The 144,179-nt window shown below is 43.6% G+C and overlaps 2 protein-coding genes across 2 annotated transcripts; one reads left to right on the forward strand and one right to left on the reverse strand.

Moving 5' to 3' along the window:
• Positions 1 to 4,218: 4,218 nt before the first annotated feature.
• On the reverse strand, positions 4,219 to 25,131 carry ZBTB21 (zinc finger and BTB domain containing 21). Its single transcript, XM_076354483.1, has 2 exons — positions 25,076 to 25,131; positions 4,219 to 7,826 (listed from the first exon to the last, which is right to left on the reverse strand). Exon 2 carries the CDS (start codon positions 7,811 to 7,813, stop codon positions 4,637 to 4,639), a length of 3,177 nt encoding a protein of 1,058 aa, XP_076210598.1. The 5' UTR covers positions 7,814 to 7,826; positions 25,076 to 25,131; the 3' UTR covers positions 4,219 to 4,636.
• A 26,853-nt stretch (positions 25,132 to 51,984) lies between these two features.
• On the forward strand, positions 51,985 to 106,947 carry UMODL1 (uromodulin like 1). Its single transcript, XM_076336113.1, has 22 exons — positions 51,985 to 52,094; positions 59,336 to 59,448; positions 63,429 to 63,590; positions 63,986 to 64,092; positions 66,069 to 66,261; positions 67,227 to 67,367; positions 68,168 to 68,287; positions 70,001 to 70,255; positions 71,656 to 71,768; positions 73,889 to 74,108; positions 77,699 to 77,836; positions 78,388 to 79,122; positions 82,233 to 82,345; positions 88,992 to 89,205; positions 90,751 to 90,888; positions 92,541 to 92,998; positions 93,678 to 93,820; positions 94,972 to 95,208; positions 96,069 to 96,228; positions 99,335 to 99,419; positions 103,592 to 103,789; positions 105,421 to 106,947. Exons 1-21 carry the CDS (start codon positions 51,985 to 51,987, stop codon positions 103,777 to 103,779), a joined length of 4,143 nt encoding a protein of 1,380 aa, XP_076192228.1. The 3' UTR covers positions 103,780 to 103,789; positions 105,421 to 106,947.
• The last annotated feature ends 37,232 nt before the right edge of the window (positions 106,948 to 144,179 follow it).

Below are 144,179 nucleotides of genomic sequence, written 5' to 3' on the forward strand. Positions count from 1 at the left end.
ACATATTTTAATTAAAGATGCTGCTGCAGTAGTGGGAAGCTTGTATCTTTAGAAGGTAATGTGTATCGCTGAGAAACTGGAAAAGGAAAAATGGATTGAGTCCTTTATTCTGGAATAGTGAGAGAAAAAGCAACATGAAAAAAAAATAAGCTCAGCCCACAGAATTCAGATACATTTTTCAGACATCCTTGCAACAATTGAGGATGCCCTTAATAGGTATTTTCATGCCCAAGCAGCTCAAGTGTTACGATTCAATTCGTATTTTTAAATGCTTTGCTTTTATTAATATCAAGTATTCTTAATATAGATAAGTACATTTACTGTATACAACCTTTCTCTTGATAGTGTCCCTTTATGTACAACAGTTATAGTACAGTTTTTCACAAGTCATTTTAAATAAACAAGAATCAATGACATTAAAAAATACTATCAGGCTGTGTTCAACAAAAACAAAAAAAAGATTTTAACACTGATTCATTAATAACAACATTAAAAAACCCCCAAACCCTAAGCTTGCTTTGATTTTCATCTAAATCTTCTGGTAGGAAAATGTAAACAATTTTATTGAACAGTATAGGCACATGCCAGATTACAGGCTCATGCCATATATTTGCACCCTCACTGTTAGTGCCAAGAAGGTAGGCATAGTCTGTCCTTATCCCATGTGAGGAACTTCTAGTTTTATCACTGGAAGCTTGGAACAAAAACAGAGTACGTGTAGCTTCAGACCAAACCTGCATGCCCTACTTGGGGGAAAACAAACAAACAAACATCAGACAAAAAATCTACTGGATGTCACTAGAAGGCCTGCCTAAATAAGAAATGCAGGAACAAGTCTCTTACAGCTGTGTTTTGGTTCACGGATAAGGCTACAGTCTCCATTCTGAAATACACAAGACGCACTCTAGTGTCACCTACTGCTTCAGGAGGTTATCTGCTCAATTAACTGTCACAGGGTGTTCTACTCCCCCTTATTAAAAAAAAAAAATAAAAAAAAGAAAAAAAGAAAAAGCGCAGATACAAGAAGTAGAGACAGTATTATTACTGGTTCACATCCTTTGTTTTTGTAAAACTACAGAATTATACCCTAGCTGTATACGCAGTTTTTAGGTAGAGGAAAATTCATTTTAACTTTTGGCTCTAGGACTTAAAAAAAATCTGCATGTATTTTTCTGCCATTGCTCACTTTCAATGGTTGATCATGGTCCCAATTTAGCAAAGAACTTAAGCACATGTTTAAAAAAAATTAAGACTGATCTCAATGGAACTTAACCATAGGCTTAGACACTTTGCCAACAGAGTGCCTGAAAGGAAGAAAAATCCCAAAACAAAACACATTTCATGGCTCAACCCTGCTCCCCTTAAATGCAATGGAAGTTTCCACTGTACTTCCACTGAAGCAGGATAGTTCTCTGAGATTTATCTGACAGATTATAAAAATAGAAAAAAAAGAATCAAAGATTCTAATCTATATATTAAAACTTCTGCACATTCCTGTCACAAATTTTAAGAAAAAAAGCAAACTACTTTTTATATTTAACAAGACCTCTAACTTTGTGTCACTTCAGTACACAGCTACAAAATTAAACAAAGTATGATGAAGACAGGTTTTTGTATCAATAAATTTGCCTTTTATTTTGGCTGTGGCCAAACTAGACACTCTACAAAAGACCTTTATTTATAAACAAGCAACTAACATTTTTTCCATAATTTAACTTTTAAAACATATATTAAAGTTATATAAGCGGAAGCATATTTATTCCATGTCCTCCAAAATAAACACTTCTATCAAGGGCTTTTTAAGATACTGTATAAAAGCTAATAGAAAACCAGAACAGCTATATAAACATCTCATATTTAAACTTCAGAGATCCTGAATTCCTTTACTAAACAACAGGAACTGAATTTAAAAAAACCACAGAACACGCTTAAAGTTAAAATCAAAACTTAAAAAAAAACCCCCAAACCCCCCAACAACTAAAGAAAAACTTAGAAGGAGGCTATTTAGACCAAAAATATTTTATGGATTTTTTTATAATACATACTATACTAGGAAAAAGGTCAAGGTTTCTTCAAAGATGTTGCACAAGCTTTTGATTTAAAGTGTGTGGAATTTATCATCATATCACATAGCAGAATCCCAGTTGGAAGTTAGATGACTATGACATAGCTGAACTAGTTGCCATCTTCCTTTAGAAAGCACGCTGATTTTTAAAAGGCTACATATAAACTTTCAGACTGTTGTGTAGAGGAATCATTGGTGAAAACTTAGGAATCATTTTACAAAAACTTGTTCATATTTTATATGCACAGATTTCTTAAATACATTTAAAGGATACTTAGCGAAGCTTTATGTTTTTCTGATTTTGTTAAACCAGGTTAAGTGCAATAACCATTTTACTTTGAAATTGTTTCTGGTAAGAAAGAAATTTAGTCTTATTAGGTGGAATAAAAAAAGTCAATAACTACAAATGTCACTATTAAACAAGTACCTTGTTTTAATTGCAATGTCATAGAAAGAGTTTAACTGATATTCTAACAAATTAGCGTAATCACATTCAGATACAATTTGCCTGAAAGAGGACAGAAAAGGAGAACACGTTACTATTAAAAGTGTTTAGTAACAATTTTAGATTTTAATCAAAAATGAAACAGAAGAGGCTTGAAACTAACATTGCAATTTTTTTGGTAGCTGAAAAAAAGTCAGTGGTTCATCTTGAGCCAATTCTTTTAAACTTAACTTACAGGAAAAATAATAAAAAAAATCTGTTGGAAAAAAATGGTGGCACACTTGGGCTTTCACTGAGAAAAATCTACTCCTGTGTGTGCCTAACTAAGGATACCCATCCTCAGATTCTTAGGAGTTACACTTGTGCTTAATTTTGCTAACTCTTAGTGTCAGCTTGCAATTCTTTTTACTTTTGAGTTTGGGATGCTGAAAAAAAATTCATGGTTACATACACAATTAAAGCCTCACTCCTGCTCCCCCTGAAACTGGCGACCAAACTCCTGTTGCTTTCAGCCAACACAGACTGGGCTCTGATTAGGTAGTGTGGAATGCAGTCCCCCTCTCCCAGCCCGCACGGGGTAAAGTTGGTCAGGATCATAAATACTGTTTGCATCATTTACATTCACTTTAATCCATCACCACTCCACTAAGTTCAAATTCCAGCAGAAGCATTTTTCATTGTTAGTTTACCACCTACTTCTGGGCAAATATTTCTTCTACTTACAGAATAATTTTGGACCCTTACTATAGCTTCTGGTAAATATCTATGATCCTACTTACACTAAATGCTCCAGTTGCGATTTGAGGTAAAATAATGGAACCGCACAGAGTACCTGCAGGCCATTATTACCATGATTTTCAACAAATTAGAAAATTGCAACACAGTATCACAAATTATAGAAAGCGGCAGAAAGAAATATTCTATGCATTGTATTCATAAAATGCAGTGATTGTAGTGTGATGTTTTTTCCTCTGCTTTGAGCTGGATAGGTATGCTTAACACAAATTTCAAATACATACTTCTTCATTTATACAGGTGTCTATATAAATATTTACATTTTTAGTTTTTATTAAAACATATCTTTGTACTCATGGCCAAGCTTATTACTGTGTGTAGGAACACAACTCATCTTCTGTCCCTTAATGAGCTCTCTTTTTTTGATTTAATAGTTATACATTCCTTTGTAGTTAGCATTACAAACAGTTATACAAATAGTGGAAACAAAATTATGAAACTTGTCTGACATCCATTCAATCTTAGTTCATATTACAAACAGTACCATTTGCATTATGATGGCTGTTAATACAATGACTTTAGCTACCGAAGTACCTATAGTAAATTAGTCTTTGGGACATTATATAAAGCAAAGTACTCCCTCCCCCAATTTTCCTTAGAAACTTATAATTAAATGGCTGAAAGCAGACTTGCTGCTACTTTTTATATAAAATCTTAGTAGTAATATTGCTGACTTTAGATTCTATTTTAATTTGCACAAGTTCCATATAACAACAAAACAATTCTATATTCCCTTAAAATATCAAACATTCGTATCCAATAACATCAGGATTACTCAAACTTGAGGTTTATTTGTTATTGCTAAAGGTTTCTAAGACCTAAGTCAATACAGCAAGACACTCCATCCACTTCCTCCCTAACTGCAAGTGCATGGCAACTATTTATATGGAGCTTGTGTGTTGGTTTCTTTAAAAAAAAAAAAATGAAGTTGGTTACAGTATTTCACTACTACAAACTCACAGTTAGAATCCAAATTGTTGTTGCTCTTTCATTTAATATATAACTTTATATATAATACACACGCACACACCAACATCACAGGATGAAGATCCATGCATACAATCCAGATGTGATCATATTTCAGTGTTAAATGAAATAAAAATTATTCTGTTACTATTAGATCCCAGACCACAGTATTTTAAATTACTCTGCTTTCTACCTACTAACCAAGTTAATTTACCTTAATCTTCAAATCCAAGCAGCATCACAAATTCCAATTTTTTCGTCGTTGTCATCGTTTTGATCCTCTTAGATTTCTAGTTTATATGGCATACATCTGAGATCCTGAATACAGCCTCCACTGAACCAGCTTTTTAAGGTATCTGTTAAAGCTAATTGTGTGTCTGTTCATGGCTCCAAAGACTAAAAGCTGTCTTGAAAGTCCTATGACAGAGTTTACACATGTATTGTCTTTTGAATGTGATTGCTGAGAGTGGTGGAGCATGATAGAAGAGTGTATCTGACTCCTGTGGTACAAATAATTTTTCAGTAGTAGTGGAGCTTTCAGACAAGCCTGTTGGACTATCAGGCTCCAAAGGCTGGATTTTGGGGAGGGGTGGGGGTGGAGGTAAGGGTGGTGGTGATGGGGAATTAGCTGGTGGACATATCTCAGGCTCCTTATTTGCAGACTCCTCTGCAGCCTGTGACATATGAGACTGGAAGTGACTCCACAGTCGGAAATTGGTTCGGAAGGCCTTGTTACACACATGACAAATAAATGGCTTCACAGAGCATAAGAGCTCTTGGTGACGCTCCAGCTGTTTGCGTACAGTGAAAATCTTCCCACACTTTTCACAGGGCCACAAACCAGCATCTTTGTTGGAGACTACTTCCTTAGGTTCTCTGCTCGTTTCAGTGACCTCATCCTCTATATCATCCGCAGGCTCTTCTTTGATCTGAATTTTAAACTGCTTGGAAACACTTAAGTCTTCAGGCAGGCATGAGGAATCTTCAGAATCAAAATTTATTTGTTCTGACGAATCACTGAATACACCATCTTCCTTTGCAGCAACAAAATTGTTTATTTTATTGGACTCTGACTGAGGAGGCAATCTTGATGAACCAGTTATTTCTCCATTGTGATCCAGGATAGGTAAAGAAAAGTTCTCTGATGGAGCCATTGTGTTTTGATTGTGAACTTCAACTTGATGACGCCAAATACTAAAGGATGATTTAAAGGTACGCATACACTCAAGACAAGTAAGTTTCTTGTATTCACACTTGCTTTCATGCTCATGCTTCAGCTCTGGAGAAGAAAATCTAAGGCTGCAGTAAGGACAGACAGTAGCATTTCTACAGAGTCGCTCATGATTTCCCTGTTCAATAAGCGAAGAGAGCTTAGCATTGCAGAGACGGCACTGATAAACCTCTTTGTTTTCTACTGGACTTTCAATATGAATATGATCTTTCTGCTTAGGAGCCTTATTTCCTCCAATTGGTTTCTCCCCTGGGTGCATTTTTATATGCTGTTTAAATTGCGAGAGGAAACGATAAGCTTTCCCACAGTAGGTACAAATATAGGCTCCTTTGGTTCTCGATCTTAAATTCCTTTTGATGACTTGTTGTGCTTGTGAAGCAGACTGCCCCTGAAAACCTTGCTTGCCACGTCTTAGTTTAACTATTAGAGCTTTTTTAATTTCTCTCTCTCTCACTATATCGATCAGTTTTCTTTGGAATTTTTCATCCAAAACAGCATGTGAACTGGAAGCAGGTGAGGGATTCTTCACAATTCCATGTTGTGTCTGGCAGTGCGTCCACACTTTGAAATTTGTGTGAAATCTCTTGTGGCATATATCACAAGCATAGGGCTTCTCTGGATTATGATACATGTTAACATGACGATGAAGACCTGCTGTTGATCTAAAAATTTTAAGGCAGTGCTTGCATTTAAATTTTTTATTTGGTCTTGCTTCTTCCATCTCACTGTATTCATCTTTACTGACATCAGAATCAGGAAAATCAGCATCAAGGTGTGTAGGGCTTGAGCCTTCCTCAAAGTTATCTTCTGACCCAGGAGAACCCTGCTCATCCACCTTCAGTTTCTTAAATGGTAGTCTTCTATCAGCCTGAAATCTCCTTTTTGCTGGAATTCTACTTGGTTCCTTATGATCATCCTCAGTTTTATAAGGAAAGTCTTTATTTGTTGATGCTGAAGCATCACCCACTGTAACTCTTATTATTTCGGCAGGATCTGAAAGTGGGCTGCTAGGTTCAGTTTTTATTCGCACTTCTGTGAGAGGGGAAGCAACCTCCCTATCAGTTGACTGAGAGGCACTGAAAGACCTAAGGCGATGTGGGTGTATTACTGGTGGTTTTTCATCTAAGACTAACTTCTCTGATGACTCTTTCAAGGATGACTTTTGAGATACAACATTAAACGTCTTCTGGGAATCATTAGTTCCCGGTGAGGAGGAGGATGATACCTGTGAAGGTTTTAGGTCAACAGAAGGTGAGTAAATAGGAACCTGGCTGTCCATGGACAGTGACCTTCGAAGGAGACTTTTTACAAGTGGCCCACTTCTGTCAATACTTTGGTGTTCTGGACCAGATCCACTAGATGGGATTACTAGCCCTAACTTTGAGTAGTATAGCAAATTCCTGTCTTCACCTTGGCCATTGCCTTTTCCTGCCTCTCGCAACAAAAATGTAGATTCTGATGCGCCACGCAGAGACAAGACTGGTGGACGCGGTCTTTTTAATGACATCTCTGAGGCCTTTCCTCTTAAAAGCTGACCACTGCTTCCTGGTTCATCGCTTGCAATTTCTTTCTCTGCTAAAGGCATTTGAGGCAGTACTGTGTTCCTTTTCACTAAACCACCTCTGCTCTGATCCTCCACAGTTCCAGAAGTTTCATGAAGCTTGGTATAGCTCACAGGGCTTTCTTTCAGCCATCTCCTTTCAGTCAGTGATAAGTTGTGAAGGGTTTCAGTTGGTTTTGTTACTTGTGGTCTACTGCTAGTTTTGACAGCAACAGAGGGTGAGGGTTTAGAAGTATGGCTTAAATCATGTTGCGTTTGATTTATACTTTTCGTTTGTGCTTCAATTCTGTTCTGACAGACAATGACACTTCTCTTCTGAGAACTACTTTCGTCTTCATCTTGATACAGTATTTTCTTAATAGGGCAAGCTGGAAAAGGAGCTTGAGGACTCTTAGAAACAATGTTTGTAAGAAAGGATATTCCAAGACTGTAGCCCAGTTCTTGCACAGCTGCAAGACTGCCTTTCTCAATGAACAAGGATGAAGAATAAATGTAGTTTAACACATTATCAAAAGCATCCGGTTCACAAAAATCGAGTTGAAACACTGACTGAGACTCATTCTCCTTATTTGTGAACAGAGTTTGGAAGTATTCACTGCTGGCAGCCAGAACATTTTTATGAGCTCGAAATTTCTGATCTCCTACTATGAGAACAACATCACATAGCTGTCCCTTTAGACGCTCCTCATTCAGTGCACTTAGAAGTGAAATGGCATGTGCTGGGTTTATGTAATGCAAGAGCCCCTCCATGATTCTGATGTTTCTGAAAAAGAACAACAAAAAAAAGTTGTAGGTTGCCTTATGTGAACTGTTGTCAGAGATAAAGTAAACACACCTAATCCCTCTGTACTTCATAAACTGGCTAAACCACCATCAACAGTGCTGAAGAAAACAGCTTGTTTGGAGGAAAGGTATGGGAATTAAAAGAACACTGTTAGCTCCAACAGGTGCACAGGCATGAGAAGAACCACCGCATGTGCCCACTTTCAAATACACCATTAATAGCTGATCTTACACCAAGAATATTACACCTAACTAATTGGGGGGTGGGAGGGCTGTCTTCTCTTCCTACAATACACCTGTCCACATGAAGGAAGAGTTCAATCATTTCACTCTTGAGCATCTTTTTCTCAGCTTTAGCTTTATGAAGATCTATCTTGACAACTGCATTGATAAACTCTTGAATAAGATATCTAAAGCTTAGTTATGCCAAGTCACCTTTTTGAGGCTAAGCAATGCTGACAGTCTCCTGCTGACTAAACAAATTAACAGGGTTTTGTTGTCATTTTTAATAGGATGATGGAAAGGGATAATACTGGGAAGGGAGAAGGAAGCAGGATTATTGTCTGTAATCTAGATTAATTCATCATGTTTGCTTATGTTTAATAAGTGTTGTTAATATATACTTCTAGCTATCAAATATGTGTCACTTATAACCGCATTGCCAGGATCTGGTTTCTTGGAAATTTCACAATTATAATTGAAGTATCCCTGCATTGCTTTCTTCTAGCTTAAAAGCAATCAGAGAACTGAACTCCCCATTTTATTCATTAGTATAAGAGCACTTTATGCCCACAACCCATATACTTGAGGAACAGTTACCCTCAGGTGCATCCCAGAGTACAATAAGTACAAATTAAACTGCAGTGCAGAAATCCCCATGTTCCATATGCTTCAAAACACAACCCACTTGGTACTGCAGGATGTCTCAATAACTCAATAGACTGTTCCCGATTAGATCTTAACAAAAGAAGAGAATCAGGTTTTAAGTCAGTTTAAACAAAGACCTTCTGTGCAATGAATTGTAAATTATATAGCTGTGCACATGCACACACACAGAGAAATCAGCAATATCCAATTTTCTTTTTTTTTCATGGACGCTCTTACAATTCTGTTCAAGTTAACCTGTAAGAATTTTACACTACCTTCCTCTATGGTGGTAGTAGAACAAGTCAATGATGTGTTTGTTAAAAGCAATTCTCTTCTTTTTACAGCTCAGTTGAAAAACTACTCTTTAGATATTTATACATGATGTATGCTACTACAACAAAAAGGTTTCACTACTCATCAGCTTACAAGCAAAACTGAAAAGTTTATCAAAATAAAAAACAATATTAAGAAGCTGTAACCCCAGAATTAATAAATTGGGGTGGTAAATCTTACAACTAATGGATATAAATAAGCGATCAAAGTCTAAATTGGTATTACTGAGAAATGAATCAAAGGATGCCGCATACAGCATCTCAGGGCATTGATCATATCATAGGACTGAGCTACCACTTCTATACCTGAAACTACCAAATGAGTTAATAATGTCATGGCAACAGCAAAGGCAGAATTCTGTTTCCTCACCAGATCTGCCTCTCTACTGTTTCAGTGTCGTTTCATAAACACTAATACATCCTTAATTCATCTCAGATGGTTATAATGCATAATCCCCCCCCATCTATAAAGAGCAGAGTAGTCAAGCTTCCATGAATTTGAGAAACCAATCTGCTTCGTTTTGCTTTGTATGTTTTGCTTAAAAGTACTGTCTGGGGGGGGGGGTGCAATACCTGTCTCCTTTGTGGATGCCACTGCAATTTAAAGTGGTGGCATCTGGCCCTAATCCAGTCTTGTGGTCTGAGCACCATTAACACTTGGAGTGTTATTAGAACAAGTGTTCCAGGAATGCATCTTTTCCTTTAGTTTCATCTGAAAGAAACTGAGTTTGCAAACTCAAGTGATTCGTCTGGGATGCAAGCTGCAACATGGTACATGGAGGTAACAGATCAACAGCGTGCTTATGAAGGAAACTTGAACTAAAACAGTACTGTAGAGATACCCAGTAGAGGTTGCTGCAGAACCCATATTTCAAGGACACAGGGGGAAAGGAGTATATTAGTCAAATGTTTTGAAGTATTTTCAAATCTTTCACTTTAATCTGCTTTAGCCAGGCCTTGGGTCTTGTGTAAGACACTCACAGAATAAACACTATATAATTACTATGCGTTCCTTTGTCCATTGTAACACAGTAATGCTATTATAAAGACGGGGGTGTAAAATCTACACGTCTAAAGCAGAATCCAATAGTCACCCATCCTTCTTTCTACATTTCCCTTTTTTATTTATAGAGCACCTTCAATTTATTACATTAAACAAGACAGAGATAAGCATCCTATTACAATCCTCCCTTTCACTCTCAGAGCACAGTCTCTTCTGTGCAGTGAAGGAGGCAGAGCTCTTTGGTGCAATGTAACTCTGTCACTTTAACAGTAACCAAGGCTGCAACATACACAAATGGCAAGGGACCAAATTAATCCTGCAAAGGCAGCTTTAATCATGGTATTTCCTAATTCAGGTGCTTGACTTTCAGCTTAATAGCCTTTAAACACAACCGTCAGAAATAAAGCAAGCTATGATATGTTAAGAAGCAAAGCCAGAGCTGGTTTGCAGAACCATTTTAACACATTTACACAGATCATCTGAAAGCCTGAAATACTTAGATGTAAAAAACCCCCACAGATTACCAGAGTAAATGTACAATGTATTAAAATTTCACTGCATGAACACTTTTCAGTAACAAAGTTGGTCCAAGACATTCCTGCTCTCTTCTGTCCATCTTATCTGCACACTGCAGTTCACTCCTCCTTCAGCTGTGCTAGTACAAATATTTGCAGGCCTGTATTACACAGCAGATCAGACAATAAATAAAAAACAAATATTTATTTTCAAATGCTGGTCAATTTTTATATTAAAGCACAATCTCAAGAACGAATGCATTGGCATAACTGAAGAGGCAGCAAACTGTGGCAGCAGAGCAGTTATAGGAAGGCAGGAACTCTACAACAGTTTGCCATCAAAGCCAACACTTGGATGACTGAACTCAGGCTGGACACAAAAGGTGTGCCTAGCTCTTGTGTAGATAACAGAACTGTGGCAGTTGTTTGTAATACTAGATTTGATTCCAGGTGTTTGACGACTCATACTTTCTCAGCTGAAGATTATTTTGCCATTAACTACCTAAGCTCTTTCCTCCAGATAATCTGCTTCTATTCTCTCCAACCATTTTTTCCAGCCACCTTCACTACTGACTGGAAACAAAGCTGTTTCCTCTTTTCTTTGGATGACATCAAGGAAACAGTAGGAGCATATCAGCAAACCTCCCATTGTCTGTGTCCAGGTGTTACATGCTATAGGGGCTGCTCGTCCTCAGGAGGAGCAAGACTCCAGACCCAGGAAGGGCAAGTGCAGCAGGAGCACCTGCAGCCTTCCTTCTGGAAGCCAGGAAGAGATTTTAGTGTCAATCTTCAACAGCCCTCTACTGAGCTCAGCAAACTAGATTTCAGAGACTTAAGTACCATATTTGGTACTAGATTAATTTTATTTTATTTTTTGAACAAGGATAGAAGAAGACCACTACTATTTCAAAATTACTTTCTGCAAAAAGGAAACGTCTACTCAGGAAAGCTCTTCACAAGGAAAGGGTGAAAAAGCTTAATCTTCGGCCCAGCAGTTTATTGATCTTCAACAGCTACCTGCCTTTGAAGTGGTAGTTCCTCTTCCTTTCCTCTGTCCCTTACTCTCACACGTCCTCCCCCCAGCCATGTGGTACCCTCCTCTTCCTCTCACCAGCCCTGCTGCTCATTTGACCTCCCAATAAGTTGATTCAGCTCCCTAAAATGAAGCAGGAAACAAACAAACAAAATCAACCCAGCTTTTTAATGTCTGTTTGGTATTTTATAGGTTAGGAGCTTAATCTGCTCACTGAGAGGTCAGATGAGCATCAGAGTTGCAGCAAGAGAAGCCATGAAACTACCCATTCTTTGTCAGCAAGTTGTTCAATCAGCTTTGCCCATCTGAAACTTCACTTTCAGAAACAATGAAGTCACTGATGCTGAAACTTTACAAATAAAATCAGGCAGATATTTGTGTGAACAATTTCATCATAATAGCTTACACTTGCAAATGCACAAGCAACTAAAATAAGATGTTGATGTTGCCTGCTGACTTCCATTATAACGACATAGCTGTTCAGCTAAAGCTATGTTAATAGCGTGCTGGGGGTGGGAAGGCCGATGTTCTGAAACACTTAATGAGATGCAATGTTGCAGCAAGGAGGCGCCAGGGCTGTGAGAAACTGCAGTTACAAGCAGAGAATACAAGGAAGGAGGAGGAAACGCACGCAGAGGAGACAGGCAACAAGCGAGACTTAACAGGGGTTTCAACAGGGAAAACATACATAAGAAGTATGGTGGGGGCAAACCCACTAAAAAACCCCAAAGAAACATGGATTATAAAACCCAGCCAAGAAATACAAGTGACTTCCTGGGGTATCCCCAGTTAAATGAAGGAATGTTGCACTCAGTTATGAGTGGTTTGCAGAGGATTTGATGGCTCTGATAATTCATGTTTCAGATAATTAATGTTTCTGATAATTCATGTTTCAGACACAAGGTGGGAAAAAAGTCCCATTACTCGTCAAGAGTCCAGATGCAAAAAAACCCTATGCTGCTTAAACTTCTACTCAAGGATCCTGTGCTGGGTTTTATTATTTGAGTTTGACAACAGTTTATCAAATGCCTCTTCTTCCATCAATAGCCTTTGCAACATAGATTCTGTCCTACAGTCCATATGTATTTACACACACACCCCCCTACACACTCCCAAAAGCTATATGTAAAAGCTCCAAACCTGCAGAGCAAGATTGTTTGCACTTCTATAATCTTTTTCTAACTAAATATTTGAGTAATCTCTTGCTGCAAGTTTGGGGATTCTGTCTTCCTGGATTTAATGAAATGTGATTTCAACTGTGTCGTGGTTTAACCTGGAAGGCAGCTAAACACCACACAGCCGTTCGCTCACTCCCCCCCGCCCAGTGGGATGGGGGAGAGAACTGGGGGGGGGGAAGTAAAACTCATGGGTTGAGATAAAGACAGTTTAATAGGACAGAAAAAGAAGGGAAAATAATAATAATGATAAAAGAATATACAAAACAAGTGATGCACAATGCAATTGCTCACCACCCGCTGACTGAAGCCCAGCCAGTCCCTGAGCAGCGGCTGTGCCCCCCCCTGCCAACTCCCCCCACCAACGTCCCCCAGCATGACATCATATGGTATGGAATATCCCTGTGGCCAGTTTGGGTCAACTCTCCTTGTTGTGTCCCCTCCCAGCTTCTTGTGCACCTCCAGCCTCCTTGCTGCGGGGCAGTATGAGAAGCTGAAAAGTCCTTGCCTAGTGTAAGCACTGCTCAGCAACAACTAAAATATCAGTGTGTTATCAACATTATTCTCATACTAAATCCAAAACGCAGCACTGTACCAGCTACTAGGAGGAAAATCAACTCTACCCCAGCTGAAACCAGGAAAGTATCCACCCATTATTCTATACCATCTACGTCACGCCCAGGTCCCACACTTTCCAATTAATCACCACCACCTTTCCTGTATTTTGATATATATACACACAGATATCATTCTCTTAATCTATGGGCCATCCCTCTAGAATGTTCGTTGAGTTCATTTAGTCCATGACTTTGGGCTCCACCTGTCCTAACACTCCTTCAGGGCAGGAGAGGTGGTGTGTGGTGTTGGATTGTTGCATGCTAAAGCCAGTTTTGGTTCCATTATCGCTGTGCTTGTCTGGTTCTATCATTGCTGCACTTTGCTCAGTTTCATCAAAATTCATTCTTCATTAATCTGGGTGATTCTTACTGTGATACCGTTGATATGGCATATACCAACCATAGCAGTGATGACATACAGTATTATATAGCAATTAACATAATACAATTTAATTCACCGGCTATTCTCACCCAAAATCAAATCCCATCGGACTTCCCCATCCTTCTGCATCACTCACCAAGTGCACCCAGGTCCTTGAGCAAAAGCAATCCCACGGATGGGTTTGCCTTTGCCAGAGGCAGGAATAACCCAGACTGTCTTCCCCAGCATATTTTTTTGTGCACTACAGGGACTTTATTCCCATCTACAGTACGTAAAAGTTTTGACTGGGCAGGGCCAGCTCGATTGGCAGATCCCCTCGTGTTGACTAACCAGGTGGCCTTTGCTAAATGCGTATCCCAATGTTTGAACGTCCCGCCACCCATTGCTCTCAGTGTAGTCTGTAACAGTCCATTGTATCGTTCAATTTTCCGGGAGGCTGGTGCATGATAGGGGATGTGATGTACCCACTCAGTGCTGTGCTCTTTGGCCCAGGTGTCTGAGGTTGTTTCGGAAATGAGTCCCGTTGTCTGACTCAATTCTTTCTGGGGTGCCATGTCACCATAGGACTTGCTTTTCAAGGCCCAGGATAGTGTTCTGGGCAGTGGCATGGGGCACGAGATGTGTTTCCAGCCATCCGGAGGTTGCTTCCACCATTGTGAGCACATGGTGCTTGCCTTGGCGGGTTTGTGGGAGTGTGATACAATCAATCTGCCAGGCCTCCCCATATTTATATTTCAACCATCGTCCTCCATACCAGAGGGGCTTTAGCCGCTTGGCTTGCTTGATTGCAGCGCATGTTTCACATTCATGGATAACCTGTGCAATAGTGTCCGTGGTCAAGTCTGCCCCTTGATCACGAGCCCATCTCTATGTTGCATCTCTTCCTTGGTGACCTGAGGTGTCATGGGCCCACTGAGCTATAAATAATTCACCCTTATGTTGCCAGTCCAGATCCACCTGAGCCACTTCAATCTTAGCAGCCTGATCCACCTGCTGGTTGTTTTGATGTTCTTCAGCGGCCCGACTCTTGGGTACGTGAGCATCTACGTGACGGACTTTTACAACCAGGTTCTCCACCCGGGCAGCAATATCTTGCCACAGTGCGGCAGCCCAGATGGGTTTGCCTCTGCGCTGCCAATTGCTCCGCTTCCATTGCTGCAACCACCCCCACAGGGCATTTGCCACCATCCATTAGTCAGTACAGAGATAGAGCACTGGCCACTTTTCTCGGTCAGCAATGTCTAAAGCCAGCTGGATGGCCTTTACTTCTGCAAACTGGCTCGATTCACCTTCTCCTTCAGCAGTTTCTACAACTTGTCGCATAGGACTCCATAAAGCAGCCTTCCACCTCTGACACTTTCCCACAAGACGACAGGACCCATCAGTGAACAGGGCATATTGTTTCTCATTTTCTGGTAGTTTACTGTACAGTGGGGCCTCTTCAGTGCGTGTCACCTCCTCCTCTGGCAATATTCCAAAATCTTTGCCTTCTGGCCAGTCCATGATCACTTCCAAGATTCCTGGGTGACTGGGGTTTCCGATTCGAGCCTGCTGTGTGATCAGTGTGACCCACTTACTCCACGTAGCATCAGTTACATGATGTGTAGAGGGGACCCTCCCTTTGAACATCCAGCCCAGCACCGGCAGTCGGGGTGCCAGGAGGAGCTGTGCTTCAGTACCAACCACTTCCGAAGCAGCTCGAACCCCTTCATATGCTGCCAATATCTCTTTCTCAGTTGGAGTATAGTAGGACTTGGATCCTCTGTATCCCTGACTCCAAAACCCTAGGGGTTGACCTCAAGTCTCCCCAGGTGCTTTCTGCCAGAGGCTCCAGGTAGGGCCATTCTCCCCGGCTGCGGTGTAGAGCACATTTTTTACATCTTGCCCTGCCCGGACTGGCCCCAGGGCTACTGCATGAACTATCTCCTCTTTAATTTGTTCAAAGGCTTGTCATTGCTCAGGGCCCCATTTGAAATCGTTCTTCTTCCGGGTCACTTGATACAGAGGGTTTACAATCAGACTGTAATTTGGAATATGCATTCTCCAAAGCCCCTCAACGCCTAAGAAAGCTTATGTTTCCTTTTTGCTAGTTGATGGAGACATGGCTGTTATTTTGTTAATCACATCCATTGGGACCTGACGACGTCCATCTTGCCATTTTATTCCTAAAAACTGGATCTCCTGTGCAGGTCCCTTGACTTTACTTTGTTTTATGGCAAAACGGGCCTTCAGCAGGATTTGGACTATTTTCTTCCCTTTTCCAAAAACTTCTCCTGCTGTGTTGCCCCACACGATGATGTCATCAATGTATTGCAGGTGATCTGGAGCTTCATCCTGTTCCAGTGCAGTCTGGATCAGGCCATGGCAAATGACGGGGCTGTGTTTCCACCCCTGGGGCAGTCGGTTCCAGGTGGACTGGACACCCCTCCAAGGGAAAGCAAACTGTGGCCTGCACTCTGCTGCCAAAGGGATTGAGAAAAACGCATTAGCAATATCAATTGTGGCATAGCACTTGGCTGCCTTTGACTCCAGTTTGTATTGAAGTTCTAGCATGTCCGGCACGGCAGCACTCAGCGGTGGCGTGACTTCATTCAGGCCACAATAGTCTACTGTTAAGTCTCCACTCTCCATTAGACTTTCGCACTGGCCATATGGGACTGTTAAAGGGTGAGCGAGTCTTGGTGATCACTCCTTGGCTCTCCAAGCCAAGGATTGTTTTTCCTTGCAACTCACGTACCCGTGCCTCTAGGGTTGAGGTAGATTTTCCATCCCACTTCCTCATGTCCTCTCCGTGGTCACGCAGGTAAAACCACAGGGTGCCCAGTGGTGTGCACCCTCTATATTCTCTCTCTCGAGCAGAAGAATGCTGACTCCTAATAGCTGAGATACTGGTCCGTACAGGTGGGGAGTAGGACCTATCCTCCTTGAGTTGCTGGACCTCCTGGGACAGTTTCTCCACAGCCAAGACAAGGGAGGAAGAGAGACTTTCTTCATATTCCCAGAGCTGGCCAGCCAATTCATCCACTGTTGGTCCCTCTTCATCTGTCCCAGTCAGTATTGCCAATGAGTTGGCATATGATGATGGTACGCTCCGTACAAACTTCTGTCACGTGGATCACGTGCACTTGGCTGCATCTGGATCTTTGGATAACTGCTCGTTGTTCAGGTCACCATAAATCCCCTCCAGCATGGCTAATTCCCTCAGGTACTGGATACCTCTCTCCATGGTGGTCCATTTGCCTGGTGACAAATAACATCTTCCTTGAGGGATACCTTTCCTTCATACCTGACAGGAGTCACCTCCAGAGGCTGAGGGTTTGTGTTCCTTTTCCAATCGCTTTGTCAATGCCCCCTTCCCTAGAAAGGGATCCCAGCTGCTTGGCTTCCCTACCCTCTAATTCCGGGCTACTGGCCTCATTTTCACAGCATCAGAGCAGCCAGGTGACAATATGCTCGCCTGGATGACAACTGAAATCTTTTCGCATATCTCACAGCTCACTCAGGGATAGGGATTGGGTGGTTACCGCCTCGTTTATGAGTTCTGCCTCTTCCTCCTCCTCTTCTTGTGATGGCCCTGCTTCGGAGTATCCTGCCTTGCCCACTTCTTCCTCCTTCCCCTTCCTAGTAGGAGTTTCTTCCCTTACTAAATGAGCTGACTTTCGCATCCAATATTTCTTCTTATGTATAGGGGCGGGGCGACTGATACCGGCACAGGTTGATTCTCTGGTTCAGCTGCAATGCCTGTCGCCGGGGTTGGAGTAGCCGCAGTGCCTGTCGTTTCATCATCAGATCCAGAAACCTTCTTTTCCCCTTGAGGGTACTGAAGAGTGTTGAACAGGGCTCAGTAGGCACGGGCCAGGCCCCAGCATGTTGCAGTGATCTGTGTCTCTCTGGAGTTGCCAGGGTGAGAGCATATTTTTCAAAATATTTTACTAGTTTTTCAGGATTCCGCACTTGTTCAGGGGTGAAGTTCCAAAACACTGGAGGTGCCCACTGTCCTAGGTAATTGCCCATACTATCCCACGCACCCTGCCACTCATAACTATCCAGCCTCGGGGCAGATCCCTGGGTGGTATTCTTAAATAGTTGTTTAACTTTAAACAAGACCTGAAACACATTCAGGTGTAGGAGCAAAATGAACATGCTGGTTTGAACATTCCAAGGATATTCAAAATTCTCAAGAGCTGCTGTAACTAGCCTGGAGGAGAAGGGGAAGGTGAAGGAGTGGGGGAAAGTGTCCCCCCTTGTCTGCCCCACAGATTGGCTCTCCGAGGAGGAAAGTTAAAGAGTGTAATTACTAATAGTTTCCGAGAGACGGTTCCCGAAGTACAGAGATGATGGCAATGCTGAGCACAAATACCAGATTAGTCTCATGACCAGTAATTTTATCATATCACAAGCCAGTGTTACACAGTACAGCAAAATTATAACCTTAATCCAGCCCCCAGAGGTGATAAACAGCACAACAGGGAACATATACAGCAAGTAAGGTGTTACATAACACAGCTCTGAGAGCAAGCACAACAACTCTGAGAGCAAATAAATCAACATTGCGACCAGCAACTATTAACCTAATAATGAATGCTTATAACAAATTTGTTTTAACACGCTCTGGTCAGATCTGTTGTTATCTCAACCCTTTGAGCCCCATGTTGGGCACCAAAAAAGACTGTCATGGTTTAACCCAGCAGGCAGCTAAACACCACACAGCCGTTCGCTCACTCCCCCCACTCCCAGTGGGATGGGGGAGAGAATTGGAAAAAAAAAAAAAGGTAAAACTCATGGGTTGAGATAAAGACAGTTTAATAGGACAGAAAAGGAAGGGAAAAATAATGATAAAAGAATATACAAAACAAGTGATGCACAATGCAACTGCTTACCACCCGCTGACTGATGGATGCCCAGCCAGTTCCCAAGCAGCGGCCACGTCCCCCTCAGCTAACTCCCCCCAGTTTTTTTGTGCAGCATGACATTATATGGTATGGAATATCCCTGTGGCCAGTTTGGGTCAACTCTCCTTGTTGTGCTCCCTCCCAGCTTCTCGCTGGCAGGGCATGAGAAGCTGAAAAGTCCTTGACTAGTGTAAGCACTGCTCAGCAACAACTAAAACATCGGTGTGTTATCAACATTATTCTCATCCTAAATCCAAAACACAGCGCTGTACCAGCTACTAGGAAGGAAATTAACTCTATCCCTGCCGAAACCAGGAGAAATTGCTATTGCTGTTTTCCAGTATTGTCTGTACTGCAGACAATACTGCTAACTTTCTCCACGAAGACAAATGTTTTTCATTTCCAATAGGTCAGCAGCAAGGAGAGACTCAGTGGTATGAAGACAAGCATAAAATCAGATAAATATTTGCTAGTGTGTGAAACTGATGTATTAATTTCCAACTATTTATCCTCCACACATACAGAAGCAGAAATTTAGGGAAAGGAAAAGAAGAAATTCTATAATATTGTGCAGTCTCTCTATTTTGCCCTCGACTAGAGACAAATAATTAGCAGTTATCCTGATACAGACTAGAAATTATCTTAGAAATTAGAGGCTACTTTTCACATTCAGATCATACCCATAGTTTCGCTAACTGACACTCAAAATAGCTTCTCCCGACTTGCAGCAAACTGCAAAATGTCAAAGTAACACCACAAAGCTCCACTTGTCCTTCTCTTTCTTGTTTACAAACAAGCAGCAGCTAAGGGTGCAATTTCATCTTACCCTCAGTCCAATCTAACTAGGGATTGCTCCTGCAAGGAGCAGTCCATGTCTCCTCCCCTACTAAGGAAGGACTAGCTTGCTGTCAGGTCAGTAAACTGATCCAGCTGACCATGGGATTGCACAACTACTGGATGTAAGGGACAGGGCAGGAATGTGTGCTGGCTGTGAGATTTTCTGATTCTTCTCAAAAGAGTTCATGAAGATTAAAACACATCAAACAGTTTGATAAAATATTTGTCCTGGCCTCAATGCCTTGACTGAAAGTTGCGTAACCATTGTCCACATTGCTGTAAACTAAATCAAGAGACTAAAAAGTTTAAAAATACCTTTTCCGAAGGAGTTCTTCAATTTTCATTCTCTTGAGTTTTGTAATATTGCCATTAAACTCTCTGATGGGACAACACCAAAAGGTTTGGTGGCCATACAATTTAAACATCTACAAAAACCTCATCCCCAAAAATATTTCATAGGATTTTTTTTGGCAAGAGATGCATGAAATCAAGAATTTGAAGAAGGGGAGACACACACGAAACATGTACTCTTTCTACAGGTTGACTTTATTATTTTATTGGTAATGCTGCGATATGCTTGCCAAATTGAGTAATATTCAATCATCTGCTTTACTATATGAGCCACTCTTTGTTTAACTGGCCCAATTCACGATAAAATCTTGTCCACATACTGCTTTTAGGTTTGCTGGTATAGTGAAAATGACAAACCCTAATTGTGGGCATATTTCTATTAATATAAAGGTGTTTTTACAGGCATAGTATATTTTAGATGGGAAGAAAAGCCAATTATGCCCATATAAGGTACTTTTCTATCAACAGAATTGTGTTTACACTAAGGTTTCTATAAGAAAACAAGAGATGGGGGAAAAAGTCATGCACTTAATCTGAAACATGCAGAACTAATATAAAAGCTGAGCCTAACAAATTGTCAAGTGAGAAACTTATGATTCAGGGAACGCAGGTATCTTCCACCCACTGAAAGGATCCAAAGAAAACATCATTCAGCCATCGTCTCCATTCAGCCGTCATTAATTATGGGCAAGATACTGGGAAGACAATACAGGGTAATGTAAAAGGGAAAAGACAACAGCAATTTTACCTGAGTTTTACATAAGAGATTTACAAGGTCATGAATAGCACGTGGAAGATTTTCAGCTTACTCAAAGTCCACGTGCATTTGGAGGTAGGCAACGCCTCACGTACTTTAAAAAAAAAATAAAAATCCTCCTCCATGAACAAGAACACTATGTATTTTTTCTTTATTCCTCAAAAGTATTTATGAGAAAGGAGCTGGTCCTATCCTTACTGAATTTCCAGGGAATTTGGCCATTGACCTCAATAGTTGAAGGACTGTACTCAGAGTTATGTCCTGGCACGAAATAAAACTAGTTCCTTTTGGTTGTGACAGGTAGATTAAGTTGTGGCAAACAGTGATTAGAAATCACTGTAATTCTGCTGTTTTTCCTTCCATGTTTCTTAATTTACTTTAAAAGGTTTTTTGTGAGGCATATTTACTGTACTAAGTACACTATTTTTGAAAAATTCTCCGAAGATACTCACGAATGTATTCAGACCAGAATGCCAAATAGTTCACCCCAAAGTAGCTCTAATGTTTTTTAGCTGGTGGGCACCCACCCCACTGGGCCTACCGGTACACTCCTAGTTCCAGTGTACTGTGGCGTCAGGCTTGGTGCTGGCCTACGCGAGCCACACAGTGCTGGAGGGAAATCAGTGAGTGAGAGGGATGGGGGGCAAGGGGGTGGCAGGGACACTCACTGTCCCCCATTTAAGAACTGTCCCTGCACTAACCACAACTTATCAAAGAGATTACTGAGAATGAATTGCAACCTACAGATTACTCACGCTGTTAAGTGCTGATGTAGGATAAACCATGGATAAGGAGATTAATGCTCCGAGACAAAAAAGGGAAAAATATTTCTTCCTTTCCTGAAGAATGCAATTTAATTGAATACAAATTACTATGAAAGGAAAAGTCTCACAACAATTTTTTGAAATTATTTGGCCAAAGGATTTTTCATGCCTTTTCATCACAGATTGTACGGAAAGATTTTGCACAACAGAAGTGTGGTGTTTCACTAAATCTCAGAGGGAAAACCCCCTCAACAATCATGACTAGGCAATTTTAAAACTTTCTTATTTTTGATGGGCTGTAAGACTGCTGAACTGATGGTGGTAGTGGTGGAGGTAGAATGAGTTTAGGAAGGTAGAATAGTTGCTCAACACTTTTTTTTTTGTTCATAAAATATGCCTGAACTATTCTAGAACAACATAATACATAAAGTAGCCAATAAGCAAAGACAACAGATTTTTTTTTTTTATTTCACTGCTGAATGAAAGAAAATATAAGAGAACTGCTGTCTTAAATATTATCATTAAGGAAAAAATTCAAAAAAAGATTACAGTACATAGACTAATATTAAATCTACGCCATAAATATTTGGGGAAAGCAACTCCCTCTGCACAGAATATCTATTTTAAAGCAGGGCATATTGCAGTCTTTCCACTTGCAACAAATGATTTTGCTGGCTCTAAAGATTTTTTTTTTCCCCCTTCCCTTCCGAGGATCTCAGATCATTAAAAGTAGCAGAGTTCATTATGAAACAGCTCACTTGCTCAAAAGTTGAGAATTTCTTTTAATGAGAGCTGGAAATAGCTGCAACTGTAGTGTGTGACTCACAGCATATACCTCCCAGTGCAGTACAAACCATATGGTGGTTACAGCCCAACTTCCTCTCCCTAGCTCCTCCTTCCTCTACCCTGTAAGTCTACATTTGTTTATAGACTGTAGTTATCACTATTTTGCAGATAAAACAACTTTCAAAACCTTGAAAACTATAATGGGAAATTACTTGATTTTTTTTACAGTAACTCCTTCACAGCTACTGAAGGTCAAAAAGAAACAACTTCCATACAGTATGAAAGCTCACAGCTTTCTGTAAAGTTGTCCTTTTAAACACAAATGTTGGCATGCCTATAACTAATTTTAAGGAAAGCATAGTCAGCCATTGCTATGAAGATGATCAGAGCACCAACTATTTAATTCTCTGTGTATCAGTATTCTCTAGCATCACACACACAAAAAACATGAGCTTACGAAACCCAATCTCTTAGTGATATCACGCTTCTAGTGATCTGGAGGGCTCTCAGTCTGAGAAGCGTGTTGAATTTGAGTCAGCTGACACAGTATCACCCTGGCCACTTGGAACCTACACAGCAGGAAAAGGAAGCACAAACGTTCACATTTATCATACTTGTGTACCATTAAATGTACAGAGCAAAGAGGACTTCAGGAACTTCTTACAAGTGATTGCCTCTTTTTACATTAAATAAGAGTGCTAATACGTACTAAAGGATAAGTTACCTTAAGCACTAAAAAAAGCACCCAACTCATTACGACTTTAACCCTGTTTTGGATCACAGGACAATGTTGAAATTAGTGGCGGAGCAAGAGCACCACTGAGGGCAAGAGACATGGTCACTCACTCTCAGTTCTGAGCCCCAGGGGTTATCTTGGCCCCAGCAGGCTCAGGGGAGCTCACAGCTGGAGAAACCCCCAATAAATCCTGGTCTGGCACACATTGTTGTAGCTGAAAACTCCAGAGGTTTTAATTTGTGGTCCCCCTGCGAGTCCCTACTGAGAACATGCAAATGACAGTTCTTTAAATATTCACAATCCAGTCAGGTTGGGTGGATTTTCTACAGGTAGAGTAAACCAAACGTTCTTATGAGATTACAACTGTATAGCACGTGGGTAACAAAATTTCTGAGAGAAAGGGACATCAGATCCACTTCCACCCAAGAGACGGCCACATAATTTGTTTTTTGCAAACAAGGTTTATAAAAACAGTTGCTAAAGTTTGCTCAAAACTTCCCCTCAAGAACATCAGCATAACCCTGGTGGAAAATTTTAGTCAAAGCACTTAGTTTGTCAGTTTGAGCAAAGTCAGAACAGAACACTATAACTGGCAGTGTTCAGGCAATACAAACATAAAGCAGTACTAGATTTACCTGTAATACATATTTACTACTCCTGATTTAATACCAAAAGCCTTGTTGTACAAAAATACATTTTTTAAAAAATCTATTTTAATATTAACATTTATCTAAGGATAAAAATATTAACTATAACTTCAAGATCTTCACTGTATTCACAAAAAATTGTGTGATTATGTAATTCATCACAATCTCTTCTTACACCTACAGCCTACCTACCTCTTACTTCCACTGCGAGTCCAGCAACAAAAAAACTGAATAGCTTTTAAAAGAAGTGCCATTTAATTAAGAAGAGCTTACTCAGTACACAATGAAATTCCACAGTATTTCCTGTCTCATAGTAACTCCTTTAGATTAAGTTTTCCAGCTGTTCGATACTTTACATGAGCTGCATCCAATCTGGACATATAATGACAGTTTGGACTTTAAAGAGCATTAAAGTAAAATTATCTCCGACAGCTGTGATCAGGTAAAATACCTTCCACAGCTTTCTGCGAATGCATAGCACATGCTGGTAGACAGCGCAGAGGATTTTTCCACTAGACTATGAGATGTACTTTCTCCTACTCATGAATAATATAGCCAAAGAGCGCTTGGACTAGTAAAACTACACTTCGTTTAATACCTGCATGTACTTATAGGTCGCAGGAACCTTGCTGGATTGCTTTCCGCCCTGAAATTTGCAGGCTAGCGCGGCTCTCCCTTCAAGACACACCGGGGAGGACCTATGACACTGAGGCACAGCCCTCCCGGATCCTCTGTCATGTTTTACAGTTCCGATCAGAGCCGGTATCTGCCCGGGGGGGAGTCGTGAGCCGCAGCTCCCGCGGAGTGGGAAGCGCCGGTACCACCGAGGCGCCCCGTCGCTCCCGCGGCCGTTGCGGCGGGGCGGGGTAACCGCCGCCTGAGGCGGCGCTGCCCTCCCGCCGGGCGCAGCGCAGGTAGGGGGACACGTGCACGCGGGTGGGCGGCCGCGCGCTCCTTCCCGCCACCCCACCCAGCCCCAGCGGGGCGCAGGCAGGCGCACCCCCCGCGCTGCTCCCCTCCGCTCCGCTCCCCACGCGGCGCCGCTCCTCTCCTGCCCCGCCTCCTCCCCCCCCCCCCAGGCAACGGCGCCGCTCCGCATGCGCCGTGAGGGAGAGCGACGACAGGCGCTGCCCCCGCTCCGGCCGCCGCGCAGGCGCAGTTCCGCGGGATCCCAGCCGGGGCGGGGCGGGGGGGGGGGGAAAGGGGCGGCACACGCGCACAAGGGACCGCCGAAGCGGCGTGCGGGCGCGGAGCATGCGCAGAAGACAGCCCGGCAGGTCTATGTGGCGGGCGTGCGCTGGCGCAACGGGCAGCAGCCGTTTCCTCAAAGCAAGGGGAGCATGCGCGGAGGCGAGGGAGACGAGTTTCGTAACCGGCGCATGCGCACTGCTCTGCTCGGGGACCGCAGCCCCGCTCGGTGGGGGAAAAAAAAAACCACCTCAGAGTTACGTCAGGAAAAGACGCCTTTGTACACGGGGAGACCCATACGGCGCGGGCAGCTCCCGAAACGGGCGCGAGACGCGGCCGTTACTCACCCTCTCCGCCGCCAGCCGCGCCCCCCCCTGCTGCCCCCCTCGGCGCCTCCTTTCACGGTTCGCCCGCGCGCGCTGCTGCCACCGCCGTGATTCCATCCATCTTGAATTTGACGTCATCCCACACCAGGGATGAGGTCATCGAAGGGAACGCTCGTCACGTGCACAGCGCTCCGATTGGCCGGCGGGGGAGCGGGGGGCGAGGCGCTGGCGCGGCAGGGAGGGTAGCGGTTAGAGACGGTTACGGGGGTTCCCCCACCCGCCGCCCCTCCCCCACAGGTAGCGCGGCGGGCGGGAGCCCTCGCGCGCGCGGGCCTCCCGCGCCCGGCGCCGCGTGGCGGGGAGGACGCCAAACGCCGGAGTCCCCCGACGCGACCCCGGCTGCCACCCTCACCCCTTCCCCCCGACTCGCTAACGGCTTAGCGCGCGCGGAGGGGAAACTGAGGCAGCGGGGGGGGCGGGCGGGTTGCGGTCCGGCACACGGCGGGGCCAGGTTTCCCCCCCACCCCGCCGCGCACCCCCGCCGCCGTGGGGCCGGTGACAGCGGCAGTAGGATTCGGCAGGGTGCCGCTGTGGTAACCCGCACCCCCTCCCTGGACTGGGCCCCGCGTATTGCGGGCGGGGGTTTGTGGGGGGAAACCTCTGCGGGCAGCATTAATTCGCAGTTCTCCTAATTTAATAGCCTGCTTCGTTGTGGTTTTTTTTTTTTATTTTATTTTAATCCACGTTTTTCTGAAATGTAGGGGGGAAGGTCCAGCGCGGTTTGCGAAGCAGCTCGATTTCTAGTGGCACGCACGTGGCGTCCTCGCAAGCTAGTCCACCGTTCCCTGGTATTAGCAGGGAGGCACGTGCCCGGGCCCTGGTGGGTTTTGGCTCAGACCCTTTGTAGCTGCTGTACTCGTTCATCTTGATGTGATTTGAAAAATTATAATGGACATTAGCATTGCTTTAGGCTTGCTGCTCATTGAAATTATCCACTTTGAATTAAATACCTGAATAGGGCTTTACGTGTCAAAATACAAGTATTAAAATAGAAATTAGAATTACAAGATTTCTCTTGTTTTTGTTGAAAGCTAATCGTCTGGCCCATTATCTTTTCATTAAGGACAGCTCGAATTCTAGAGATTAAAGTCTAATCTGCATACACGTTTTCCAACAGTGCTTTTAGATATTCCATGTAAGTCACAAATACTCTGAAGCAGCTACTAGAATCTCTGTAACGTATTTAGTGCTGCGTTTAAACCTTTTTGCCAAGGGTTTGTTGCAAATGGGCTAAACCCCGTGTAAGAAAAATGGCGATGTACCCCACTGGGTCGAGCTCCTCTCTCACCTCTCCAGATACATTTTTTGCTATTCCTGTCTCTTCTGGTGGTTTTGCAAACTTGCTAAGCTGCCTGTAAAAGGAGTGGGGTTTTTTTCATTCACAGACTTGCGCCACTGCCGCTTCTGTCCTGACGTGAGTGTGGCTGTGTGATGAGCCGGCACAGAAACCAAACGAGCTGCTTGGTTTCATCTGGAATAGTTCCCCGATCTGGTTTGTTGCACGGGTATGCAGACAATGGCTCTGGCACAGTTGCGGGCCTGCTGTGGCAATGGGAACAAGCAACTAGGAAAGCAGTTGGATGTGTTCGTGTAAACCAGTTTATGCAGCGGCACTGGCTGTGCTGCCAGTGAAGCATTTGTGAAACTAACTTGAGCTCGCAAATCTAGCAAGGCCCTGCTAACTTTTTTCATGTGTACTCAGTTATTTCTCGGCCAAGCAGAAACAAACTGGTCTTGCATAATTATTTTCTCGTCCACACTTCTCCAAAAGGGTCTGTGTCACAGATGGAGAACTTCCGTGCTGGAATTACCCTGCTGAAAAAATTGTGTTCTTTAAGGTATACGCACACGTGTATAAATATGTCTTACTGTGCAGGTATTTATTATCAGTATTTTTAATTTGTCAGTTTCCCTAGTGAAAGTGCAGCCGTTAGAATTTAGCCCAGGTAGTGGCTTGTATAATATTGGCACCAGACAGCAGTTATTCTTTGTAGTTCTTACCTTCAGCAGATGATTTGAGAAAATTTTGAACGTAATTCTCAAAGATTTTGTGGTTTGAAGGGACATAAGACTCAACCTGACTGTATTTCATGATTGAGTCCGATTGACTTGATGTTATTAAAGTTGTATGGATGCCTTAATTCCCTGTAAATCAGATTTTTCTTGATTCTAATGAAATCTAGGCAAGGAATTAATGCTGTAGAATTATTTGGGGTTTAAGTTGTCTCTAAGTAGGTTAATTTTGTCAAATATACCATTCGCAATTATTTGAATACTTTCTCCTCTTCAAGAATAGCTTGTGTATGAACATTTTTTTCAAACATTTCTAATTTTAAATGCTTTGATGGAGCGCTTAGTTTGATATATTTTTCATCTGTATGTGTGTGGTTGCAGCTGTTATTACCAGATGCAAGTTTGTTGAGTATAAGGTTTGTTTTCCATTGAGAGTATCCAATAGCTGCTCAGATTAACTTTTGATCATACTTGCCAACAAGCGTAATCACTGGAATTTTGTTAAAAACTGAACCCCTGCAAAACGCAGAATGTAAAGCAAACTATTTTAAAAGTATGGATGATTATACATGGACTTTGTGAGAAAATTTACATATAAAAACTAAAACAGTTGCATTGGTTGTATGTGTAAGTATGAGAAATTACTATTTTTTGTGATGCAAATATTGTACTATAGGGCCAAGTTGTGTACTCTGAATAGTTTAGGTTTTTTAATGCTAACGTTTTGTTTTCAATATAAAAATAATTGGAATAAAGTCATATCCTGGAGCTAGGCTGTCTTTTTCTAGATCTGTAGTTTCAGCCCTTTTTGATGTATAGACCCCTAAAAATTTTTCAGTGAAGGTTTGGACCTTGTGTGATTAATTTAAAACTAATGACATCAGGTTATTTTCTTTTAGAGAGCCTTAGAAGTATCTCTCATACCCTTAGGCACTCCTATATGAGCAGCTGAGAAAGTTTTGCAGGGAAAAGCTTGGTTCTGGGGAAGGAGAGAGGTTAAAGAAAGAAGAATGCACCTCCGAAGGAATGTCACGCAGTCTAAATTTGCTTCATTTTGGTGGGGGAACCTTGACTAGGTATAGGCGCTAAAATTTGTCGTCTTGGTAAATTTTCTTCGAGTCTTGTGTCCGTATAGAGAGGTCCATTTTGTACTTTGATGGCTTTAGGGGTATACGCTGCTGCCGCATCCCCTCCTCCTAGGCAGTGTGGCTTTCCAAACTCTAAGGTTCTCCCATAGCTGCTGTAATAGCAGAAATGCAGTACCCAAGGGACAGAGCGCTACGTCTCTCTAGTTTCCCACCAAAACCTCTGGAATTACTATTGCCAAGGACATATTGTAGAGGGAGATAATTAATCTCTAAGGAGCTGCCTCCTCTCAGTTGGCCCTGAAAATCTTATCAGTGGAGCAAATGCTAATGCTGCAGGACACACTATGGCTGTTACCCTGTTCCTTCACATACCGGCTTCTGTCCCAGAACTTCTGAGAAGTGAAGCGCTGTTACTTGTGATCACAGAAAACACTTGAATGGACCGGTTCCTTTCAGCCACTGTTGAATGCAGCAAATGTTTCTGGAAACACTAGATATTCTGGTGAATATTCTGCCAAAACATGGGTAACTTAATGAGTTGCCAAAATACAGACACAGAATTTTCTACCAGTTTCTCATTGCTGACAGCTGTGCGTGGAAAAGGGTGCCCGGAGTTTTACTTTTTTCTTTTTCTAATATGCTCATATGAAACCTCCCATAACGAATGCTAGCAAGTGAAAAGAAATCTTACTTTTTCTAGTTAAACCCTGTCACTTATCTTGTCACAAAAGTACGGACGCTTATCAGTATTCAGAGAGACAACCAGGCAGTAAGATACACAATGAGAATATTACAAAAATTGCAGTGTTTCCGTAACCAGTGTGAAGCAAGGTACACAGACAAGACTCTGAAGATTTAAATTTCTTACCAGGAAAATAACTATAATACAGTATAATGTAAAACTGTCTTCATTCCTGGTGTTGCAGTTTCTGAGTGCCAAGTCTTGAGCTTTTTTAGCTGTCGCCCTCATTCTTCTGCAAATAGCACAATCTAGTTAATAATTTCCACTCAGAATCCACATCCCTAAAGGCTCGGACAGTTTCAGATAAACACTGCCGGACAACGACAAGCTAGATAGTGATATTAGCCTAGAAAACTGCTAAGTAGTAGTAAACACATACCTACCTAAAAAGGTGATAGTTCCACAGGTCGGACTATGATTCAGAGAAAAATATGCTACAGGTATTAAGGCATGCGTTCTCTAAGCGGGCAGACGGTCATGGTACTATGATTGTTGTTTAAAAGCATAATGTATCTTCATTTGCAACTAGTAAGCCATTCGTGGGTACTTTAAAAAACACGTTGATAAAAAGCCGCAGGAGCAACTGAAATACAAAATCTGTCACAGTGCAGCAGATAGGGTGCAATTTCATGTTACTAGTTTTCACAGCTCTGATTAACTCCAGCTGGAGTTCGGTGTCTGAGTCTTCTAAAAATAAAATCCTGAGTATTCTGATTACAGTGGAAGCGTGTAAGACAATATTAAAAAGTGGCTTTGATGTCCTAGATACAAGTGTGTACATCCTGGCTTTTTAGTTTAGACAAACTGTATGTAAAGAAATTCAGGAAAAAGCAAATGGAAAGACGGATGATATGGCAAGCATATTCTGTAGTTCTGTCCATATGCTAACTCCAAGCAAGGAGAAGCAAAAATGAAGCGTCTTGTGCTTGTTATAAAAAAAGGAAGGCTCATGCTTTTGTTCATGTTTAGCAAAGTTTATTTTCAGGAAGAATAAGGAATGATAGTGCAAAATTTTGCATTAGTACAATAATTATGTTTATCGTCCTGTTTTCCTGTAAATGTGGCTTTAGGGATCAAGTTTCTTGGCAGAAAGCACTGTGACTGTAGCCTTCAGTTCTCCAGAAGGTTTATATAAGTGAATCAGAGCGCGCAACAAAGAGCTATTAGTGCTATGGTATATTTTAAAAGTCATCTTGATGCTTTAGTTCCTCAGTATCAGTCAGACAGTTTGGCCTCAAACAACAATCTTCTGGTGTTAGAGATTACAGAGAGATGGATAGCGATTTTTGGAGTTGCAGCAAGTGCATTTGTGTTTGTGCATTGCTAAGATGCTGGAAAAATGTGGCGTATGTCGAGTAGATTATTTTTCTTTTCAGAAAATTGTATCCAAATGTTAAAGGTGATTTGTGGTAAGTTCTCATCAAGTAAAAAAAATGCAAAACTTAGGAAGTAAACCTATTGGCTTGCTGAAAAATTGTGTCTACGTTTCTTTGTTTCATCAAATAGTGCCAGAAATGTTATTTCTAGATGGTATTTTTTGGTTTGTGCAGCCAAAAAGCTATTTTTTTGTTTGTGCATGTACTATACCCGAGGGTGCCGTTGTGTCACTAAGTCATTTCATATGTGATGTTAACGTGCTGGTCCTAAGACTACAAAATGCATATTCTGAAGAGAGCTTGCAATTGGTAACAACTTTAAACTTATTCTCGTGCCTTTCTGTGCACTATAAAGACATGACCATGATTTGAGATGAGGAACTGAAACTCGCTTTCAGGCTGTGAGTACAGAAATACTGCCCTGTAATAACTGTGGGTCAACTTTTGCACTTCTATGGCCTTTGCAGTCTTACCGATGTCATCTCCGTACTGATTTATTCATTACTGAGTAGAAAGTTCAAGTGGCATAGCAAAAATAACCAAGATACCGAATTATTGATGCCTTTATGTTCGTGCTACTGGCTGAATTTACTGTTGTCAAGTCTGTACTGTCTAATTACATTCTTTGCATGATGAGTTCAGACCCAAAACGGAATGGGGATTTATTTAGTAAATGTTGCTTTACAGTTCTGAAGTACGGAAACAGTGCTCTGGAAGAGGCCTTTTCGCCTGACCTGCTTCTCTGTCAATTTGACGCTCTTCCCCCCAGTTCCCTGTGGCAGTTCATTATATATGACCCAATTATATGTGGACAACAGAGAGGCCGATTGCCTCTCCAGTACAAGCATCTTGCTTGGGGCCGAACTGGCAGCGATGTGTTATGTTCTAGGCATTTGGTAGGTACGTGTGTTTACACAGCGCTATGTATACATGTCATTTTGAATGCTGAATGTGAAGAGGCAAAATTTGGCCATGCCGTTACACAGTTGGCTTCCCTTCCCTCAAATATACAAACATGACTCTCTCCAGTGTCGTTCTCTTAGTTATGTTGTCAGAGATCATAGCTCTAGACCGCACATGACCAGTACCGCTAGAATACTTACTGGAGAACCACAGGATAAATGTTTCTGATTGAAAGCAACTCTGATGGTAAAATCACACACGTGAGCTGCACTGCTTTGATTGCCAGACTCTTCACAGTATGATGACTTCTTACAGCATCTCCCTTGGTGTTGTCATGGGACTTCTTGGGAAAAAAAACCCACAACCCAGCACTTCAAAAAGAAGGGTTTTTAGTGGCCAGACTACTGAGAGTTTTAATCAAAGTTTGAAGACCTAAGGGATGTCCCTACACAGCTAGCTAAACAGGAGGTCTCTCACCAAGAATCCTCACTTAGCATCAGAGTTAGAAAGGGCCGGGGTCAGTGAGGTGGAAATGGTAGAAAGGAAGACCTCAGGCAGTGTACCTCAGTTCTTCAGTCTGAGCTAGGGTTGTATGGCAGTGCAAATGCATGTGTACTGCACGTGTCTCAGCGCACAGTATCTAAGTGTCAATTTTGCTGAAACTGTGCACTTCCATCTTGCAATTGATGTCCTTTTGGGCAGACTGCAGTGAAGCCTCAGCGTTATAGTGCGTGTGACATGCATTGCCACAAGACACTGAGTATCGGACATTTTTCTGCACGAATTATGAAGCTAAACAGAATCATAGCAAAAAGGATGAAGATATGAAGACAAATCTGTCTTTAAACTTTTTATTTTTGTACTTTGTGATGTTTGTATGTCTGAAGCATTATTGTTTGTACTGCACATACAGGAAGACATTTCACTAGCTATGATATCTGATGGCTCAGGACTAGAGAAATGTTAGCTTGATGTTGGCCCCTAGGTTGAAATTGGCTTTAAGGTTATGCAGGTATATTTTGACACTGGATTAGAAGATGGTGGCACTTATCAGATGGCTAATTAAAGCACAGAAAATAGCGAGAGTCTCAGAGTGGCGTAGAAGGACCTAGCTGTTGTGTTTCAGTGTATGTGGCCATTCTTTCTCCTCTTAAAGTCTCCTCCTATTTCCAAAGTAGCACAAAGTAGTATTCAAGTTGTCTTTAAACACAAAAGGGAAGTTCCCTGTTGGAGAGAACCTGGTGGAAATACGAATTTCCCTTTGTATGTGAACAATGGAGGTAGTCGAAGTGGGAAAAGGCAGGGGGTGCCATGCTGCCAGGGTGGTATACGGGGGAATTGCTGCTGGAACGTGACATACTCTCAGGGGAGATTAGTTCAGCGTTTTCCAGGCTAGAGGAGAGGGTAGGTTTGAATGATTTAGAGCTAGTCTTAAATCCTGACATCGTGGTTGAGGAATCTGACCCCTGCAGTCTTGTCAATGGACTCTGGAGTTACTGAAGGGGCGTATTTGTTCCCAGGAATCTGCAGAAACGTGTGATGTGGAACAGAAATTCTGTCCTCTCCTCTCTGGCAGGCTGCTCAGCTGCCTGGATATGATTTTTTCCCCCTTCAGCTGGACATTTTTTCATTTAAATTAGGGTTGTAAAAGCTCTGGGAATATGTGCAGGCTGTCTGCGTTGCAAACTTTTTCTCCATTGCTTCAGGACTGCTGCAGACCTACGTTGTGATGATAGTTAGTTTGTGGTCTCGTTTTATTTATTAGTACAACACTGATCTGGAAGAGAGAAAGTGAGAGGGGATTCTGTAATTAATTCATGACATACTTGACATCCTATTTTAAAAAGTTGATAAACTGATCTTTAGGTTTTTTATCCTTAATGGACGGTGTCACTCTTGGAGACTGGCTGGCATGTGTGGTACTTTGGGCATTGCCTAGCTTTTGTGTGTGCAGGTCTGCAGAAGGGCAGACCTGTCCATTTCAAACTATAGCTTGTAATAGATGAGGTCTCGCTGTACCTGGATAGCTACAGTAACCGACACTGTCTTGTGGTTTCTCTTGGCCAAACATTTTGGAAAGATTGTATCTGGAATTATTTTGCTGTTAAAGCTAAAATGACACACTTTCTTCCCTTGTATGTTTCAGCATTCCCTCTGTTTTAGGTCAGATGATTCATCTCCGTGTTACTGCTTCTGCATTTCCATTGCCTTAATTGGGTCTTTTGGAGGCATTACAGTCTATATGGAATTGGCAAATACTATTTCTAGCAACATAGAGCTTCCTTCCTTCCTCCCTCCCTCCCTTCCTTCCTCCCTTCCTTCCTTCCTTCCCCCCCTGCCCCCCCCGGCTTTCCTTGCTTTCCCCTCCTCACCTTCCTCAGTCCCAGGTGGTTTCTTTCTTCTTGTCTTTACTGCACTACAGCTTTTCAGGGAGTGAGCTGGAGGGTTTCGCTCACTCCACTGCTAAAATGTGACTTGTTTTCTTTAGCCATGAGTTAGCTCAGAGGAAAGTCCTCTTGACTTTTCATGCTGTTTTAAGGTACACCAGGTATCTACAAAAACCCTTGCAGGCAGAGGATGTCAGGAGATGTCCTGGACCAGCATGTTTGCTGAATATTTCAGATACTACATCAGCAGTTATTGCTACTCGTTTTTAGCAGCAGGTCCCAGCACACAGAGGGTGACACGGTTGCTTTTCTTCCTGCTCTGACCTTTTCCCACCACGGTGTACCTTCAGCCACCAAGAACAGCCCTCTGCCTGAGTGCGTACCAACACAAGGACAGCAGTTGCTTCTGTGTACAGTGGTTAAAACTCACTGCTCAACCTAATTGCATCTCCATATGTCAGTTGGGTGCAACTGGTGGGTATGGAGAGGCCGTTGTAAGTGTTGTAGTTAACCACGGTTCAACAGATTACCGCTTGCCACCTAAGCTGAAAAATCTGGCTGGAAATGTGTTTTTAGCCAGTGGCGAACAAAATAAAATACCACTGAGAATGGTGAACATCAAAGTGTTTAATATTTAAAAATGCCATCTATGATGCCAGATTGTTAATAGATTTGTGTTCAAAAATGATGTATGTATTTACATTTTAAAGGAAGTATTTGAAAATGAAGTCATTTTTCATTACTACTTACACAGAACTGTCTGTTTGGGATTTTAAAATTCTGAAGTTAAAGAGGACTATTACAATCATGTAATACACCTCTGCATGTAAATAGTCCACAAAGCCCTTCATTAACCCTGCACTGAATTTATAGCTTCTGGTAGAGCTTTACCTTTTCTGCTTGCTTGAAAGACTTGAACCTTTCAAAATCATCTCCTCTCCAATTAAAAAAAAAAAATCAGGAAAGCAAGGAGCATTTCCTCTGAAAATGTTCTAAGCAAAAAAGGTAATGAATGTTATAGCAAAAAACCTAACAAGTTTCCAGGGCTGGAAGCTGTAACTTCAAGAAAGAAGAAAAAGGCAGGGTTATTTTAACAGTGAGGATTGTTAACCACTGGAAAAATTTGTTGAGGGTTATGGCAGCTTCCCTGTCATCGAGACCAGGTTCCTGTCTGGAGGTTGTGCCGCAGCCCGTGCATGTGCCCGGCGCATTCCCGCAGGTGTTGTGGTGTGTCCGGAGCCCGTGGGAAAGCTTCTGAATGGGGCAGCCTGGAAGGGTAATGTTGAGCGGGCATAGCCAAACTCTTAATTCCTGCTAAACTGCATACTGATTGTTGTCACTTGATAGCTACAGATTTGAGTGAATTAAAGAGATTTGTTTGTGTTTTTTAATCTGCTGGTATTTCTGGACATCTGTTTAGCTTCAAGTATGGGCTTGTTGGAATAAAACCTAGGCGAAACTTTGCGTTGTGTCACTGACGGATGACCTAAAAATAATAAATTCAGGGCATTCTCTCAAGATATAGCAATCATTTCCTGTTGCCTGGCAATATCTCTGGCACTGAATACAGAACTGGGAATTTATTTTACCATGCGTGCAGAAAAATTTGTTTACAGTTTTCCACTGTGATTCCCCCAAGAGGAAGAACCCATGGCTCATACAGAGAGAGCAAATGTTAATGACACCTTCTATTCATCTTGGCAAATTTATGACCAAGTTTCTATTCCTCTTTCTATATTTCCATAAATATTTACTGAAATAAAAACACCCTTGCGTTTTCTCAAATTCATCCCACTTATTTTCAGTGGGAATTAGCTTGAACTTATTCTAAATAGCTTATTATTTAAATTTTAGTTTATTTTTAAGTACTCTTTTTTAATAATCCTGTCTTCACGTGGCATGCAAAAATCTTTTCCCTTTTCTTCCAGGAGGACTATGAATTTTTCTAATGTATCTCTAGATGACATTTTATTACCCATACAGTTTGCATGATTTGATTTAAAGGGAACCTCATACACCCACGATGTCCTATGCTTGATAGAAGAATACGAAGACCCCAATTCCATAGTAGGTTTCAGGCAAGTAAGCTGCTGCATACCCTCCTGAACAACAGTATTTACCATCACTTGTAGGACTGGGACGTTTTTGTGACTGAATTCAGCCCCCAACACTAAAAAGGACAAGTTGAATGTCTTTGTTCTCCTGGAATATACTGATAAGAGGAGGACAAAAACCTTCATGGTTTCTTGGGCTGGGGTAAGTTTTTCCTATGACCTGGGATACACCCAGTGTCTGCCTTCACTCTGCGTTTTTTGGGGGAATACATTAATACTGGAAATAGGCTTGTATGAACTGACTCCATGGAGAAGGTAATGAAATAAGTCATGCAGAGCCATTCTGGTGACAGCCACGGTGGCCCTATTACACATACAGAAAACAAACGCATGCTAAAATCAACAGTTTCAAGTAGTTTGAGTTTCTTCTTGCTGTTGGTATTTTAACATTTGATCAATGCCTCTGATAACAGTAAACCCCCAAATCTCCTTTTGTGGTAAATTCTATTGGAGTGGATCCTGCTGTTGATGGGAGAGCTAATCAAAATTAGGCTTAGCTGGTGATGAGCTCAACTGAGCGAGTGAGATTTTGTTCTTGTTTTTCTTTTGTTTACATGGTAACTGTCTCTTTCCTTTTCCCATACAAATAAATGTCATGTAGCATAGCTGGGATGTGCTGCCTTTTATTTGCCAGAAGAAGTTGCTAATAATTGAATCACTTGAACACTGAAATTTGGAGGCAAGACTTTTCAACGGAAAAAATATTAATATGCTACGTGATGAACTTTGTGGCATGTCAAGACCACCCTGTCACACCTACCTCCTAAAAATTACGAATTCTTCTGTTCTTATAGGAAAGGTGGTGAAGTTGTCCAAATCATCAAAATTCACTGTTCAAGTCACAGATTTTTTTGCACCATCTCAATGGTTTTAAACATAACCACAGCAGCAGCTTCTTTTCATAGTACAGGAGAAAAATTCAGACATCAAACTGATCCTAAGTCAGTCCGTCAAATACTTTTCGAAGAGAACAGATTTTGAACTGATCCTTAAACACGCAAAAACAAAATACGTTTCATTTGTTTTCACAGCAGCTAATTGCATAATGTGATTTAGCTTGAATGCAGAGAGCTGGAAAGAATAAACAAGTTAATAAGGTGCTGTGGGACTTGCCTTTATGGTGCGCGTGTAAAGACTTGTTAACAACAGAGGCTTAAACTAAACTGATAGATAAAAGCTTCTAGAGGGTGTTTTCCACATCCAGCTCAAGCATCCAATGCACAGGGAGCCATTTCCCTCCTCACTGATTGCACACAGTTGCTGGAGACTGTAACACAAGCCACTGTTTCTATTTCTTTTTTTCTCCTTTGTCTCGTCTACCTGTGCCAGAACTGGTCCTTCGTTGTCACAGTTGCGTGCTGTATAAATTGTGATGCTTAAAGAGTGTAATAATCATGGTTGAAAAATGGGGTTTGTAAGATCAAGTTTCAACAGGCTGATAGAGTTCCATCATTTTTCATTTAAATATTAACACCGTTGAATCAAATAGAATTCCTCTTGCAATGGTTGTATCTTTGCATGTGTATATACACATATATATGTATGCATGTACCTGTATGTATCTGCTTATATATACATGTGCATATGTTTGTGTGTGAATATAAACATGTATGTATATAAAAATAAATGTATATAATGGCAGAGACATCACGATAAGAAAAAAACCTAAGCAAAACATTCATCTGTATTTACTATTCAGACTGATAGAAGTGTAAAAGGGGAAAGACAGAAGAGGACCTAAAAGTAAATTAGATTAAAAAGACCTTTCTGCTTGGATAATCGTTAGTGCTGTTTGTAGGAATGCAGAAAAGATTTTCCTGAGTGGACATTGAGTTATGTGCATAACCCTTACCCCTTTGGGAAAACAGTCCTCCCAAATTTATTTTTAGACAACCCTGGATTGAAAATCAGCCCATTTCTTTAGGGACTAGGTAGTTGCATAATGTAGGCACATGATTCTTCAAAATTCAGATGTTTGCTTTTAAAAAAAGAAGCTAGACCTCCCATTTTGTACTTGGCACAGCAAAAAGCAAGGGAATACCGGTATTGTTGGAATCTGCTTTTGCCTCCTCTGGATCATATCTCCCTTGGAGAGTGTTTCAGCAGCATCTTAAGGGCAAAAATCTTCTGACTATTCCTCATTTTCTCTGCCCCAAGGACCAGAGAATTACACAGAGCCCATTTTTCCAGGTCTACATCACCCTTGTGCCAAATGAAACTCCAGGCAATTTGCTGAGTTTTTGGCTGCTTTCTGTCACTCACTGCAGCTCTTCAGAGTGCAAAACTGCCTCAGCCATGCCATTTTTGACATCGAAATACTGCTTTAGTTGTGGACCATATGATAAATGCTTTCTTACTGCACCCTTGTTATGATAAAGATATACTTGTTACCGTGAGGATACTTTTCTGTGTCCTTCCACAGCATGAGGTTTCCACCTTTCTGGCAAGGAAATACTCGCCACATCCTAGAGGAAGCATCAAATTCCAGCACTGACATCAGGGTGATTTTCTCAGACTGATGATTAAGGGTCTACCCATCTGCTGCTGTTTATAAGCCCTCGGGGCTCATCATGTGAACTTTTCCAATGCCCAAAGTTGTGTTAAGTATTCTTGTCCCTCTTGCTTCTGGAAGTACAAGGTCTATAAAACCCAGATCTTTTGCAAGCAGGGAATGATGTTGCCCTTCAATATTTTTCCTCTTAGGTGCATGATTGCTTAGAATCAGGAGTACATAGGCAAAGCATTCATTTACTCTTGTCATCAGCTAAGCTTTTGCTTTCTTAAATCCTTTGCAGCTAAGGCATGGGAGTTTTGTAGCCTGTCCTAAAGCCTTTTCTGACTTCGCCAGTGGGCCCTGGTCCATCCATCCCATCAGATCTCTGAGAAGCAGAGAACAGTGAACTAAATGAAAATGTGCTAGATGCAATCCTATTTCATTTGCCTCCCACTTTTTAAGGAGTGCACACACATTCTCGTGTCTCTCATTAAACTGATGTAACTGATGCATGTAATTATATCAGCAGTACTGCCTTTTTGGGAGACTGACACACCCTTGACTCCCACCTTTCAATGAGAATTTGAGGCATTAGATCAGTTCATGAGCTCTGTCTCTTGAGAAGGACAATATTCAGTAATTTTTAGAATATGATACAAATTAATTGCAAAGATGAAGAGTGATGGAATATGCGTGCCGATATTTGTACTTGGCATTTGAATGATAAATGAATGTTAATCATGACAACAATCATGTTCGCATCATCCTTCAGTGGTAGCATTATCATTATTATATCTATAAACTGAAGGCCCTATCATTTTCGGCAGCAAATAACAAAGAAAATACTCCCTGCCCCAGAGCACTTGCAATCCAAATATCACAAAGGACAGGGTTATGTGCCTGCTTAACCAAAGCCAGATGTTTGATTTCAAGGAGGGAATTAAAATCTATTTTCACTAGGGAATTTTTCTCATGCAGAAGGTCAGCATGGGAGAAAGCACGCAGGAAGTTTCCCTACTGGCATTTGTGCTAATTAAGGGTGCAGAACAGATTCAGTAAATAACCCACTGTTTTCACAAGCCTATAAACATTTTGAAAAGCATCTCCTTTTGAGCTTTAAATATCAACTCTCAATATCTGGCAAAATGTGATTTTTTTAGTTAAATAGAGTGAGATAATTTTAGTTGGGGTTTTTGTGGTCTGAAAACTGGAAGGAGAGAAAAATCAAGAAAATTACTTTTCTCCTATTTTACAGTGCTTGACCACATATTTCTCTTCACCTGAGAATGCCAAAACCTGGTGTGAGGTCTCTTTGCGCTCCAAACATCGAACCTCCTTGCCAGGCATCTCTCCTTTTTCTTGATTAGTTTTGCAAAGAAGGTGATCGATTGTTTCTTTTATGGCTTACCAAGCCAGTGATGCAATATAATCTTTATTCCAAACCAAGCATTTAGATTTCTACTTCCCCTTTCAGCACTATGGTATCGTAGAGAAACTGCCAATGTTTATGTCAGCAGTTGATGCTGTTGGGAGGTAGGAATGATCTTCTTTTCCTGAGTACCTGGGCAAGCAGATGGAGCTATCTAACTGAGGCAGGGGCTGCATGGAGGATAGGGTGTAGAAAGAGCAGCAGTTTTCCTGGCGTCAGAAGTGGAAATATCAGTGCTGAGAAATTCTGTTGAGATGGAGCGCAGTTCTTCCCCAGTATAATGTAAAACTCACGCTCTGAGGATGGAGGCTTCCCTCTGGCTGCACAGTCCTGCAAAGTGGCCCCCTTGCGAGAGACCTGGGAGCTAATATTAGACTTCCACTCTTCCATTACTTAATTCACAGGTACTGATGGAATAAATCATGCTAGTGTGCTGGAAAACACTCTGCAAGCTGGAGCTTTGCTCTCCTCTGTTTAAGCGAAAGCTTGAACTCAACAGATGCTTCAGATGACAGAAGTCACTGGGTGGGTGAAACCATGGTGAATGTATACGTGTCAAAATGCAGAGTCAGAGCAGGATGCTAATAGCCTCCTGCTGAGTAATTCAGAGGGCGGTTTAGCCCAGTAGTGCCTTCTGGGCAAGTCTGAATGTTTGTTCAAACTTGGCTTGGTTCTGACAGACACCTGGTGCAGGGGTTCTTACAAGGAGTTTGTAATCTTTATTTGGGGGAAGGGTATGAGCAAGGGCGTGGAAAACCCATAGATCCTTTCATTTTAATCACACTGATGATTTAGTATCAATCTCAAAACAGAAATAATTTCAGAACAACAGCTACACTTGACAGCAGGCCAGGATTTTCTTAAAAAAAAAAGAGAAGAAAAAAGAAAAGCATTTCCTCACTGGATACAGTCAGATCTCTGAAACTACTGGTGAATTTTCTGTTTGTTCAGATTCCCTCAGAGACACAGGTTTGGGTTCATAACTTTCTGGTCATTATATTTTGGCACACAGATGAAATCTCTTATTCTTTTTCTTGCAGCCCAAGCTTCCCTTTACCCCAAACTTCCACTCCATATTATTTTTAATAATTTGATGTTTTTCTGCCTGTTTAAAAAGCTCCCTGCCTCCTTTGTACTTAGTAATCCAGTGTTCGTCTGGGTTGATCACAATTACAGGTATTAATAGGGAGAAAAAAAGAAATCATACACCTCCCCAAAACAACTTATTGCATTCCTTCTTCGAAACAAATCTATTCAAGTGTTGGTACCTTCTAACCAGCTTAAAATGTACTGGTTTTTTGCAAACCTTTCCTGAATTCCTTACTCAGTATTCACACAGTAGAAGTAGGGTACCATAACTTGCCCTGTCTGTATAGTAGGTTCCTTTAGTCCAGTGTTTCTGCTTTGAAAGATTCCTCTTCCTTCACGGGCTTCTCTGCTTTTGATTGAGCTGGCTCAAGAGGACATGGAAACAATTTTCCTTTAGATCCTTCAAAGTGAGAAGCTTCCTATGAGCATTTAAGTCTAATGCGTCAATAAAAGATCTTGTACAAATCGTGAAAGATTTTCTGGGCTTTGGACTATAGATTAGCTTCTGCAACACTTTAGAAAAATCTCTCATCAGAAACGTGTACTTGGGTCTGTGTGTATATTTCTGTATCTCTTAGCTGGAAATAAGGGCCAAATCTTATGTTGACTAACAGCGAAAAGCAGATTGTGTATTATTTTGGCTGTTTATTTTGTGCTTCAGATCTGCTTAACAGGCAGATTTTGCATGCGTGCACAAGAAAGAGATGGATTCACGAAGGGAATTGCCAGTTGAATGCACAGTCCTCTGTCCCTCCTGTCCATATCCTGGCTGTATGTCGGATGGGTTTAGGAGGGATAAGAAGTGGGAAGTCATCCTTCTTTCAAGAGGAGCAGCAGGTGCCTTCAGTAAAAACTGGGTTGCAGGCAGCGGCACTGGCACAAACCAGTGAAGCCTGGCCACATCTGTGGGCTAGTCACTGGTGTTTGCAAGACACTGGCGTTCTTGAGACCTGTGGCATCGGGTCAGCAAGGAAGCGTGAGATCGGTGTCGGTGCTGTGTTCCCGACCCTTCACTGCAGGGAGCCGATGGTCCAGCCAGCGAGACAGAGTGAGGAGGGGTTCCGGTCCCGTCACCAAGTGCTGATACAGGCCAGGCATGATACTCTTTGCTGAATAGGACCTTCAGGTGGACTTGGCCCTTGTACCCCATGGGGGGATGCTGAGCAGGAGACCCTCTGACTTTTCTTCCAAGTAAGCCTTCACGGCAAAGGGCAATACCCGCTGCCCAGACTGCTTTCTTTGGAAAACGCCTGGTTTTTAGAGTTATAGACAAGAAGCACACTACGAAATGTCTTAGATGGGACTTAATTCCCTGCAGCACTGCTAACTCGTGTGTGAGGTGTGATCAACAGTCTCATCTGGTACCAAACTCGGCATTGGGAATGGGACCATGCCATCAAAGCACTGGAGCAAACAAGAGCTTCTCTGTGCTGAGATTGCACAACCAGCGCTCAGTCAGAGGAGCAAGGCCAGGCAGAGGTTCAGCATGACCTCCGGCTGACTCATATTTTTTCCTCCTGTTACCAATAAGAACTTTTTCCTCATGAGTCACTTTAAAACAGTTTGTGTGTGTTCAGGGAAAAAACAAAACCCGAAGATTTTCCTGAGGAACAGTTTGTCGATGAGACAGAACAAATCACTAAATACAGTCAGTGACTGTTCTGTCTGCACAGTTGAGCTAATTAACTCTTAGGGCTTTAAGTGGATGGTTTTTTACTGTCATTTGTGCACGTTCCTTCATCTTTAATGCATTTTTCTCTGAAACACATCAGCAAAATAAGCAAGTATTACTATTCCACTTTTTGGATATGTGTCTGAAGCTCAGGGAAACAAGGACCCCTTCAAAAAATTGCCAGTTTAGCTGTTGTCCATCCTAACATAGGCCTAGCATAAGCTGGCAAAACAGTGCTTTTTCTATTCTACTTTTTTCTCAGGTAATATAAGCAAAAGCATATTTATAGTATTGTAGCCGTGGCTTTCACAAGGTCTGAAATACTTGGCTTTCTGCCCCCCCCTTACTTCGTTGCAGTGGCAAATTTGACCTGTGTGACTTGCTCGTGGCTGCACAAGAGGTCCGTGGCAGGGGCAGGGAATTCAAGTCCCTGAAATCGCGGACTAGCGTGTTAACTCAGAGCTGAGTAGTTAAAGTTTCTGAGAAGTTCAGTCCTCTGTAGGGAGTAGACATTAAGGTGTCCATTATACGTATTGATTTTCAGAAACTGGAATAAGTTTGTATCCTGATGGCAGGAGTGATTTATTTCGTTTCATCTTTAGCTGCAAAAAGGTTACTTCTGGCTAAGTCAGCCTGTTCCTCTCTTCTAACACCTTTTGGCCTTGCTGACCGATTTAAGCCAGTTTGACAGATCAGCTGCAGGCTCAAAGGCAATTAAGTTCCTGCAGGCTTCACAAAGATCAGGAGTGGAAAAGAGGAAAGAAACCTTAGCAATGCCGCACTAAGGGGAAGACTGTGGTTTGAGCTCAACCCTTACCACCAAACATCTGAAATGTCACAGCAAGGGCAGTTTTTAAGACCGCCCTGGTGATGAGACAAAATTCACGTGGGAGTCACAGGCACGTAATCATGGGGCAGAAATCAGATGGAAATCAGGTTCATCTGAACTTTTTGTCTCCTTCATTGGCAGCTAGCGGCACGGTTTGACCTGCGCGTTCCTGACCTGGATCAGTTTATTTCCACTGTGAGATCCTCAGGACGGTGGCACTTCCATCCGTTCCCACAGTCTGCTGTGGCCATAGTCTGGGCTTTCTCACGTTGGCAGGCTGTAATCAGATTGAAATGGTGGGAGTCTGGAAGAGGCATCTGGGAGAAATTTACTGACGGCTGATTTTGAGAGGTCAGGTTAAATGATTTAATGGTTCTCAAGCTTTAGGTCCTATACATTTACGGGAAGGCGTGCTGGCTTCTGGAGCACAGAACAGCTTTTGTTAGATTTCCGTGGAGCCCAAATGCATAGTCCTGTTTCCTGCATGCAGACCAGTCTGTCTTGAAACGTCGTGACCATTTTGGGCATCTGAAATAGAAATACTTCATAGAAAAAATAATGCAAAGCAAAAAGAAATGTTCCAGCAACTGACCTTTCTGTGTCAAACTCCTAGCCTAAAGAAGATCAGGATCTTCTAAGTGACTAATTAAATCAAAAGTGAATCTGTCTAAAGAAATAAATGCCTAAAAAATATGACGAGAAAGCCTGCTGTCAGCCACAATATTCCAATTACTGATAGTACAGTCTAGGAAAGTCAAATCCCATCTCTCAAAATCTGCTTCTTGATCCTGTAAAATTATCCATAAATGGATTTTGACATGGCTTTTATTGGCACAGCCCTTCTTTGTATAAATTGCATACTTTAGATCAATTCAGACATTACAAATGTAACTGCAGCAAATATAAATGACAGAGCCAGGAGAACTGATCAGCTCCAGATGACTGGCCAGGAGGGCTGTGAGGAGCTCCTTCCAGAGTGGGCTCCAGCTCACTACCAGCACCACACAGCCAGGGCTCTTATTCCACTAAACATCTCCTTCTCTGTTCCTCCCCATTGACCTTCCTCACCACAAAAGCAAAAGTGAGCAAATTTTGCACTGGCGTTCTAAGATAACACCTAGTTGAAAGGAACGAGGGATGAAAGACCAAAACTTTACCTATGAAATATACCAATGGTTACTAAAAATATAATTTTATGTAATCAGCCATGCACGTACAGGTGGTGAGTTTTCCAAAATGATTGATGAATCTATGCAGTTTCCCTGCAGGAGACTCTGTATTGACACGTGCTGAGTAAGCTCAACTCATTACAGCAACTACAGTAACATGAAGAAAGAGCACATGCTAACTGCCTGGGATGCAGGGCACCATCTTAAACTTACTGCAGTTAACGCAGTGCAAGAATATGTCTGGAAGATGTGAAAAGGGTTGTACAGGACATAGGATGCATGCTTAATTGCCTGGGTGGTCTCTTCCAATATCTGCATTGCTAAAAAGCCACGTTGCTGTGTGCCTAAATGCTTGTAACACTGAGGAAATAATGCAGATACGAATCAGAACCTCAAAGAATTTGCAAATTACAAGGTAAATCCTGAAACACACAAGACTTTTGTATCTATTTCTTACTTAGATTAAACACCCACTGACTTTACTTACAGTTTTGATCAAAAAGGAGGTTCTGCATATTCTGTACTTAGGAACTGTTTCATTCACTACTACAATAAAGTTGCCACTCACTGTTAGTTGCCTCACGTTGAACATAAGGCTGCTCCAGCTGCCAGCCATAAGACTGAGCTGTAAATATGCAAAGTTTTATCCATGTTTTTTAATAGTCCTTGTCCTGGTTTCGGCAGGGATAGAGTTAATTTCCTTCCTAGTAGCTGGTACAGCGCTGTGTTTTGGATTTAGGATGAGAACAAAGTTGATAACGCACCCATGTTTTAGTTGTTGCTAGGTGATGCTTACACTAGCCAAGGACTTTTTAGTTTTTCATGCTCTACCAACTGAGAAGGCTGGAGGTGCACAAGAAGCTGGGAGGGGGCACAGCCAAACTGGCCCCAGGGACATTCCATACCATGTGACGTCATGCTCAGTACATAAACTGGGGAAAGCTGGCCGGGGGGGCCGCTGCTCGGGGACTGGCTGGGCATCGGTCGGCGGGTGGTGAGCAATTGCACTGTGCATCACTTGCCCTGTGTATTATTATTATTACATTATTATTATTATTATAATTTTATTTCAATTATTAAACTGTTTTTATCTCAACCCACGAGTTTTCTCACTCTCACTCTTCCAATTCTCTCCCCCATCCCACCGGGGAAGGGGGGAGTGAGCGAGCAGCTGTGTGGTGCTCAGTTGCCGACTGAGGTTAAACCACGACAGTCCTAAAGATGAGCATGTACACATAAGTCTTTTAGAACGAGGATGTTAGTCCTTTACTGCAATTTGGAGGATCATACTTCAGTCATAGAAGTCCTTAGCGGTGAAGATGATGACATTTGTTTTATAGCTAACTCTGGAAAGCAGCAGCTGTTTAAGACACATGGCAACCCTATCCAGCAATTTGGGATTGTGAGTGGGAGACCCCAAATGCAATCCAATTCAGATGCCAGTTTGGAATTACCTATATTTGAATTTGGCCAGGACATACACTTGTTGCAGAAGGTGCCAAGTCATTTCTAGGGGCTAAAGATCCTTTTTGTGAGTGCTAGCTGAAAAATTTCAATCAAGGTATTTTTTCCAGAAAATTTAGATTGTTGAAAAAAAAATATAGACCACGAAGAGAAATATTTCTATTTGCAAATTGAACTTCACCGACTCAAGTCCTCGGTTTTTATTTTATTTATTAGTGGGGTTTTTAAGTCAGATGGTGTCCTCTGTACAGCTTACAGCCAGGGTCTCCCTGTTGCCTCCCTGTGCTGACAGGAGATGTAAATGGTTCACATGGGGCATACAGCCTGACTAGACATCCTGGTGCGTGCAGGAGGAGGGGTGCTAAGGTACACATTCTCCTTAGACATAGCAGAAATATTTCCAAACCAAAATATGTTTTTGTTTTTTTTTTTTTTTTTTTTTTTAAATGTTCTCCTCTACCCATTTTCCCATTTTCTGCAAAAACATTTTTCAATTGAAGTTTGGGCAAGCATTAATTTTCCTTTTTTTCTTCTTCTGCTTTTTTTTTTTCTTTCTGATGAGCTTGATATTTTATTTTCCAAGCCAGAAGAACAGCTCACAAGTGCCTCGACACAACACAGAGCCCTGGCTCTGCCCTCTGCCAGAGGATCTGAACGATCCAGGAACAACTCCCCTGTTGCCCCGCATGTTTTCCAGGGCCCCAGCTCTCCTACCTTGTGAGTGCTAACACAGTGGTTGCCCGACAGTGTTTTACAGAAGCGATATTACTGATATTCTGAACATACACAAATAAGAGAGTTTGTGGTTCCGGCTCCCTTACATCTGGCTCTTTCATCCACATGAAATTGTCTGCAGTACCGTAATATGTATTTAAGTGCTGGTCTGAACATATTGCCTCAGCTCCAAGAACTGTACCTGTGATTTTCCATACTTCAGTGTCAGCTCCTCATAAGATACCATATTGTGTTTACTCTTTTTCCTCGCATGAGCCAAGTGATACTGCACTGAAGTTATTGTCCTGCATTGTAAAGCTGCAGGCACATCTATCTTGGGAACATGCCTTCATGATTTACACAATGAAAAGAAAGGGATTTTGGTTTCTCAAATCTCCTGATTCATGCCCTGCCTAATAAGGTTCTTGTTTGCCTAGCATTGCTCTGGTTTATGTGATACTGAAATTGCAATGAAATGAGGAGCACAATGAAAGCAGCTAGTGAAACAGCTTAAATTCAGGAAAAAACATTGACATAGACATTTGTTTTTACTCTTAGCTTGTTTTCAAAGTACAGAATTAAAGACCTAAAAAATAGTATCACCTGATGTGTGGACAGAAACAAAATTCAAGATGCATATACCTGACATTCGAGATATGTAAATCTGGCTCCTAGTTGTCAGGTGTTCAAGGTGTGAGAGGGAATAAGTGCTCAGAAGGGTAAACATGGACTAAACCAGCAATTTTGAAATGCCTTTTTCTCAAAATGAGGCGGGGAGGGGAGGCCAAGCTGAGCAGGTAGAAGAGGCAGGTTCCCCGGGGAGGGCGCGAAGGAGAGAGAACTTGCAAAATTCCCACCGGAGCCTCTTTGTTTCTGTTGCCAGTAGTTATCACCCACCTGCAAAAGGTAAAAAAAGAGAGCACCTTTTCCCCTAATCCAAAAGCCTGCATGGGAGGACGATCGAGCTCTAGCGCCTTGGAAACGAAGCGATCAGAAGGGCTTATCCAGGACAGGCGATACAATGGCCAGGATCGCTCTTATTTCTGTTCTCATCTTCTGGGCAGCCACACGGCAGGGAAGGGGAAATGAAATTACAGGTGAGTGATGCAAACCTGGTCAGAGGACCACGGCTGTTATGTAGCACAGCTTAGTTTGGATGTGGGATACCTCTTTACTTGAAATAAACCGGCCAAGGTGGCCACTCTCTGGAGAACTGGCAATGTCTCAGCGACCATTTAAGAATCCTCATTGATAATTAAACAAAGAAAATTAACCAAGCCAAAACACAAACTTTGTCCCCAACTCTTCACCCCCAGTCAAAAGCCTTGTCATTTCCTTTGTGCCAGAAATGAATGAGTAGGACTGCTGCTTTGTGTTCAGTAATGTGCAAATTTTTATGAAAATTGTCTTTAAAATAAACTTTTGGAGGAAATTATGTAGTAATGTACCTGGCAAATTCCTAGAGATGCATAAAATGAAGCTGTAGAAGACATGTTTAACTTTCATCTATGGTGTGGGCTGTAATTTGGAAAAACCTAACTCAATTGCTAGGTTGTAACTGCTAAATTAAATCCTAATTTGCTCTTAATTTCTGGTTTGATTTATTTAGATGAGAAAAGATAGTGATTTTTGGCTGCTTTTTGTTGCATTTTTTTACTTAAGTGGTTTTGCAAGTCTCAGTCAAAATACAAACCATATTTCTTAAAGCCTTGCAGGCTTTTCTGTTATCCTGTCAAAGTCACAGCTGAAAAAAAGAGATTTCTACAGATTGGGGGTCAGCAGAACCCCCATTCTAGTGCCATTTAAAGTCAATGGTGTTGACTTTAAAAAGAATTTGGAATACCCAGAAAAATCGAGCTGTTAATCCATTTTTCTTCGTGTTCCGGGGCCTTCGCCTTTTAAAGCTGAGTTTGAATCTGCCCTCCGTGAACCTGTTCCAAAGGATTACTTTTAAGGTTACGTCAAGACAAGAAAGGGGCTTGTCTTTGGCTCTTGCTGTTCTCCAGCGAGAAAAGATTTTGCAGATCCCAGCTCAGAGTGGCTTTTCTGGCACTTGAGCAATGAAGTTTCCAGAATTGCAGCTAAGACTGTGGCATAAATGCTATCAAGCATTTTTTATTGCTGATTTTTTGATCATGCTCTCAGTTCTGATCTGGGTTTGACCTTGAGTTATAAGACTTTCCTTTCAGCCTTTCCTCTCAGTATTTGTTTCTATTAATAAAGTATTTGCTTTAATTGTTTCTGCTCTCGCTTAACATAATAAAATTTATACTTTCCCTGACAGTGCTGAAAGCTGGTGGTTGCTAAGATAAAAAACTAAAGCCCAGAGATGATAGGCATAACGTAGCCCTACTAATGTCAGGTGACTGCCTTCTCCTGCTTTGTGATTGACTTCAGCTTTGTGTTGCTGGAAACAACAGCCAGTGCATTTTAATTCCATTTGATAGTGCCATAATCCCATAGATGGGGGTAATGAGAACAGAAAGCCAATTTGCTAAAGAGCCCAAATTGATCTAAGCCACATTGCTCAGCAGGAAACCGCTGTCAGCAAATAATTGAACTCTGTGAGTGTCAAAGCTTGTTTTAAACTGTGTGGTAGTGATGGATGATGGTAAGGTTGGTGGTGCTGCACCTTTCCCTGTCTCCTTCGGTATAACCTCTTCCAGCGAGGGTATCTTTTTGTACCACCCTAACTGTATCTCAAACCTTCTCTTTTGGCTTTGGCAGCCTCATTCTATACCTAGTATCAATGTTTAAGTATGAAATATGATTTTATATCTGCTCTGACAGCTGTAGCTTCTAATTATAAACTGTGTCTAATTCTATACCGTTTTATTCTCAGTTTCATACCTGTATTTATGTTGCACATTGCTGTAGAGCCTGAGCCAGCTCAGCTGACTCTGGAATTTTTAGCTTTCCAGTGCTATGTCCTTGCTGCAGCCACAGCTCTGCACGGACAACACGAATCTTCGGTGCTCTCCGTACTCGGTTGTTCTCTTCCAGTGTCTGCTTTGCTCTAGCCATGCTAATACGGGAGCTCTGGAGAAATGGAGGGATCATAGCGACAAGGAACCAGGCTGAGCTCTTGTTCCTTACCTGCCCTACCCCCCTCTAACATCATTTTATACTGTAACAGTATGATTCCTTAGTGCAATGGTTTCTTTTTCTCATTTCCATAGAACAAAATTTGCCCTGCTCCTCCCACCTTCCCTGATCACCAATATATGTTTGTGCACTTTCTCCAGATAGAGGCTAGATCCAAAATGATTTAGATGCTCTTTCCATCCCACTTTGCGTATATAGCCATTCAGGCCCCAAACTAATTAAAAAAAAAAAGCTGAAACAAAATTTTTTTTTCCCCATGCCTACATGTCTAGAAGCATTTTCTGGGGTAGGTTTTCTTGGAGCACTCCTAACATGTGGCAAGGGAATGCTTTACAAAATGCAATGACAGCTACCTGTTTCTTGTAAGGCACTTGTGCCTCATGTGAAGTGGTAATCGATCAAATGCATTGGATAAAAAGCAGACCTCTGGTTTCTGCTCCAGAACCCACATTTGTTCTCTTTTCCCCTCTCCCAGAGGGATGTCCTAAATTTAGCCAGGGGAGGGAGGCCACCTTACTTTCTCTGGCTCACTTCACCTTCAGTTCCCTCCTGCACAGTGACCTATGTGCCACAGCTGGGTACGGGCTTTCATGGTCCAGGTCAGACCTCTATCCCAGCCATTGGGGTCCTCTCCTGCGTCAGGCAGGGTATGGGTTTCAGCCCCTCAGCTTGGGACAGGCTGGGCGTCTTCCTTCCTGCCCCTCATGACCATCTCCTTTCACCTCTCTTCTTAAGGACAAAGAACAGCCCTGGTGCTTTTTAGTGATTGTGAAGGACTTGCAGCTGCTGTCTCTGGAGCTAGCTTCAGGGACGGGACACAGAGGTGTCCTGCTTGAGGCTGGGGAGGAGGAGGAAGCAGGGAGTGGGACTTCTAGATATGCTCTTATTCTTGATATTTTCCTGCTGACCTGCTCTAAGCAGCAGCACAGGGCTCCCTGGAGCCTGCTGGGAGGTCTCTTTCTCTCACACGCACCCTCTGTAGCACGCCCCACATCAAACTCTGCCTTTTGCTGCAGGATGAAGGCACAGATGGGTCAGGCAGAGCAGGGCTGGACTCCCAGGGGCCCGATGCTCTCCCTGGGTCTGGTCAGACACAAGTTATTTATAGTCAAGAGGGAAGGCTGGGGGTGGTCCATGGTCCGTCCCAGCTACCTTCTCCTTCCTTCTGCTCTTCCAAAGTGCCCTTGTCTGCAGGGAGGTGTCTGTGCCTCCGTTTGGGAATTGCACCAAGCAAATCCATTTTTCTTCATGGACTTTTGAATATCTAAGGCAGGGGATATCTTTCAGGCTGTTCTTATTTGAGCAGTTGCTAGGATTAGGGCTGGAGGAAGACCTTCTGGGTGATTTGGTTGAGCCAGTTTGCGGGACGTATTGTAGCCTGTGGTATCTATCCCATGCTTTCTTCCGGACTGTCCTTGCACTACAAATGAGTTGTCCTGTTCAAAGCTCTTTTACCAGTCTTGTTCAAATTGCACACATACCTTTTGTTTAGCTGGAAAGCTAAACATGATAAAAGCACATGATTCCTAAGAACCTGACAGGGTTTTTTTCTTGAGTTGTTTTTACATGTTTCATCTTTTCAGGCAGAAGATAAGCTGTGCAAATAAGATAAGCTGTAAATATTTTAATTGTATGCTTGTTGTGTATACTGTGTTAGCTTCAGTCTGTCTGTTGACTGGCCCTGGTCCCCTCAGACCTCTCAGAGATACGAGTCCTGCCACACTTGAATCTCTGCAGCTAATTCATATTTATCCTTATTAAAGTTTCTTTTGCTTTGTCTAAAGGTTGATATAGGCATTTTAATTCTATCCGATCTATTTCCCAAATGAGACACAGGGTGACTCAGCCCCTCTGGCTTCTATAGCATCTCATTAGGAGACAGCCTGATGTCTGTGACATGATTGTAGGTTGCTTACTGCTCATTCTTAAACTCCATCTGGTTTTGTTGCTGCTGTTGTCGTTTGGGTTCCTTTGTGGCGTGGGTTTTTTTCCTGCTCCTGCTCCAGCATTTCAGTTTTAAGTAAAGCATGTAACAAGTTTGCTCCTCATCATGACTGGTTTCAGAACTCCAGAAACTGAGTCCCATTACGTAGTTAATGAACTTATTACTGACTTTGTTTATACTAAAGTCAATGAACCACAGCAGCTCTCAAAGGGCCTGTTCTAAGATGGTCTGCTACAAACGCAGATAGGCAACATAGGAGCTCCAGGAATACCTTTTGTTTCAGACATCTGAAAGTCCTTCCCCGTGATGCATGAGTACCCAGTTTTAGCCTAGGGCGATGTCTGAAGGATGTCTTATTCCAGACATCTACTGTGACTCATCTGCCCATGAGTTCCTTGTCCTTCATTCCCTTTATAGTCAGCGGAGAAAGACGAACACTTTGGCAGCGTGAGCCTGGAGTGGACATATAAAGTACTTGGATGACTCTGCCCTGGAAGTGCCTATTCTGCTCTGCTGTTAATTTGTATTAACATATATTAGTTTCCTTTATACTTACTTGAGTTAAATTGCCCTTTTTCTGCTTTGCACCTGAAGGCACTGCGAGCTCTTGAATTTTCTACCAGTCTGCATCCTTTTTATGACTGAAGTGATGTCTATGACAAGTAGTCACTAGTAATTCTTTCTTCTGTCTGTTTTCTGAAGTGATGTTCTTCCTAACATCAGCCTTCCTGGAAATCATTCATCTGTGTTGGTTCTGTCACTGCTTTCTCATAACAGTATTTTTAACTAGATACTGCAGGGAACTTATGCACTGGGGTGACAAATTAGTGCTGATCCCTTTCTTTCCTGTTTTTTTTTTCCTCCCTAGAAAAAGGCCTCTCTTTGCTAGGGTACCATCTGTGCAACTATAGCCTGACCAAAAATGTGTTTAAAATGGTTGCCTACCAAAAGTCCTATGAGAAAAGCACTTCCTGTGGAGGATGGATACCATGGATGGTGTGTCCCCGGACATACTATAAAACGCAGTATCATACTGTTGAAGTCCCTGAAACCATCACTCTTACAGATTGCTGTGAAGGATATGAGCAAGTTGGACTCTACTGCTCTTTAGGTAAGTTTTAGTCAGATTAATAGTTGAAATAAATGTCTGATGGAAGAGAATTCACTTAAACTGAGACATGTAGAGGCTTAATTCAGTTCTGGGCAATAGGTTCCTGTTCACTGACATCAGTGAGTCCGCAAAAATCTACAGTAAACTTGGTCCAACATGGTAAGGAGTAGACATGAAAGACTAATTCTCCTGATTCTTGCTCTTTGCCACCCCTAGTCACAAATTCCACTCACCTAAAGTTCCAGGTGAATATGAAGAAAGCACCTGCTTGTTACCCCTACAAGGGCTCATTACTTGTCCTGGTTCAGGCCAGTATCTGTGGTGAAGTGCAGTAACTCACACAGTCTCACCTGGTGCTGTGTCTGCTCTGAGTGTGCTTGTATTTACAGTAGGAACTTTCTTCTCAAAAGTAATTCAGGATGCGCTAGGATAACATCTCCTTTGATTTGGAGCAGGGTCAGTTCCCAGGATGCAAACCCAGTTTTGGTGTTAATTTAAAACAACCTGTGGCCTCAGGACAAGCTGGTACCAACCGGTTTCCGATCAACACTACATTAGGGCCCATTTTCTCAGGGCTTCCTTGGTTACCTAGGGCTATGTTGGAGGACTGGAAACTGGCAAACCTTTTGGTGGATCTGATCTAACTTCTGAGTTTTAACAAGACTCTACTTGGGAAGACTTAATCATCTTTGACTCAAGATGGAAGCTTTTCCCCTTCCCGCATCAGGGCCACCAGTTGTCAACAAGAAATTGCTAATTTTTAGCAGAACTCAAGTCGTAGGTGGAAGGGATTCCTTGGGGAAAAGGAACTTTTTTTTTTTAATGGATAAAGCCACATGCTTTTAAGCTGAACAGGCATCTTGGATTAGCTAGGCCAGCATTGAACTGTTCCAGCATCCAGAAAAGTTCTGCAGGACGTAATTTTGTCTCCTATTTTCAGTATGACATTGCATTTTCTACATTTCCCCTTTTCAAGTTATCGTCCTGGGAATTTACATAGTCTCAACACTGTAACAAAAGATTGAAAAGGAAAGGTCCTATTGCAGCCCTGGTCCTCGCTTTGGGTCATAAGACTTGGGTGACTCAGTTCTATGGGAATGTCCCATAGAATGTAAAGAACAATGTGTTCATCCTACTTTTAAGTTGCTTCAGAGCATTGGAAAATGAACCTCCAAACAATTTTTGCAAGGTATTTTCTCAACAGTTACTAGTAAAATACTGTGTCTAAAAGAAAATTCCTTTAACAGAAAGACGGGAACACAGAAGCGGTCATTGTATTTTACTTGTTCTTAAAATGTTTTGCTAGAGAAGAGGAATGAAAGCATAATTAGATACACATCATCCCTCATTTATTGTATCCTGCAACTGTTTGGCTCTGGGGCTGTTGTGGAGTGTCAGCCAGGGCAAAATTTGACCTGCAGGTTACAGTATGTCCAGGCAGTCTTCTCAGACTGGCAATGGACCAGCTGTTGATCATATTATTTTCCAAGCAGCAGTTCCATGCTGGGGAAAATCTGCAGGAAATCTAATAGGTGTTGAATAGTCACTTCAGTGAGGTCTTTTTGATATACATGCACGTGCATACATGTGTGCACATATCTATCAAATGACAAGGCTGAGAAGCAGTCAGAGAAAATTGCTTTTTAATTCTGTAGTACAAGGAAATAGCTGTGTCAGCTAAATGTTGAAGAGTCACTAGCTAGTTATGGTTGTCTCTATTTGCACAAGAAACTCTACGAGTGATCAGGATTTTCAAGGTGTTTCAGAACCTCTGAAAATCAAGACCGTCTTCTTGGGTGGAAAAAAAGGCATCCTGGTAACACTTTAAGTATTTTTTCCCAGTATAATTCTATGCCTTTTAAAAGCATCTCTAGGGATATTTTAGGCTTGAGAGCTGTTGATGAGTTTATTTCATCTAATATTAACAAATCTGTAAATCTCTTTTAAAGCTTAGCTGCAGAATTTCTGCTCTGCCCTTGCCACATTGTTGGTGGGCACTCTGGACAGGCTTGTCCATGAAATACTGTGGTGACCTTGACTCTTTTTCTTGCCAAAGTTAATTTGGGAATATTTTAAACCATAAAAGGATTTGTATGGCTTCTAGGTGATTTCTGTGTTTACATTATTCCGGTATCTTTGCTTTTCAGGGCATTAGTCATAAATTCTGTGAATGGTAATGCACTGTCTAGACACAGTCTTAAATAAATGATGAAAAGAGAAACTGGAACTGCTGAAATTACTGCACAGCATGCTGTTGAACTACTGTTATTTTCTTCTTGACGTTATCCATGCTGGCATGCTCTCCATCCTGCTAGGAGCGGAAAGGTCTCCATGACCTTTCACAGTAACCTGCTCCTGGCCACTCCCCACCTTTTCTTCCTAGAAGGAACCATTTACCCTTGCCTGGGATATGGCAGGCCCCGCTTTTCTTATTTCTTTACTGATGGGGAAAAAATGTCTATATCATTAGTCAACCTGCTCTGGTAGTTCTCACTGGTTGCCCATCAATCCATTAGGATAGTATTACACACGCACACACCAATGACTTCAACTTTTTTTAAATAAAAATTGCAAAGTTAAGTATCTAAAAGTTACGAAGTGCTAGAATTAATTATAAAGGTAGAACTGAATAAAAACAATCTTTGTTTCCTCTCTTTGTGCCTACACATGCAGATTAGTAAACTCTTTTAATTACCTGATCCCACGCTGCCTTGCCCCGAGGACCACGTTTCCATGTGGTGCTCGGGGACAATGGAGCCCCTCTAAGGATCTTCCCAGCAGCGCATCATCCTGGACTGTGCATTTGGTGCATGGTTCAGTGCTCTGTTGAGCCTCTCTCTGAACATAGAATTATTTATCACTTCTTGAGGTGAATCCTGGGATGATTCACAGACAGCAATTTGTCTTCACGAAGCCTGCGGGAAGGGAGGGAGGTTCTCTGTCTTTCATAGCTGGGCAACTGAGCTGCAGAGAGATTGAGATCAAACCATTTTGCATGCCCACTCTCAGACACCTAGGGTGCGGTTTCAATTTTTTTTTAAATTTATTTTGATTTTGATTTTCAAAGTGCTTAGCGCTGCCTTTAACAACTTGTGCGGTCGGAGCGCAGAGCCTCGTGTCCTCGACGGTGACTGTGAGCAGTCCCCTGATTGCTAAGCAGGTCCCAGGGCTGCAGGTCAGGTTCCTGGACCTGCGAAAGCCACGGCTCTGAAAGGTTGTTATGAATGTGTTGTACAACACTTTCCCAGCATCTTGCAGGAATTTCTTTTAGGCAAAGACAGGGTCCGATTCTCCAGGCTAATTTCCAGCTGCTTGAATCAATGGTATGGTTACTTCTCCTGGTGACTGGTTTGCTGCCCACCTTCCACCTTACTGCATAAGATGAAACCAGAGAGTCTCCTTATCTGCCATCTAACTCTGCTTGATCTCCAGCCAGGGAGCAAAAGAGTGCATCAACATGTGATGAAGGCTGGTTTTGTACACATGTACAAAAATACGTTGAAATAGGAAGGCCCAGACAACCTTAATCCTGGGGATTCTTAACTTGATAGCACTTAATTTGCAATGTTAAGGCCACACTTTAATCAGGGTATGCTTTGCACGCATAATTTCCTAAGGTTTTCAGAAAAACATCTGTAAAGTTAAAACCCCTTTGTTTTAGATGTCCAGGTAGCTCCTCAGCAGGGCTGGGACCTTTCAGAGCCTGCATGCGGATGTTTGCATGCTGAGTCTAACCAGAGTGGTAGGGAGCTGCGGCATGTCCCCTGTGCTTGGGCTGTCACCAGAAAGCCATGGGACAGCGGTCTTTTAAATACCTCCAGGGATGGGAACTCAACCACTTCCCTGGGCAGCCTGTTCCAATGCTTGACAACCCTTTCGGTGAAGAAATTTTTCCTCACATCCAATCTAAACCTCCCCTGGCACAACTTGAGGCCGTTTCCTCTCGTCCTATCACTAGTTACTTGGGAGAAGAGGCCGACACCCACCTCTCTGCTACAACCTCCTTTCAGGTAGTTGTAGAGAGCGATGAGGTCTCCCCTCAGCCTCCTTCTCTCCAGGCTAAACAACCCCAGTTCCCTCAGCCGCTCCTCATAAGACATGTTCTCCAGACCCTTCACCAGCTTCGTTGCCCTTCTCTGGACACGCTCCAGCACCTCAATGTCCTTCTTGTAGTGAGGGGCCCAAAACTGAACACAGTATTCAAGGTGTGGCTTCACCAGTGCCAAGTACAGGGGGACGACCACTTCCCTAGTCCTGCTGGCCACACTATTTCTGATACAGGCCAGGATGCTGTTGGCCTTCTTGGCCCCCTGGGCACGCTGCTGGCTCATGTTCAGCCGGCTGTCGACCAGCACCCCTAGGTCCTTCTCTGCTGGGCAGCTTTCCAGCCACTCTTCCCCAAGCCTGTAGCGCTGCATGGGGTTGTTGTGACCCAAGTGCAGGACCCGGCACTTGGCCTTGTTGAACCTCATACAGTTGGCCTGGGCCCATCGATCCAGCCTGTCCAGGTCCCTCTGCAGAGCCTTCCTACCCTCGAGCAGATCAACACTCCCGCCCAACTTGGTGTCGTCTGCAAACTTACTGAGGGAGCACTTGATCCCCTCATCCAGATCATTGATAAAGGTATTAAACAGAACTGGCCCCAAAACTGAGCCCTGGGGAACACCACTTGTGACCGGCCGCCAACTGGATTTAACTCCATTCGCCACCACTCTTTGGGCCCAGCCGTCCAGCCAGTTTTTTACCCAGCAAAGAGTACGCCTGTCCAAGCCAGGAGCAGCCAGTTTCTCCAGGAGAATGCCATGGGAAATGGTGTCAAAGGCTTTACTAAAATCTAGGTAGACAACATCCAGGTTGACAACCCATGGGTTACCTTGTCACAGAAGGAGATCAGGTTAGTCATGCAGGACCTGCCTTTCATAAATCCATACTGACTGGGCCTGATCACCTGGTTGTCCTGTATGTGCCAAGTGATGGCACTCAGGATGATCTGCTCCATAACCTTCCCTGGCACCAAGGCCAGACTGACAGGTCTGTAGTTCCTCAGATCCTCCTTCCGGCCCTTCTTGTAGATGGGCGTCACATTTGCTAACTTCCAGTCAACTGGGACCTCCCCGGTTAGCCAGGACTGCTGATAAATGATGGGAAGTGGCTTGGTGAGCACTTCCACCAGCCCCCTCGGTACCCTTGGCTGGATCCCATCTGGCCCCATAGACTTGTGTGTGTGTCTAAGTGGTGGAGCAGGTCGCTAACCTTTTCCCCTTGGATTATGGGGGCTTCATTCTGCTCCCCATCCCTGTCTTCCAGCGCAGGGGGCTGGGTACCCGGAGAACAACTGGTCTTACTATTAAAGACTGAGGCAAAGGCAGCATTAAGTACCTCAGCCTTTTCCTCATCCTTTGTCACTATGTTTCCCCCCGCATCCAATAAAGGATGGAGATTCTCCTTAGCCCTCCTTTTGTTGCTAATGTATTTCTAGAAACATTTTTTTATTGTCTTTTATGGCAGTAGCCAGATTAAGTTCTAGTTGGGCTTTGGCCCTTCTAATTTTCTCCCTGCATCACCTCACGACATCCTTGTAGTCCTCCTGAGTGGCCTGCCCCTTCTTCCAAAGGTCATAAACTCTCCTTTTTTTCCTGAGTTCCAGCCAAAGCTCTCTGTTCAGCCGGGCTGGTCGTCTTCCCCGGTGGCTCATCTTTCGGCACATGGGGACGGCCTGCTCCTGTGCCTTTAAGATTTTCTTCTTGAAGAATGTCCAGCCTTCCTGGACTCCTTTGCCCTTCAGGACTGCCTCCCAAGGGACTCTGTCAGCCAGGCTCCTAAACAGGCCAAAGTCTGCCCTCCGGAAGTCCAAGGTAGCAGTTCTGCTGACCCCCCTCCTTACTTCTCTGAGAATCGAATACTCTTTCATTTCATGATTGCTATGCCCAAGTGTCGTGGTTTAACCTCAGCCAGCAACTGAGCACCACACAGCCGCTCGATCACTCTCCCACCTCCGGTGGGATGGGGGAGAGAATCGGAAGGGTAAAAGTGAGAAAACTCGTGGGTTGAGATAAAAACAGTTTAATAATTGAAATAAAATAAAATAGTAACAACAACAACAACAACAACAACAATAATAATAATAATAATAAAAGAATATACAATGCCAGTGATGCACAGTGCAATTGCTCACCACCTGCCGACCGATGCCCAGCCAGGCCCCGAGCAGCGGCCCCCCCGGCCAGCTTTCCCCAGTTTATGTACTGAGCATGACGTCACTTGGTATGGAATGTCCCTTGGGCCAGTTTGGGTCAGCTGTCCTGGCTGTGCCCCCTCCCGGCTTCTTGTGCACCTCCAGCCTTCTCAGTCGGCAGGGCATGGGAAGCTGGAAAGCCCTTGACTAGTGTAAGCACTGCTCAGCCACAACTAAAACATGGGTGTGTTATCAACATTGTTCTCCTCCTAAATCCAAAACACAGCACTGTACCAGCTGTACCAGGAGGAAAATTAACTCTATCCCAGCTGAAAGCAGGACACCAAGATGGCCTCCAACCATTGCATCACCCACAAGTCCTTCTCTGCTTGCAAACAACAGGTCCAGTGGGGTGCCTTCCCTAGTTGGGCCACTCACCAGCTGTGTCAGGAAGTTATCATCTTCCACACACTCCAGGAACTTCTCTGCTGAATTGTATTTCCAGCAGATATCTGGTAAGTTGAAGTCCCCCACGAGAACAAGGGTAGCGATCGTGAGACTTCTCCCAGCTGCTTATAGAATATTTCATCCAACTCTTCATCCTGGTTGGGTGGTCTATAACAGTCTCCCACCATGATATCTGCTTTGTTGGCTTTCCCCCTGACTCTTACCCATAAACACTCAGCCCTTTCATCACCATCATTAAGCTCTAGACAATCAAAACACTCCCTAACATACGGGGCTACCCCTCCGCCTCTCCTTCCTTGCCTATCCCTTCTGAAGAGTTCATAGCCATCCATTGCAGCACTCCAGTTGTGCGAGTCATCCCACCATGTTTCCATGATTGCAACTGTATCATAGTTTTCCAGCTGCGCAATGGCTTCCAGCTCCTCCTGTTTGTTGCCCACGCTGCGTGCATTGGTGTAGATGCACTTCAGTTGGGCCATTGATCCCACCACCTTTTTTGGGGGAGAAGCCCTAATTCCTATGTGACCATTCTCAGGTGCTTCCGTGGTTTCTAACACATCAATAACCCTTGTGCCTTTGCTGCCACGTGGATTTCCATCCTCTACCTTCACTGAGACAGCAGACTGAAGGACCTCGCTAGCACACCATCCCTCAAACATTGGCGTGCTGCCCCCACGCTTATCTCTAGCGAGCCTGGTTTTATCCCCTTCCCCCTTCAAATCCAGTTTAAAGCTCTTTCAATGAGCCCTGCTAAGTCCTGTGCAAAGATCCTTTTCGCACTTTGAGACAGGTGTACCCCGTCTGTTGCCAGCAGGCCCTGGGGGAAGCAGGGGTACCCAGAGTCTCATCTGAGCTGTGGGCTCACCAGGGGCCCCTGCCAGCTCTCCACCCACTGCCAGTGCGAGTGCCGACGGGGCAGAGGATGGCCATGTTGCGGTGCTGCCGGTGGGATGAACCCGTTGGAGGTGGCAGTGGTTAAATTTCATTGTTTATTCTGAGCATGCAGACTGATTTTGTGCTTCGAAGGCCATGTTCCTCCATTGTCCAACAGCTGCATCCTTGCCAAATTTCAGCCCATGGCTCCTGAATATGTTCTAGTGAATGATATGTCTTTTCAGGGAAAGGTATTAAATATTTGTCAGATGCTGAACCAGCACATGCCCTCCATCCCGAGTAACCTCCGGACAGGCAATTGGGATGGAAAGCATCCATCTGAGCAGATGGTCTAGCAATGCTCCAAGAACCCCTAAAACAGGGTCATGTGATGAAAAATGTCAGTCTGCCTTTGTAACAGGCTTTGCCAGGAGCTCTTTCTATAATATCATAGATTTGTCTCAACCTTCTGATGCCTGAGACAAATGTAGGGTTTCGGTCCCTGGTTCTGCTGCACCCTCTGGGTGAAACCCGGCCCCTCCAGGTGGAAGGAGAGAGAGGGAGGGGGTTACGGCTGAGCTAATGGTGTCCCTCAGCATCTGTCTTCTTGGAGATCCCCCCATCCTGTGGTTGCAGCATGCCCATCAGCTCTCATGCGGACAGGCTGGTAACTGAGCTTTCGTTGCTAAGCACTGGGTGCTGCGTTTCTGCTTCTGCACGTTTATGCAAATAATGGAGGAGAAAAGCCTATACTTTATCTGACTGACAGAGGAGTTGGCTGGCTTGCTCCCCAGTGCTGGCAGTGTTGCTTGGTAGGTGACTGTCCCGAAGATGATTGAAGTGGAGAGCGTAAATCGAATTTTCAAAGTGCATCTGTACAGTTAGGCAGAAATGTGATGTGAATCCATCTGTTTCCGCTGATGTGAGAATGATGACCTTTTGATTTTAGATAAATGGCTAGTGTGGCACTCGGCCAGGATTCAGGAGTGTTTTCTGAGATTGCATGTGGCTCATTAAATCTTTTACACCGCAGTTAAACATGCCAAAAAAAGACCCAAGTGAAAAAAGCTGCTTTGAACCTCAAACCTGCTTGAACTGCACGTGAATCTCAGAGCTGGAGGGACTTAGATGCTTGTGTCAAGCTTACCAAGATCCACCTGGTTTGAATAGTAAGGAGCACTGGATGTGCTAACGCAGGGAAATCCCTTCATGCTCGTGTCTGTGCAAGCTCCCAGTGCGAGAGGCTGCTTAGCCTCTCTGCATGGGAGGCTGGGACGGAGCAATCGCGTGAGACTGGGAATGTGTGGGGGACTCATCTAAGGGCAACTGAGGTTGTATCACACATTATTGTGGCTTTAGACTAGAAATCGGGAAGAGGCTTTCTAGCAGTAAGACCCGTTTCAGGGAATGGCCCATAGTGCCAGCCCCAGAGCCAGAAGCAGAGGTTCCTGATCCATGCTGGGAAGCAGAGTAATACTACTGGGGCTTGCTGGACCCAGAAGTAACTTGAGTAAGATGGTACAGGGTTGATTTTTTTTCCCTTGTCCTCCCACTGCAAACCTAGGCCTGTGACTCAAAATGAACTTTGGAGGCAGAGTTGGTCCTGGGGAAGACTAAGGAGGACAAACGCCCTTGGTTTGCAGGCATGAAGGGGCCCACACTAGGCTGCATTGGGTAGCAGGACAAATCCTGCTCCCTGTAGGGCAGTCAGCCGTTCATTGGGGTTGGGCGTGGGGGTAGAGTTTCCTAATTTGCTGCCCAGAGCTCTTGAGGGTCTAACACCAACTCCACTTGAAAGATGCTCACAGCCCTGTTAAAGCTTGTGCTCATTGACTGTGTGCACACAAAGTATACACGCAGTGTATCAAATATACAATATAAAAGAGTGGGGGAAAGTGCTGTCCCATGTATTCTGCATGCAAATGTTTGAAATTACACCTGCAGGTAACCTGCATGCTGCCGAGAGGTCTCAACTCAGTGCACTGTTCTCCAGCTTGTGGGTTTTGGCAGGTTTTTCAGCGGAGGTGTGGACCCGCATCATTAAGCTATGCTTACTTTTCCTAATTACCTTTCAGAGACCCTTGACAAGCATACTTTGGGCCCCCAAAAAGACACAGACCATAGTCGTAAAACCACTGGTCTTAATAGGCTATTTCTTTATGCAAATATGACTGCATGTCCAGTGGATGACTTTAATTGCCCAGTAAAGGATCAAGACTTTGTAGGACCAAAAACCTGTAGGTACGAAATGAATAGAAAAGAGAAATCTTTCGGGTCGATTGGAAAGACTAGAGCTGAGCATTACTTGGAGCTATGGTTGAGAGTGTGGGTGAAAGCAATGTTTGTAGAGCTTAGAAATATTTTCTCTTTTCCTCCAGAGAAGAGTATGTGCTGGCACTGAGCCAGGACCACGGTCTGTCCTTGCCTTGGGATGCAGTAACCTTCTGCCTTAGCTGCCCTCTCTGCAGGGCTGTCTGGCATGGGCTACTGACCTCCTAGGATGGCTGGCTGGCTGATACGGAGCGGGCCAGGCTGCAGACCACGGGCTCCGTTCTGATCTCCTGCCCCTCTCTGTAACCCACTGAACTGTGCCCGAGAACAGCATTTTGTCTCTGTTCTCACGTAACATCTTCAACTACTATAACTAAAGGTTAACTTTGTCGCAACAAAAAGTTAAATGAAAACTCACAATTAATAGCTTAGACATTACCTGTTTCCTTTGATCATTATATATTATTTGGATTAGTCATTGCTGACATCAGGCACATTTTCTGTTTTGCAGTGCTTCAATGTCTCCACATTCAGAAACTAACTAACTATCTAACTATCTATCTATCTATCTATCTATCTATCTATCTATCTATCTATCCATCCATCCATCCATCCATCCATCCATTAATCCATAATTATTAATGGAAAATTATAAATTCAGAATTTCTGTAACAGAAATGTCATGAACGAGAGAAAAATCTGAGAACATTTACACTCTTGAAATGAAATAATGGTATTTTAGGCTGCTATTTTCTCCCCATGAAAACCTCAGAACAGACGCACTTCTGAAATGAGGAGGAGGTGTTTGCTGTAAATTGAATAGCACAATTTTATGGAAACAATTTTCTGTATTTTTGTTCTCAGAAATGTTTTTGTTACTTAGCACTCAATAGATCCAGTGTATTTGCCTCAAGACCTGGTATTTGTCCAATGGAGAATATGGAAACATCTGATTATCCTTGCATGTTCGATACTGAATGTCCAGGGCTTAAAAAATGCTGCAACTCATCCAAAGGAACAGGCTGTGTGGATCCAATGCCAGAGGGTATGTTACTGATAAACTCAGGACTGCTTCTAATAGAAATACGCTTAATTTTTCCTTCTAAGGGTGGGAGTGGGCAGGAAAACTGTTACCATAGCTCTTCATAAAACAAATACAGGAATCTGCCTTGGATCAATTCCAGGATATTCATTTTCCACCCGTGAGTGCTGAACCCTGGGTGCTGCGGGTCCAGTGGACCTTGCTCAGGCTTTTCTCCTTCGCTGGTGCCGCTGCCTGCAGCATATGGTGAACAAGGCCGTAGCTGATGGCTGTACATGGGCTCTTCATATTTGCCAAGTTAAAGCTTGCTTCAGTTTCTCAGAGCCTGCCTATAGCTCTGTTGCTTTCTATAGCATCAGACCTGGGATGACTTGGCTCTTTTGTTTTGTATGCTTCAGGAAGAACATTCTGGTACAACGCGACAGTGCTTGTGAAAATGGATTTTAATGAATTAATCAGAGTGGATTCCCACCTTCTGAATCATTCACGCCTTTTGCACTCCATGGTACGTACAGACAGGAACGCTCCTGTGTGCTGCTCGTTGTGTCCATGTTTCTGTTACTCAGTAACCACCACTTGCTCCAGCCCGGGAGGGATCTCATAGTCCTCTGTGCTGGGCATAACCCTGCCAGCCAGTCGCTCCCCCTTTGTTCCACCAGATGATAATTTTTTGGGCCCTAATTTATCCCTAATTGGTGAATGTCAGCCTCATCCTCAAGGAGCTCAAGTAACATTGATTTATCAGCTGCTTTGGTAAATTTTTCAGGTCTCTTCCGAGGGCAGTTTAAAGACATTCTGAAATACAGTTTTTTTTCTTGCTTAAGAATTGCTTGCTCCAGCTCTGGTGCAGTTCAATTTTGGGTCTACGACCAACAGGGTCTGGATTTCAAGACCTGCAAAGCGTGATGTTTTCTGATAAGGAGTTTTGAGTTAAACCTTTGAAGAGACAAACCTGATCTATGGCACTGGGAACTACATGGCAGGTGGACTCAGCAGCACCAGAAGTTTCACTGTGAACCCCCAGACACAGGGGACTGTGCCTGGGTCAAGGGCGTTTCGTTGTCATTCTTGCCACAGAAGCAGCACTGGGGCAGACAGCAGGGCGTTGCTTTTGCTGTAGGACCGAGGCTCTGCCTCGTGCATGGATTAGCAGCGGCATTGGCAATCACGCGTGCACGGCCACGCGACAGCAGCACGGCGTGCCCCTCCCTATCCCCGACACGGCAGATGGGAAGAGTCCAAGGCAAGCAAGAAAAATACAGCCCTAGCAGAGGCGTGAGGCACGCTTCCCGAAAGGAGGGTCCGCAGGAAGAACCAGGCTGCAAACTAAAGCCACACTCAGACAGGGGGGCTTGCTCTGTCCTTTAAGTGGTATTTAGGAAACGGATTGAGGAACTAGGACAAAGACCCTCCAGACCATAAACCCGAAGCATTTCCCTAGTACATATCACCATGCCATGGAGAAAACCAGGCTTGGATGTGGCCTTTGAAAGGTACCCAAGAGGGCAGTTCCCTATTTCCCTCCATTTTTGTTTCTGCTCCTCCCCAGTTTCCAGCTGGGAGTGGGCTAGTAGCAAAGGAAACCCTTCTTCCATCATCAACTAGCACTGACAGGTAGAAGAATAGAAGGTAGCAGTAGCATGGGGATGTTGCATGAATTTACTTCTTCCTCCTACCTGAATTCACCCTTCTCATATCCTAAAAAAGTGAGAAACCGTGGTCCTGTTGCCTGCAGTATAGTAAGGAGTAGAGGGCAATGATCTACCAAGACTTTCATATCTTGGTCTAAAGCAAGCTATGGCAAAGTCAAACACTCAAAAAAAAGGAAATATAAACTGAAGGTTTGCAATGAGCTACTACTCAGAGGAATGTCTTCCAGGCCCTGTCTGCTCCACTGACTCCTAATGCTCAGCCCACCACCATGTCCCTTCTCTGATCCCTGACTCGCAGTTGTGATGACTTGGTCAGTCCTGGGGTCTCTCTGTGGCTCTTAGTCCCAGCCTTCTTGCTCAGTCTATTGCTTTTCTTCTTTTTCTTTCTATTCCTTTTTTCAGCAGTCTTTTTAGTTGCTTAAAGTAAGAAGTATTGGACAGCTTTATTACAGATGAATTGTAATAGCATGTCTAAAGTATATTCTGTCTATTGAGATTTTGATGCTTAAGCATTACAAGCCAAAGAGACTTTTTCCTTATCTTCCTGGGTTGCATCCTCCTGCCTAAGCATTTGAGATCCGACATGAAGCTCCACACGTCCCTTAGCTTGGCATTTCTGTCCTGTAACTCTGTTGTGAAATGCGGTAATAAGAGCTCACCTTGCATAAATACAGACCTAAATGTTGCCACTTTGCTACGGTGGTTTCTGAATTGGTGCTTTCTACACTCAGATTATGATGATAATCATTGCATAGGTTACGCCTCATTGGCATACAGTTGTGCTGATAAAGAAATGAGATACCAAAGTGTTTGTTCCCCTGTTTTCCAGATTACTGGTGCGTTACAGCCCTTGAATGCCTCTGTGCACCATATCCAGAGTAACCGTGCAGATGTATACGCTGGGACAGTGGCCTCCCAGGTTCTCATTGGACTGCATCAGCCAGCTCCGCTAGCAGAGGTTTCTTCTTCCTTGAAGGACATCGTGAAGCATGTGTATGAAGTGATTGACACAGAAGTGCAAGGTTAATTATTATAATCCTGTCACGGGGGGAAGCTTTTTCAGGGGGCTTCATCCATCTTCACGTGGGATTTCATCTGTATGACTATCAATTTGCTTTCAAAAATAGCGTAGTGAATCTTGTAAACTTTGCAAATATGGCCCTAACCTATCCATTATAGGATGGAGAGGATTGTAGTTAGTTAATAATTATTTTGGAGTGAATAGTTTGGAGGGGAATACTCCTGCTTCTTCAATTAACTTTATTTTCTCCTAATAGCATAGCATAGACCATCTTCATATGAAAAAGCAAAGGTGTTCAAAATTTGTAGCACAATCATTAGTTATATTAGTCAGGCTCTTAAAAAAAGTGTTTAAAGTATTCTTGGGAAGCAGATACAGTCTGGTTTTATAGACATGTATTACTTCCAGTAGCTTGCATGAAACAAGGAGTATTTATAGTCTGTTAATTACTATAGCGTATTGCTACCTACTTTTTAAATGTTAGGTAAACACTTAAATATATTTGGTTTAAATTATTTTAATCTACTTATTCTGTGTAGTTATCTGAACATTTTCACTCCTGAAATGCATCCTTAAGCACCGTTGTCATCACTTCTTATTCTGTGTTTACTTTTGAAAACTCAGTCCAACTTCCAGTGAAATCACTGGGTAGATCTCCTTCTCCCTGCCGCTGACATCTCTTAGGTTTGGATGACACCCTGCAACTGTAAGCAAGAGCTGCCACAAACTGTCCTCTTATTCCAATGAACTGGAGTAAAAAGTGAGAGGGTTGTAACTGAATGGGGGCTAGTTTTGGGGAAGGGCAGCATTCTGATTTCATTGCACTCATATACACCCAGAATTGCTTCAGCAGAGTTACTGCAGATTTACACTGAATTTATCATATCCAGAGCCTGGTCTACACACATTGCAGATCAATCTTGATGCTGCTATCAATATCTATGCAAGGTGTGTTCTTCTTGTTAGATGTCAATGAATGCTCCTATGTTGAATTCAACGCTTGTCCCGAGAAAAACACCTGTGTAAATCTGGAGGGTTATTACAGCTGCAACCCTCAGCACGAACATGCAGATGTCAACCCTCACCAGCTGACCCCAAGAAAGGAAGGTAAGAAACGTAGGTCTCACCTTGGGAAATACTGAGAACACTTCTGCAGGACTTTGTGGTCTATCGCAGGAGCCACCTGCAAGGCAAAGATTTCTGGAGCACACAGTGCCTCTTCTCCTCCTGTTGGGAGCAGATGCCACATAAGCCAGCTGTTAGCTATTTCTGATTGAAATGCAGTGTATATATTTCACGGTAACTGGCGGTTTCTCCTATCTCACCCTCAGCTGTCCGTACTCACCTGCCAAACCCTCTGGCTTCAGACCCTGACTGCTTCTCAGAGCAAGTCGCTCAGTGTCAGTACACCTCCCCAGCCTCCTGGGAAATACGATTAGTGACGCTATTTGTACATGAACTCTCCTTCCCATTTTGACTGCGTGACTGCAGTTGGGGCTCAGTGGTTGTATAATCCCACCCTGGATTATACAGGGTCCTCTGCTGGAGGCAGACGGAGTTTGGCAATGGGTGAAATAATACTTTGCGGTACCAGTTCAGCAAAACATAGAGGCATGTACTTACAGTCCACAGACATCAATGGGCCTGCTAATAGGCTTAAAGATAATGAGATAAATGAGTGCTTGCAGATTCAATGCTTTAGTTAGAAAACAATTTTACGATCCTTTAATCTCAAAAATTAAGATAATGTATTACTTTATGCTTTTGTGATATAATACATTTATTTTCATTTCTATTTATATTACTTCTATTGCTGCTTTTCAGCTGCGGAAAACATGAATGGTATTATTTTGGATTTACGTTGTTAGGAATGCTTTAACTCTTTGATAATACCATTTTTCCTCTAGGCATGACAGCGTCTACTCCAAGTTCAGCGTTGGATCTCATTAACGCTAGCAATAGCTCTCTGTCTATAAGTAATTCAAGTCTCTTGTCCATAACTAACCAAGCCACAGATGCTGGGTGCTGTAAGTAACCTTGGATTTGAATGAATATTGTCTTGCTTTTAATTCAGCCACTCTTTGATCTCTTTGTCCTGGGGCTGGTTGAATTACAGGAGGGTGTTCACAGAAGCTGGTAATAGTTTTGGAGTGAATCTCCACCTATGGAAAGGGAAAGAGGCTCCCCCAACGGGGCATTTGAATCAGGGTCTGTAGTGCTGTGACCACTGGAGAAGCCCCACTGTTATTCCCATGGCTACTGAAGGCAACTGGCCTCCTGGAAGTGGAGTTGGCCGCGCTGGCTTCTTGAGCCACTTGTGCGTGGTGAACCATCCAAGTGCAGGTCCCATCATAGGGCTTGTGCTGGATAATCCTGCAGCACGAGAAGCATGCCAGTGAGGGCTGTGCGAGGCCAGCACCATTCACTCACCCTGGACCCAGCCCACTGCATATCCCAGGCTTGTCCTGGAACAAGGTACGGGAGGATCTGCTACCGACCACAGGAGCTCCTCCTGGCCACAGCCACCGGGATGCGGGCCTCTTGCATTCGAGTCTGTAAAGATGTTGGTGGGGTACGTGAGTCAGGGAGGTTGGCCAAAGCTACTCTACACTGGAGTTAGCCTTTGTGAATACTCTCCCTGCTATACATGATAGCTGTCTGAGTAAATTTGTCTTTATATGGGTGCCTTCAGCCCTTTCAGGTGAGAGTTATCACAATGCTTTTATAACAACATCCTGTTGTTCTTGTGGGAGGAAATAGCTTTAAGTAGTTCTTTGCCTAGTTCAGAGAGACAGGCTGGATATTCTTGATCTTCAGCCACAACTTCTGATCCAAGCTGAAGCTAGAGGAATTAAACTGAAGTCCCTGTAGAGCAGGGGCAGTATGGCTTTGGGGGTATTTGGCAGCCACCTGGCTCAGAGGCCTGGAAAAAATTGTGTCGTATTGAAACAATTTAAGAAAACAAACTTTTTTCTCAGGCTAACCATTCGCATGAAAGAATTGAAGTTGTGGCAGCAGCATGCCGTGGTCTCTAGGTTAGTGTGGGGGATGATGTTCATCTCACCTGACCCCAGCTGTCTACAGGAGAGGTGTCTAGTCTGGGCTCTCTCTCTGGAGACAGACAGGCTCTGCTGGAGGGCAATTCATCCTACCCAATTTAGACACCTCGTCCTCCTTTGAGGAGAGGAATCATCTCTGAAGGCTCCTGTCTTTCCCCATTGACATGACAATGATTGTACCGGACTAGAGTGGCATAAATAGGTGAAATGCTACCCACCACTCTGCCCCCAGCCTGTAAAAGCTGGTGTCTGTGGGATTTTTCTAGGCATAAATGAAGGCAGCCTTTGCCTGAAGAGGTGCATTGTGATGATTAAAGTGACAAAAGGCACAGCAGGTGTCAACATATGTAGAGTACACAGATTCACTACTCCAGACTTACTTCTGCTGCTTGAAGCTGTAGCTCATTGGCTGATTATTAGTGTTACTAGAGATTCAACACAAATAGGTATAGTAAAAGGAAATAAAAAGTGTAAGCACCTAATTAATCACCCTAATGGGATGGTTCATGGATGAGGGTACCCGGTACTGTGACAGGGGCAGAATCTGTCCTGATGTAATGTAAAAAGGAACTTCCCCTATTGATTGTCAAAGTGTTTGTCTATAATGGATTTAGAATAGCACAATGCTTTAAACATGAAATGCTGATTTTTCTGTGATGGCTCGTCCTGGGACTGCGATAGACTCCTCTGCGGTTAGAAACCACCGAATCTTCAGCGTTACCAGCAACGGTTTTGAAATGTCCTGGCATGTCACTTCTACTCTGAACCATACTTTCCAAGTCCAAGTGTTAAAGGGCAAAGAGATTATACAAAACTTGAAGACAGAGGAAATGAAAATGGACGTGTCTGGACTGGAAGCAGGTGTGATGTATTCAGTAGAGATCAGCTATGAAACCTGTGGAAAAACCAGCATCTCCCATCAAAATGTTAAAACAGGTAAATAGCCACTTTAAAATATATCTAATTCCCCCCCCCCCTTCTTTCTCCACTCACTTGCAGTTCAGCAATGATCCATTTAGTCCTCCCTGAACTCCATTTTCCACCTCCTTCAGCACTTTTTCTCTCCTCTACCCCAGCATTTATGCAATCCAGACTATCAGGCAGCAGAGCGCTGGCCTTAGTTGATAAAGCAGTGTTGGAGCTGACTCAGACTATTACAGATATTAGGCTAAGGTAGAATACTTTTTTTTTTGTGCTTGGCACTGCATTCTGCTGCCACCCATCTCCCATCAGGCCCCATTTTTCCTGGTTGACGGCTGTGGCCAGTGAGAAATCCAGTCAACTGGTTTGTCAAGGGCTTAGCTGAGCTAACAAGAGTGCCCAGAGGACGGCCAGATTCGGTTGAATATTTGTGAGTGACCAGGATTAGAGGGAATAACGAGATGTGTAAGAAAGCTTGCAGAATACCTGCATAATTTTGTTCAATAAGCTAGTGACACTAGCTCCCTGAGACCCTAGTGTGTTGATCAAACATAATTTTGCTTTTCCTTTATCCTTAAATTATTTCCTAAGCCTTCATGCAAATAAAGAAATAAATCTCTCCACATTTTCTTCAAAAAGCAGGCAGTGAACTATTTAATACTGGCCACAGTGAGAATGCTGCTCTTTATGTTTATCCATAAGAGCCTTCCCTTTGATCAGATGAGGGATGACTCCAGTTTGGGTCAGAAGGAAATTACTCCCTTTGTAGAGGGAAAATAGGAGGTCTAGTGGTTACAGAAACAGGGGGCTGGACTTCAGAGTATGAAGTTGGAGCCCTTGAGAAAAAGAAAAGTTTTCCAAAGATCAGTCCAAAGAGTAACAGCCTCAGGTTGTTTATACAGGTTAAAGTGGTTAATAGATTCCTTGGCTCTTGGTTTTGGCTCACGTGCTCTGTACGTTATCTGCCAGGGCTTACCAGACAGAAAAGTGGCATGCACTGTTTTTTTGTTATTATTTTCAGCCATACTATTCACTCTACCAAGATCAGGAAAAAAATAATAATTGTGACTGGTGGACGAGAGATGAGCTCACAGGCAATTCAACCCCGGATGTAACTCAAATGCAGGAGTTATGTAGGTTCAGGTCCACAAGGGTATGTGTATACCCAGTTCTCACGCAGTTGTAATTAGGCACCTAAATGTCTTTATGGACCTGATGTAAGTGCATCTCCTCAATGTATAGGAAGCTTGTAGCAGAATATTGGCTTTATTTTCTTGGTTTAATACCAAACTCTCTCAACATTCTCCCCCCCTTCTCCCTCCATCAGCTGAGATTTTGGTCTGGGTACATCAGTTTTGACTGAATCCTTTCCTCTTCTGCTTTGTCAGTGTGTGTTTTAATATTGTGTCCTACAGATGCCAAGATATTTGGTGTTACTATGAGGATTCTCAACTACAACTTCACTGATGATTTCCATAATGCCAGCAGCTCAGTGTATGAAGAATTTTCAAGACTGTTGCTTACAGAGGTAATGCTAAAATATCTGTGTGTAATTTTTTTTTTTCAATTTAGAATTTATTTAATGTAATAGAAGATTTTATGTCTGGCTGAAATATCCCTTGAAAATCATCATACTGTTTCCTGTGACCTTTCTTTATAATTAAAACAAAATTCAACTGACTAAACAGATCAAGACCTTGGCCTTATTAGCAATGGAGCCAATGAGAATTTTCCCCTACAGAAGAGTAAAGGAATTAAAAATGCAGGCGTGCAACAGGGACTCCTTTCCTTGGATCTTTAGTTTGGCAATAAACTCACACTGAATTGACTTGAGGCTTTTTAATGGATTATTGAAATGACATTGCTGGCATTCATTTCAGCACTGTCTTCTGATTCTGACTGCTCTCAAAGCTCTTTCTTCTTAAGGAAAAGTGACCAGGTCAGGCTTTCTTCTCCAGCCCCATTCACTGCACGCACACATGCAGCCACTGTCCATGCTCAGGTGTAATCAGCCATAAACAAAACTTGAGCCATGAAGTCTGTTACCAGCTCTCAGCTTCCCAAACAGGGGGGACGTTTCAGACGCAGCAATCTCTTACAGTTTTGCTGTAGAGAACAGGGCCCATACAGAGGAGCTGGAATCTCCATCCAAAATTAGACTTTCCCAAAACAAAGGGGGACTCATAAACATATGAATATAAATCCGAGGAAAAAAAAGACAATAATGGAGCTATACTTTCAAAGGCAGCGCAGAAGAGGTGTTTGCTCATGAGAAATGGAAGTTGAATCTCCTGACATGGTTTTATTTCCCATAGCTGCAAATTGTTTGCTTTTGTTGTGCAGGAGGATTTTTGTCAGTGAATCTTTGCTGAGACTAATGCAGATGTATTTGGCATCATGAGGTTGGGAAGGAAAAGTAGCGTTGCGCATCTGTGTTGCTTCTGCCTCCTTGGGTGTTTGGGAGCACAACATCCCCCTCTCACTTCCTCTCTCCTCTCTTTTTCTTGCCTCCCCACCCTGATCTGAACTTAGTCCAGTTAAAGAGCTTGTTTGTAGGAATTTTTGGAGCAAACTCTGGCTGAACAGGAGCAAAGCCGTATAGATTTATGGTGCTGCATTGCGTGCTCAAAGCCATGTTTTGAGGTGTATGTAGGAACAAAAGGCTCAAGCATGGAGATGCCTTCTAGAGATGTAAGGCAAAACTGCCAACTCCGGCACTGCTCAAATATTGACAGCAGTATGCCAGCTTTAACGTTCAGAGCAACGCCATTTGTTCAACTGATGTGTCTACTTACCGGATTGGTAATCAACCATAACTGTGATATTGCTTTGAAGCTGGGCTGTCTCAGACACATTTTCTTGAAGTTATCCACACCCATTTTTCTTGTCTCTCATCCTGAGATTTCTTTGTCATTAGACTCGGCTGCAGGCTGGACTTGGACTGGTGAGTTTCAAATAAGCCCGGGGAGCTAAAGCTATGCCATACTGGTAAACGAAACTTCCTGAACCATTCTGACACTGACACCAATTGGCACAAACCAGCCTGCATCTGTGCAGCTGGGTCTTCCAAAGTACGGCGGTCACACTCAGATTGCCTGTGGGACTGGCCCCTGGCCGATGCTGTGTCAGACTCTGCCTGGGTACTGCCTGGGGGACTGCTAGCTGGTAGCAGCCAAAATCAAGCCAGAGTCTGCTCCAGCAACAGTGGAGATGACCAAGTTCCACTGCCTGGGAGCGCAGAGGTGAATACATAGGAGGCTTGGGAAAAAAAGCTTACGTGACATACAGAGCTAACATCAAGGGTCTGATGCACGCAGACTTACTGAGCCAGTTCAGCTGTGATGCATGCAGACAGGGGCAGAAGGAATTCTGCTCCCTTGAGCCAGAATGAAATTTGTTTTGTAAGACCAGTCGTCAGATGGGTACCATTTTCAAGGGTACCTAGGTGAACCAAGGAGACTCACACTTCTCTGTGCCCCAGTAACCTCTGAAAAGTAAGATTTCTGAAACACTTTGAAACTTTCTTTTTACAACATTTTCTATGTTGTGCATGTATAAATCTTTAAAATGGTACCACCATAGTTCAGTTTTAAAAGGAGCTATTCCTGCTGGGTTCCTAATTGTCGATGCTTCTCTCCCTTTGCTCAGCTTGAAAATTCATTTCCAGCCAACATTTCTGCTTTATACAAGTCTGGGAAGCTGAAAGTGCAGACCGAATCCCTGCAAGCCGGAAGCATCATTGTGAGGCTCAGAATCACTGTGCAGGACCCCGAGTTCCCAGTCAATGCCTCCACATTTGCCCCGGTGCTTTCTTACCTATACAATGGCTCTGCGCTTTTGGTGGATCAGCAAAACACTGCAGTAGAAGGTAATTTTTTTTAAATTTTTTTTTCCAAACAACAAAACAGCATTTGTAGTTTGATCATGCACAGTATCACCAGCATTCTTCATGAAAAATGCTTTCTAGAGAGACAAAGTATGTGGAGCTTACAGTGGTTTGTTGGAGGGAAAACCGTGACACAAGAACTCCTCCGTGGGCTTTTATCCATAAGCCCAAAAGGGGTCGGAAGAAGGAGCATTGGCTGTCCCCAGGTACCTGCAGGCACTGCTTCCCTCCACTGTGTTTAAGGAGGAGTGGAGCCCTTGATTTTCCTATTAATTTTCCTCTCTCCTCCTTGTGAGCAGTTGGAAGTTTGCCATATCTCTCTTGCACTGAATTGCGGATAGGATTACTGTGGAATATTTGTAGCCTTTAGCATACACATTCTCTCTAGACAGTTTTGTGCTTCAAGGCTGTGGGGCTGTATTTGGGCCAGGGTTTAAGAAAAGAAATCTAACATCTTCACTACAGAAATCCAGCCAGAGAAATTCCTAAATGTCCCCTCAGTGAATAGGACTAAAGGAACGTATGGAATTTATGTTAAACTAGGCCTTTGTTTGATCTTCAGTAATCACCATTTTTATCTTCAAAGGACTAAGGTCTGGCTTCAGGTTTCCCAGCTGGCAGAGCCAGCCAGAGTTCAGAGAGTTGCCAAAGCCAACAGAATGGGTTATTCTTCTTCCCCAGTGCACTGAGCCCTTAAAAGCTTATTTACTGTGATCAGGGAAAACTCCCATTGGAGTGGCAGAGCATATGGAGGTTAAGGGGGACAGGACAGGAAAACAACAGAAGAGACAAATTGCACTTGAAGCCTACAAATATCACAGTGGTAGCAGATACTGAATTGCAGGATGCTGATGTGTGCCAAAATACTTCACAAACATTATTGATCCTGGGACTGAAAGAGTGGGGAGGAAGAAGGCAATAGCTCTGGACCATTACTTTAATTTCAGAAAGCCAGGTGGCTTCCAGTAGCACCATTCTTAGCCAGGAGCACAGCCAACTCTTCCTTAGGGGCAGAGAAAAGGGGTCTATTTCTTAGCTCTGCCCAAACAAGCATTTATTTGACATGAGTTTCCTAAAGTCAGATGTGGAAAATAAGGCAAAGGAGTGCAGCACATGAAGGAAAGATTTGTATAATGGGCTGTACTTCTTCCTGACCCCTGAGAGCCCTGGGACGTGCCCTTTGGCAGTAAGCCCGCACAGCTCCTCTTGCACCAGTGTAGCAATGCCACCTGGATCCTCTGTGGAGCCTGGCCACCAAAAGGCTACGTGCTTGGTTTAGTGACAGTGGCAGAGCAGGGAATTCAACTTTGAAACAGCAAGGATGAGAAGTCAGAAGGGATAGCACAAATGAAGGGAGTGGAGCAATTGCACCTCTCTTTGTAGACTCATAAATTATTAAGTTTACTGCCATGATCAACAGAGACACTAAAATGGCTGGCTGTTGTGTGAGGCATGGTAAGGAAAGAGAAAGGGACGCGTGCTGAGTCAGGTCCAAGATCCAGCTAGCACAATATCATGTCCTCAGTAGCAGCCAGGAGCCAATTCCTGGAGAAGTGTAAGAATACAGCAAGTGTAGACGATACCTCTCACTAAAACCCTCTTAGCCACCAGCCGTTTTCAGCTCCAGGACTCCCTGAATCCAAAGTGATTTCTTTGGGTTTCTCCTCCATGGGTTCCCCGTGAAGTCATGCAAACCTTTAGCATCTGCAACATCATCAAGCAAGGAATTTCACAGATTTTTACCCATTGCATGTACCTCTTACAGGTATAATGGGTAATCAGAGCGAACACAAAGGTGGTTTTTTAATAGTTCTTGGAGTAGGACTGTTGGTTGAGGTGTGTGTCTGGGGAAGGGACTTGCCAAACGTGAAAGGCCAGAGAGATGCCAAGAGTGCAGAAAAAGAGCACAGAGCACACCTTGCCTGAGATGTAATGGTTGTAGAGGAAAAAAGTGCAGCGTGTGTGTGCATGTATGTGCATGAGTGATGTACTAGTGCCAGTGAGCACTGAGAAGAGAACATAAGTGTTTTGACCTGATGCGTGACTGAATTTGGCCTTCAGAGGTAAAGGAATTTGCTTAAAAAGCCATGCTAAGTGATGAGAAAGGAAACCCTCAGAGACAATGGAGCCAGTGAATGTAAGTTATTTGGCAATTAGCACGGGAGCATCTCTCAGATGAAGCCATCAAGAGTCACGATTACCTCATAGCATAGTAAGGCATTAATGAGAGCACTTTCATTGCTGATGCTTTAGTCATTCCTGCATACTTCTGTATTCCCTCTAAGTGGCTTAGGCTATAACATAGTAGACAGATGCTGGCCATAGGCGCATGAAATTGTCTAATGGAAAAATAATGGATGCAACAATTATCTAATGAAGAAGAAAGGCAAAAGAGTTGAAATATTAGCTGGAAGGAAGTAAAAGCGGAAGGCTGTCTGCAAGCAGAAAGATGAACGCGTGTATGCGCATGCACACACCTGCTCTGCGCTTTCTGTTTCTAGAACGGGACTTTCCTTTGTTTCAGAGAAATAATCACAGTGATTAATCTCTGCATGTTTTCAGAACAAGCACTTATGATAATGCATTGTTCCAAATAATTTTTTAGGCTCTGATCAGAATTATTTGTCCCAAGGCACAGTTTTCAGTCTAGTTTTCTGCTCTCCCTCACTTACGGCCCTGAGGCAGCGAGGGTGCATGCACAAGGGAGTGCACACAGGGAGGGCTCACATGGGATTCACTGAGATTGTTCAAGTCCAAAGCATTAACTTGGCCTTCGCATGTTTGCTGGAACAGGGTGCAAATGGTAATATAAGACTCCAGATCTAACTCCTTCCAGAGTGAAGAGACTCGGCAATAAAATAGGTCTGTAACTCCATGAAAGAAACATCTCTAACTGATTCAGAGCAGCTGAAATTAGACATAAGGAACACCCTTAGAGCATATTCACGCATTGATGAACCAGGATCTCTTTTCTGAGACTACCAGAAAGAGGGTCACAGTTTTACAGTATTACCTCTGAGAAGAAATCTTTTCTAAAAAGAGTTTTTGCCCTTAGCACTTCCTCAGTTAAGAACTGAAGAGTGCTTCTTGTGGGAGTTACTTGCATTTACCTCTTATTTGAAGCAGAAAATTATTTGGATTAAGTCTCTGTTTAATATTCTGTCTACTGGTAGCTAGTGGTAACAGATCTATTCATTACCTGATGTATCTGGAGGTACTGTATGCAGAACTTGGTATAATGTATGCTTTTGATATAGCTATAGTACAAACCTACAGTATTTTTTTCACTTCAAATAAATGTTTACTTCTAAAAAAAAATTATTAAAAAAATCTTTACCGAGAGAAAATATTTTTCAAAGTACAAGGACAAAGGTTGATTTTTACATGAGAGAATCACAACACAGATACAGAGTTCTGCATCACTCAGAGTTTGGCTGTCAGGTAAACGATGAAAAAGGAAGACCACATTCATAAATTCAAAAACTGAAGAAAGGACTACTTTATGATTATTTCTAGCTTAATGCAGCCAGAAGGGAGGCTGTCTGACCGACGTTCTGGTTTTCTTCTTACAGACTGGGACGAATGTGCTTCTCACGCCGAGAATGACTGCTCTGTGTTTGCAGAGTGTATCAATTTGATGGGCTCGTACCTGTGCAGATGCAAGACAGCCATGGATACCAATCCATCCCGACCTGGAAGAAACTGTGAGGGTGAGCAAAAGACTGGCATGTAGTTTCTCTTTGCCATGAAATGTTGGAATAAGTTGCATTTTTCTACCTCTGCTTTTATTGCAACTGTTCATATAGCACACAACATGTATATAGATGCACCTTTGCAGTCTCTGGCTGAAGGAGTATATATGATCTGTCTCTGAAAATGAAGGTGCACCTTATATGTGCCTTCAGATTAAATCTCTCTGAGATCCTTCTTGATTAGCCTAATGACTGACTGCTGAGAAACATAACACATACTTTTTCCTCCTTTGGTATGTCTGAGGCTAATTTCCTCACACTAATGATCCATGTCCTCCCAACCAGAAGAGGAGACCCAGGAATCAGATCTGCTTCTTTGTGTAGGCACAAACCAGATTCAACACCATAAAAATCACATATGCTACAATGTGTTAATGAAATATCCAAGACCTGTCTCTGTAACACTATTACGTGTGGCTGAGTGGTCTCAGCCCCATTTTCAGCTCAGACCTTGGTGCCTCCTCATCCAGTTTGAGGTCCCATTTCAATGTGCATTTGCTATGTTGTAGGTGAGATTTTGGATCCTCTCACAGAAACAACGGCTCCTGAAGTAACAAACAGCACAGAGTTTGTTCCCGAAGAAGGAAACCCTGCAGTCCCCGCTTCCCCTGCCACCACCAAGATGGTGGGAGCTGTGGGCTCTGAGATGAGCACCCCCGTATACCTCCCTGCTGCAATGCCCCTGGGTGACAAGCCAGTGCCCCACGGTCATTCTCCCACCAGTGCTGCTCCAGCCCCTCGGAGAAAAGGCCTGGCACCACAGATGGGCTTCGGCAGGGACAACAGCCCCACGGCCACGGGTGTCGCAGCCAGCAAGGAACTGCCCGTGACCACAGGGCGGCGGGCGGCCGTAAGTCCATCACAGCGAAGCTCTGTGGCGGAGGCTTCCCCCGGTGCATCACAGCGAGCGGCTGCTCTCACAAATGCGCCCATGGGCACAGCTGGGCAAGAGCAGCTCATTTTGCCGTTGCTGCTGTTTCCAAATCAAACGGCCTTTGCTACCACTAGAAGTCACACAGCTTTTGATGTGCCTCAAGCCAGCTCTCAAGGTGGTCCTGGTACAGCTCTGCCGGCCAGAGGGGATGCTGGCGTTCCCACCCTCAACGCCACTCTCAGAGCACATGTAGAAACGGAAAGAGAGAACAGCTCTTGGTCCGAGAAATACGCTGCAGCCCTGGGGTCACCAGCTCTGCCAGGCGCCTCTCCAGCTCCCAGCCCGATGCCAGGCCCAGCCATGGACCGCAGTGAGTAATTTGGCTGCATGAGAAACACAGCCTCACTCAGAGTCTGGAAAGATGCACAGTTGGAATCTGGTCTGGGATGAAGGCATCTGAAACTAGTTTGTCTATGTCAAAATTATTTTCTTGCAGGAACTGGCACTTTTTTCTAAATCAGCATGTCAAAATAATTTCTCTTTCTGGTAATTTGGCAGTTAGTTTTATCGATGTTACATTTCTTCATCTCAAAGCAGATGAAGCAAATCATACGGTGCACTGAGCGTGGCTCATCGAAATGTATGCTGCTTGTCCTTTTGCCACACATCTTGGTTTCTCCTGCATGCTCTGGCACCAGGGTACTGCAGCAGCAGCCGCCTGTAGAGTTACCTTAGAGACCCAGGAAGGCAAACGATCTGCCTTCCTATTCCTCTCAGCAGAGTATGGATTAGGCAGAGCCCCGCAAATCCCCTGTGGGGCAGGAGCTGCATGGAAACCTGTAAGCCTCTTTTTCAAGAGCTGTAATTGAGAGTAACTGGGCTGGCGGGGAGGGCTTCATCTGTTTGGGTTTGGGCAGATGTATTGCAGCTAATTAGGGGATTTTTCTGTTGATTGCAGCTGAATCATATTTCAAGGTTAGAGTCAGATTTGGTCTTTACAGTTTTGTTTGGCGTAGGAATGCTGCTGTCTCTGCCTATCACTAAATGTATTTTTTCTTTAGTGTGTTAGTAAGTGATAACTATTTTGGTTTTGTTTCTGCTTGTCTTTATTCTGCCTCTCATGCCCTCCACATCTCTCCGATCCCAAACCACACTCCTCTCTGCTCTTTTCTCTTCCCTTCCCCTATGATCTCCTGTTCCTGGGGGTCTCCACTCATCCAGCCCCACTTCTGGTTCTCCCTCATTCCTTTCTCCCTGGAAAACCTCTTTTTCAGCCATGTAAGGCCAGCTCTGCTGCTTCTCCAGCCTCTTTTGTACCACCACTCCTGATCACCAGTGCCACAGTGTCCACTTCTCCTGTCCTGCTAAGCTCTGGGCAGCCATGCCGATGCCCCTGTTCAGCTTTTGTCTTCTCTCTTCTTCATGTTGTACCTTTCGCTCTGCCTGGCATTGGTGAGACCTGGGAACAGAGCTGGGCAAATAACTGATTTGGGACCTCAGCGGGGGAAAGAAATAATTTTGGACCAAACAACATGTTGACCTGAATTGAAAAGCTCCATTTACTGCTTTGCCTTGTGTTCCCCCTGCCCCCTTTCAATGTAGGGAAGAGTAAAAAAAATGTGGGTTTTTTTTAAAAATGAAAACAAAACATTTTCATTTTTTTAAAAATATAGAAATAGCTAATTTTAACTGACAAAAACCCCAAAGGTCATTTTCTTCCAGCTGGAAAACAAATTGAAGAATTCTACACAAAGAAGTTCAGTTTATAAAAACTTGTTTTCTTTTCCTGATGAATCAAATATTCAGGCAAGTGCTTTTGCTGGGAAAGAAACTTGTGAAGGAGTTATGCCTGGGGAACAAGAGGAGGCACCACTGTAGTGGTATCTCACTAGCCCGGGGCAGGAAATTCAGGGGGCAAAAATCCATGTTTGGTGAAGTTTAATATATAGCTCCTCCTTGTGGCAACATCTCTGACCTGAAGGGTCAACCTCAGCCAACCCTTCGTAGTCTGTCATGTCTTTTAAATACTGACTTTTTTTTTTTTGTTCGAAAATTTTTCAGAACATTTTCCCCTCTCACCATCAGATAACTATAACTGAATGTGGTTTATCTCCTAAATACCTATGTTCACATGACAGGACAAGCCATAGCAAAAAGCAAGCCCAAATCCTTTGATCTGACCAGTGGCGGTGAGGGTTCCTTTGGGATCAGAAGTATGCTGGGATAAAGGAAGCCCGCTTCGGTGGCTTGCTTTAAGCAGGCATGACTTTCTCCTCTCCCCTGCAAAGCTTTACTTGATGACTATTTCTTTTCTTCTAGTACCTGTCCCAGCTCAAAGGATTATTGTCCCCAGTGTCACTACAACCAACTTTGATGTAGCATGGTCCACAGAGTTTATGCAGAGCCCTGCTTTTAAATTCCTGCTGCTTCAGAAAAAGTAGCTAATATGGGAGACTAAAACTCAGTACAGGACTCTGACAGTCTCAGAGCTGGAACCTGGTGCCTTATATACTGTTGAAATCAGGACAGGTGTGTGTAGGGAGGAAAGCAAGCTGGTACACCAGAAAGTAAAGACTGGTAACTTGATTCAGAAACAGTTTTAAACTGAATCCTCAGCCAGATGATAGAGTTCTTGAGGTCTTTGGTGAAGACTATCCTATATTCATATGAAACATTGAAACGTTAGATCTTGGTATGCTAGGAGTGATGATCTGTTAGCAGCTGGAAGGCAGTGTGAAGACAATTGGCTGGCAATGGCCACGGTGTTGGGTGATGGCAGTCAGCTTGCCTGGCTAGCCTCTAAAAGGATGCTCAGGGTATGGACCATGTCTTGAGAAGCCCTTTCTCTCCTGCTTGTGATCACCTTCAGTGTCTGTAGTAACAATGCCAAAACCAGTGATAGTGAGAAATGACCTAAAACATTTGAGACTGCCTTAATGTGATTCGGCAGATACAGCTCCAGGGAGGAGGCATACACCCTGTTGGGATTCATCTCATCTTACAATAGCTGCCTAAAATGTCTAATCTCAGGCAGCGGTCTAGCCTTCCTCTGATGTTGGAGGGAGGACCTTGGTGCTGGTATGATTTGCCCTCTGGAGGGACTGGTGTCGCCCTGTTGTGTGTAGGGGGAGCTGGGACAGACAGCTGAGTCTAGGAGAGCAATTCAGGTGCCTGAACATAGCCATAGAGCAACATTTCAGATGCCCCAGAGCATCCAAGACAGAGCTGGCAGATATAGGACCTACAGGAGGCCTGTGCCCTTCTTGAGAGGCATCCAGGGGCCAGAGAGGGCAGACTAAGGTGCTGGATGCCTATATTTAGGCATTTGGGGGTTTGGCTACATTTCAGAGGACTGGCCTTCTGCTGTTACGAGTTGATGCGTACCCCGTGTGGCCAGGCATGCCAGTGACTGTCACACACTTGTCCATGGACTACAGTCCATGGAACATATATTTAAATTGTCTTTTTCTTACTTTGCAGCTGTCCAGAAACTTAGAGGCACAGTACGGATAACAAATGTGAAATACTCTCCGGGCTTTAGCAATACAAGAAGTGAGGAATACCAAACCTTTGCACAGCTCTTTGTTGATGAAGTAAGTGGCTAAGAAGGACGTGACCTGTTACCGGTCTCAATGAAACCACGTGTATCATCTTTTTCCCATGAAGGCTGTATGCCACATGTGCGTCCCTTGACACACCTGTAAGGTTTGAGTCCCCCTGACTGCCTGAGACTGCAGGATGAGCGTGCAGCCATGTTTTAGAGCGAGATCAGGATTTGGGGATTCTCTGGCGCCTCCATTTCCTCTGCTTCTCACACCCGATTAATTTCCTCCAGAGATGTGGTGAAAAGTTAATGGATATTTGCAAAGCGCTCTGATATCCTTGCCCTGCACAGCGGTATATTAATGAACTGTATGATTGTTATTACCCTTTGTCATAGTACCTTAAGGCTGACATTTCTTATGATTGTCCTTGGTTTTGTAGCCCTGTATCTGGAAAGGGAGTGGTTTCTTGGTAAGTCACCTCTGCCCTCACTTCTAATTACAGCACAGGATATCAAAGCACACTGCGAGATCAGCTTCACCTTTAATGCTCTCTCAATTCTCAGGCATTGCCTTTGACAGTACTACTCTCCTAATTTCTTAGTGTATTTATCAGAAGTTTGTTCCTGCTGGTGTTTACTCAAACACACCTGTGCTTGGAAAACCACTGGTTATGCTGGGCTGCTTTATTGCCTTCCCTATCTCCCCTTAACTGCCTGTGTTTTTAGAGGCCTCGATAACTGTGATGATAAATCCATCTCTGACAATCATATGAATTTTCAAATCCTGCAGAAGCCTCCCCAAACTCTCACTGTGTACAGCGTTACAACCTGTCACTGAAGTACAGCTGTCCGCAGCAGCTGCACTGACAACGGCGTGTGTTCAGGCAGAGGTCAGGCCAGTGTGGAGTTAGAGACGGCCGCAAGGAGGGAAAAGCGTGATCCGTTTAGCTGTGCATGATGTTTTCCTGGATATCAAATAAGTTTCCCACTGGTGGTTCCCAGTTTGCACCTTTCTGGATGTGTTAGCGGAGCACAGCTTTCTCGGAGTTGTTTCGGCCCCAAGCTGTCACATCAGAAAAACAGTCACAAGATGAGAGTGACGTGATTAGCAAAGTGAAAAGGGAACAATTTTCCACTGACCTCACTCTCATTCAGCATCGCTCTCTGCCCGAGGCTATTTTGGAATAGCATAGTATTAAAATGGACCAAAATGAATATATTTTCTTCATGGACTATTCAGTCATATACCTTAATCCAGAAAATCATCGATACAAATATATTTGAAAAATTTGTAAAATGATTACATAAAGGAACTAAAGTAAGTTTTTGTGTCAGTTTCACACAGTTCTCAAAGTTTCAGGCAGAAAGTGATCACTTGTGATTATAAGGAACTAACTCCCTTTTCTAGCGCACACACTTTGTGGATCAGCCGTCGAGGTGCGTTAGCATTGATTCCAGCTACTTCTGAGCCACTGTATGTAGGCTATAGTATCATAGCTACTGTACATGGCAAAATATGTTGCGAGTGTTTTATTACAAATGTTGTGTTTCTAGATGCCAAAGAAAAGGAAGTTTAGGAAAACAAAAGATCTGCATATTTTCTTTTCAGCTTATAAGGGCCAGAAATTGATCCTTTAAAGTACGTGAGGAAAGTTTAATGGGCTTTAAAAGCACTATCAGGTTCCAGTTAAATAAACTTTGCCAGAGATTTTTTTTTTAAACCTCTTTGGAGTCACCATCTACGATTCAGAGGATTTATAAATCCTAATGTGTATAATGTTCTTTAGCGTAGAGCTGCCCCAGCACTTAAGTGCCATGCGGTTAAATTGGCAGCACAGCAAATGGAAATACCATCCTTTAAATAATGTGTAGATAAGAATGAGGTAAAAACTTGATGTGACAACTTGCACTGTCATCGTCCAAGCTAGTTTCACCATCCTCCTTGCAATGCAACTGAAAAACAACATAGCTAAGGGCGAGAGAGTATTTTAGTCTTCTTGGGCTTTGCTCAGCCTGTCTTTTGCAACAGCCAAGAATATCATGGTTTGTCCTTAAGAAAATGAATCAGGAAAACAAAAGGTTTGAATTGAAAATACATTCACTGAGGTTTATTAAATTCCTGAGTGGAAAAGGTTGTTTTGAATTCGGGTGTCTTAAACTTAACTGATTGACAAAAGTGTGAGACTAATAAATGATATTGCCTTATCAAGGTGACCCCCTCATTTGGAAGTGACATAGCCTTTGTTTGATGTAGCTTAATGCACTTAAAATGATTGCAGTTAAAGCTACCTGAATGTGGAATGAGTGCTGATACAGGGATTAAGGCAGTTTCATTATTCCAGTGTAATTTCACCCCTTTTGTTAATCTGAGTTTATCCGCAATTTGGGACATCCTTAAAGCTGCTGGTGATGGTGGCTGGGCAGATGCGTGCTCTAGCACCTTCTCTCTGAAGGTGCAGCCAAAGCACGGACAGTGGGGAGGGTTTTTTTTCTCTTTGAGTGAAAAAACAGTATTCATGCAGGGTTCTGTTCAAATTAACGTACCTTTTACTTTCTTATTTCCAGTTTCCAGACTGCCAGTACGTTACCTGCTCTGCTGGCCACGCAGGCTCCTGTGCAGGCACCCACAGTAGCTCCAACGAGCTGCTGACATCTTGTCTGGAACCTATGGATGGGTGGTCCCAGAAAACCCACCAAACATGCCACAGCCACCCACGGGGTGAGCCTGGCTGCCTGAGCCTGCCACTTTCCTTTTGCTCAAAAACCCTATTGGCCTCTCCCATCCTGTTAAATCGGTTTTAGTGCGGCTTCCATCTGGCCCTGAACTTGGACTTTACCTGCCTCCTGTTTTTCTTGCCTGAAGAAGGGACATTCCCTTCCCTCAATGCTGGTGTTAATTTTGCTCATGTTCTCTCCCTTCCTTGTGGCTCTTCTTCTGGCATACCAATTTGTCCTGGTCTGGCATCTCTAGTGTTTCCTTTGTGTGCTACAGGAATTGTAGATACAATGATGGATCCCAAAATAATTTATTTGTCTAGTGAGAAAACCTCATACTCAAGGGTATTATATATTGAATATTTCCTTCTAAAAAGTTTACCCTTTCTTTTCTTTTTTTTTCTAGCCCCACTTCATCAACCATTATTTTGATAACCTAGGGTGTGGTACCTGTCGTGAAATCATGTAGCTTTCTGGATAAAGGGTTTTGTAGTGTCACCTAGTGGCTAAATACAGGGACTGTCCCCCTGACACTTTTCAAGCTCCGAGTCCTACTTTGTGAGGAAAAATATGAATAAGGACAGAAACAAAACAAACAAACAAACAAAAAACCAGACCAAAAAAATTCCCAAGGCTTAGGTAAAAAGAAGCACCGATAAAATAAAATCTTCAGGAGACAGACAAGAAGGGAATACTGGTTAAATCAGGGATGGGCTAAGAGGATGTCACAGGTATGTGTATTTAATGTCCAGAAGTTTAGACAAAAACTATGAAAGATGAAAACTTAGGGCTGACCTCCAACTTTTCAGTACATGCTTGTGAAACAGCAGAAAGAGAGAGAAGGGGCCCAAGAGTCCCCCAGCTTGGTGAAACGGGAGATTTTGGGGCTGACAAGGACAGCCTTCGGTCTGCCCAGGCTTTCGTAGGGAAGTTAGCTCTTTCCATCCTCCCGGCTCTGCCTGCGTGCCCCGTGGGGCACTGCAAGGTTTGCTGTGTGGGACCTCCAGGCATGTGGGAGCCCTTTCCAGGTGCATGCAGGGGGTTTGCTCTGTGCAATGTTACCTTGCTACCAAGTGCATGCAACACACATCAGCTCTGGCGACTCAGAAAAGGGCTGCAGCATGCCTGAAAAATCTGGGGCTGTCTGCAGGGCTGGAAAATACATAGTGGGCAAGTAAGTATGGGCTTGATAACACACAGCAGGCAGGTAAGTCAGGCTTGGCACGTAGGTGCGCGAGAGCTGTGGTCACCTGGGAGAATCCAGCACAAAATGCATGAGCTCTGTGCATGGGTGCAAGAGAAATGAGGCTGCTTCTCCCATCGGCTCCCACCGCTGACCCTTGCCTTGCCTCTTCCCTGATCTCTCCCTGGTAGGAGTCACCACCTGCACCCCTGAGCATTACACCACTGCCATAAGCTCTGCCTTAAACTCATGGCTGAAATCCAGCCCTGCTGGTCCAGATATTTCCTGCAGGAGATGTGTAGAGGAAGAAGGGGTTGGAAGTGACAACAACGTAGCCCCTCCTGCCCCCTTAATTCTCTGGAAAGTTGAGCTAGGGAAGGAAGTGAGCGATGTACCCTAAAGAGAGGGCCTAAAGCAGAGCAAGGTGCTGGGAAAGAGGTGCGAGTCTCCTGCGCAGGGCAGCAACGTGCCAGCTCTCACCTGGGCCAAGTGCTGCTCGTCTGGCCCTTACAGTGCAGTTGCTCTGCTGCTCTGTGCCTTCCTCTCTGCTGGCATCTCCTGGGAGCCTGACAGCCATGGGAGGGCAAAGGCAAAGAGCAAGTATGCTGAGAAATCACAAAAATTTAGGTGTTTCTGTGGCTGTTTCCATCTCTCTGTGTCCTGCATTGAAGCTAGCAGCTGCTATGTAGAAGGAAGCTGTGTGTATCCCAGGCTCAGGAGAGTTGACAGGGATGGCATGGGATTTGTCCTTCGTGTGCTTTTGGGAGCTGCTATCTTACCGTGGTCAGTCTCTTGTTGCACTTTTGCTGGCAGTTTCTAAGTGCAATTTTAATACCAATAGCTCAGAACAGCCTGTACTACATGCCTGATGCAGGCTTGAAAGTTACGTCCCACACTTTCTGTTGCTGCACTTTTTGTTTGTGTGGAAGAATTTAAAAAGACTTCCCAGACACACATGAAAGTTGCTAAGAAACACAGAGGATCTGTGAGCATCTCCTGGAGAAAGCGAGAGAAGAAAATATACAATTGTAATGGGAAAATTCAGGATGCTGATGGATGGTACCGCACAGCCTGTGCTTACCCTGGCATCTAGTCTTCAGGTATGAGCTCTGCCTGCATTGTGGTTAGATGTTGGGGCAAGACCTGGCATGCAAACCTCTGTGAGTGTGCCCTGTTTTCCCTTGGGACATGCAGGTAGGCAGGGTGTCCAGCACAGCCTTATCGGGCCCCTTGTCTGGGCGACAGGAGGAAAAGGACTGAGGGGAGCACTTGTGGATGTATATCAATTTCTCTTTGTGGTGAGTTTCTCAGAAATAGGTCTCTATTTCTGTGTATAATGTTTTCTCAACTTGTGCTTTAAAGCTGAATTAATATTAGCCTTGTGTCTTGTCTGGGGTTGGTCCTGTGAGATGATGCCATCTGACCTGTGTCTGCTCCTCCTGTGGCTGGTGCTGCGCCTGGAGATGAAAGGGAACGGTGCAGGAAATGCAAAAGCTGTTGCACGTGCCCCCGGGCTCCTGTGTGTGCCCGGGTGCCCGAGCCCGTGGACTACCCTCCTGTGGGAGGAGAAGATTTTCCCGGGGCAGCTGCCCTCCAGAGGTACCACCCAGCCTTGGAGGGTGGAAAGGGAAGAGGTCAAACATGCAGCTCCAGTCTGTTTATCTCTTTGAGAGGGGCTGGTGTTTCCATCTGAGCTGGATGGCGGAGAGGCTGAGCAGCCCAGCTGATCCAAAGCTTCACACAGCGTTGTGTTTTCCCATTCCACAGAAAGCAGACCATCCTGCTCTTCAGTGTGGTAAAGGAGGCTGCTTCGCGGGCTATCGTGAATAAGGCTCAGTGTGCTTTGAAAAAGGTGGCATTTTCTTTCTTAATCCCCTATTGAATTCCAAGGTCACTGTGTACGGACCATGAATGTTTATTTTATTGATTTCTCTAGACTGCCCTAAGTTCAGCTGTGATTTGATGCTGCAATACTTTGAGGGTGACAGTTCCTGTTCAAAATAGTGCAGAGCCACCCCCTAGCCCTGCTCTTGGACTCTCGGGGAGGACCCTGAGTAGGGGCTGCGTGCCCCAATGACAGTCAGAATTTGCAGAAATAATGTGAGGTTCCTCGGGGAAGACTTTAACGAAATATTTCTGATATCAAATTGAGGACTGACTTGATGGGAGGTTGAGTTGTGTGGCAGTGCTGATGGTATGAAACACCTTTCTGTTTTCTTTAGCCTGGTCTGGGCATTTAAAAAGAGGGAAGTTTACACTCAATTATGAGCAGGAGAATTTTGCTTATTGCAATTTTGCTTGGTTCTGGTGAGAAACCACCTGTGAAGAAAGGCTGGAGGGTGGTGTGCTCTAAGCTGTAACATACCTGAGTTAAGGGAGCCCTCCAAGATATATATGCAGCGTGGAGTGTCAGGAGGCCTCTCCACTTCCATTGGCAGCTCCTCCTCGTATTGGGTTGCCCCCTCTCCCTGGAGGCATTTTGAGAGGCAGAACATGGGAGCTTCCCTGCAGTCTCCTCCCTCCCTTGCTGTTACCAGAGGCAAGGACCTGTGCTAAATGACAGACGAGGTATCTTAATTGCTTAGCTTGTTTAGTATTCATGGTTAAATATATACTATATCCTCCAGCTGCTGTAGAGTGGAAACTTTATAAAGCAAAAGGTCAGTTTACTGCTGCTTCCTTCCAGAGTATGAAGCACAACTGTAATGCATAATGCTCTCTTCTGGGCGGTGTACAAAGCCTAAAATGTAATTGCTTCTATCTGTCCATCTCCACATGCATTTTGTTTTTATTCCAGGTACATAAATCTCTGCCCCTTGAGGTTCTTCAGCAGATGGATGCTGGTCTGATTAAAGTGTTGATAACGAGTGTTACTAATGGGAGTACAGTGGTAAGTTTCAATTTACTGATTGCAGAAGATGCGGATATCTACTACATCATCACCACTTTTCGTGATGCCTTTGAACACAGCTCCTATTTCACAGTTGACAAGAGCAATCTCTCCATAAACGGTAAGGAGCAGCTTGTATCCCAATAATTCTTCAGAACTAGAAAGATGATAAAGCCTATTATTAATCTGTATTTTCTGAGGTGAAAGTATCTGTAAAACAGGCGGATGTAAAACCATTCTCTCTCCTTATATTGCTCCTGCTTATCCATCCAATAAGCTTTTTCAGAGAACATCAAAAGGTGAAATAAGAAGTGAGGTGCTCCTGATCCAAAAGGACAAAACCAACTGATCTTTTTGTCTATAGCTAGCATTAATTTTATAGAGAAGAAGATACAGAGACGTTAGAAACAGTGGTCACAAATTGAGGGTTTTATAAGCTACCAGGACCTGGAAACAGGTCCCTGTACACAGACATAACTAGCTCTGCTTAAAATAATTTCGAAACACATTACCGTCTGCTTTGCACTGATAATTTTGCATGTGATAGAAACCTCAAGAAACAAATAAATGAACACGTGAATTCTTCTGCACTGGGAGTATGTGTTTTCCTCCCATACCTGTGGGTCGGGAGTTCAGATGAAAGTCAACACCAAGACCAGCACAATGGCTGATTGCACAACTTCTTTTCCTTTATATGTAATTTAAGTTGTTAACAAGAAACATTAGCCTCCTGACTAACTGCTGTTGAATTCTGTTTCACAAGTCTATGTGTCATCTCTGGGAAAAATAACAAATTCTATATCCCTAACATGATACGTTTGTCCAAAGAATATTGTTATGAGCTATTAATTAGAATCTCACGCAAAATTACTTCAGAAGCACGTATATGGTCTGCCCTGTACATTCTCTTTGCCTGTTACCGTTACAGCTGTGAATCTGGAAAATTACCTATCCCATTAATTAGTAAGATCATGACTATCTCGTGGTAGTGCTTTGTAGAGTGCCTGCCCCCCTCGTACCTGTGCTAAAGCAAATGGTTTGTTTCAGGGACAGGTCCCCATAGAGCAGGTGGTTAGTGCTGCTTTCTGAGTCCCACCTATGGTGTTACATCCTTATTTGCACAGTTACAGTTAGACCTTGGGAAGAGAAAGGGAAGTAAAGCATATTTTTCCTTTCAAGAATGAAAACTTTGGCCAGGTAAAAATTAAGAAAGCCACTAGACTGCAACTTGGACCAGTCACACAAACCTCCTGCTTCACTCATGCTGGGCATTTACTAACCATCTCCTCACGAGTGTGGAACGGAGGAGGCAGCTGAGGAAGCCCCCGGGGTTAGAAGCATCCCCTTGGGCTGTTGATCTGTTTAGGAGGATAGGAGCTCTGCAGCAGGGTGTCTACACTTCAGTGAGTATCTGCTGAGCGTCACTGGTAGCACAGCTCCTGGAGGGTTTTGTCAGTGCCTTGCAATCAGCCCTCTAGTCTGTGCTTCCAGTGCTCCACCTCTTCTAGACCCAGCAGCTGCCTGACACGTACAGTAGAGTATCACACCTAAGAGGTGTAATCCCACCATGATATCATGATGATATGACCGTGCTCCAGTTTCAGAACCATCACATTTTCATTTATACACTCTCCACCTTTGCCTTTTGCTTAAATATACCCGACAGATTATGATGAGTGCAAAAGCGAAGAAGATGACTGCTCCCCGGATGCATCGTGCCATAACACACTTGGGTTTTACCAGTGCAGCTGCAATGAAGGATTTGCTGATGTGCATCCAGAAAGGCCTGGAAGAAGCTGTGAAGGCAAAATAAAATTTTATTACCTAATGGCTAACTAGACGCTTAGTGGTCTGATCTTTATTGGATCACGGTAACACTTGCCACAGGTCTTGAAATTTTGCCAGGGATGAATTTGGTTCCTTGTTTTCAGCTGGATCCTAATGGGAAGTCTTGCAGCAGACTTTTAAGTATTTCTGACTGTAATACTCTGTCAGGAGAGTTTACTATATTAATATTTAATGCTGCCTTTGTAAGGTTCTTTTAACAGTTCTGTTTTCTCATATTTGCCATTAAAATTAGATAGGATTGTCAAGATTGTTAGTTATTTTCATTAGCAGTAGCAGAGGGGACAGCAGAGATAATAGAGAAGGAAACAGAAAGAACTGGGTATGTGGTTTGATCTCTGTATGGCAGCAGGGGTGAAATGCTGGTATTACAAACTACTTTTTTGTATGAGTCAATTCATCTAGCTTCTCTCCTTCCTTAAATCATTTGTTAGCTGACATATGATGGATCTTTAAGCTCCTAAAATCTTTTAGGCTTCTTCAGTGATTTGTATTTGTTTTTGTAACCACAGTGATAAGCTACTCTCTGGCTGAAGTCACCAGGATTTGTCAACTGATACCAACCTCTGCTCAGTTTTGTTTAACCAAGATATTTAGCATTATGACAAAGAGCTTTTAGGAAATTCAGCTCTGAAAGAGCTCAAACTTTTCTTTATCTTCCTCTTACGTTCAGATCAGCAGCTTTTTAATTTGGGGCATTTCCGACAGCTGGGGAGTTCCAGAAGGATATATATATATGTACAGATTTTATGTGTTGCTTGGAAAATAGATGCTTTCTGTATGTAGAACCCATTAAAATTATTTAAGAGAATTTCTGTGCGATGAGACACATCCTTTGTGTTTCACCGCAAATGGAGTTTATTATCTTGGTGCTCTGTAAGTCAGTGGTGGATGAATACTTAGGTTGTTTCTACCAGCAAAGAGCCATGGGGTAACCCCAGAGCCTGTGCTGGATGTCGGGTGGTCGACATACACATTGATCTCAACCTGTGCTTCCCCTTTTCCCCTGCTTGCTTTCTTCCTGAAACCATCAAAGATTGCTATTAACACATTTGTTCAATTCCCCACTGTGTCTCTCAGGACACACGTACAATGTGGGCCTGCTACATGAGGTTTGTCTTGCACTTCCCCCAGAATGGGTTTTCCAAAGTGCTCAGGGTCATATCTTTTGGGTACATCATTTGGTCACAAATGGGGCCAGGGTTTTTAACAAACTCTGCTCCTGTTTGTACGCCACATCCAGAAGTGTGCAGTCTCCTACAGTACTAGGCAAAAAAATATGAACACTTGCTGAGCAACTTACAGCTGGGGATCTCTTGCAAGCACTGATCTTCCAAAAGCTGTATATAAGTGTTTTGCATGAGCACACTAATTATTGCAGCTCTCAGGAAATAAAGGACATCAGCTTTACTCACAGATGCAATGTATCTCTTGTGCTCTTTCTTAAAAAAAAGCCACAGCTTTGGCAGTGAGTAGAGCAGGTTAAAAAACCAAAAGCAGCTAGTTTCCTGCCAGTAACTATGAGTTTCCTCCTAAGGGTTTGCTCTTACCTTATAAAATCAATTTGAATCTGTAAATTACAACAATACCTTTATTTTTGGCACTCTTCAGCATTTCCTATCAGCCAAGAGGCAACACTGACGGATAAGAAACCTGTACACAACACAGCTTTACCTGCAACATCTTTGCAAACTTCAACTCATGTTTCCTCCCCTGCTTCCCTGAACTTCTCTACTGCTGAGCACAAAGCTCTGGAGAAGACCACGTTCTCCAGCGTGGTGCTGCCTCCTCTCACCACGGATCCTGTGTCAACTCCCGACGCTTATCCTCAAGCATCTCCTGTCCCCCTCGTTAAACCTGCCCAGGAGGTTTCCATTAAAGATGCGGTGAGAGTGTTCTGTGAAATTGAGAAGATTGTCCTTGCTGTCCAGAAGAGATTTTTACAGCAGGAGTCTATCCCGGAAACCTCCCTGTACCTGGGGGAGCCTCGCTGCAACGTGAGCATCAGCAATGGCACTCACGTTGTGCTGCAGGCAGGCTGGAGCGACTGTGGCACTGAAGTTGAGACTGTAAGTCCCCTGAGCCAGTGAATGCAAAGAAGCCCCGGAGTATTTTTTTTTTTGATCTTGGGGTTAGGGTGAGGAGGGGGGCAATGGCAGATCCTTAGCTAGGAGTACAGTCTATTAGTTGCTGAAATGTTGGATGAAGAAATTTCTTTGGAGAAAGAAAACCTCTTCCCGTGAGTGGAAGGTTACCCCACTGTTTGGGGAGGAGGGCAAGCAAGAAAGAGAAGGGGAATCCTTGGGGTCAGGCAGCAAAACTCAAGGGCTTCTCCAAACTGAGAGTCACTTCCCATGTCTCTCTGGGTTCCCTCTGCAGCTGTCAGAAGCTTCTCTTTTCTTAAAAGCAATTTCATTATCATATTTAGGCAAATACCCCAATTGCTACCAGTAATGGGGACAAAGAGTGATGGCTCTCTCTTTGGATCCCAAACCAAACGCTATGCTCAGGCCATGCCAAAGAACAGAAATTCCCTTGTGGAGCAGACTGAGGAAGAGGAGGAAGGCTGGTGGATTTTCATTGTCTCACTGTAAAGCAAATAAGATACTAGAGGTTTAATCTGTTTGATTTTTGCAGCCAGGAGAATGGAGAATTCCGAAGCACTTGAAGCTGGTACGCCTGTAACTCTGTTATATCCCTAGATACACTGATGCTCACAAGTTGTGGTTTCTTCTTTCTGTGTTCCAGAACATGACTAATACTGTAGTGAAAACCATCCTTCGGAATGATGTTTCTGCTCAGGGAGTAATCCACCATTTAAAAGTTGCCAGTCCCGTTCATTGTGTGTTTCAAAACAATCTCTTGACTTCCTCTGGATACACTGCAGAAGGGTAAGTAACAACTCTCTCTGCTTTGAAATGCTGTTGTGTGCCTAAGCGCTGTGTCCCTATCCCCAGGGACCTTAGCTGTATCCAGTGACTATGCCAAGTAGTCTGCCAACCTGCGAGTCCCGTGCTCAGGTGACTCCTGTTATGGGCTTCTGTCCTACTCCATCTAATGTGTCAATAGATCCAACAGCCAACAAGATTGGCAATTGCTTGGCTAAACCATAGGTGAAAATAAACCTTTGGGAGCCACCGGTGCAGGTTCGGGAGCCAGAATTCCTGACTCCTCTTTGCCTTCCTGGGCAACCACGTGTAGCAATAACAGTATTTTCCTGCTTTTGGAACATAACAATGATGTATCTTTTCAACTGATGTAGGCATGCAGACTGCTATGTGGGTGCTGAGCATGGCAATTTTTAAGGCCCACAAATCCTTATTTGATCAACTTGGAAAAAAGAGAAGGTATGTAATGCAAATGCTTTTTCATGGAAGGTCTCATCTTCAAGTACGATGGAACCTAATCCACTGTTCACAGAAAATCAAACCCGTGCTCACAGAAAAGGTGGCAGCACAAGCTTTGGTCTGATGGTGAATGTTCTCCCTTCGTCCAAGTGCACCTCCTTTCTCTTGCCTAGCACCATGCTTAAGCTGTCATCACCAAACCCACTTTCTGTTTCCTAACCCTCCAGACATTGTATTTTCCTTTCTATCCCTCCACAAAGTCTTTGTCGGGCCCCTTCTCTCTGAGCTCTATAATTTTCTCATGTCCCTCACTTACTGTTCAGATTTGTCCCTTCTCCTTAATTTTTTTTGGCTCTTCTCTTCTTCACTAAGCTTTTACTCTCCGTATTTTGAATTTTAAGACAGCTCATAGTTTTGTTCCCCTTCAGCTCCACTCAAATATCTCTCTCTGCTCTATTTGTATTGCCAAGACATTCCACCCTTTGGATTTTCCCACTTGCATTTCCAAGGTCCCTACCTTCCCAACTAAAAACTCGATGCATTTTCACCCTTTCCTCTTGAACAGTGTCCTAACATCCTGGACTGCAGATAACTCTTCGCTACTTAAATGTGCAAGAGGTGGAGAAACAGGCACTGATTTATAGAAACACATAGTCAAATTTGTGGTCTTTAAAGGAGGTTAATTGTTGTTTCAGAGTTTACACCATCTTTGAGGATTTGCATGGATCTGGACACTTCAGAACAGAAATGCAGTTGTTTATTGGCAACTCCCCAGTACCAAAAAATTTCAGTGTCTCTGCCAGTGATGATGTTCTGATTGAAGTGGGGATCCAGAGAGCAGACAGCAAGCTCAAGGTGGTCCTCACTGACTGCTGGGCGACTCCAACTAACAATTCAGTGGATCCCCGCTCATTTCCTTTTATCAGCAACAGGTACGGCAATGCCACTCGCAAATAGCATGTGCCATACCTTAGATCTTCCAGTGGCGCTAACTACTGAAGTGTTACATTTTAAATGCCTTTTATGTGTGTTCTCATCATTCATATACACTGTCCCTTACCATTCTGACTGGTCACCTCTTCTTTGAACCAGGAAGGTAGGTATGAAAAGAAAATGTTTTCAAAGGGTAATGTGGTAGTTGTTTCAGTTTGGTTGTCTTCCCCATAGTTTTGTAAAGCAATTGTACTTTTGACCTGAAGAAATAGGTGGTTTTGGCAGTCAGTAGTGAAAGAACATTGAAAAGTGTGTGCTTTATCTATTTGTCTGTGGTTCAGATATTACCAAGAGCTTATATGACTCTCATCAATGAAGGTGTAGGTTAGCTGAATCCTATCTGTTGTGACTCACAGACAATATTAATGCAGCCTCTGGTAAAAGAGGAGGTTTGTTCCTGTCTGGATCCCTGATCTCACCCCGATGTCATATTCCCTGGGCTCACCCGCCACCTTAAAATACAGGATAGTCCTTTTGCTCAGTAACAAAAGCTATTCCTTTTAACATGATGTTCTTTCACTTTGTGTTTGGTGAAGCCAAGTTTAAATCCTTCTTTCTGTCACTCTTTCTCTTCTTTTCCAACACTCCAACCACTTCTCGAATCTCCTATTCTGTCCGGATAGTGTGAGAATAAAGCAGCAAATAGCCCCTTATCACCCCTGCACTGCTGGAGAGTTGCTTCATGGTGGGTCTGGCTGCAACTTTCTAAAGGAGCCTCGCAACCTGAGTTATGTGCTATGACCACAGCACGCCTTCTATAGCCCTAGCTGCTACGTATGTTTTTTCTCTTCCTTTTCAGCTGTCCCATCCCAAATACGTACACCACACTGCTAGAGAATGGGAATTCAAGCAAAGCACAGTTTAAGATGAAAATTTTTTCCTTTGTCAACAATTCTGTGGTTTACCTACACTGCAAAATACGTATTTGTATGGAGACACCAGGAAGTACCTGCAGGACGGTAAGTGTTTTGATCCGATATGCTATTTTTCTCCGACATGTCATATGCAGTCCTGCTATGGAATTGAAGGAGTAATGTTTCCAAACAGGGTTTAAAATAGCTCTTGAAGTTTTCCTTCATTCTCTGGTGAGAGCAGAGCGGAGTGGGGAAGAACTACAACCATATGGAAGTGTCCACCTTTCTTCCTGTTCCTCATCCTCATAGTTAAAAGCATGGAGCTTGCACAGAAACGGGGAAATCAAAGTTGGGGAACCTGAGAACTGAACCTTTTGCCTCTGCATAGGGGTGACTATAAGGCAATGAACAGAAGTCACAATGAGATAGGCTGTTCAGAAACATGTGAGCTCAGATGGACATGTCACAAAAAAGCGAGCACCCACATTGGCAGTGTCAGCAGGAAAGTCTGAGTAAATTGTTTTGGGATATTTTTCTGTCCCTTTTTTTCCCCTAGAGATTTGCTTCTCCAGGTGAGAGTTTAGGTGCCAGGAAAGGAAGCTCGGTGGCATTAAGTTTCTAGGGCTGTGACTCTATTAGAGTTTATTACGGCTTTTTAAAACCATATTGCTTTTGAAAGCAATAAACCAAGCAATGTTCTGATAACAACTTCAGTTTCTAATTCTCTGTGCTCCAAAGCATTGCTTTGTGTCTTTTTACTTCTACGTAAGTGATACACACTGCTTCATCTAAAAATGTGTTGCTACCATAGAAATAAGAAAAAAAATAGATTTTGCTGATGGCTTTTTTTTTCCTTTATAGCAGGCACACAGGAAGTCTCCTGTCCCTCTGCCAACCTTCCTGTCTCTTTTTCTATCAAGGATGTTTTCATTAGCAGTTTGGTGTTCCTCCATTGTTAAACACTTTCCTCTAGTTCTAAATAACTCCGTTTAAGCCCTTTATAAAGCAAATTATCTCTTCCTAAAAGATTAAAAATGGCTAGCAGAAGATACTTGTTTCCTTTCTCTAAGTATAAAGCTTCCTCCAGAACAAAAAAAAAGTAGGAACAGGAAACATGACTGACAGATGGAAAGATGGCTCCAGTTTTCACAGCTGAATTTGTGTGTTAAAAATCAGTGCTTCAGCAACCCCCAGCCTATGCCCTCCTTTGGAGGAGGTGGTGCCCTCCCCGAGTTCCCTGTGTGTCCTGCACAGCTGAGGAGGGACATGGTGATGGGCGCAAGGCAGGGGAATAAGAGGGATGGGCAGGGCAGGGCAGGGATTGTGTGGGCTGGTGTGGCTGCTGTAAGGAATCAAACAGTTGCTTTGCTAGGAGCTGCTGGGTTTGCTGCTAGAGCAGGCTTTAGCTGTACAGATTAGAGTTTAGGAACATGGTTAACTAAAGGACTGGCTTTGAGCTGAATTACAGGGGTCTGTGATGGGGTAATTCCACTAGTCCAAGATGAGGTTTGATTGAGGTTGACATCTGCACAGCGGAGTTAATCAGTAAGGCCCTCCTCTGTCATATATTTTATATTATTCATTTCTCTATTATCGATATGTGTGTATATATATATATATGAGATATATTGTTCTTTCTCCTGTGCAAAATTTACGTCCTATGAAAAGTTAGTGAATTCAGTATCTTAGATTGAGATTAAAATGTTATGTGGAGAAGATAAGTACTAGGCACATCTACACAGGATGACAATGGTTTTTACAAACAAGGGAAGGGGAGCTGCAGGAGGTGCAAAGATCAAGGAAAATTGGAGCAAGAACAGAGTATATTTGGAAATAATGTGAGATGGCTGGGAAAGTGCCCAGGGTCTGGGAACTGATCCTCTGATCTGTCTGCTACTCTGCAGAATACTGACTCGCTTCAGGGCAGATTTGCTTCAGCTCTTTGCCCACAAAATTGAGACTTACATCTTGTATTATTTCTTCTTGCCCAGTCTTTTATTCCTTGTTTTCTTGGCGGAAGAAAGTAAGGTGCTCTAAAGTTTAGAGTAGAAAAAAATAGACAGGCTGGGGAGCAATGTAGTAAGAAATGAGTAAGAAACATGACTTTGAATGGGAAGAGGAGCGATGTGCCACCACCATGCATATGTTTGGTGGAACGTGGCTGCTCCATAGCCACATGGAACCAAAAAATCATCGACATCAGGGAGCAGCTATGTAACCGTATTCTCTAATGGATCCGCCTAGCTGGGAAAGCTATTCAAGGGCAGTCCAAAGTCGCAGCTACATGGGTATTTTTCTGGGGGCTGACCCAGCTAAAGACACTGTTGCTGACAGTGGATTGTAGAGGTTTTTCAGTGTAATGAGGCTGGTAACACTGCTGAGACGTTCTTGTGTAGACAAGCTGGTAAGACACCCTTGCGCGTCACTGCTTTCTTTTGCTGATTATAGTATGGTACTGCAGTTTCTCTGTTTTTATGTGCACTTCCAGGAGAGCCACAGTATCTTTTGAATAACCTAAACAGGCTACAGCTCCAATCAGAGACTTTTAGGTTACAGCTTGAAACAAAAAGGTAGCAGACAAACTGAATGGTGCTACTGAGGAAGCGTGCAGAAGATGAGTGTGCTGTGTATTCTGCAAGTGCTGCTCACACAAAGCTGAAGCAGCTGATCCCCAACCTTTCACGGGTCAGGGCTTTCAAACTAGTAGTTCCCAGATTAGTAGTTCACATGTCACTGAAAAGTTGTGCATTGCTTCAAAATGACACACAACTTGGCAGGGGCTGAAAGCTGCTGCTGCTTTTGCTGGTGCTGGTTGTAGTATCTGCTGTGCCTACCATGGCAGTAGAAACATCCAAACAAAAATGTTTGCAAAACCCTGGCATACAGAAATAGTGAGAAGTTTATTCTCCCATAAGGTTTCTCTAAAACAAACAGAAAGTTAATGAAAAGAAAGAGATTGTCTGTGTGAAATGTCTGTTCACAGCAGTGTTTTCCAGTGTGACTAATCACAGGTTTTATACTGAAGTTTCCCTAATGTCATTTCTTTTGAACTTCCATTTGGTGCTCATTTCAGTTTAACAAAGCATAACATTAAGAAACAAAAACCCCCATGGGTGAGAATAGCACTGGGCTTTCACATACTCATCAGAAGGCTTTGTATTTTTAATTAGTAAGCCACATTACTTGTTGGAATTTGAATTGATTGTTGCAGAGATGCCATGCGGTTCGATCCCTGAAGACTGGTGAAACCATTGCTACGTACAGAACATCCTGGGGACCCCTATGTAAATTGGCTGGTGAGTTATGAATAGATGCTTACAAAAAGGGGACACAGAGTAACTGTCATTTCAAGATTCTTTTTCACTGGCAAAGGAACCTGAAGGCCTGTGATACAAATTTTTCATGCCCCTCTGCATATTTTTCTGAGGAGCAGGTGTTCTTACTGAAACCGTATGGCAGTGTGGAAAAGCATGTGCCCTCCTTGGTGAAGTGACTGTCAGATTGTCAAGAGAATGTAGAAAGGAAAAGGAAAAAGTGCTTCATGTAGCTATTTGCACAGGGTAGCAAGTACAACAGCCACAAAATCAGTTACTACAATTGTAAAGTGTGAAAGCAGCTTGAACCTTTTAGATTGCAATCAGTTTTTCAAGTGTTTCCCCTACACTGTTGTTAGACTGCAATTATATTGAGCTCCGAAGTCCAAAATCAGAGGAGATAAGAGATAGTATTGTTGTGTTTCCTTAGACTCCCTGGTATTGACTTCATTAGTACTGTGAAGGAAAGTGGCAGAGCACAGCAGATGCACAGCACCTTGGTTAATCTGGTGGAGCGGTACCGTACAGGTTAATAGAGAGCGAACGCCAGCACTGTCTACAAGCAAGGTCTAATTTGTTATGCATCTGCCTCTTCTGCATTTGCCCTGAGTGCTGTTTTCAAGGGCATCTGTGGCCTCTAACGTTTTCAGTCATTTGGCCTCCTCCAGCCATTTGCATTCATATCTTATTAGAGTAAAACACTCATTGAGAGTATTTGTACACACCAATATCAGAGTTTTAACACATGGCTACTGTGAATAGACAGAAGTCACCCCCTTTACTCCTGCTGCTTGCCTGTTTCGCCAGTCACTTAACGCTCTTCTGACTGTGGAGATAAGTTAATGCTGGACTGTTAGTGGGTTCAGGGTATTTTTTAGTTCTCTGCTGTGACCATCACAATGTTCTTTTGGACATAGAAACTGGCTCTGACTTGTATTTTTCATAGAATCATAGAATCATTGAGGTTGGAAAAGACCTCTAAGATCATCGAATCCAACCGTCGACCCAACACCACCACCCACTAAACCATGTCCCTAAGTGCCTCATCTACTCGTCTTTTAAATACCTCCAGGGATGGGGACTCAACCACTTCCCTGGGCAGCCTGTTCCAATGTTTAACCACTCTTTCAGTAAAGAAATTTTTTCTCATGTCCAATCTAAACCTCCCCTGGCGCAACTTGAGGCCATTTCCTCTCGTCCTATCGCTTGTTACTTGGGAGAAGAGACCAACACCCACCTCGCTACAACCTCCGTTCAGGTAGTTGTAGAGAGCGATGAGGTCTCCCCTCAGCCTCCTTCTCTCCAGGCTAAACAACCCCAGTTCCCTCAGCCGCTCCTCATAAGACACGTTCTCCAGACCCTTCACCAGCCTCGTTGCCCTTCTCTGGACACACTCCAGCACCTCAATGTCCTTCTTGTAGTGAGGGGCCCAAAACTGAACACAGTATTCGAGGTGCGGCCTCACCAGTGCCGAGTACAGGGGCACGATCACTTCCCTACTCCTGCTGGCCCCACTATTTCTGATACAGGCCAGGATGCCATTGGCCTTCTTGGCCGCCTGGGCACACTGCCGGCTCATGTTCAGCCGGCTGTCGACCAACACCCCCAGGTCCTTTTCCGCCAGGCAGCTTTCCAGCCACTCTTCCCCAAGCCTGTAGCGCTGCATGGGGTTGTTGTGACCCAAGTGCAGGACCCGGCACTTGGCCTTGTTGAACCTCATACAGTTGGCCTGGGCCCATCGATCCAGCCTGTCCAGGTCCCTCTGCAGAGCCTTCCTACCCTCCAGCAGGTCAACACTCCCACCCAACTTGGTCTCATCTGCAAACTTACTGAGGGTGCACTCGATCCCCTCATCCAGATCATCAATAAAGATATTGAACAAGACTGGCCCCAAAACTGAGCCCTGGGGAACACCGCTCGTGACCGGCCGCCAACTGGATGTAACTCCATTCACCACAACTCTCTGGGCCCGGCCACCCAGCCAGTTTTTTACCCAGCGAAGAGTACACCTGTCTAAGCCATGAGCCGCCAGCTTCTCTAGGAGAATGCTGTGGGAGACAGTGTCAAAGGCCTTACTGAAGTCCAGGTAGACCACATCCACAGCCTTTCCCTCATCCACTAGGCGGGTCACCTGGTCATAGAAGGAGATCAAGTTGGTCAAGCAGGACCTGCCTCTCATGAACCCGTGCTGGCTGGGCCTGATCCCCTGGTTGTCCCGCACATGCCTTGTGAGCGCCCTCAAGATGAGCCGCTCCATAATCTTCCCCGGCACCGAGGTCAGGCTGACAGGCCTGTAGTTCCCCGGATCCTTCTTCCGGCCCTTCTTGTGGATGGGCGTCACATTGGCAAGCCTCCAGTCGTCCGGGACCTCCCCTTTTTCTTCCATTATATGCAAGTATTAGTCTGTTAGGCCTTCGGTGTTCATTTCTGAATTAGGTTTTTTTAAAACTTAGCAATTAATACAGCTTTCTTTGTACAGCACTTACATCAAGTAGATCTCACTCCCATTTTCACTGGAGACCCCAATGCATTTCTAATATTGAAAAATGGTCATTACACAAAAGGAACTCTGGTGAGGGGAGCTTTATTTGGGTTGTACTACACCGATTCCTAGGCAAAGGTGGCGCTACTAGATGTTGTCTCCTATTTCCAGTTTGGATACTCACATTGCATTTTAAGTGTGAGGCTAGACCTAGACAGTGGTATGCATCTCTGTGTTGAAGGAGACAACATGAATTATGATGTCAGCTAAGCTGCTGCGGTGAAACATGAAAAAAGCTTTAACTGCTCTGCCTATACTGCTTGGCCACATGCTACAGCAAAGACCACTGATACACGTCCTCAGGAAGGCCTGTTCTGTCTGTGTCTGGCTACAGGCTGCCATTTACACTGTGCATCTTCTTTTTTATTCCTTTGTTTCATACTGAAATTCAGAAATAAGCCTAAATATATTATGCAACACTGCTTTGGCCTGTGTTGGAATGATGCCCTGGATGTTATGTAGCTTGGACACTGCTATTGCATACCTCTGTGGCTGCCAACAGTGCCCTTTGGCCAAAGATCTTGTCTCTAATTACAGGCATGTATGCATTAGCATTTGTCTTCTGTGCACCTCAGGTACTGCACAAGTGCTTGGCTAAGTAAGAGCTGTCCTGAAAATGCAAACAAATAGATGTTTTTGTAGGTGCATCAAGCATTTACAAGAATGCATTAGAAGTGTGCAAGAGTACATGTACAAACATGAATAGAGGCATAATGTTAAAGGGAGAGGGGATTCTGCTTGCAGATTTGGACAAAAACATGGAAGTGTCTATATGTGAACCAGGCGAACACATTCTGTCGATGATCACTGGCGCCTAGGGAGACAGCTGGCAACAAGGGACTTGACTCTTGCCCACACATAGGCATTTAGTGCTCATGATCCATGGTGCCCCTATTCTTTCCTTCTCCTCAGTGCCTGGGTGCTATTCCAAAAGACTATAGGTCTCCTGCAGGTCCCATGCCATGTCTGCCAGACCCGTGCAGACATTGTAGACACCCTCGGGCTTCTCAGGTGGCACTAGATGCCTATGCTCAGGCTACAGACATGAGCCCATGGTGACCACTTCAGTGTGACTCACTTACCTGCCTCCACTGACTGCCCCAGCCAGATCTCTGCTGACTAGAGTGGTTGCTTAGAGACCCAGCACACATGGAGAATCCTTCCCTAAATGCTCTGTGTTTAAGGAAGTGTTACATATGAGATAAAAGCAAATCGAGTGGTTTTTAATAATCGTAGATGAATGGGGGCAGTATTAAGATGGAAGAATGCTTCACCTCTAGGGTCATTCTAAAAATAAGGTAGCATTTCAAAAAGTCACCACTGCTGATCCTTTAATTCTTATTTTAACAGAAAATTGTAGAGTCAAATTCCAAAGACCCATCACACTCATGTCTACGCTTACTCTACGCTTGTACGTAAAAAGAGAACATGGACTGTAGCTCACAGACCTTTCCATGAGAATCACCCTTCCCAAAAGGCTGATTCACTTCTGTATCACACCTCTGTGCTTCAACATGCATGTTGGCTAATTTGTAGGCAAGGCTTGTTTCTTACCCCAGGAAAAGATTTAGGAATTTCAAAGCTTTTTTCTTTCACCTCTTGTTTTCTTTAGCATCTGATTTGAAGAGAGAGAAGGAGGCTGGGATGGGAGCTGGATACATCATCCTCATTGCCTTTGCTGTGTTTGGTTTTGTGCTGGGAGTTGTGAGCCTTTTCATTTTCCAGTACCAGCGAAAGATGGGAAGATACAACTTCAGAATCAAGTCTGACAACTTCAGCTACCAAGTGTTCTACGATTAGCGATTTCCAGGTTACCAGATCTAAGTACTGGATTCTGATCAGTTACTTTTTTTAGCTGTTTATCTTTTCCTGAAATGGTTAAATACTTGCAGATGAGCATCCTCTGTTTAAGGGTATTTGCACCTCCTGTCGTGTTTGCTGTGGGTGAAGGTCGTAGAAGTAAGAATGGAATTCCTACTATTCTTGCCTGTTTTCAAGTGCTGCAGACTACAGAGGAGGAAGACAGCCTTCTCTTCTTCATCTTCCTTCATGGCTTTGGTCTCAGTCAGAGCAAATGACACATCGCTTTAGAAGAACACCAATAACCATTTCCACAAAAAGCATATCACTTTTGGTTTTGGATCATGGATTAGTATACCAAAGGAGAGAAACTTTACCACTCTATAAATCTGCTTCAGAAACTAATTTGCTTCAGAAGTTATCCCTTTCTGCAAAAGCTTGGGTTTAATTTTTTTTTTTTTTTTTTTGGAGGGGGTGTTTTTCGAGAAAATAATGGCATGTTAGATATAAAGAGCTTGAAATATTGATAATGCATAAGCAGTGCTTACAAGTGCCTGCAGAGTGTCTGAAGAGACAGCTCTGAGGAGTGTTAACCACTACCACACGTTCTGCCTCTGCAACTTGGGAATTTAACACTTTTCCAGAATACCATAGGATTCAGCACTTTTTCTGTAAAATGAGTGTGTTCTAGCTGCTCAGCACCGTTTGTATGTTTGTCCCTTTAAGAGGAGGAGGGAGAGATGAGAAAGCTGGCTTGGCGAAAAAGAACACCTAACATTGCTTCACAACTCAAGGATGTTTACTGATGATCTGATCAAATTCTGTTCCTGGGAACAGGCTTATTTGACATTGTTACCAGAGTTAGTCAGCAACTGTTTCCTGATGGAGGACTCGTACATGACAATGCAGCTGCCATGACCACAGTAAATTCACTAGAGACATCATGATGGTATTTGCAGATAATTTAGTTTGCTTCACTAAGTATAATGATGCTTAATATATATCACAGAAAGGACAGGTAAGACTGTATCCCAGCTATCTGCTTGTAAAGTCTTGAATAGTCACTATTAGCTGTTTCCCCTAGTCTTACATTACAGAGACCATCCTCTGTAGCCATCTATGGGCAGCTCCTAGGAAATCGCTGTAGGTGAGGGTGCTCTGATTGCTCTGATTGCTTCCCAAAGGCTGGGCAGGGCTGCCTGTCTAGAGCCCAAAGGGAAGGTACCCAGGGCTCCTTGGTACAGCTCCAGCAGCTGTAAGTGATACAGGTCCCACTAGGGAGCCATAATCCAGCATAAAGGGCATATCTAGGTCCATTAAATTAAAACCTGTATATGAAGCCTCTGAGTCTCTCCACAGAGAGAAGAATGCCTTCTCTTCATTTGCCATTCTGCTCTCATGAGTGGTCGTGGGCAACTGCAATACTTGATAGTAATGGGAATTCTGCATTGTGCAGATGAGGTTGTAGCATAAAGGATATTGCCAGGCTCATAATGCTTATACATCACGTTGGAGTCTCAGCTAATGGCTCCTTTTAGATGCTGGAACTACTCATGTCTTCTTTCTTATGTATTTACTTTCTTTGGAAGGTAGTTGATTACCTTTCTCAATCATGACTAGTTTGTTTTTTATTTTTTCTAGTTGGATCATGTCTCATCACATGGAGAACTGAAGCTTGTCTTCACTCAGCATTTGGCTTTCATTACTCGTCACAACGGTGGTCATGACTGGTTGCAACACCTACTCTTCCAAATTAATGCCACATATAAAAGGCTTCTATCCCCCCTCTTATTTTTATTTTTATGTTTTAGCAATCTGGCTCTTCCCTCGTGTCCTAAAAACTATTTGTGACTGCAGCTCCAGGTTGAAGTGAATTTTGGTGTTTTTTTCCACGGATAAAATAGAAGGGAAAAAAGAAAGACTTCATGCTTCTCTAGTCAAATTCCAAGATTTGGCTCTCCCATTGTGCCACATTGCTATGTGCCCATCTTAGCATCACCTGTGCCATTACTATTGACAAGCTGCATGTTTCTATAAATATTCCAGGAAGTAAATCAGCAAACCCTTAGAGAGATCTCCTTTTCAGTTTGTAATTCACTATTTACTTAAGGTGAAGTTGAAACTTCGAGCTGCAGCAACATGGAAGACCTAATTGTGCAACACCTTAAGTATACAGAAGCTGGAGAACAAGTATTGGATTTGGCACCAAATAAAGAAAAGGCACCACGAATCTGGGGCTTAACCTACTCAGAGTGTTCTTCAGCATGAGTATTGAGATTTGATTGTAAATTCTTTAATCGACAAGGACTCAGTGGAAAAAAAAAAAGAAAAAAGAAACCATTTTTGCTACTGGCAGCCCATGTTTTTCCAGATAAGTCAATTGGTACCTATGTATTCTGTTTAATTAGGCCACAATGATTGTACAGTCAAGCCACAGAGTGTGCTGCCCACCTAAGTGTGAGCACTCCGATTGCAACACAATAGTTATAAATTTGAGCTGAATTTTGCCTGGCTGCAAGACCCTACTGTTAGTGCAGCAGCAAAGGTTTAGTTTACATGCTCCATTGGGTCCAACAACAGCCTGTTCAGCTGGATAAACTGGAACAAAAAGCTTTTCCACAGAGTAAGCATCTCCTGCAGGACTGTTTCCCGGGGTGCTCTTCACTCTGCTGCCCCAAACCTCCACTTCAGTGAGTGTGTTAGAAGATGGAGGGTAAAGCGGCGTGGTAACTTGTCCCCACCACCCCTTGGTTCTGATTGCTGCATGCACTCCTCCTACACAGTGCTAGAGTCTGCTGTGTCTGGGTCACATGCAATTCGGTAATTTACAGTGAACAAGCTAATTCCTCTTTATGCTCAATGGACACCATTATAAATAACTCTTAGTGGAAATTGGTCATTAACTTGAACTCACAAATACTCTCAGTAGCCACAGCATTTAGGTACTGATTTTTTGGTACAGAATAGCACTGGAAAGCTGCTTTTCTATCCCCCTAGTCCAATTTCTGTTAGGTAATAAGATTACCTGGTAAAGGACTTCTACATTTTGCAAAAGGTCGTACTGACTGATCTTAGAGGTTATATATACACCTTTTAAATACATCCATAAATTTCAGAATAATCATTTGCATTTTGCTTTTGGTTCAAGTGAATCTATAATGAGTAAAAATCTTTGACTTGTCTTTTCCTTGCTGAAATATCAGTTACCAGATCCTGATATAAAAAAAGCTCCATTTGGTTGCAATTCATTAGTGAAACTGCAAATTATCTTTGCAATCTTAGAGTCTGATGAACATAACCATTAGCTTTTTATTATGTAGGAGTCTCTTAATTTTTGCTCAGTTTGCTCTCAAATATATAATATGTTTGCCTTCTGCACACAGTGAAAGGATAAGCTATTTTACTATAAATATTTTTCTAGTTTTTAGTACTTACAATCCTGACCTGCTTGAAAGTGACAGGACTAGAGACTGATTTCTATTGCCTAGGTAGCCTATTGATTTCAGTGGAGCTATGCCATTTACAAAAGCTGAGCACTAGTCTTCAGGATGAAATGCAAAACAGTAGCTTGTATTTGATACCTTGCATGCTCAGCAGAAACTGCTATTGTGACTGAGTCTGTTTAGTGGAGTTTTGGCGTCTTAATAAAAGCACTCTTGTAACTTATTGTTGACTTTTGTGCTGTTATATTTTCCTCTTATGATTTAGTCACAGGTATTAAGATGTGCATTGTGTGGATGTGGCAGCTTCTGAAGAACTGCTCAAGTATGAGTATAATGTTCAAACATCACTCCAAACACAATACATGACCTTAGCCAAACTCCAATGAACTGCAATTACCAACAACTACGTATGTACACTTACTAAAGGTCTCTTTCTTCAACATTACAAAGGGCAAACATATTTTTAGTTTCATGCTTTGCAGCAAAGACAACCAAAAGAGTATTCAACATTCCCAGTCCAATAATAGTATTGCAGCAACGTGGTGATCCAATCTGAAACTAGTGTCACACCAGCCTCCCCGGGCATTTGATTTGTACAGTTCTGGCAGCTGCTCTGAAAGCAGCATATTCAGAGCTTACCCTTGATGAAGCTTACTCTGAGGGCATTAGTGGACTTGTCTGGACCCGAGTGTGAAAAGCAGGGAAGAGCACCAGCACTTGCTCCAACTGCTTCCTTTCTCATCCTTGTGCAAAAGTGTTGCACAGCTGCCACCCATTTTCTTTATTTGTCATTTTTTTCTGTGCTGTGTTTCAGTAGCTAGCAGTCACTGTTTTCTCAGCACTGTGTCCCTTTGTGTCTCCTTTTCATGCTGAGGCACAGAACAGATTGTTCAATTGAGGTATCATAGAATCACAGAATAGTTTGATTTGGAAGGGATCTTAAAAGATCATCTAGTCCAACCCCCCTACCATGGGCAGGGACATCTTTCACTTGATCAGGTTGCTCAAAGCCCCATCCAACCTGACCTTAAACACTTCCAGTGATGAGGTATCCACAACTTCTCTGGGCAACCTGTTGCAGCGGTTCACCACCCTCATAATAAAAAAATTGTTCCTTATATTCAATCTAAATCAACTCTCTTTCAGTTTAAAACCATTGTGCCTTGTCCTGTCACTACAGGCCTTGGTAAAAAGTCTCTTTCCATCTTTCTTATAACCCCCTTTATATGTTGAAAGGGTACAATAAGGTGTCCCTGCAGCCTTCTCTTCTCCAGGCTGAACAACCCATCTTTCTCAGCCTTTCTTCACAGGAGAGGTGTTCCATCCCTCTGATCATTTTTGTGGCCCTCCTCTGGACCCACTCTAACAGGTCCATGTCTTTCTTGTACAGGGGACCCCAGAATGGGATGCAGTACTCCAGGTGTGGTCTCACGAGAGCAGAGTAGAGGGGCAGAATCACCTCCCTCGACTTGCTGGCCACACTGCTTTTTATGAAGCCCAGGATACAATTGGCTTTCTAGGCTGCAAGCGCGCGTTACCAGCTCATATCCAATTTTTCATCCACCAGTATCCCCAAGTCCTTTTTTGCAGGGCTGCTCTCAATCCATTCATACCCCAGTCTGTATTGATACTGGGGATTGTCCTGACCCAGGCGTAGGGGCCTGCACTTGGCCTTGTCGGACTTCATGAGGTTCACACGGGCCCACTCCTCAAGCCTGTCAAGGTCCCTCTGGATGGCAACCCTTCCCTCTATCAACTGCACCACTCAGCTTGGTGTCATCTGCAAACTTGCTGAGGGTGCCCTCAATCCCACTGTCTATGTCATTGATGAAGATATAAATAGTATTGGTCCCAGTACGGGCCCTTGAGAGACACCCCTCGTTACTGATTTCCACCTGGACATCGAGCCATTGACTGTAACTCGTTGGACACAGCCATCCAGCCAATTCCTTATCCACCAAACAGTCCACCTGTCAAACCCATATCTTGCCAATTTAGCAGCAAGAATATTGTGGGGGACCGTATCAAAGGCCTTACATAAGTCCAGGTAGATGACATCCGTAGCTCTTCCCTTGTCCACTGATGCAGCCACTCCCCCATAGAAGCCCACTAGATTTGTCAGGCATGATTTGCCCTTGGTGAAGCCATGTTGGCTGTCTCTAATCACCTCACTGTCTTCCCTATGTTTCAACGTATCTTCCAGGAGGATTTGTTCCATGATCTTACTGGGCACAGAGGTGAAGCTGACTGGTCGGTGGTTCCCAGGGTCCTCTTTTCTACCCTTTTTAAAAATGGGTGTGATGTTTCTCTTTCTCCAGTCACCGGGGACTTCGCCTGATTGCCATGACTTTTCATATATGATGAAGAGTGGCTTGACAACTACATCAGCCAATTCCCTCAGGACCCTGGGATGCATCTTGTCAGGTCCCATGGACTTCTGCGTATTCAGGTTCCTCAGGTGGTCTCGAACCTGATCTTCATTTTCAATGGGAGTGACTTCATTCCCCCAGTCCCTGCCTTGAGGTTCAGGGGCTTGAGCTGTGGGAAGAGAGATTACCATAGAAAGTTGAGGTAAAAAATCTGCTGAGTATCTCAACCTTCTCCATGACAGTTGTCACTAGTTCTCCTGTGTTATTTATCAGGGGGGACATTTTCTTTAATCTTCCTTTTCTAACCAATGTACCTGTGGAAGCCCTTCTCATTATTCTTTGCATCCCTTGCCAAATTCAGCTCCAACTGTGCCTTAGCTTTCCTGATCCCATCCCTACACATCTGGGCAGCATCCCTATATTCTTCCCAGGATACACGTCCCTGGTTCCACTGCCTGTGCATTTCCTTCTTATGCTTTAGTTTGACCAGGAGGTCCTTACTCAGCCGTGCTGGTCTCCTGCCTTCCTTTCTTGATTTCTTACACAAGAGAATTGAGAGCTCTTGCGCTCTAAGAATTATGTCCTTAAAGAGCAGCCAGCTCTGTTCAGCTCCTTTATCCCTGAGGGCAGTTGCCCAGGGGGTCCCATCCACTAATTCCTTAAACAACTGAAAGTTTGCTCTCCTAAAATTCAGTGTTCTGACTCTACTCTTCACCTGGCCCATATACCTCAAGATTGTGAATTCCACCAGGGCATGATCACTGCAGCCCAGGCTGCTACCAATCTTGACACGTCTATTTAGTTCATCAACGTTGGTAAGCAACAGGTCTAGTAACACTTCTCCTCTGGTTGGGCTGTCTATCAGCTGGATTAAGAAATTATCCTCGGTGCACTCCAAGAGTCTCCTGGATTGCTTACAGCTTGCTGTGCTGCTTTTCCAGCAGATGCCAAAGTGATTGAAGTCTCCCAGCAGGATCAGAGCCTGCAAGTATGAAGTAAGAATGCTTTCTCAATCGACTCCCCTTGATTGGTCAGCCTGTAGTAAACACCAACCACAAGGTTTCCTTTGTTGGCTTGGCCCCTAATTTTTACCCATAAGCTCTCAACCCATTCATCGCTGTTTTTCAAAGGCAGCTCTGTGCAGTCAATCAATTTTTTACATAGAGGGCAACCCCCTCACACCTCCTTTCTTGCCGGTCCCTTCTGAACATTTTATAGCCATCGATTGCAGTGCTCCAGTCATGTGATTCGTTCCACCACATTTCAGTGATAGTGATTAGATCGTAGCTTGCTAGCTGCACAGTGGCTTCCAACTCCTCCTGTTTGTTACCCATGCTGTGTGCATTGGTACAGAGGCACGTAATTTGGGCTATCGACCGTGTCACCTTTTTAGAGGAAAACACCCTAATTCCTTTGAGGGATTTCACAGGTGTTTCCTGTGAAGGAGGAAATGTATGAGGTGCAGTAGGATCCCTCTGTCTCTACTGTTTCACTCCATCTGCTGCTCAGACAAGTTTTGATGGCTTTGGAGGGCTCATTTTAGACTGCTGTGGTCAGTTCCCCACATCAGTGATCAGGCAATTTCACCAAACAAGTAGTTCTGAGACCAAGGAGAAATCTTCTAGAGGAGCAGCACTGACCATCTCCCCTTTCCAGTCTGGTGTTGCCCACCTTTTTTTCTGTTAATAAAGCACTGGCTCTAGATAATTATTTTAGACAATGGATGAAAAATATGTAGAAATGAAGATTTAGTTTTCACCTCTTACGTTGTTTCCTAAGAAGCACTTTAGATGAGTGGAATGCCTGCCTAATATGTCTATTGTTCACTGAGAGCACAACACTGCTGACACCTGATGCAAAACACTCATCGTTATTCCTTTCTCTCATATTATAATGTTGCCAAACTCTGGTCCCAGCAGGGTTGGGAAAAAGCTGAGATAATTGGAAAATTTCCTTGTCCATTAAAATAGAAAAGAGCTGACTTTTTAATGCCTGTTTGGAAAGTTTTCTTGTAGGCTGCGGAAGGAAACAAGTTAAAGTAACTGAAAATGTTTAACTGCAATTGATTTAAAAACATGATGTTGGCTACAATCTGGTAGAAAGCGTGGAGCACCGAGCCACCTAACAGCTTCTTTGATTTGCTCGGTAACATCTACTCTGCCTGGGGGTCTGTCCTGCAAGGCTTGTGGCAAACCTACAACTGAGTAGTATCCACTCTGTAGACGTACTACCTTTCTTCAAGACCCCTCTCTTTTTTTTTTTTCAGATTTCTCTTCTCTCCTTGCTATCTCCTGATCCTAGCAGGCCCACTGTGGACAGTACTTCAGCCTAGAGTTTTCAGGGAATCTCTGCCTGTTTCTTCAACTCACCTCCCTCCAGCTGCGTGGACAGCTACCACCTTGTGCTAAAGACACTCTTGGGTACATAGTCTGGATGTGGCACTGTCTGCCAGGGGGGTAACACAAGAGACTTGTCAATGCAGCACCTTTCCACATGCAGCAAATTCCCCTGAAAGTGCTCTCTGCCTCTCCTGCTCTTCTTTCCCAAAACAGAGATTTTTCCTCTGAAATCCACAGAAAGAAGAGTTTCAGAGACTTAACACAGACACAAAGACTTGTACACTAAAAACAATCACGACACAAGTATAAAAGAGGAATCAAGAAAAAGCCAGAACGTTTGGAGATGGCAAGGAAAAGAGCAGTAAAGGACCAAAACAATGAAGTTCAAATGCTGTATGGAAGTGTCAGTAATAAATCACTGGTGTAGTGCTTGTAATGGATCCCGAAATGTCCACTCACACTGTTCTCTTTAAATCTGCTGATGCTCAGCCCTACCTATAATGAAGGTTATAAAAGTATTGGGATGGTTAGCGTAAATGCGTGTTGCTGCCCAGAAACTGGATTTGTTGAAATAATAACTGTAAGGAATGAAAAAATATAGTAGTTTTATCAACCTACCTTTGTGTGTGTTTGGGTGTGTGTTAGCCAAATTCCGCATGTTTAGGAATACTGCGATTATACAGTGCAGCGAGCTTGATTTGATCCCACTTTTCTCCCTTTTTCTCTCCCTGTCCTTTCAGAGAAAGTATTAGTAGAAGTGTTTTTTCCTGTGCAAGTTTCTCACATATAAAAATATTTGATAACTTCTGGAAAATTGCAAGTACTTGTAGGCACAGATGAAATAATAAACCTTTATTTAAATAGTGATTTTCTCCTTTTCCTGCTTTACTATGGAAGTAATCAATTTCAAAAGAAATGTGGCATTTCTATTCCATGATCTTTCTGCTTAATCCTGTAAAGAACACAATCTCTTGACAGTTGCTTTTCTTTGACTGTTTTGGGTCTGCTCTTGCTACAGGTAACTCTGAGGAGGATCAGAACCTAAGGACAACAAGAAGAGAAAATATGCCCCAGTTAGTTTATTGGTGGTGCAGGGACTATTTGACACCTTGCTACATGGGACATTTTACTCATTCCTCACCTGGATGGAGCCTTTGGGAAAATCCAAGGGAAAAATAAGAAAGCTTGATATATGCATTGAGGAGTGTTGGGGAACTCCAAGTATGGTGGCATTATGGAGCTACTTTCACTGATATTTGGAAGCAGATCAGGCATGGTGCAGTAGGTTATGGGGTAGTAGTATTCTCAAGAGGCTGATGCAAATCCATCCCAAAGCACCAAGAAACCTTGTTCACTCCAGGATTGTGAAGGTGACTCTGAATTCCAAGAAAAGACTGCCTTTCTGACAGAGACATTTGGGTAGAATATTCATTTAGGTAAAATCTTTCCAGCAAACAATATCACTATGTCCTTGGGAATGTTCTGGCAGCTAATAACACTATTGACAGTGTGGGTTCTTCATGGCTTATGTTCAGTAACACTTAAACTCTTCAAATCCACTCAGGAAACATCTGGTTTTGCCTCTTGTACTGCCTAGATCTTTGATATGAAAAGCCACCACAAGCAATGCTCCCATTTATTAGCTGCCTTTGGAATCTGCAATTTGAAAGGATGAAGGAAGTGCTTTACATCAATATTTTGAACAAGTATGGCTATTACTAGTACATGAAGATAGAAGGGTCTTGTGTTTGTTCTAGTGCCAACCTTGAGAGACTAATTACTGAGTGTTATATATGAATAGCTTTCTTAAGCTTAGTCTAGCATATTTAATTGTACACTGTATCATACCTGCTCAGTGAGAACGTAACATTGTCCACTGAGTCACTCAGCAAAGAATGTGAAAATATGGCTGAACTGGAATTTGGAATGGGATGTTTACTGAATCCAACTTTAATTTTTACAGAGTAGCTTTTGCAGAGCACAGGACCAAACCAAATGCCACAGCTCTTGTCTATGTCAGTAAGGCGTAAGTCAGGAGTACAGTTGAAGGAGATGCTATTGTCTTCTGGAGGTGTTTTCTTTATGTCCCAGAAAGATTTTCAGCTGATAGGTTGTTTGAGGCTACATTTTGCAGTCCATTTAAAAATCAGCTGACTTATTCTCAAGAGATACTGGATACTGCTGCCAATTTCCTGAGTTTCTCAGCATTTATTTGACTACCTGTTCTCCTTCTTTTCACTTGTTTGGCTACAGCTGTGACATCTTATTCTTAAACAGGAGGAAGGCACCTCTGTTGTCTTACATGTGTATGAGAAGCACCACCTTGTAAAGTTTAGTCTCTCCCCTGAAATGATGTCTAACTATCACCTGACTTCTATGAAAGCCAAGGTCATTATGCCAGGATGTCCAGGCTGCGGTCCTTGTTCTATATCCTGGATGTCCTATATCCTGGACTTCTCTTATGAGACAGTACTACTGAAGATAACATACTATCCCTCTTCTGGTACTCCCTAATACAGACCATTGGAGGCTGCAAGGCCTCCCTGGGAAGATATATGTTTAGTAACTTCCAGACTTGTTATTTCTAGCACTTCCCCCAAAATTTGTTTCTTAAACTGATATTGGTATTTTCATGGAGTAAAGCCATACACATCAGAGAAACGAACACCTGAGATGGCCTATGGTATTGACTTACTGCCTTCTTTTGTTGTAACCACAAATGGTAGTGTCTTCCCATTGATATGAGCAACCAATATTTGTACCATGTCTTGGTGTAGTGCATCTTTGCTTTTACTGCTTTCAATTCCCCAGCAAAGCAACAGTGCCATTCATATTCATTCAACTGCTGTGACTGCCTCAGCCAGTTGCCACTGAGAGCAAAATGTGACATACCTTGCCTCACAGAAGCCTTCATTCAGGCCTATGCAGGCATCTGTTCAATTATTTCATGGGGGGAAATGAAATTTGAAATTAAGAGTAAGAAAGAAATGCAGTTGAACTTAATTTGGTGGTGCCTGGGCTTTTTGAAAGTGAGATGCTGAGTAAAAATACAACCTCCCTTTGTGCAAGTTCCTGATAATTGAGCTAAGTCTGCATGTCAGCTTCTTACTGGAGTTCCTGCTGCATTTGGCAGATCATGGATGAAGTAGGAGGTCTGATAAAGGACAGAACAAGCCGTTAATTTCTTTCTGTGATTGTATGGTTTATTTTTCCTGTGTTAAGGAACACCTGTTAGTGACTGTCAGCTGAAGAAAATGTATCTGTGCTCTAAGCACACTTGCTAGGAGGTTGTTTTCTTCCCCAGTCCCCATAAAGATACAACCAGAACTGCCTTTTCTTTTAGAGCTTCCTCAGGGAGTAAGATGGACCCTGCTAATCTACTTCTGACAGAATCACTTAGCTACGCTCTGCACATTTAGTGACACAGGTTTAGTTACTTGCATGTATCTAGTTACACACAAAATCTGTGATTACAGTTGCTGTAGTTAAGAATGGTGCCCTTGAAAACCAACCTTATATTAATAATATATCTAAGTTAAATCTCATGGAAAGTTTTACTGCATTTTTCCGGCAAATGCAGCCTTGACTAATACACTCAGAACAACTGGGTGAGTTAATGTTTTGTACCTGTTTCCCCTTTCTCTGTGCTCTCTCCCGGGGACACATGGTGGTGCCTTTGGCCTCTGCTTTGCTGGGAGACAATTTCACAGAGTCATGAGAAGCAGCTCCTCACAGCTGTACAGTTGTATGCACCTATTCTGAATGTAAGATACACAGAGGGCTTTGAACAGGCATAGACTAGGAGTCTGGCAGATGATACAACATCTAGCTCTGAAAACAGAGGGAGAAAACCCCAGTTTGCTTTACAGAGCAGCGCCTTGCCAGACAAGCTGAATGGTTTGGTGCCAATCACAGGGCACGTAGCAGAAGGACAAGGAGACTGGCTGACAGGATCTTGCCTGATGTGGGCCATACCCTGGCCAGGCCAGCCAAGCGGCTGCTCCCCCTCGCCGCTGTGTCTGGATGAAAGCCAGGGACTGGCACTGGCAGATGATTCACACCACGCTGGTGTCCCTGCCTGTGGCCTCACCCCAGCCTGTTGCCCACCCCAAGGCCAACCCTGGCAGTGGCACAGCTGCCCTCCTGCCTCCTCAGCCCCCACTTGCCTTCCAGACCTGCCCTGAGCGCTGATGGTTGTCAACGGCCTTGGGCTCCATCCCTGAGCCCGGGGTGGCCCATCCTCCTCAGATGGCGTGGGAGGCGCCTCACCCTGACAAGGGGCCCTCATGGCAGCAGCAGGGGTCAGTGTCTCTCCTGAGCTCTGCCCTCAGGCTGTTCCTGCAGCGACTAGCCATAGGGCCTGCTGCAGGGGCTGGGATCATTGCCTCCTACCTAGCCCAGGACTCAGGGGCTGCTCCAGCCTCCTGGAGATCCCCTAGCTGACGGTCAGCTGTTCAGTCCCTGACCCCTGCCCATGCTCAGCCGGTGGTAAGCGGCTCCTCCTGCTGAAGGGAGAGGGCAACCCCTCCTCTGCCTTCCCACACAGAAGTTGTTTTTCCTCCTGCCAGCTGTGTTGGGTTTGTTTTTTTCACCCGAGTCTTGCCATCGCTTTGCCGTGAGCTGGTGCCAGTGGTGGGGGAACACCCAAGGCGGGCAGATAGGATGGGTGAGCCGCTGGGGAGGCTGAGGCCCAGCCAGGTGGCTCTGCCAGCTTGCTTGGAGGGTGTCTGCTCACTGCTTGCCGTGGTGGGGAGGTGGACGGGAAGTGCCTGGGGAGGCCCGGAGTACGAGATGTGAGGGGCTGCTGGCCTGGGGAAGGACAGACACAAAAGGGTCTTTTTCATCTCCCCTCTGAGGACCTGGGAGACGTTTTTGGGGACCTCCCCCCTTGCAGGAAGCAGTGCCAATGGAGGAAATGTGGAGCGAGGGTTTTGTAGTAGGACTTGCCTGGCTCACTGAGAGGCAGGGATGGGGAGAGGTCCGAGACCGCAGGCAGGGTGGAGGCAGCCTTGGAGGTCTGTGTTTCCCCTGGACTTGAGGGATTCTCTTTTCAACCATCTGCTCCACCATGAATGCTGCACCTTGTCAGGGCCGTGCCCACAGAAATGTGATATTTACAGTATGGGATTCTGTGTGGGATTTTGTATCTTACATCCCCTTACTTTGACAACAACTTCTTCATTCCAGGGACAGATTTTAACAGTGCTCATTATGATGTAGCAGAAGATGTGGACTGCCCAGGTGTTTGGCGTTACTGTCACAAGTCCTAAAATGTATGTATGCATGGCTGGCAGGATAAATCACACCATACCACCTCTGGCAGGTCTTAAATACCCTCTGCAGTCCCTTCAGAGGAAAATGCAAGAAGCTGATATGCTGAGCAGGGCCTAGAGCCTGCAGCCAAGTAATATGAAGAAACTGGTATGAGCTGCCCTTCTCTGCAGCTTGGTTATCTGTGTTAGCATTTGGTATGAGTATCCTCTGTCCACTCAGCATGCAGACCCTGGAGTCTCTAATTGCAGCTAGGCACCTCTGATCTGATTGTACTGGTTTTCATAGAAAGTGGCCAGACAAGGAGGAGGAGATAGTGATGATGGTTCTAATCACCGTGTCTAATCCCACTTGCAGGATACCCTAATAAGCATGTTTAAAAGAAGTTAGCAAGGGGACATCTCTGAGGCTGCAGTGATCCAAAGTTGCAGTTAAAGATTGGTGGGGCTGTTAAAGTAGTAACCTTGCATTAGCAAGATAAATCTCTTCAGCTGAAAAAGGCTGGTGTGGAAAGCATTTAAATTTCCCCTTCATATCAGCAGGAGCATAAACAAGCCCTAAAGCTCATCTCTCATACTTATGTTTAATTCTTGCCCTACTGTGTAACACTGAAAAGTCAGTTGCCTCCTTTTCTTTTCCAGATTTCATAATTACAAAACCAGGGGGAGACAACTGTACTACACAAGCCAAGGAGAGGTATGAGTAAGCCAACATCAAGATTAGCTGTGTCGTTAGTTCTGTCCTACACCTGTTCATTTTTTTCCAGTTTTGACCAGCTAGAAGGTGAGCAGGAACTTTCTTAATTAAAACTGGAATGCATTTATAGTTCTACCTTTTTGAGGTATCTTGCCATGTGATTGCATCACTATTGAAAACTGCTTTTTCATTCCTGATTCAAAGCTCTCCCCTTTCCCCTCTTCCCCCTTTCTCTTGGGGTGGACAGACTCCTCTCCCCCTTCAGCCAACAGTAGTTTGGCTGAAAATACTTTGGAAAACTAGAGTACTGAGCTTCTGGCAAGGCTGGAGTGTAGCAGGTAAATTCACTACACCAGCCAAATGAACCCACCTATGGTGGCAAGAGACCACAGTTTGGGTAGTAAATCTCACCAGAACCCTCCATGGTTTTGTTCTCTCATCTTCAGAGAGAAGCTTGGAGAAGCGAAGATTTTACTTACTTGGAGAAAGGGGGAAAAGCTTTGGGATGTTAAGGGAGTTTCGTGAGCCAACCAAAATAAGTCAAATCTCAGGCTTCATGGCATGAGTGGGTCCTTTCTGGGATCCTATGAGAGGATGTCTTTGAATGAATAACTTAGCAGACAGAAGACCAGCCTAAGAAAGAAAACACGTTTTTCCAGTCAGAAAATGAACCTCTAACCCTGCCCTCCCCCTGCCCCCTCTATTTCTGGGCTGGCAGCAATATTAACAACAATTAATTCCAAGTGACATGAGTCAAATAGGGTTTGGTAAGTGTTGCTTCCCACTGCTAGTATGCAGGAAACAAGCAAAACCAGAAGCCTGTCTATAGATACAGACAGCTAATTGTCCTGTAAAGAATAAATTTATACGCAAACAGGAACACAAATTGGCATGGACTAAGCAGTGCCAGCGTGGATTAAGCTATCTGTTTTAACACACCAAATCAAATAGACAGTTTCTGAACAAATAAAGAAGAAATATGAGTACATAATTATGAGTTCAATTCACGCATGCACTGACTGATCCAGAAAAATAGACAATTTTTTTGCTGGGTCATACCTAATCTTTGTGCTGTTGACATCTCTTCTCATAGGCTCTTTGTGTGAGTAGGCATGACTTCCACTCCGATGTCAGTCACAGACGAACATGGGGGAACACGGAGGAAGGAAGGATGAGTGGATTTCACAAAAACATGTCCAGTTGGAGAGTAATGGTGTCTGGGAAACAGTAGAGGCCTCCTAGTTGTTTCTGAATAGCAATCACCCATTTCCCAGAACTTTTGACGGTCTTAGTGAAGACACCCAGTAAGGCTCCCTGCCTTCCCTAAACACAAAAACGCCCCTTTTCTCTATACTAGTATTGTCATCTTTCTTTGCATTGGAGTAGTGAAAGGAGAAGCCCCCTTTCCAGGATGCACTCAGTTTAGAATTAGTGAGCTAAATGGGAAAGGGCAGAAGCTTGTCCAGCTTCAGGCACCTTCATGTTTATCTAACCACACTTGCACTGTGGACTATCCAAGTACATTTCTCTTGGTTAAAAAAAGGACATCTTGAGTTGACATCCTTTGTCAGTACAAGAACAAAGCACAGACCAGGCCAATGTCTTCCAGCAGCACAGGATGACACAGTTTCCATCTCCCTTTCCCTGCCTGAAGCACCCAAACCAAAGCATTGTCTACAGAGCTATGGGGAAAGCACTCTGGGACAGTGTGTGAACATATTATACTCAGAACTAGCTTACTGGCAGACTGTTGAGAGGACTCTCTTTTGTGCCTATTGACCAGGGACATTCTCAAGCCCCAAAATGTCATGTGCACAGCCTTTTAACTGTCTTGGTAACCCTTTGCTGGACTTGCTTCAGTCTCACAATATCTTTTTTGTACTGGGGATTTCCAAAACTGAACACGACTCCTACTGTGGCCTCACAACTTCCAATTAGAGGAAACAGTTGCTTGTCTTGACCCATCTGTCCATACATCCCCAGGCTGGATACAAGGATGCTGTGGGAGAAATTATCAAAAGCCTTGCTAAGGCCCAGGTTAATGACATCTGCTCTTCTCTCCCTGTCCACAGAGCCAGACATTTCATCGTAGAAAGCATTCAGGCTGGTCAGGCACAGTTTGTGATCAGTAAATCCATGCTGGCTGTTCCCAATCACTTTCTTTTCCTTCATATGCCTGGAAGAAAAGATTTCCAAGGGGATTCGCTCCATAAACTTCCCAGGGACTGAAATACAGCTGACCAACCTGAAGTTCTCTGAATCCTCTTCCTTGCTGTTTTTGAAAAGGAGCCTCACATTTGTGTTTTTAAGTCTTGGCAATTCAAAACTGCTTATCTCAGACCACCCAAAATCCCCCTTCACCTGCCCTTTTTACGTAATCAATTGGATGAGCTAGGACAGTAACGATAACGCACTGCAATCCACTACTCCCAAAGGAGTATTACATTGTCGAAGGTAGAGGCACAGTGTAAGCACAGAATATCAGGCAACTCCTCTCCCATAGAACCCACATCTAAAGGACTGATGATGCATTAAGGCAGGGAGAGGTCAGGGAGATAAAATATTGATGAAGTTGGTCCAGGACACTGAAGTTGGACCTGGCATGAGCATTCAGCAAAGGTGTGTGCAAACCCGTAGCATACTCCAGTGCAATTGTGACTCCTTCACTGTCTCCAGTGAGGTTTCTACTCACTAAGAGAGGTTGCTACACAAGTCTGAGACTTCTAAGGCAAGTGCTGAAGTTTGTGTGTGAGTACGTCAGCCCAGACCACAATATGTCTAGCATGCAGACTTCTGTTCCAGAGAGTCGCAGAGCTCATTCCTAAATGCTTGGTCTCCTGAACCTCTTTGCCAGCCTGACCTTGTGGAGGCCTGCTGTGCTGCTTACTTAATCCTAGATATTGTTTTGCTCTGCTTACTAAGAGATCTGCTAGTCCTGGGAACTGATCTGGTTACCTGTCCCCTGCAACCAGCTGTGACAGTGACCCAAAGCACAACTTCCTGCCTGCATGTGCAGCAATGAGGAGAAGGGGTTTTACAGAGCGACATTTTGGAGAGAGAAAGGATGCTTTTAAATGTCTGAACATCAGAGTACAAAACAAAGTGCTTATAATGTGACTAGAGCAAAGACAAATTTCAGCGCTCAGGCACAGCTTCAGGGTTTTGTCATAGTACAGTGCTGTGATACCTTTTAGCCTGGTGACTGGTCTCTGGTAACACTTGGAGGGAAGAGACAGAGAATGATTTTGTCTTCCTCGCTATCGCTTTCTAGAGAACACACATCATCTGAACATGCCAGCGGGGCATGTTTTGTCCCTAGTCGAGATCTACCCTCTTGTGCTTGGAGGAGTTGGGCTGTAACTGAGCCATGGTTTCTTCCCAAACTTCCTCTCAGGTAATGTAGTCTTGATCCTCTCCTTCCTCCCTCATGTGTACCTTGTGCCAACGAAGTGCAGTCAGCCACAATCTGCCACTACAGTAATGGATGATGGGAAAAGCCCTCAACAATCCTGCCGTCAAGCTATGCCATGAGGCACGCACATGTCTCAGCTCCAGGCGCAAGCAGAAAAGAATGTACTGAAGAAAAAACAAACACAGATCTGCAATGATAAGATCAGAACTGGCACCTACATTTTTTTTCTCCTTAAATGAATGCAGGTTCTGACCTTTGTAGGTTAATTTTATAGATCTGACATTAACTTTCAGATAGTGTTTCTTATTTGGACAGCCCATATAGGGAAAATTGGAGTCAAGTTTATGAAAATACTTTCATTTAGCCAACAAATCCTGCAGTTAACTAAGAAACCTATAAAGAAGTATACTTCAAGAGTACTTTTATTATTGTATTTCTTTAAATTCCCCGGGTGTGTACTTTCCTTTTACACTTGTATATAAATCTTTCCTCGTAAATTTTTTTCACATGCTGTTTCCGTCACTAACAGGATAAATGGAGGTTAGAAAGCAGTTTTTACTTCACTATTAGCACTGCAAAGTAAGTTGTACACTCAGGATTACACAATGAAGGAGAGGCTACTTCCTTGGCTTGTTTCCCCATTCCCTTTCACCTCACCCACCAGTGTAATTTTCCCCATGCCTGTTACTTAGCAGAGCTGAACAGACAGCTTTCAGAAGCTTGTTGCAAGACTAATTCAGAATCATGTGGTTTGTGCAGCCAGTTTTCGCTTCTTGAGACTGAGTTCACAGTTCCTTTCGTGTCTTCAATAGTAACCGGAAGAAAATGTTGACAGAAATGCTAAACAAATATTTTTACTAATTTGTGTTACAGTAAAGCAAGGAGGCCAGATTGACTGTGGAGTCACTGTGCTTGGTGCTGACACTTTGTAGGACATGAATGTCCCTTCTCCAAAGAGGTTTCAGTGTAAAAAGTGACAGTGGAAGAAATAAACATTATACGAAATACCCAGTCGCTGATCTAAAAAAGATTTATGTTTATTTTTAAGCCATACAGTAATATGTCTCCATAAAGTAATATGTGTCACATCATAGAAAAGGAAGTTACTTATCAACAGCTAGTGTTCTTTGTGGTTTATATTTCATGTGTGAACATATTTATATATTTCCTGTGTACTTGTATACTGGAAAGACACATATGCCATAAAGACCTTAGCACTGAGGCTTTTTCATTTCAGCAACTTCTGGGCCCACCTCCCCTTATGTTCCACACAAAGGTGCATACACCACCCTCCACGCAATCTATTTTACACACTGTGGTTTCTGTTCACCTGCAGAAACCTGTTGATCAGAGAGACAGATGGTGGAGAATGACTAATAAATGTGTATATGGACAATGCATCTCAAAGTACTCTAGTTATCAGTAAGCAACCTTTTCTTCCTTTCTTGAGGGAGCATTTATGATTTATTCACTATAGATACAGTGCTCCCTGTTTAATCCATCTGGAGATGAGGGGTTCATCTCAGAGTCTTTAGTGAAAGGCAATTGTGAGAACTTTCTGTCAAATATTGTCACATTGATATAGCTCTGAAATGGTGCACTACTGGGTAAGGTGAACTAAAAGTTTAAGCGTCTGTGCAACACTTGTACATCATCATGAGCTTCTACAGGGAGGCCACAGAAGTATCCTGACCTCTTCTGCAATATGCCATGATTGCTGATTGTTGATCCAGCTGTCCTTGTTTCAGCTGGGATAGAGTAAATTTTCTTCCTAGTAGCTGGTACAGTGCTGTGTTTTGGATTTAGGAGGAGAACAATGTTGATAACACACCCATGTTTTAGTTGTGGCTGAGCAGTGCTTACACTACTCAAGGGCTTTCCAGCTTCCCATGCTCTACCGACTGAGAAGGCTGGAGGTGCACAAGAAGCCGGGAGGGGGCACAGCCAGGACAGCTGACCCAAACTGGCCCCAGGGACATTCCATACCATGTGACGTCATGCTCAGTACATAAACTGGGGGAAGCTGGCCGGGGGGGCTGCTGCTCGGGGACTGGCTGGGCATCGGTCAGCGGGTGGTGAGCAATTGCACTGTGCATCACTTGCTTTGTATATTCTTTTATTATTATTATTATTATTATTATTATTATTATTATTATTATTTTATTTCATGTTATTTCAATTATTAAACTGTTCTTATCTCAACCCACAAGTTTTCTCACTTTTACCCTTCTGATTCTCTCCCCCATCCCCCTGGGGGGGGGTGTCAGCAAGCAGCTGTGTGGTGCTCAGCCGCTGGCTGGGATTAAACCACAACAAAGCTTAGTGATTTCATAGCAAGTGAATCTCCATCCAGTTTGACAGTCTGAATATAGAGGTTAGTATCAGCATGGACACAAACAGCCATGAAGATCCTCAAGTGGGTTTCTGTTGTGTGACCAAAGGACAGTGCTCTTCTAACACCCAGGGCCTGCAGTGATGCCCTGGCTCTGGATGCACAAACCAGTAAACTGTCTGGCTCAGGTGCAACTTTTGGAACTTGAAGGGGATCCTCAAGGAAACCTTGTCTTGAAAGATGACTGTTAGAGGGATCTGCCATCAATACCTGGATTTTCTCTACTTTCCTTGCTGGAGAAATAAATGCCAGAAAATCTGCTTCATGAAGAGAAAAAAAAAACAGTTCAAGAGTGGCTAAGTGCTCTCTGAAAGCTAGGAGCTCTCATTTTAATCCCACCTTACTATTTACCCTTTGGGAAGACTTTGCTGAGAGTGAACCAATGTCAGACACTTCAGTGATCAGTCTTCCTGCACAGGGGCAGAGCCCACGTACTGCTAGCTTTGTTATGGTATCATCTATTGTAATCTGATAATGGGAGTCTAGGAGCTTGTCTCTACCCATATCTGATCAGTTAGAAATTGTGGGGTCTTGAGTGAAATTTGGACGTCAGGCAACGTCCCACAAAGAATTCCTCTGTCCCCTCTTAGTGCAACAGGATGCCTGTAGAGCCAAGGTTCATACCAGGACTAACAGGAATGTCAGCCTCATCTTACATAAAATGCCTGAGAGAAACAGATTCTAGTACATACTGTAACACAATTTCTGTGTTGTCAGTCATTTAATGAATGTCCAAAACTTGAACACATTCGGTGGAATGGCTGCTTTCACACCATGACTGTAACACATAAATCATGAGGAAGCGTTGCAGCTTTCTTCTTAAAACCAAACAGGGGATTTTCTTAATATAGGAATATAGTATTATTCCTAAAGCTTCTCTATTTCTGTTCACCTACCACATAGTAAGAATTTCTACCTACAGGTCTCCACAACTTGTATTCCTATTGTAGAAATAAATAAACAGGATACATACCCTCACGTTGTTTAATCACTTAAATTTATTTGGATTTTAAGCTTTCTTCAGGGAAATAGAAAGTTTTCCAAGTGTTCGAAATTTCAACATACCAGTTCTCCACCTCTTATAGTACCGATTGCTCTGCTGCACTGATTCACTTGAAAGCTATCCTTGGCAGAAGAGGACAGATTTCTAGCCTCTAAGTAGTGGTATTCATCGTCTTCAGGAACCCTTCTGTGTAAGTACTTTGAGCCAGATATCTAACCACGCAGTTTCTCTGTTAATAAAATTAGGGAAATGAAGCTTAGAGAAACCCTTGGAGCAGATGCATTATGAAATGTAGCCAAATCATGTTTTCAAAATGTTCTGAAAATCTCAGATGCAAACTTTAAGGTTGTGTTTCACAATATATCCAAAGTCAAATGACTTTGCCAATGTCAGCATTGGCTTGGAGGGCTTGGAGTTTGCTCTGCTAATTGTTAATGTTTACAATTATTTTAATGCTGTTTTATTTGCTAGTGATCATAGATACTCTTGTTATCCTGTGCACTCTACACTTGAGATGTTCTCCTGACTCAGCTCTGTGTTGTCAACCTGTAATCCAGCAGTACCTGCTTGATTGTAAACATGTGCTTATGGCCTTTCCCCCTTACTTAAACACTCCAGTGCCTTCCTAAGATGTAATCCTCACTATCAGCAATGTGTTGCAGGTTATCTAGATCCCTGAAGTGGCTATAGCATTATTAGTAAACTGGTATGACTTTTCAAAGTCATAGCAGTAACAGTGAGCACAGGGCATTCAGTGTTTCTGCTAAACTACCAATGTTTCAAAAAGCAGCAAAACACTTAAATACTTGAGGGATTCAAAAGGAGGTCTGTAGCCATAACTAGATTAAAAAACACAATCTGAAGAAAAGTTTCAGGTATTGTGTCTGATGTTTGGTTTGCACTTTCTCAGGCTTATTTCCTTTGCAGGGCTTATATAGAAATTTGAAGAAATTTTTTGAAAGAATTGATGCTTTAGAGAAGGCTCATTAGCTAAATTTGCTTAGAGTAAGGTCCCTTTACTGCATCAACCGTTTCTGGAAATATCCTTGCTAGATAAAGATGCCATATTATTATATGTGTATTTTGAAAGCTATGGACAGCTAAGGCTGTGGAGGAGAAGGTCTCCAAAGTCAGAAGGTAGACTAGAAATTTATTAAATTAATATCTCTCTGGAGAGCAAATCAGACCAAATTAAAGAAAGTGAGGAAAGAAAGAGCATTCTAAAGAATAGAGACACAAAGAAATAACAGCGGGGGACAAATCTTAGTCATTGGTCTCCCACTGGAGTCTACAGAGGAAGGCAATAACAAGGAAACAAAGCCCTCCATTATATTCAATCCTGAAACTGAACAAAACAAGAAATGGTCCTTCCCCTCCCATTAATTCTGGCAGGCCCCAGAAGAGTAATTTGCATTCCAGTTAAGCCCTTGCTGTTGTCATATCTGACTTGCAAAATGGTTCCTCCCAAATAATGTTGGAACAGGCATGGATAGCTGAAGCCTAGCTGCCCTTGCCTTGAAGTTATATTAATCTAGAAAGGACCTTGATGGCTTTGAGTTGCCCCAGAGCAACATCACAAGCAAATCAAAAGTCATTCCTTAAGCTAAATCATCCTCTACGAACTTACGCAGAGCACTGAAAAATTGGCTATCCTGGTTGGGATGGTAGCAAGCCAAGGCTGTTTAAGCTATCTGTACCCCAGTCACAAATGTCACTGACTTCTTGTTCCCACAGCTGTGTTGCATAGGGTCACTTTTGTGTAGCTCTGGAGTACAAAAAGGGATTGTGCTGCCATGCCAGGTACATTACATTGAGCAGTCATTACAGGCAATTAAGTTTTTTCAAAATCCACAAAGTTTGGGACTGTTATTTCATAGGGAGTAAAAAAGCAGCTGGAAGCATTCAATAATCCACATACTCATGGAATTAACTTTGTCACTAATCATAGTAATTGGCATTGACATTCTGTTGTGGTACTAAGGATAGGCAGAGGGGTGGGATAGTCATATCGTATATTTATATAGATGTTGTGCACACCTTTAGGGTAATGCGTGTTATAATGCATATAATATTTATATTTGTATAATTATATGAAATATAATCATTATCTCATTTTTGCATATGCTCACTCCTTTGAAGATGTTCATTATGTTGTCATTTACCTGATCTATGCCTTCACTTACTTACTGTATTTAAGGAGGAAAGAGCACAGACTTTCCTTGGGATAATTTCTATATAAGGGCTACCTGTCTAGAAAAAAAGGCTGTAGCTGTCTTGTTGCCAGCAAGCAAAAGTAATAAGTCTTTGTGAAAGAAAAATTAAACTAGTGAAAGAAAATTTAAGCTAACAGCCTGTGGGTTCCTCTACAGGCTGGACTAGTGAGAAATACAGTGTCAGTCACCCTACCTGACTGTTTAGCAGGGAGCAGCTCCATGCAGCTATCTGTGCGGGGGGGTCCAACTCAGACTGTAAGGACTCCGCTGAATTCCAAAGGTGTTCAAACAGGGAATATTCAGCTGCTACACACAGTTGGTTAAACCAAAGGTATTATTTCCAAGTGACTTCTTGGAAAGAAATCGCTTGTGCAACACAGCAACTAATTAATGTTCAGCATTTAGTCCTCAGGCAAAAGAGATCCCTACATACCCTTAGCATGAGTATGTTTTATTCATGATGGTCTCATCACAATGGTCTCATCATGGACTAGGGAAGTGATCATACCCCGGTACTCAGCACTGGTGAGGCCGCACCTCGAATACTGTGTTCAGTTTTGGGCCCCTCACTACAAGAAAAACATTGAGGTGCTGGAGCGTGTCCAGAGAAGGGCAACGAAGCTGGTGAAAGGTCTAGAGCACAAGGGTCTTATGAGGAGCAGCTGAGGGAACTGGGGTTGTTTAGCCTGGAGAGAAGGAGGCTCAGCGATAAGAGACCTCATTGCTCTCTGCAACTACCTGAAAGGAGGTTGTAGCAAGGAGGTGGGTGTCGGCCTCCTCTCCCAACTAGCAAGCCATAGGAGGAGAGGAAACGGCCTCAGGTTGTGCCAGGGGAGGTTTAGATTGGATATTAGGAAAAATTTCTTCACCGAAAGGGTTGTCAAGCATTGGAACAGGCTGCCCAGGGAAGTGGTTGAGTCCCCATCCCTGGAGGTATTTAAAAGATGTGTAGACGTGGCGCTTAGGGACATGGTTTAGTGGTGGACCTGGCAGTGCTAAGTTTGCAGTTGGACTCGATGATCTTAAAGGTCTTTTCCAACCTAAACGATTCTATGATTCTATGATTCTATCTTCTGATTCTGGTCCCGAAATCTTCTAGATCTTGCACTCTTGTTAGTGAGACAATGTTAAAGGCATGATTGGAGCCTTTCCCTGCAAAAATCAGAGAAAAGCTTCCACAAATGTCTTCTCTGAACAAAAAGAGATAACACATTCTCACCAGTGACATCTATGCTTCTAAATAAAAGTGGGCCAGGGAGAGAGTTGACTCAGTAAACCTCAGATCTTTCACAGTACTTAACTGTTAGCTCACTCCCTGGTTCTCACCAAGACAAACCTGCTTTAGAGGGATGAGCTCTAACCAGTATAATTTTGAGCCAGCTGCTGTCTCTGGCCTTGGGGTCCAGGAGCAGTCCATAGCTTCTATTTAGCAATATTTGTGTTGATGGTGATCTTTTGGCACCTCCTTTTCTTTTTCACTTCCCATTTCTAGTAAAACAGACTCCTTTTCTGTAAAACCTTGACCTTGTGCCTTCTGTGCAGCCACATGAAGCTAATCACAGCTCTTTAGGAAAAAGGCAATGGAAGGCTGGAATCCTGATCCTGGCTGTGGTGTTATTCTCTGCATTGTTTTGTAGCAGAGTTAATGCTTTCTAATGAAAGGTGTGTAGGTATGAAAAAGGGTAACCTAAGACGGAGCAAGGTTTTCTTGCATAGTCATTACCTAAGTTATACAAAAGAAAATGATCAACATGGAGGAATCCCCGGCAAAAATACCGCTCCATTGAAAGGTCTTTAACTTTTTTTTGCTGGCTTGAGAACAGAAGTGTTGAAAAAAAATCGGTTTATGTGAAAAGAAACTCTCCCTGAGAAATGCACTGATTTCACCGAAATTACCAGGGAGAAGTTATCACAACACTTCCTTCCAAAATACTGTCAAATAGGTTTTATTTTGCCTTTATAATTTTGCATTTTAGATAACATTGCAATTTAATACAGTTGGGAAATCAAAGTGTTTAAACTCAGATAAGAGTCAAACCAAGACCATTCAGCCTTATTGCAATCAAAAGTTTCCTTAAGACTGAAATTTTTTTTCAGAACACTTTGTATCACAAGTTCTCTGGAGAGAGGTAACATTTTGAGTCCTGAGCCAATATGGGGTAAAAGTTCAAAGTCTCGAAACAACACAGAGATTCCTGTGGCTTTCATGCCTGCTGGTACTTTTGGAAATGCTGAGCCCAAAGAATTTTCAAAATTGGGTGTCTGACTTCTATGGACTAAGGCTGGTAAGAGGAGGAAGTGAATTATAAAATACTGTTCTTCAAAAAATCATGAAACACTATCTGTAGCAAAAAGGTGCATGGGTGGAACAATTAGAACTAACTCAAAATGTTTCTGCACAGTTGCTGGTTTTGCACCAGGATTTGTTTCACAGAAGACACTGAAGCTGCAACATGACATGACAGCCCTGCCATTCTAATATCTGGCAGCTGCCAAGAAGGGCCGTCCCACCCTCTTCTCTAGCTGTATGCCTTATGTGCCCAGCGGTTGTTTCACATTCCATGATTCTGTGGCCTCATGGAAAGTCAGTTCAGCTGGCAGATACTACTAAAATGGATCCTTCAAAAAAGATGAAAAATCGTCAAAAAGAGCTTTCTGATAGATCAACTAACTTGGTCAACCCCCTCTTGTGGCTGCGTTATTCAACCAATGGAAAACCAGACAGCAGGGGAGCATACAGCCCCTTTCGGCAGCAGTTTCAGCTTTGCTATAGCATTGAACTACATGCTGAATGTAAGCAATCATCTCCGCTCTGTTTGCTAATCTTAGCAGCATAAAAGAACTGCCCCCCAGTGAGTGGTAAGCCACAAGCTTAGGATATATACATGTTCATACATGTAAGCAGTAGTCCCAGCAGCTACCTCTTCTTCAAAGAATAGCAGTTTAAATAGCCCATATAAAGAAAGTAAGTCTTCATTTTGCAGGTAGAGGATGGGACCATATGTTCAGGGTCTCAAAAGATGATTGTGGCAGACCTGGAAAATGACCTAATTTCAGAGAGGCCCAGTTTGATGTTTTAATGAAGAGGTTGTTCTGAGGTTCTCCATGACAGCTATGTCTCTGCATCCGTAGGAGGTTTGACATGCTACATAGAGTTACAACTGTTATGCTATAGAATGTAGATCTTCTTCTACACATGGGGAACGTCTCAGTGATGCTAGGAAGTCCTATTTTGGAGAAAAAATAAAATATTTCCGAATTAGGAGAATGAAATGTGAAGAGGTAAACAGCCGTTGGAGCAACGGGTGTCAGTAGCCACATTGACAGCAGCTTGATCTCTCTGTCTACCATCATATTTCTGTTAGTTTGTGAGAAAGGCATTAGATCCCATGCAGCAAGCCTCCAAGACAGGAGGATCTTCCTTGGGAGTCACCGTTTTAGTTTTGGATGCCCGCTCTATGTAACGAAGTTATATTGTTATTGCTGGCAATAAACCCTGGCTGAGTGTTGTCTTTTGAATTCTGCCCTGGAACCCACAGCTAATTTCTTAATTATCATCTGTAGTTTATGATTAACATGGATATTTGTTTTCTGGCAGTGGGCTATTTGAATGTGTTTCTGAAGCAGACACTGTGTCAGTGATGCTGCTTGGTGGAGAACTGGACTTTCCTGTTTGGAGTAATTTTCTCTTCTTCCTTTTCCTGTCCAGACCTATGGGGATAATTTTTCTACACAGCTTTACGCAGTGCTGTGTTAGAAATTTCCTGGTATAGCTATAACCAAACTGATGCATCTGCACAGCACAGAAGAAAGTCAAGAAAAGTTGCTAATGAAGTCACAGAAGCAGCATAGTCTCATTAGTATTATAGTGCTACCTTTTTTTTCAGGACTAATTATCTGTAGTCAAACATCAAGATTAGTTGGGCTTTCCTGATTCTGGTTCTAGAGCCACCTTGGCTGGTCCTATCTCAGGGATCTCTCTGTGGAGTGCTACTGGGTGAGGTAGACACATTCTCTGATGATGGTGTGCTTTTGGTTTTGTGCCCTGCCCAAATGTAGAACATACCTCCCCTCTCCCAGAAGACATATGTCCTCTCCTGCACAGAAAGCTTCTCTCTATTTTCTGCTATGCTTATTTCCAGAGTAGAGCATTTTGACAAATCCATGGGATATCTGTTTGGAAGCCGCAGAGTTTCCAAGTTAAATTGTGAACTCTGGGTATTGATTTGTTTCAGCTGTATCTCTGATTCTTTATCTGTGCTCTTTGCTATTGTCCTGGTATTTTGTACTTCATTTTTCTTCCATTTGCTCTTTCCAGGATAATGCAATGCAAGTCTGGGAAGGAAAATTTGGGTTTCATCTCATCAGAGCTAGTTAAAGCACACTCATTACCTCTGCGGCTCTCTACTCGGTGCCATGCCTCATTAGGCTTCCACAAAAGGGACTACGCTTTGCCAACTTTAAACAGGAATAGTTTCTAGGAAACCCATTTTCTTTCATTGCAAGCCTGGCACTTCTGGTTTGATGACACTTGGTTTTTTAAAGCCTCAAGTTCCCATAGGAACATAGGGCTTCAGCATTACTAGTTCTTCTGTCCTAAATTTCCAATCATTATATAGCAGCAAAAAGTATCTCAACATGAACTTCAATTTCCCCAAATCTAGGAGGCAAATAGAGGTACCTCTTGCCCTTGTTTGTTTCCTGTTTGTGTCTCATTGTTTTTTTCAAGTCAAGATCATGATTTTTCTTAGCCTGATTGGGCTGAGCTTTGGAGAGTTAGGTACGGGGAGATGGAAGTCAAAAGAGTTCAAGGCTCCTGTTAATTGGTAGAGGCAAGGGGGAAATCCAGCTTGTTTCAACCAGGTCTTCAGTATGGATGATGTGGGAGCAGGGACCCAGTTGGAACATGGTGTGCTGTTTAGGTCTCTGGCCAAGACATCTTATACACTTTGAAGGCCTAGTGCTAATATAATCTAATTTCCTTATATCTGATTAACTTTTAATGCTCCTCAGCATTATTTGTTCTCTGGAACACTTTAAAGCCTCATGGCCAATAAGTTTTGCGTGCATATTTAAACGCATACACTTTGAATGTTTTTGGACTTTTGTGACCAGTAGAAAATACATATCATATCTGTGCTATTTGGAATCACATCAAATTAGAAATGCATGAATCAGTTGCAAATAGGAGAGTTGTTGAAAAAAAAACATTCTCTCTGACACTAAAATTGCAAAATGAGAAGGTAGTTCTTCTGGAAGCAGTTTTAGACAAGGAAGAACCTCACTTCTGTTCATGATTAATGAGAAGGCAAACATAAAATAAAAACCTAAGAGGCAGTCCTGAATTAATATATAATAGGTTGATATTGGAACAAACCCAGTGATTTCCACTGAATAATGCAGCTTTACATTGTGCAGGTGGGCTAAATTCTCTGAAATGAGGTTCACACATTAAGTAATTGAGGAGAAAATTCAGTGATAAGGCACTTCTTACACAAGTGTAGTTGTAAATGATACAGAATGTCAGCTGGAAATGTCACTGACCCACAGCTAATATTAAAAAAAAATAATAATAATCTATCCCTCCAGCAAAAAACTCTTGGGTCACTGTAGAAGGCAGGAGGGTTTGAATGTCCGAACTCCATATTGTGGCCGCACTTTGTAACAGTGCAGGTACTTCCTGCTTCTAACTAAGGCTGTTTCAATTACAGGCATTATTGTATGGGAACAGGTTGATTACAAAGCTCCTTTTGTGTTGTTCTAAGGAGATGGTGGAACAGGTTTTGATTTTTAACAATGATGACAGTTATGTGGCCTCACAAACATTCCTCTATATGTGGAAAGTACAGTTCCTACCTAAAAAACCCTTTTTCTTTCACTCCCAGCTCCCACAGAGCAATACACATCCTCACTGACAGTACTGATATGTTTTTGGAGGTTGCCGTGGTTTAACCTCAGTCGGCAACTGAGCACCACACAGCCGCTTGCTCACTGCCCCCTTCCCCGGTGGGATGGGGGAGAGAATCGGAAGAGTAGAAGTAAGAAAACTCATGGGTTGAGATAAAAACAGTTTAATAATTGAAATAATAATAATAATAATAATAATAATAATAATAATAATAATAATAATAATAATAATAAAACAGAACAAGTGATGCACAGTGCAATTGCTCACCACCCGCTGACCGATGCCCAGCCAGGCCCCGAGCAGCGGCCCCCCCGGCCAGCTTCCCCCAGTTTATGTACTGAGCATGACGTCACATGGTATGGAATGTCCCTTGGGCCAGTTTGGGTCAGCTGTCCTGGCTGTGCCCCCTCCCGGCTTCTTGTGCCCCTCCAGCCTTCTCAGTCGGCAGAGCATGGGAAGCTGGAAAGTCCTTGACTAGTGTAAGCACTGCTCAGCAACAACTAAAACATGGGTGTGTTATCAACATTGTTCTCCTCCTAAATCCAAAACACAGCACTGTACCAGCTACTAGGAAGAAAATTTACTCTATCCCTGCCGAAACTAAGACAGAGGTTCTTGGGTATATTAGTTTGGTACTACAACACGATAAAAGAAGTTAAAAACAGTATTATCCTCTTCCCCTGACTTGTGATTTGCCCAAGAAATTCCATCTTTGACTAATAAATGGGCCAGTGAGAGTCTGGAAGTGTTTGGTGATGGCTGGCAGAAGGGAGCATTAGAAAATTGAGTACCTCAAAATGGGTTGTTTATCTTTCAGCTGTGAAGCAACTAGCATTTCTCTCCAATATTTGTTGCTTGTGATTCAAGTTGGCTGAGGGGCCTAGATGCCCACAAGAGTTTTGTTTTTCTCCCCATTGTATCCTTTGATTTAATATAAGATACTGCCTTTGTCAATTCAGCTGCCCTCTGTATTTCTTTCAGCTTCGTCCTTTTTTTTGAGAAGCTAAGGCCTTGGTAAACATGGGTTTTTAACAACATGTTCTTAAGCAGATGGAAATTAATATCTTAAGGGTTTTTTTGCAATGTAAAGTCCAGAGTCTTTGAGCATCCCAAAGGAATGCCAAGGTTTTAACAAGTGAACTATATGGCATTTCAATCTTGTTATTTCCTTTTGTATCTTCATCTCCTACCTCTAGCCATAACCTGAGTTTCCTCACAAGCTTTGAAAGAGACATGTAAGAAGTAGGTGGTAAGTCAAATCTTGAGTTTATAGGTTGGTGAGATGAGTCAAAAGGCATTTAAAAAATTTGAAACGGGTCACCAGTTTGATTCTGGGAACTCTCACATCTTTAAGGCATGTGGTAAAACTTGTCCTGCATTTGCCAGAGAGCAGCTTTTATGGTAAAATATGTGGCAAGCTGAATTAGAAGTTAGTTTGCTTTTGGGGCATAAATTGTCACAGGTGTAAAAAGAGAAACTGTGGAATCATGGCTGCCTAACAGAGAGGCTTACTTGAACCTCAGCTCTGGCGACAGACTGTAGTGAAACAACCAGCCACCCTACTGTATCTATTCCCCTGAAAAAAGAGCAATCTTTTTTTTTTTTCCAAGGTTAATATGTAATTTCTGTATGTTAATAAAAATGGGCTTATGCTACTAAATCTGAACTTGGTTTGTTCTTTTGGTTCATAAAGGACTTCTTTCATACAAGTTAAGTGTCATTGTACACCAAAAACCAGTGGTGCTTCTTCTAAGGTAGTTAAAAACCTGACTTAATAGACTTTGCAGCCAATTTTCTATGGCTGTCATTTCGTAGATGATGATCCTGGTTAAGAAAGGTAGGGAATGGCATATCCCGCCCTTTCCTTGATAGGTACAGATGGCTCTGGTTTGCAAGCGCATTGATGCTCATACATTGTTCACAGATGAGTAGGACCTGAAGAGGTCATAATGATTTGTCACTGAAAAGAAAGAAGGCAGGTATGGTATCATTGGGGTGAAGTTGTGAGCCAAAGCAGGTGACCAGCAGTGACTGTCTGTATCAACTACCTATAGTTAGGAGGAGCTTACCTGCTAAAGAAAACGTGGATAAACTTGGCTAAGAATGAGAGGCCTGGTTATCCAGTATTTTCTACCTAGTTCAAAGAGGTAAAGTAGCAGAGATTTACAACCACTCCAACCTCTTTACAATATTAGAGAACCAAAGGTGTTTGGTGCATTTCTAGCAGTTTGCCATTCTAATACAATAAAAATACAAGTTAGAACTGAATACTTAATCATTTACTCCTAAATAATTAAAAATACAGGAAAATGTGGAGGAAAAAAGTTTTATCTTCTGATTAGGGCAAAACTTTTGGACTCAAGGCTCCTCAGTTCTGTATATCAGTCTATGCATTGCCCAGGCCCAACGTTGTTTAAATATTGTTTATTGAATATCCTGAACAAAAAGATGTTCAGGTGTGATGCACTGCTCACCAAATTCTGTTCGTCTTTCCTTTTGACTCACTAGCCTTTGGATCACATTCAGACTTTGTTTCATTAAAGAAAAGCAAGCATACTTCAACAGAAAACTTTGGAATTTTTTATAGTACAGGTCAGGTGTGAGAATTTCATTACATTGGCTGTGATCCCACTTGTGTGAGGGATTGGCTGAGGCTGAGACGTAACAATGCAGCCTCACCCCTGTTTAAATTACTGAAGTCTTCAATCCAAAATGTCAGTTTCACAAATGGAAAGAGTACTGCAAGGAGGTAAAAACTCAATATGGGGACTTGGAATTACCTTTGGCACTTCATTTTCTCTTTTTTTCTGTGTAAGTTAAAATCTATTTGATTATTTACCATTGCTATATATTTAGAGGATGTCTTTGAGACACATTTGAAATTATAATCCGGGGGGGGGCTGGATGGCTAAAAATCAATATAAAATGCAATAACATTCAATATTTACAGTTACTTTTTTTTATTTCTCTTGAATGTGTAGTATTTCAGCAGGTATTTTAGTAGGGACATAAAGCTGCAAGTAGATAAAAGACTGAGAGCAAAGTGTTTGGAAAACTCTCATCTAAAAGATGAAACATGCAGTGTCTGACCAGATTTTATGACTTTTTTTAGCCTTAAGCTTAGTTATGAGACCAATGAATGATCTATTTTGCCAATTTTTCTCCCCCGAGAGACTCTTTAGGAAAAAACTCATAAGAAAGTGTGGACTAGGTTGTATTAATTATGCTGTGTTCTCACTGTACTGCAAGAGTCTTTTGAAATAACATCTAGAAATACAGAGGGCTGCATTATTTTATTCTTACTGTCTGGTTTCATGTCATTCAATGCAGATGAATATAAGTTTCTTGAGTGATCAGTACTTGCTGTTAATAATCCAAGGCATACAAGCTGTACTGGGATGCAGAAAACATATCAGTCTGTAGGAGGAATTTTGCAGAATATGTATTGTTACATTAGAAGCTTTTATGTATATACCAAATGATATGAAAATATCACTTTGATTTTACAGGTAAGTAGAGTCAAAAGAAGTTAACTAATGTGGTTCTTAAGAATTTGATAGAGCTACTCCAGTATACCCTCTCTGAGAATCCTTTAAGTTTTATACAGCCAAAACCAAAAACCCAGGATAATAACTAAGTGTTGTTAAGGAGTAATATTAACATGAGACAGAAGACTATGTCTGTGTTTTTAGTAGGAACAAAACCACTCCTCAAAATCAAGGTTAAATTACTTGAGCAAGTAAATGAAATGAGCCCGAAATAGCCTGAGTATTTAATCACAATGGAAAAAGGATCTGATTTTCCCTTTAAAGACATTTCAGGAGTGTTAGAAATGTTGTTATCTTCATACTTGTAAACTAAAGTAGTTACTATTTATTCATAGTTAGAAGTACAGGTAAACACAGGAAAGCAATGAATGTTCTCCCATGATTATTATGATTTAGGACATCAACATAAAGATATGCACAGAAAAAGCTTTCTCTCCTGCCTGACAGCCAGTAAATAAGAAAGACATAATTGCCTTGCAAAATAAATAAAAAGAAATAATAAAATATACACAAACAGCTGAAGAGAAAATGATGCTGAAAAAATGCATTCCGTACATTATTAATTTTCCTTGTTAATTCTCCAGATATTTTAGTTTAGAGAGACCACAGAATCATAGAATCATAGAATCAATTAGGTTGGAAAAGACCTTTAACAACATTGAGTCCAACCATAAACCTAATGCTGCCAAGTCCTCCACTAAAACATGTCCCTAAGTGTACAAGAAATCATATTTAGAGGAAGAAAAGAACATAAAAAATTGAAGACTATGGGGATTAGCAATATCAAAGCATATAATAAGGTAATTTCAATCCCAAAAATGGTAAAGAAAAAAATTATTCCACAGGGAGCCTCTTACCTGCTGCGGCCACAGGCTCTGCGGCCACTCATCCCGGCACATCCCACCCATCCACAGCCATGAGCCACTCCTCCTCCTCTCCTGCGGGCTCCTCAGCTGCAACTCCCAGCCCACAGCGAAGCAGCACCAGCAGCACCACTGAGGCGGGCTCGGCCGCCACATCCCACCCATCCACAGCACTCGTGGCCTCCGCTCCTTCCTCCACGCCTGGCATTACGAGCATTGGGTCGGGCGCTGTGACGGCAGAGGCCATGACGCACAGTCAGGCTCCCAGCGCGCCCAGCCCCAAGCCATCGGCTTCTGCCTCTGGCATGTCCCCCGCCTCAGATACCTCCAAGGCCAGCCTTTCCTCCACGCTGGCCGGCAGTGTGGAGACGCAGGCAACGCAGCTCACCTCCAGACCTCTCACGCAGGGGCAGGCCACAGCAGAGGCGGGGGCCACTTCATCTTCCACAGGGAGCCCCTTGCCTGCTGTGGCCACAGCCTCTGCGGCTACCCGTGCCACAACTCCTCCTGGTGAAGGCGAACGTCCCACCACGAACCAGGGGAGCGGCACAACGGCGGAGCCCAACGCCAAGACATCCCTTGCCCTCCCTGCCACATCGTTGGCAACCCACTCCATGACGAGGATGGTGGGCGGAGAAGGGAGGACGGAGACTGCGCCCATGACGCCAACTCGGGAAGGGAGTTCACTCGGCATGTCTGCTGGGAGCGAGGCGACGAGCCCCGCCATCCTGATGACGAGACCCGACGCCACTGTCACCGGCATGGGCACAGCGAGCGGCAGCGGTGCCTTCCTGTCTCTCAGGCCCAGCTCGGCAGCCATGAGCCACTCCTCCTCCTCTCCTGCGGGCTCCTCAGCTGCAACTCCCAGCCCGCAGCGAAGCAGCACCAGCAGCACCACTGAGGCGGGCTCGGCCGCCACATCCCACCCATCCACAGCACTCGTGGCCTCCGCTCCTTCCTCCACGCCTGGCATTACGAGCATTGGGTCGGGCGCTGTGACGGCAGAGGCCATGACGCACAGTCAGGCTCCCAGCGCGCCCAGCCCCAAGCCATCGGCTTCTGCCTCTGGCACGTCCCCCGCCTCAGATACCTCCAAGGCCAGCCTTTCCTCCACGCTGGCCGGCAGTGTGGAGACGCAGGCAACGCAGCTCACCTCCAGACCTCTCACGCAGGGGCAGGCCACAGCAGAGGCGGGGGCCACTTCATCTTCCACAGGGAGCCCCTTGCCTGCTGTGGCCACAGCCTCTGCGGCTACCCGTGCCACAACTCCTCCTGGTGAAGGCGAACGTCCCACCACGAACCAGGGGAGCGGCACAACGGCGGAGCCCAACGCCAAGACATCCCTTGCCCTCCCTGCCACATCGTTGGCAACCCACTCCATGACGAGGATGGTGGGCGGAGAAGGGAGGACGGAGACTGCGCCCATGACGCCAACTCGGGAAGGGAGTTCACTCGGCATGTCTGCTGGGAGCGAGGCGACGAGCCCCGCCATCCTGATGACGAGACCCGACGCCACTGTCACCGGCATGGGCACAGCGAGCGGCAGCGGTGCCTTCCTGTCTCTCAGGCCCAGCTCGGCAGCCATGAGCCACTCCTCCTCCTCTCCTGCGGGCTCCTCAGCTGCAACTCCCAGCCCGCAGCGAAGCAGCACCAGCAGCACCACTGAGGCGGGCTCGGCCGCCACATCCCACCCATCCACAGCACTCGTGGCCTCCGCTCCTTCCTCCACGCCTGGCATTACGAGCATTGGGTCGGGCGCTGTGACGGCAGAGGCCATGACGCACAGTCAGGCTCCCAGCGCGCCCAGCCCCAAGCCATCGGCTTCTGCCTCTGGCACGTCCCCCGCCTCAGATACCTCCAAGGCCAGCCTTTCCTCCACGCTGGCCGGCAGTGTGGAGACGCAGGCAACGCAGCTCACCTCCAGACCTCTCACGCAGGGGCAGGCCACAGCAGAGGCGGGGGCCACTTCATCTTCCACAGGGAGCCCCTTGCCTGCTGTGGCCACAGCCTCTGCGGCTACCCGTGCCACAACTCCTCCTGGTGAAGGCGAACGTCCCACCACGAACCAGGGGAGCGGCACAACGGCGGAGCCCAACGCCAAGACATCCCTTGCCCTCCCTGCCACATCGTTGGCAACCCACTCCATGACGAGGATGGTGGGCGGAGAAGGGAGGACGGAGACTGCGCCCATGACGCCAACTCGGGAAGGGAGTTCACTCGGCATGTCTGCTGGGAGCGAGGCGACGAGCCCCGCCATCCTGATGACGAGACCCGACGCCACTGTCACCGGCATGGGCACAGCGAGCGGCAGCGGTGCCTTCCTGTCTCTCAGGCCCAGCTCGGCAGCCATGAGCCACTCCTCCTCCTCTCCTGCGGGCTCCTCAGCTGCAACTCCCAGCCCGCAGCGAAGCAGCACCAGCAGCACCACTGAGGCGGGCTCGGCCGCCACATCCCACCCATCCACAGCACTCGTGGCCTCCGCTCCTTCCTCCACGCCTGGCATTACGAGCATTGGGTCGGGCGCTGTGACGGCAGAGGCCATGACGCACAGTCAGGCTCCCAGCGCGCCCAGCCCCAAGCCATCGGCTTCTGCCTCTGGCACGTCCCCCGCCTCAGATACCTCCAAGGCCAGCCTTTCCTCCACGCTGGCCGGCAGTGTGGAGACGCAGGCAACGCAGCTCACCTCCAGACCTCTCACGCAGGGGCAGGCCACAGCAGAGGCGGGGGCCACTTCATCTTCCACAGGGAGCCCCTTGCCTGCTGTGGCCACAGCCTCTGCGGCTACCCGTGCCACAACTCCTCCTGGTGAAGGCGAACGTCCCACCACGAACCAGGGGAGCGGCACAACGGCGGAGCCCAACGCCAAGACATCCCTTGCCCTCCCTGCCACATCGTTGGCAACCCACTCCATGACGAGGATGGTGGGCGGAGAAGGGAGGACGGAGACTGCGCCCATGACGCCAACTCGGGAAGGGAGTTCACTCGGCATGTCTGCTGGGAGCGAGGCGACGAGCCCCGCCATCCTGATGACGAGACCCGACGCCACTGTCACCGGCATGGGCACAGCGAGCGGCAGCGGTGCCTTCCTGTCTCTCAGGCCCAGCTCGGCAGCCATGAGCCACTCCTCCTCCTCTCCTGCGGGCTCCTCAGCTGCAACTCCCAGCCCGCAGCGAAGCAGCACCAGCAGCACCACTGAGGCGGGCTCGGCCGCCACATCCCACCCATCCACAGCACTCGTGGCCTCCGCTCCTTCCTCCACGCCTGGCATTACGAGCATTGGGTCGGGCGCTGTGACGGCAGAGGCCATGACGCACAGTCAGGCTCCCAGCGCGCCCAGCCCCAAGCCATCGGCTTCTGCCTCTGGCACGTCCCCCGCCTCAGATACCTCCAAGGCCAGCCTTTCCTCCACGCTGGCCGGCAGTGTGGAGACGCAGGCAACGCAGCTCACCTCCAGACCTCTCACGCAGGGGCAGGCCACAGCAGAGGCGGGGGCCACTTCATCTTCCACAGGGAGCCCCTTGCCTGCTGTGGCCACAGCCTCTGCGGCTACCCGTGCCACGACTCCTCCCGGCGAAGGCGAACGTCCCACCACGAACCAGGGGAGCGACACAACGGCGGAGCCCAACGCCAAGACGTCCCTTGCCCTCCCTGCCACATCGTTGGCAACCCCCTCCACGATGCATAATAGGACTTCACCATCTCTTAATCCTTCTTCTACTGTAACTTGCTGTGAGTATTTTCATATAGAATTCTAAATTTGGTATAGGAATTTAATTTAATTTTGTATTATTTTTGCTATGTTCAGTTGGAATTTTAACTGTTTACAATATGTCTTTTAAGTGTGGAGTTTAATCCAGGATTATGAATTACTGCATCAGCATACATTTATCAAAAATTGCATCTCTAGTCTGGTGTTGTATTCACAATGACACACCTTCTGCTTATGCAGTGTGTTGTGCAACAGACGGAAGATGCTGTGTAGTTATGTTGCATAGCTAAAGTAGTATCAGTGGAAACTTTAACTGTTGTTCATTTGAGGTTCAAAATTGACTTTTATGGAATATTAGAGGCAGTTCCTTCTTTGGGAGAGTTGCTCCGAATTTATTTGTGCTAACGCTGTTCTTGTTTGTTTCAATAGTAATTTTCTTCTAGTGAATTTTTAGTTTTTGCCAAGTGGCTATCTGCCTTCTTGAAAGAAAATGCAGTAATGAATCTTACTTCTTTTTTTACTGGATAATAAAGTAAAGCAAAGATGGAAAAGAGGAGAATGCATTCTTTTTCTATTCTGCACAAAAAAAATTTAAAAAATTGGGGATATGATTTTCATTTTTAGAGCATAATAATATTCTTCTAGTTTGAATACAAATCTAAGGGGTTAATCCTACCCTGATTTGGAGTCGTAGTGCTCTCATGGAATTCAATAGGAGATATGCACATTCATGATAATGTGTAACTTGGTCTTTCACACCTTTATAAAAACATTGCAGAGACTTTTTTTTTTCATTAGGCAATTAGTTTTGCATTAATACTTTATTCCTTAAAGACATACAGACTATAACTACAAGTCTTACAGGAATTTCCTTTTTGCTTTTTAGCTCCTATCACTTTCTCCATACAGTTGGAGAACGTGACCAGTACAATGATACGGTTCAGCTGGAAACCTCAAGGTGGCACAGGAGACAGTCCTTACAGAGTGCGTCTGTGGGGAGGCTCTCGTGAGATGAAGAGGCATCTAAATACAACAAGTACTGCATTTGAAAATCTGCTTTCTGATAATCAATACCAAATATCCGTGGATGTTTCAACTTGCTCTGAGAACGTCAGTACCTCCTTGACAGTTCGGACAGGTATTTCCTCAGGAATCTTTTCTTTTTTCCATTAGCAGACTAACACATATATGGCCTGAAGATGAAGCCCTTTTTCATTGAGCACCTACCCAGACATGAATAAGCTATATACTGAAATGAATAGGTAAAGGGAGGCCAAAGTTTCAGACACTAAAAGACAGCCTGCAAATTTTTCATGGGGCTAAGATACAAAGCCTCCCTTGTCCTCCTGCCAAATTCAAAACTTTACTGAACTAGAACCACTGTGGTTCAACATGCCAGTCTCTTCCAGCTCCATACTCTTTACTTCCCAAGCCTGTCCTGCTCCTGCATCTTTACATGCAAGTTGTGCCCACTTTTGTGTTCCCAGTCACATAGCAGCCAGCAGGTTTAAAGCCACAGTCCCCCTGTAGCCACTTAGCCTAGGAAAGCCCAGAGTCCTGCACCTCCTACTGCTTGCTCACTTTGCACATCCCAGCTTCTTCTTCAGTAGAAGAAGCAGCTGCAGTATGGCAAATGTTTGCAGTAGGATATGTCAGTGTAGTTAAGTTCACAAGTGAAATAACTATTCTATTATCTGTTATCTGGAGTCTTGCGCTGTCCTTCCATGGGACAGCATCTGTGATTCTGGGAGCAACTGTGCCTGGTACATGAAGCAACATGTTGGAAAGAGCAGAGTCAATGCACTGCAGGTCAAGGGCAGGCCTCTTGCAGGGACTGGTGTTCAAAGCTGCCTTGCTGTGAGGCACGTAACCCAAGGGCATGGTGGTCCTTCCCCTCCACATCACGTAACATCTTGTCCTCTTCTTTCAGAGACACATCAAGTAAAAGGTGAAGAATACAGCGGTCATTGTGTGGTACAGAGTATTTATAAGTTATATTGTGCCCAACAGTGGTGCAGGGAGTTAACCTGTCAATGTTCACCTCTGGTCTGCTCTTACCCTTAGAAGTACTTAGCTGAGGAACCATTTTTAAACAATACCTATACTTTGGCTGGTTATTCTGTCTTTAATATCTCCACAGCTGCTGAAGTTTTCAGTGGAACCACTAGGATTACCAATGAAGTTTTCACGCCTGAATATCAGAACAAATCAAGTACAGCATTTAAGGAGTTTGAAACTAAGTTCATTAAGGAGGTATTTTGCTCAGGAATTCTAAATCAAAATTTATTTTCTGTTGAGCTCTTCCTAATGTAAATAATCATGAGGATCTGGGTATGAATAATCTTAAGTGTGGATAGGAAAGATTGTGTGATGGTTAGAAACAAAGCAGCGCTTATTAAGGCCATACTTCTCACTTAAATTGTGGTCCTCTGAGGCCCTGGTTTAAATGAAATTCTGTCTGCAAGTTATACATATTCTCCTACTATGAGAGATGCTTCTAAATGAATTATGGCCAGCATATTGCTCTAACAATTCTTTATGTTAAAGGAGGAAAATAGATAATAACTTAAACTTTTTACCTTGCAGATAAAAAAACATCTGCCACAGAAGATCCTAGAATTAATAAAGGAAAAAAAAATGCGTATTGTAATTAATAGCATCAAGAATGGCAGTGTGATTGTGGTCTTCGACATTGTGTTGAATGTGGGAGAAAATATAGCAAAACCAGAGATTTCAGATGCTTTTACAGAGGCCCTTAACATGAGTACAGTATTGAAAGCCGATCTTAAAAAGACTGTTATAGAAGGTATGAATTTGTTTGTCACTGTGAATTCAAGTAATAGTTTATATTTCACTGATGGTAACATCCAGTGAAATGGGATTTAGGTGGGGAAAGGCAATTGCAAATAGTATTCTGTTTATCTCTTTTTCCAATGCCAACTTAAAACCTTGTTCTTTTCCTGTTTTTTTTAACTTCACTGTAGCAAGGAATAGTTGTCAGCCAGGATTAAATGACTGTTCCCAACATGCTACCTGCACTGCTGAAGGAGCAAGTTATTCCTGTCAATGCAACAAAGGATTCACAGATAACAGTCCCCAAGTTCCAGGGAGAGTTTGTCAGCAAAAGCAGAATCTACCCTCACGTAATTGTTTTATATAATTTTTATTTTTAAAAAAAGCTTTAAAAAATTGCACATAAGGTCTTTCCCCTCCCCTGGCCCTCCCTCAGGTAAT

Source organism: Aptenodytes patagonicus, chromosome 1 (assembly GCF_965638725.1).
Source record: "Aptenodytes patagonicus chromosome 1, bAptPat1.pri.cur, whole genome shotgun sequence".
Lineage (NCBI taxonomy): Eukaryota > Metazoa > Chordata > Aves > Sphenisciformes > Spheniscidae > Aptenodytes > Aptenodytes patagonicus.

Coding starts and splice junctions, on each gene's coding strand:
- UMODL1 (XM_076336113.1), top strand. CDS start 51,985: ATGTCTGAAGGATGTCTTATTCCAGACATCTACTGTGACTCATCTGCC. Junction 95,209..96,068: donor TTTCCTTTTATCAGCAACAG/GTACGGCAATGC, acceptor CTTCCTTTTCAG/CTGTCCCATCCCAAATACGT. Junction 96,229..99,334: donor CAGGAAGTACCTGCAGGACG/GTAAGTGTTTTG, acceptor TGATTGTTGCAG/AGATGCCATGCGGTTCGATC.
- ZBTB21 (XM_076354483.1), bottom strand. CDS start 7,813: ATGGAGGGGCTCTTGCATTACATAAACCCAGCACATGCCATTTCACTT.